Below are 143287 nucleotides of genomic sequence, written 5' to 3' on the forward strand. Positions count from 1 at the left end.
GGCAGCACGAAGGTCAATTTGCTCACTGCTGCTACCGCGCTTCCTCACTCCAGCACTTTGACAGCTACTTTCTGCGGTCATCGAGCGAGATGTGTTCATGCTTGCTTGTGCACACAAGACACTATGCTTGTTAATTTAGTTAGTCAGCGAATGTTTATAAGTTTATACGGCCGATAAAGCCACTACTATCCTTACTTCGTATAGCTGCCTACTAATTTGCTATTGCAATCAATGCTTTGCGTTTCAGGCGAAACTACGACTTTTTTCTAGACCTAAAAAAAATTCTACAGGTTGTGCTGTTTAGTTGAGTGCAGCAGACAATGCTGTGGTGTCATGGTGATGTGGCTCACCTGGGTATGGTATATGATGCGCAACGATGTGATTGTCCACTGATATGCTGATGAGAGATGCATCGTAGTTGCCCGCGAGGCGACGCGTCTCGTCGCATGACTTGAGAAACTCCAGTCCCGTGACAAATATGTTGTGGGCATGCTCGGCCCGGTACAGTCTCTGTTTTTTAAAGCAAAAAAGAAGGCGGGGCGTGGGTGAGTATGCCAATCTTTCACATTAAACCTCACCAATCATTGCCACAGAAAGTTGGTCATAAATATGGCATGTCCACTGTATCTACAGTGCGCCCATAAAATCATGGTGCACTTTTTCACTGGTTACAGGAAATCAACGACACAAGGACAGAAATATGAAATCTTGACCAAATGAAAGGAAAACTCTCCAAGTTAGTCGTTAGTCTTGCTTAGTTGTGATTGCCAAGCACATGCACGCATAGATATTTAAGTGCTCCTTAGGTAGCTCTCCCGTATAGCCTCTACAGACTCCGTCACTTACCAATGGCCTACCAGAACGGGGTTTGTCCAACAAACTGCCGGTATCCTTCAACTGCTTATCCCACTGATTAATGTTATTCCCATGTGGTGGCGCTTTGTTGTACACATTACGCTTTGGTCACGGATTCGAATTTAGCAAGCCACAGAACGCACTTAACTTTCCTCTGTACCGTCTACATTTCGACTGGTATGGGAGTGGACTGATCTGCTGCTGCGCAGTTCGTGGTGCTGCGTCATCGCCTGTGTGCGCACACCCTTGCACGTCATACTATGGGAACTTGGAGAGTGCTCCTTTTATTTGGTGAAGATTTCACATTTCTATCTTGTTTTGTTGCTTCCCTGTGACCGATCAAAAGTGCCCCATGACCTTACGGGCACACTGTATATTTGTTCATCAGTATAAACATTGAGACATGTACTCTTCAAAACATGCAGAGCAACCCGTTTCATAATAATATCTGACATATTATATATACTATATATTTATTGTTTCATTACACAGCACAGCTTGAAAGAAAAAGGCTTCAAGATGTCAGCGGTGTTATAAGCGGACACTTTCCAATGCATGTTTTATGAGAACTTTATTCGCGAGTATTTGTGTTCTAAGGCTTCTGATATGATGCACAATAACTTTCATAAGTCCTGCTCTCTCTGAAGTTAAACATTTTCGGTCTTCTCAACTGTAATTGCAAAACTTTCTGTACTTAAAGAGCATCTTTACTCCTCTATGCAGCTTGTTAATTCTGGTGGCCTGTGTTTCTAGAGTAACTTTGTAACCACCATGAACAGGACCAGTGGAATGCCTCCACCAATCGCTTTGCCAGTTCGTCCAGCGACGCATACCCAAGCTTGCTTTTATGCTATAACCTTGTGCTGTTGATTGTGATGGCATTGGCTTCGACAGTAGGCGATCACCAATGCTGCAAACGTTTTAGCTTTACGTCGGACTTTAATGGGCACACGTCAGTTTCTGGACCCACATAATTAAGAGAGAGAGAGAGAGAGAGAGGCGTCACTTAGAATCGGGTAAATGAGGTAGCACTAGAGGGCAAGCAAATGGCCCCATCGTGCTACGCAGCTACAGCCACGAGAGGCACACCGCTCACCTGGAGGCTGAAGGCGATGTACACTTCGACTGCCCCGGACAGGTGGCCGACGCCCAGGAAGCGGCCATCCTCACTGCAAAAGTGCCATCATTAATTGGCATGGTGAACAAACAGTGCGTGCACTAACGAGGTCACTTAAGCCCTACGCTACGCGCTTTAATTATGGACTTAAATAGATGCTGAAGAGCAGTATTATGAAGTATTGTTCCAAGTGTTGGTTTGCGTCAATCTAGTTGAGGAAGGTCAGTTATTAGCAGTGAAAGTGAAGGCCAAAGTTTACACTTTTTTGAAATTTGTGCCTGAAACCCTGTGCAGGTGCGTTAGCATCATATCACATATTTCAAAATGTTTTTGCATGTTTTAAGCAGTTTAAGCAAGAAAGAAACAACACCAGATTCCTCTAAAATGAAATACAATACTTGTTTATTGATGAAACTAGAAACCAGCCCCTGGAAGCCACTGTACAAATGACAGGAGCTACCATGGGAAATTAAAGCCTGTCTTTTGCCTTTACATCTTTTCTGGCTCACCAATGAAGACTCTACCCACAGTAAGAGCAATGCTTCTAGTGATCTGAAACTGTAATTTGCCAGTCCAGCATAACTTAACTTTACTATTTAGTGTCCCTTTAAGTAATGCATATAGAAGTTGGAAAAAAAACACTACACTGCAGGTGCACAAGAAATGGAATGAAAATGCAGCAAAAGTTGTTACAAGGTGCCTGCATCCCTCAGAGCAATCAGCCACAATATTGACACTGCTTCACACACTTGCACTGGTGTCACACACGTGACGTAAAGCAAATGAAATGCACGCCTATGGTTCACATATGCGGAGACCTGTCAATACAAATTGAAAACGAAGCCTTAGGTGGCTTGGGGTGAATCCCACTTCCAGTTTCCTGCCTAGGGTTTTGCCCGTATTGCTGAAAAAATTTCCGCAAAATATTATTTTCTTTTTGATGATTATGCTTATTCTTGATGAGTTTTGCACATTTAGATGGAGAATAAACATTTCTTTCTGGGTATTTATGTGTCTCGTCAGTAAAGGGTTAGCTTGTAGAACTAGTAAATTCCACAAAATCAGCAGAACGTAAAAATGTTTTTGTTCTTAGAACAAGAATAGCCCTATTCTAAAAGGCTGCATGAAACATCGGGTGAGTCTATAATCTGACTTGAGGACACAAAGGGAATCCAATGTGGGGCAGTTGAATCGCTGGTCTCACCTGACAGCCAATGATGACAGGACATCCGTGCCCATAGATTGGGTTCTCTCGGAAACGTGCCTCCGCATGTCCCACTTTGTCAGGTAGCAACGCGAGGCAGGCTTCTTTCGCACTGCGGCGTTGGATATTGTGAACAGGCGGTAATTACTCTTGTCCCCCTCGACGATTCCAAACCTGCATACATTACAAACAGAACACATGAAGTTGGGTATGGCCTCAGGTTAGCACTTGCAAAACAAATTTGAAGGACGACACACACACACGCACACAGGTTTTCAGCATGAATACCATGTTTACTTGAGAGATCTGCACTTTCTTTTTTGGGATCATTGCAGGTTGCATTACCTTGCACGAGTGGTGCATATGACAACCCTCTAAAACCGTGGAAGACATCGTGAAACTACAGAATAATTCAAACATTGGATGCACACTTACACACACTTTTACTCAAGATTTATCACTACTGACCCAAGTTTCGCTTCATTGTTCAGCTCTGCTGCTCTCAATGTTATGTCGTTGTCACAAGAGCTTACCACAACACCATGCTCCCAAAGACTGTCATTGTGCACCATGGCAGGTAATTCGGCGAAATAGTCCTTTTTTTTTCTCCAACTTTTTAACTCGATAATGGCGGAAGGGGTACATGGGGGAGGGTCTTACATGAGTAAATACGGCATACAACAATGTTCACTGGCAAATGCAAAAAAAGAATGGGAAGTTAGATAAATGCTGCCCCATTAAAAGACTGCTGTGCAAGGTACAAGACATCATCACGAACGAGGTAGTGGCCAAGTGCTGCACCAAGGAGGCCAATTCCTGTTCTGGTGGGGGAGTGTCTTAGGCTACGTTCACGCTTGGTCTCGGAGCAGGTGGAAGCGGAAAAAACTTGACAAAATCCGCCCGCCTAGGCAGGAAAATGGGCGGAAAACCAGGCGGCGAAGCGGAACCGCTATCCGCTTCACCGGAAGCTGCACTAGCATGTAAAGATCCAGTCGTAAAATTTAACATTTTCCGTTGTCCATTGTCTACTTTTAGGCAAAGCAATTAGCTAAAACTATCGAAACTATGTCTTGTTTATTTTCCATGCTAGACGAAAGTTAAAAACGATACGCGCAGTTGAGCGAAACGATAGCCTGTAGTAACTGATGGGTCAATGAATGAACATATGTCTTGAAATAGTGTAATGAACAGTGCCACCATGCGGACAAACGTACGCAAACTAGATGGATGCGGGCGAAAGCGGCAATGGTTTCCGCTGCAGTGGTGAAACAAATGTGGACATCTTGTACATGCGCGGAAAAGATTTTCTGGCCGCTTTGGCTTTTCCGCCAGCTTGCCGTTTCCCAAGTGTGAACGTAGCCTTACTGAAGCTCGGGGGTCTTTCTAATTTGGTTGTACCTGGACTAGTATAGCTCCACTGGCTCTCAACATTTCCTTTTCTTTTGCGGCACCGCTCCAACCCTGAAAATGCGGTGGCCTGGGCAATGATCTGAACTTAGGACCTTGAGCACAGGAGCCCGATTTTCTACTCTACTCCATGCCACCACCTAAGAGATATTCAGCCCATAACGGTTTGACCAGTCAGCAAGGTCAACGAGTTTCTCAATATGTGTGAATGGCTTACATCACAGCAAGCCTAAGCATGCTGTGATTGTATTTTGAGCCTAGCTGCACAGAATACAATCCAACATAATTATTTAGTAAGCAAATGCATTTCAACTGACAGCTACCCCTTGGGCCTCAATCCAGTTGCCAGGTGTCGATGCCTCCTAGGCAGTTTCCCTGACAAAAAGTAAGCCTGCACACTCCCTGGCAAGTTTTGTAGAGATGCTGGCTCAACTAAGAGATATGAGAGCTGAATCGGACCCTGTTGTAGTGGGCTACGTTCATATGCTCAATCTTTCCCTTCCCAGGTAACGTAATTAAAGAAAGAAAATACAAAATCAGTTGCATGGTTCTTCCTTTGCCAGATATACAGTAGAACTTTGATATAACGAACACGGTTATAACAGATATTGAATACTTATTCTCGTGTATTTACTTCACCCTCCAGGCCAAAGGCACTACGGAGGAGAGCAGGCAAAAAAAAAAAAAGCTATAGCAAAGAGAACAAAGATGCAGTGAGTAATAACAACAAATGAAAACATTGAAGTAGTCACAAGTTAGTATACTGGCTACTGCATCGCAAAAAATGTTGATTATCGCCAATACATATATGCTATGAGAGCGAGAAAGTGGTCAAAAAAAATTTTTTCTCGGTGATATCAGCAAGTACTCAATACATGCTCACATTGAATATTGGATATACAATGAAGGTATTTTTATGTTGGATGCAACTTTGTTATAGTGAGGTGCGACGGTACTATGAGTGCATGCAGGGCAGCTGTCACGTACCTGCACGCTCTGAAGAGGTACTTCTCGGAGCTGCTGCCAGGTGCCACAAAGGTAAGCTCACACACCTGCTTGCCATCCACGGCGTCCCAGACATAGCCGTGGCCGTCCCGAGACACCGTCACCACCTAGTGGGGGAAAAGTTTTTTTTTTGCTTCTGATAATCACTCTACAGTCGGGGCTTGCAGCTATACTCTGCTAAAGGAGCACTTACACACATTTTCGAGGCATTTGCAGAAACTCTATCACACACGCCTCTCGCACTTTGTGAGTTTGGAGGCTGGGAAACTCAAGATGGTTCAATTTGATGCTGACATTGGTTCTCAAAATGCCAAAATCTGGTGCCATATATGAGCGCTGCATGCAAACGCAGGTGAAACAGTGCTTCACGATGTAATGACGCAGTTGCCCAGCGCTTATCAAAACCGAAATAGGTTGGTAGAATCAAGTCTTATTGGAAGTTACTTCAAGCACTCTAATGAGTGCCAGTATCTTCTTCTAGGTTTAAAAGGCTTCAGACCATCCAAAGAAGATAACTATTTACAATGTCATGTTAATACTTCTTTATTGTCGGAGCTTTGCTTCCTTTAACTCGAAAGTAGACTCACTTGAGTCATACATGCATTCACTGCATGAGTGCAATAGAAGTTCCTTAAGTCCAACAGTACAATACAATTTGGCGATTCTCTTATTCAACAGTTTGAGCAATCAGCTGCTATGGAAGAGAAAGGTGTCAGTTCCGTCTAACAAGGATTGCCTTACAAATAAGTTACCTTTAACTGCTACAGAAAGAAAAAAGGAAGGGCAAAGTTAGCTTAAACAATAAATTAGTACATTAACAAACTGCTCAGAAGTTTAGCCTGTTCATAGCCACTTCACAAGAGTAACATAATATTCACCTGATAAAAATTCAAAAGACACCTGCAGCGCAGACTTGCTCGTACAACTGGAGGCAAGTGTCTATGAGCTCGACAGAGAAACAGAATAGGGATGAGCCAATCTAACCTTGCTTTCGTCTGGTGAGATGCACAGGTCGTCAAGCTCATCTTCGTGGGCTTGCACTTTGTATATCATCTTGTACTGGGGATACTGGAAGAAAGATAGACAAGATTGAAATAAAAGGAACACTAATAATTTCTAATTCTGCGAGGAAATACAAGTAAACAATCTACACACCCCCGTTTCAACAGCCAAATGTTTGGCAAAGGCTTCCCTCACATTATGCCTTCAAAGCAAACTTGAGCGTCATCACCTATGAACTGTTTCGCCAAATGATGACAAAAGAGTGTAGTTGTATTCAGCATTGTTCCCCAATTCTGTTTAAATCCAAGTGTCATGGCACTCTTCGTTTGGCTCGTTAACCCTGTCATCTACACTAGCAGATGGTGATGGAAGCAGCCTTGAGTGCAATGCTGAAAAAGGTTGCAACACGCCAAAATAATAAGGCTCAAAGTTGTGAGTTAGCTTGGTAGGTTTCCCAGATGGGTTTTCCTTTTATCCGTGAACTTACAGCGATAAAAATACAACAGGCTTGCAAGGCAGCTGGTCACCTTCAGCAAGTGAAAGCAAAGGCAACAGCAACTTGCATGTGCTACAACCTATTATAGCAGAATCCAAACCTTTGTTTTTCTTCACAAAATCTTCAATAGTCCATCGTGACAAGAATTAGTTACTGCTGGTTTGGAAAGAAAAGGCAGAAGTGGAACACCAAGGCATTTAAAGAGATTGGTGCTTAAAGTGGATTTTTTAAAGCGTTTAAAGTGGATTGGAATGCTAGAATATACCAGAAAAAGTCATACTGTGCGTGAACATGAGTCGGGGTAAACCAATCAAGATGCAAGAACGAATAAGAAACTTGAAGTTCTCGTGCCTACTCCATGTGATATTCCAACATTTAGACAGCGTTTACTCATAACTACATAGCTGATAGTTTGTTGATTACTAAACTGTATGCTAAATGAATGAAACACTCAATCTAGTGAGTTTTAAGAAGTTGTTTTGAACAAAAAATGGCAGCAGAAATGTGCTACGTGGTTAGCAATCTGTCTTACTGGCATACTGTCAGTGCCAGTTACAGGTGTGAAATTCCAGAGTGGATAATATTGTTCTTCACTTTCTCCACTGATAACTAACGTTCTGCCATCAAATGCTAAATACTAACTGAGCCTTGAAACAATACTTCACCAGACTAAACTAACACCAGTCTCACATAGGCACAAAAAGAGTGACATTAACTGCTCAATGCCTTAAAAGTTTAATCTCACTCATGCAGTGTCATGTGGACATAGTTAATGCATTACATCTTAATAGAGAGTTTTAGCAAGTTCAGTATTCCGGTATGCTCAGGCAGATTGGGTGGCTTGCTGGGTGAGCGGAGGCGTAAATGTGAGCGGCCGGATTCGTGGTGCAGAGCTCAACCATACAAACACAAAGCCCATATTGCAGTAACCTAGTGTATTCTACTTCACTGCTTGTGTAAATGTTTATGTGTTCACCATTATGCCGACGCCGAAAATTCACACTAGCAGCGAAGCAGAATGCACTTCGTTACTGCAATATCAGCTGCATTTGTCTGGTTGAGCTCTGCATCACCAGGTGGTGCAGAAAATCTGGCCTCTGACGCTCACGCCTCCCCTCACCCGGCAAGTCGCCCTATTAGCCTGCGTATACCACAGGGGAATTGATGTCGCTTGCTCTCTGATGTCACTTGCAGCCTAATGCGTTCTCGCAACTAGTTTGGCTGTTGAGTGTGTGCTCACACTCCCAATGTTAGCAACTACAGTTGCACTCATAAAACATACTTCTGAAGTAAACCAATAAATTTACCCTTTGTTGAATACAGCTGTTAACAATCCTAGTGGCAATATTTGCACTTTGATCAACTAAACACATTTTTTATGATGTGGCTCACGAACACGCTTACTACATTCACTGCACTTCTCATCACTGCATCATTTAATGTCATTAAATATGTGCGTGTTTAGCAGCAATTCTAGATACAATGGCACTAAGGCACTTAAGGTCCTAGACACTTAACGTCCCTGACCTTGCCTGTGTCATTAAAAATGTGTGTGTTTAGCAGCAATTCTAGATATAATGGCACTAAGGCACTTAAGGTCCTAGACACTTAACGTCCCTGACCTTGCCTGTGTCATTAAAAATGTGTGTGTTTAGCAGCAATTCTAGATACAATGGCACTAAGGCACTTAAGGTCCTAGACACTTAACATCCCTGACCTTGCCTGTGTGGCATCGGTTTAACTTTGTGCAGCTCCTTTAGTGTCTCTTTAACATGTGACTGAGTTCACTGACCTTCCAGGCTCGAAGGCAGCCATCTGCACCACCCGTGAAGAGGATCTCCGTTTCCGGTGCAAACCGCACCACTTTCTGGAATGGCTCCTGTTTCGTGGAAAAATCTGTCTGGAAGCTTGTGTCCGGGCGGATGGAGAAGCCAATCCGGACACTGTTGGCATTCGTGTCCGGCTCCGGCTTAGCCGAGTCTGCCATGTCATGCACCACGCCATTGGCAGTGCCATTCTCCACTTTCTCTGGCCTGTCACCCCCGCCGTAATCCTTGGACGAGGATGTGGACTCCGACCGCCGCCTCCGTCGCAGTGCCGTCGATGAGCCTCTCCTGTCTGTCGGGGATATGTCAAAGGTAGACGTGTGTGAATAGAAAATTTTTGAAACCGAATCGAGTGCAAGTTTAATAGTGCCAGAAATGCATCAAGTCAAATAGTATATAGAATACTTTTCGAATCATGAACAACCATTTTTACAATTATTTTAAAGCGATATTGACGTCCTTGTATTCATAATGTTAGCAAGTTTGTCATTGGATTGCACATTATGAAGGGTCATTGATTACAGGCAGAAATGGACCATTAGGAAGAAATAAGCAGTTTGTTTGCAAAAACAGGACTCTGCAGATTGTGCAAATTAATGCTGTATAGCTGACAAAGTCACGCTCCCTAAGCAACGCAGCCTGCTCCACTAAGTATGTTTTCATGCTTTATGCTATGCCCGTGGAGATGAAATTTATTGTACCTTTGCTTCAACTTTACACTTGGTTCTGCACGGTAGATGTTTTAAAATACTAAAAAAATATTCATATTTACAAATAGTGACCACTCAGTTTGAAGACTAAATTGAATATGATTCATTGCTCGAAAGTTTTTCAAATATTCACACACCTCCAGCGATAGGAAACCAAGCTGCATGTTCGATTGGAAAGCCAGTCATCTTTTGCCACAGTAATAGACCAGCTAAACATTACACCAACAAAAGTGGCATGTAATCTGGGAAATAGGTTCCGGAGGTATCTTTCTTCTAGTCCACAGTTTGTACACGCATACCCGCACACTGAGGTCTGCTGCCGTACTGAAGTCTCTGCGCTACGATTTGTCATGACGTTGAACAGACAAGCCCAAACACTCGCAACTCTCAACCAGGAAATCTGTGTACAGCTCACCGCGTTCGAACCTCCCGTCGCCGTCCTCTTCCTGACAGTCCTCAAGGAGGCAGTAGCGCATGTTGTACATTTGGCAGTGCTCGTCGGCGCCCGCAGCCAACGCGAAGCTCTTGCGCCCCTTGTGGAAGAACACGGTTGAGTTCATGATGGCGCAGTCGCCCGTCGGATAGCGCGTCACTGGCTCTGCTTTGCATGTCGTCTTCGTTGGGATCAATTCGTATATCTCCTGTTGCGATGCGCACAGAGATGAAAGAAAGAAGACGTTTTATCGGAACCACGATACGAGAGAATGTGCAGAGAGAATCAAACACACTTTGGCATCGAAGTTCTCATGTTACCGCCACTGTGTAGTGACTACAAAGAAGGAGAAACAGTAAGTGACATAACTATAAAGAATCAAAATATTGGAAGAAGTTGTGTACATAAAGCAACACGACAGTGAGAACGATAGTGTCAAGTGCGATTGGCAATTATTGAATCTAATAGCAAAGCTCAGTTCTGACCCGTATGGTGACAGATAAACAGTGCAAAAGTGGATGTAACAAGTGTTGACTTTAAACCAATATTTATCCAGAAACACACTATTAATTTATTTGTCCTATTCCAGTGCTCTCACACAAGCCAATCAAAACAAAACTGAAAGACCAAGTAAACTAGAAGAAAAGTAACACTGTCAACCATAGAAAGCACTGCACAGCGTAGTTACGCACTTTAATTTCAACAGTGAACAGTATCTCTGTTATTGGAATAACAAAACTAACTGTCCCAGAAAATCAATAAATGTGAGAATTCATCTAGCGTTTAGGCACAACATGTCTCTGTCTAGTAAGTGGTTACATCCATATCGTTCTTAAGTTCACTCTTTCCTCACACTAATTATCCATCACCATGCAAATCTACCAACCCACCTAAACTTACCAAACAGTACTTATACACATGTGCCACGGCAGATTCCAGAGCAATCACTGGTGATAATGTAGATTCACGACTGTACAACATTTTTTGCCTCACTTGTGTGATCTGATCACACACATTTGTATGACTAATGACCCTGTGACAATATTCACCAAATTTTGAATACACTAAGCACACCTTCTATACACAAGACAGCGATATGCTGATAACAGCAGCAGTCTGGTGAATGCGATCACCTGCAGGGAGTAAAACAATGCATGCGTGGCAATATAAACTCTCGCACACGGGCAGCTACGATCCTGGTTGAAGTTGATCTGCGTAGAGATTTTCAAGTTAATCAGAATGAGGTGCTGCATGGTCGCTGATAGGGATGTTGACCTTGTGGCTGATCTGTGCACCAGATGGCACTGAATGCATCCAAAACAGAAAGCTATAATTTGCGCGTCTGCGTCTCATGCAGTAAAAGAACATTCTTAATATATTAGGTCAGAGGTGTTGGGTGGATATCCTTCATTACACGAGTGATCACAACCATGGTAATTGCAAATTTTTTCACACTATCCTAAGAAAAGCATTAATGTGAAACGCCACTGCTTCGTGTTTCTTCTCTTTTTAGGTTATTTCTTGGTTAATTTCTTGTTGTATAGCGTGTGGTCACCCCCTGTGACCGCAATATAATTCAACTACCGCATGTAGCCATTTTGATTTTCACACCTTATGGAAACTACTACGCCTTTCTAATCTAGCCAAACGTTCTGGCGGTATTTAACCAAAACTGCGGTCAAAAAAATTCACATCGCGCCAATAAGCTACGCGACCTAAGAACGATACAGAATTCTAACGCCTCAGCTGATAACGTCGGAGAAGCGCCATTCAGAGCGCGCAGCTTACACCATTAACAGCTGGGGAAAAAAAACAAAAAAACTTCCGCCTCAGTCGAGCGCAGGCAGGCAGTTATCTGACGTCAACGTGATGTAGCGCTGACGTTGTGACAGCGTCAACGTCAGGGCAATGGTCGGGGTTTGCCACCCGAGATGAGCGATTGAAGGTCTGGACTGTTCAGTAGTAGAGTCCGAAATTAAAACGCCAGCTTGGTTTGTCTTGGGGAGTTCTTTTAACTTCCCTGGCGTGAAGGAAGTGCTACCTTACGGAAGTTAGTTCGCCTCACCACACGCTTTATCCTCCGATCAAGACGTCCTTGTCAAGCTTCGCTTGATCACACCATCAACACAGCTGGACTGTAGAGAACCAGTGACCACCAATATAAAGAAATAAAACAAAAGAGAGAAAGAGAGCAAAGGAAAGAAAGAAAGAAGAGAAACCACACAGATAGCCTTGAAATAATCTGTGCACTACAAGGACGCCGCATTCTATCACCCCATACATGATCCAAAGAAAATTCAGCAACTGCATCGATGAACGCGTTTAATTTCCACGACACGGCCCGAGGAAAAAAAACCGTTTATGTCTCGGAAGTGGTCGAGTTGCTTTCCTGCCGTCGCGACGAACGATCAAGGCGAGCTTACGAGCGATCAGCTGCGGTTCTCTTTTGACACGTATGTATAGCGACAGGCTCATCCCAGGTGTTAAGTCGAGCCGAAACTAGCGCGACAGAAAACGCATGGTGCCAAGACGTGGGCTACTTACAATCTTGTTTGGTATGCCTGTCCTCGACTTCCCGCCGCCTCCTGCGACAAGTATGTGCCTTTCCGTGATTACATTTAGCGAATACAGAGGAAAATTGACTCGGGCCAGTAACTCGCCCGACTTGGACGGCGCCATCTTGGTGCGTTTGTGTCACAGCCTGCGTCGTGGAGCTGCAATCATCCCTCTAGTACTTGCGCATCAGTGACACTTATTTGTACGCTAAAAATTGTTCTGAATTAATTAAAATATTATGAAGTAAGCTTAGCTTAAATTATTTGGCTACCCTATTGGCTTGAAGCACAGCATATTAGAAAAATTTAGCGTCGTAACAATAAACTAAGTCTGTTTATCAGCAGCAGATGGCACTGCATACTTAAAAAATTCAAGGTACGTTTGGGTAGCGTTTTTGTCTATGGGAAACACGCCGCAATGCCCTCTGGGATTAATGTGCGCTGGTGGACATCTTTGAGGAGCCGCACGGATTGGGTGCTTAGTACGGATACGTTGTGGAGGTTGATAAAAAAAAGCCTCCCAAATGCTCTGAATGCACTCGCGTGGACACAGCATCTCCAGCTCCGACTCGGGGAGCCGCTTTTCGACGCTCGAGAAGAAGAAGACCGTCTGTCCGAGGTAAGACAAAAATCTGTGATCATCACGCGGACCGTGCGGCTTGGGTTGTCGGAAACCCCAACACTGTAAACCAGACCATCTTTAGACAAGTGACAGAATCGCGTGTGTTTTTTGCGCGCTCCGACGCGTTCGCCCGCGAGTGCTTCACGTTGCTGCATTTTCCGTTCTGCGCCGCAACTCGGCCTTGTAGGTGTAGGACATCGGCCGCACGACGTCTGTGAATGCCGTAATGAAACCGCATTGAGCACGACGCCAGCCAAGCCCCCCTTCAGGGGAGAGGTCCCCTGCACAGAATGGAACTGTGGGCGGGACTCCTCCGCCGGCGATGAAATCCAAGCCGTGTGCTTCGACGAGCTGCCAGACGGGAGGTTGAGCGAAGAGAGATCGCACTTGCTCCCAGACAAATCGCGATGAGAGGGCACAGAGCGTCGTTTGTTTGAGCCGCCCGGGTTCAACGTCTACTCCGCTCTTGCTTTTGATAACGGCTTGTTTATGCGCGAGAAAGTGTGGCGATGTTGCTCCCCCGGGATTTGACTCTGTCATGCTGGGCGAAGCGTTCTTTGGCCTAAATTTGCGATCTAACGCAAGCACCACAAAAACACGTTGTCCCATCTTGTGGTTTTGCCTCTAGTGGGAGTGACCGAGGTGCGTCTAGCGAGCCGATGGAGCAGACGCAGCGCATCACTCGCAAAACGCGCACCGCTACCTAATTCATGCTCGTATTTCACTATCCCCGCATACCATAACACGCACTAATGCGGAGCGTGGTAATTATAACCCCTTTCTTTAACGATTTGGTGAAGTTACAACTCATTTATAACGAGACGTCATCTAACAGTGCCCCGTCCGTTCGCGGTTGTCAGTTCGTAGCGAAAGGAAAGAATGGCAAACGAAACAGGAGCGTGCCGTTTTCGTCACGTATTTGCGTTTTGAAAGCAAAATGGGTTTACGCAACTGAAAGAGCTTTTACGTGGCTCACGCCTTTACCGAGGCAACGTTAGCTTTGCATCGGAGTTTATTGTAAACAAGGGTACGGAATACTTGCAGGATTGTATACACAACACGCACACGTTACATTTAACGAATGTCGCAGCTGCTGCACCTTGGTTGCAAGGGCCCAAGGGCTGTCAGGCACGGACTCCCTCGAACTAAACGATGCGCTCCACCGAGACAATGAAATAAAAAGACAGATCTTATCGGATACATCCTAAACGCGCGTCGTCGCGTCGTGGCCTCTTTTTTTTCCGGCGCTCGTGTCCGCGGCATTTCTCCCGGCAGGTGCAGCGTATTCTAGGATATGTGGGGCGCTCGCAAATTTCTTTGTCCACTTTAGCTTTTCCGGCGGCGGCGTTCTGCCTCCGCTGGGCGCGCGATGGTCCCGTTGGGATCTCGGCTGCTGCCACACTTCCCGAGTTGTCACGGCTGTCGTCTGCTGCCGCTTTCCGGCCTACAACGAAGCCTGCGCCGGCGTCCCGCTCTGGGTCGTCTTCAAGTCGTCTGCTAGTTGGCCTGCGTGAAACGTGCTAGATAGATAGCGACAAACCGGTATATTTTGCTTCAGCCCAAATGTTGCGCTAATTAGGGTATAGTATAGCGCAAAATGCCGGTACATCAGCAACTACAAAAGAGACAAGAATTAGCGCTGTCTTGTGTTTGGGTCTGTTCCAGCAATCAGGACCAACTGTCGGTGCCAACGTGAAAGGCAGTTGCAAATACACCGCTGTCCAATTCAAAAGAGAATTTGTGTAAATGCGCGAGCCATTTACGATCGCTCATTACCGGGACGTCACGGCGCGGAGCCCAGCTTTCGCTATCGGCGTCCCTAGGGAACTATGTTTTTGAGCGCGGAGGTAGACAGTGTAGGCACAGTACAAATTTGTGGGCGGAGCTTGTACTGAACTCTTCTAGTACACTCCAAGCACGAGAGTCGATCCTTCCAAGTTGTATATGTACGCTGTGTTTTTACTGTGTGTTCAGAGCCTACCATCATCACCAGCCTACCTAAGGAACAGATTGATCGATGGGGCTTGATATTCCAAGTTCCCGAATGTAGTGGAAGACTTCAGATTAATGCTGAACACCTGAAAAATTCCGCCTTCTTATTCTTAAGTAATAATATTTTCCTCCCAACGAATGCAAATGTATTAACAATCGAAAAAAAAAAAAGACATCTATGGAAGGAAAGCAACAAACTATGAAACGGGCGCGAAATGTGCGCCAGGTATTGACACCTGGGTTACTGATTATATTTGCATAAATGTATATTAGATAATGTAGCCAAAGGCTTGGGAGAAAGTGGAAATTGACGGTGGGTTATAGCCGGTTTAACAAGCCCCTCTCATTAGCATGTTCTGTAGGAGCGAGTTCTATTTTTTTTTTCTTTTTTTTTTGTGGTTGGGAGAGGCGTCTGGTTTTATCTAGTTAGCGTGGTCAACGGGCGATAAATCAATATTTCGGTTATCACGTCCGCATACGTCCACAGGCTCCTCGAGATTAGCAAGAGATGGATTTGTCTAGTATAATGTTTCTTAATGGGCACGAACAATTAAATGAATTCTGTCTATAGTGCCAGCCTAAAATTACGAGGAAGCTGTATACCTGAGGAGTTTCTAAGTATGTGGAAGCCTTAGCATCCAGGGCACCGATTTTAATGCAGTTTGTTGCATTTAAGGAGGCAAAGGATAAATTCTGCTGACTGTAGGCCGTAGATTAGCCGTTTATGTCGTCGTTTATTTAATAAAAGGGTTTTTGAAGAAACATTTAAGGGATATGAAGCTTCGGATTTGAAACTATACAACTTGGTAAGTAACAGGGATATAAACATTATGTAAACTGTACATATTAATACATATAGCGGACAAAATTGATCTAAAAAATAACCCCCGTAAAAATTGTAATAATTTCGCGTAAGCTATAAGCTCATGCATCGCACTTGGCCTCTTCGGATGCTGTAGCAGTTGCAGTTTACAGAACAGCAATATCTGTTTTTGTTTCAGAGTTACATAATTGTTAACTTCGTGCTTCAGTTTTTTCTTTCTTAAAATTTCGCATGCGGGATTTCTATTTCTGCTGCAGGAAGGCGAGGCGGAGAACGGGAATTGGAAAGAAAAAAAAAAGAGTAATGCGCCTGTCAAATATGGTTGCTTTCATTTTTTTTTTAATTCAGGCGTTGATTGTGCGGATACGTATACGTCTCTTAAGACGCTTTATGCCTGTGATGTTACGCAACACATGTACCGGCCTCTCTAGCGCGCAGCGCCGAAAATTGATTCACTTGAACTGGCCCGTCTTGAAGTGTCGACAAACATATGTGTTCGCCTTTATAGACGGTAACGATAGTATATACAGTTGTTGTACTTGCTAATCACAGCGGTGGCTTCGCTAAAACGAGGGATATACGTTTAGTTTACTTCGTTGCTTGGATCTTTGTCTCTGTGAAGAACATGTGTCGGGGAATCGAAGGCACTTCGTTACATCGAAGATTTCGTAAAAATAGGCTTCGTTAAATCGAGATTTTTTGAAAATCTGCCACGTCGCACTGTGGTATACATGGCGTCGAAATTCCAGTGCTAAACTTGAGGAGAGAAACTTCGTAATTCGTGCTGCACTGGGGATGCGCCAGAAAGCACGCTGCAATAGAAATATTATTCGAGTGCTGCTTTGGGATTTGCTGTACAAAAAACTGTACGAAGCCTCTCCGCACTTAAGTTTCCTTCCTCTCTGTCTCTTCCTTCATTGATTCGTTGGGTCCTTCCTTCCTTCATTCATTCATTCATTCATTCATTTCTTCGTGCAAATGCTCGTTTCGTTGCTCCCCCCTGGATTGATTCGTTGCTTTGCTCATTCGTTCGCTCCTTTCTTCCTTCCGTCTTTCCTTCATTCATTCATTTCGCCGTACAAATGCGCGTTTCCTTGCTCCTTCCCTTCATTGATTCGTTGCTTTGCTAATTCGCTGGTTCCTTCCTTCCTTCATTCATTGATTCATTCATTTCTTCGTACGAATGCGCGTTTGGACGCTGGACCGTGATACCGGCGTCGGCGGCCGGTCACCCGCCGAGCGGACGCTCCACACGTCGTCGTCGACTGTGCCGTTGTTCATTGTTCGGCGGCCGACTGGCGACGAGGGGTCGTCGCGCTGGCCTGGCCTCTCGGCGAGGCAGCAGTGGTCATTTGTGCGCCGACGGGCAAGTGCGGCCACTGGCCCTGTCCGCGTGCAGTAGCCTGCGTTATCCCTTCGTTCTTTTCGGCGCAACCATTGTCTTCCGAGCAGAGCGGCGGGGTCGCCCGATGCCTGCCTGCCTGCCCGGAGTGCGTCGTCGATACGAGTCGCGCGTTCTTTTTTATTGCTGGAGAGGAGAGGGTCTTCTTCGTCTTTCGCGCTCTCTGGCAGGTCGCACGACGCGACCCCGACGACTACACCACGACGCTGTCTGTAGCTGCACGCCGCTGGGCTGCATGCCGAAATAAGAGATCGTGCCCCTGGTGATGACCGTCGGGGTTCACGTGGCTGTTCGTGCCATGGAGTTTCCTGGAAAAGAACTACTAGAGGGAACATCTGGCGCCGCGATCATTGAGCTACCACGGGTACTACCATGGGTAGTACCCGTGGTACTACGCATGGGTACTACGTATGGATACTACGATAGGTACTACCGTGGGAATGACGGTTAGTTCATGGATTTGTTTGATAAAAAAACTACCCATGGGTACTACCGTGGGAATGACGGTTAGTTAATGGATTTGTTTGATTAAAAAAAACTACCCATGCGTACTACCATGGGTACTACCGTGGGAAGGACGGTTAGTTCATGAATTTGTTTGATCAAAAAAGAAAAAGAACTTATTTTTGGGCCAGTTGGTTCGTAATGCTTAAAAATGCGGCGCCACGTACAGAAAGACAAGGACGAGATGGCGTCCGTATCGTCACCCAGGCTCCCGTCCTTGTCTTTCTGTGGCGCAGCGTACTTTCTAAATATTTGTTTTATTTCGTGCGCGTGGGGCCTCCAAGCGTTCTTGTGACGTCATTTATTACGTTTTACCTTTCGAAATTTCCAGGCACTGCATAGTTTTCCAAACACAGTGAGGCAATTAGTCTCTGCGCTCATGTGCGTAATCATTGCGAATTGTTGCATTTGTCGAGACAATATTTTGTTGCAAAGTGTTTCGAAGCCAAAAGGGTGGCCGAAGTCTGGGCAAGCCCGCGTATACTGTAAAAAAACACAAGAAAAAAAAAACCGTCGATATAACGGTCATGCTTTTTGTTATCATTTTTGACAAGCCACCGGCGTCATACCGACAAGATCGTTTTTATCACCGTGAACAAGAAGGAGGTGGAAGGAGAGACCGACGAATACCACAGGAGAAAGAAAACAATTTGCTCGTGATAACGCGATTGAATTGTTTGCCGTGAGGAATACGTCGTGGTGTAGAGCTGACGAACTGGCGATCTGCCGTTCCTTTGACGATGAAATGCTTGAAGTAGACCTGCCAAGATATGTCCCGTCACTTACAGTAATCTCACCCCCCCCCCCCCCCCTCCATATTTCTTTTAAACAGTGTACTAACAATCATTACCTTTCTGGCTGAACCGCCATTCTTGCAGCTCACGTAGAAGTGTGCTGGTTGGTTCATGACGAAGACGGTCGGTCACTCGGTCACGTAGGCACCTTAACGTCAGATTTCCCTCTATATAGTATGTACTCCATCTCGCTAGTCGTTCGCAGCCATGGAGGAAGAACAAGAACAAGAACAAGAAGAGGGAGCATACCGCAACGCGAATGAAGTCGAAATATTCTGGGCCAGTGGCGGCCCAACACGTGATCGCACGTTAAGGTGCGCGGTTGGTTTTAGTGCTCCCGTTTCGCAGGCAGAGCCACGGCAGGGCAGCTGAACAAGCGCGCACCGAATAAAAACTACTGGCATAGCTACTGGGAACCAAAGGTCTCGGGAAATCTTAATTCTTGCTTCGTGATCTCGACGCAAGAGGTCACGTGTTGGGCCACCGCTGTGGCTTCACGGAGCGGTCGCTTGCCAAGTCTGGCTGCGTGACGTAATGCTATGGTGGCTACCATAGTAATGCTCCATGTTCGCAGCACTGCGGAAGCTGCAGGACTCCTTAGCCAGTAGGAAGGCCGAACGCCCCCTCGAGAGGTGTTCATCCGCGCCGTGTCGTCTGCTCACCGCCACAGTATCGATTCGCGGCGCACCACGTGCATGCGCAAAGGTCTTAATATGTCGCGTGTCACTGGTATCGCATCATGTACCAAGCAAACACAAAACTCTCAAATCCCGCCCGTAATCGGACAGTTGCGCCCGGAACTATATTTCGCTGCGCAAGGATATTGCCCGTGTACGCCTCGTACACCTTCGGCAGTGCTGCAAACAACTTGTGAGCTTGGGTAGAGTGATTTTTGTAGAAAAGTTCCGCGGTGCGTGCCCACATCTAACTCCGTCACGCTTGGTGTTGTACTCGCACACATGTTTCTGTGGCTATGAAGGGGAAGTTACGGAGGCAAGGCGCACGCAAGTGATAGCGCTTCTGAAAAGAGTCCCGCGTTTTCATCCACGTAGTTTAAGCTGGGGAAAAGAAAAACATACACACCTTATTAGCAACAGCTAAATAAGACGGAACACATCGCTGAATGTAAAAGCTTAGTGATTTTGTGGCTTCTCCCTTCCGCGTCTGTATAGTAAACGCGAAACCGTCGCGCGTGGAAGCTACGCCGACTCAGCGTCTGTTTCGAGCAGCCAGAAGCACTGTCAAACGTTGTCGGACTACTTGGTGCGGTAACACATGTGCAGAAGCTCCGACCCCATAGCTTTCCCTTCATAGCCACATAAAGTTGTCCGCGAGCAGAGACTGGAACCTTATCAGGCACGAGCTTCAATGGCGAGTAGAGGGTTCTGTGCATAAACTTGTCACAGTTTACGGGATACCGGAACACCTGGGGCGCAGATGCGCGCGGCAGACGACACTGACGTACGAGCAGTTAACATAGTGAGTATTGAAGCACTTTCTTTTAGTATTTTGGAACCGAGAGTTTGTGTTTTTGGCTTGGAGTGTAGTATTTTTCGAATTTTAAGGTTGGCAAGCTCTGTTAGGTGGCGCGAGAGATGAGGAAATTTGCAAGCTGCACGGAATCGTGTCTGAATCAAGATAGGGGAAACTGAAAGGCCGCTGTGAAGAGGGATAAGGGGAGGGAGGGACTTTGACCTGCAGTAGACATAAATTAGCGTGATCATAAGGGCTGATGATGATCATAATAGTAAATGAGTGTAGGTATACTAACTGCACCATACGCAAAAGAAAGTTACCTCGAACACACCTCTTTTTATTTTTTATTCGTTTTATTCAATATTTGCTCTTGTGTAGACCTTGTTTTCTGTCTTCGCGCAGATAGCAACCAAAATATAGCTGAGCGGCCGTCTCTGCCATTGCACGGGCCCCAAATTTCCGTCTGACGGTTGATCGTTGTGTGAGAGCGGGGTTCCAAGCTTGCACGCTATGTGCGCATACAGCGCGCTTTTAGGTCGCAGGCCACTTTCTTGCGGAAACGAGCGAACCGTCTTAATTAGCGGAGCGCGCAAAAAATAAAAAAGAAGGAAGGGAATTGCGGAAATGCGACTCGGAAGCGGGGCTGTAGCGGTATGCAGTATCCGCTGCAGCCTGGATGCCCAACTTTAATGACATCTCAAAAGGCAGAGGGCAGAAGCATGAAGGAACCCTTATACAACACGCACGCACGCACAGACAGGCACACACGCAGTCACACACATACGCAAGCTCCTATTACTGTTAGAATATATAACTGAAGACTTGTGGCGCGCCGCATTGACTTCCCCCATAGCTGCCAGCACTCCGTGACGTCATGGATTTCGACGCCGTCCGTTCGGACCGAGGTAACATTATTTTGTCGCTAAACATGGCAATTTACGGCAGCCCTTACTGACCCCAACAGTAAAAAAAAAAAAAAAAAAAAAAAGGCACCCCTTGGAATCCGTAACGTCTGGCCTACTGACGCAGAGGTTGCTCGCCAAAATTCAAGAAAATGGAAGTGTGGGGTCAATTTTTTTCCCCTTATAGTCGGGACTCCCGTTATAATCTGACCTCGGTTAATTCGACACCTCGCTTAATTCGAACGCACCCGAAAGTTCCGGCGAGATACCGTACCACGGCTTTGGAATTATAGGAAAGCTATCCTTTACCGACCGCGAAAGCAAGCCGCATCGGTTAATTCGACATCCACCGGTGACCCCTTCAGCGGTCGCTAAAAGCTTGAAAACGCAAGATATTTAGCAGACGGCGCTAATGCTTCCTATACGTGTGAAGCTGTCTTTATCTTTTAGTGACCAACTGTCCTTCCGCCCATGAAGAATGCAATTTAGGCGCTTGTTCGGCCTCGTGCCCTGTATTCAGCAGTCTTCTCCATACGCGTTGAGCATGGTGAACCGCGGAAATGACACAGTGCTGTTCATTAAAGTCAGGAAAGTGCCTCAGGGTTGTTACAGAAAGATATTTTCACCAGGAAATAGGATCGGCGAGAAATACGGCGTGAAAAAAAAGAAAGCACTCTTGTCACGCCCATAACGAACGGGGAAAGAATTCTTGATTTTGGTTGTTCATTTCGATATTCGTTCATATTGCTGCTGCTTGTTAATTCGACCTTTCGGATGACAATTTGACCAAACTCGCGGTGCCCCTATGGTCGAATCAACTGGAGTCAACTGTATCAACCAACCTCAATCTTGCCGCGAAATTACCGCAAATTGAGCTCTCAGAGAATATACTTGTCTATAGACTGGTTTAGCGATTCTCTTTAGTGTCTTATTACATTAATGTTATAACTTATGAGGTGTTTGTACTTCAGCCCAATGGATTTCGTGCAGGAACGTTGATTATTAGTGGAAAAAAGAAAGGGGATCGAACTTTCTTTTTCTCTCTCTCTCTGTCTCTCTCTATTGCCCCCCCCCATTTTTTCTTTGTTAAATTACGCGACTCGACCGCGGCGCCGATGGCGACAGTGCGACCCCGTCCATTTTATTTGTTACTCGTATTTCGGCCGTTACTATGTATTGAATAAGATAATGAGGTTCCGAAAAATTGCGAGATTGAGGATTTGCGTATGCATAGCACATACACGTTAACACGGGCGTACGTGGCCGCCGACAACTGTGCGCCATCTCTGAAGCCGTTCGCAGCACGGCGCAAGATGGCGCAAGCTTGCAGGACTCCTTAGCCAATAGGAGTGGCCGAATGCGCCCCCTCGATGTGCGTGTGTGTGTGTGTTCATCCGCGCCGTGTGGGCTGCTGAATTTGCCGTATATACGACGTGCATGCGCATGCGCAGTGCCAGCAGCGGTTTATATTATGTATGTAACCTTCAGAGACGCCTATATATATATATATATATATATATATATATATATATATCACCACCACTACCGTACCACTTTTCCGCATCCGCGGTGCGGTAACGCGATAATCCTTGCGCTACGGGGTGCTTATAAATTGCTTTTTCTTTTTCTTTTTTTTTTTTGTGCCGGACGGAAAGATTTACCGTACGGTCAATGGCGGCTGTGTTCCGTGCTCAAATGCGGCGTGGGATCATGCTTTCTGTTATTTTCGTAGCGATCCGTCGCGGTGACGAAGCCTGACGTCGCCGAAGTTCGCCGCTTGAGATGACGCTGGCTTCCGCGAACGCGCCAGGAAGGGCCGGCCAAGTGCCACCGTGTCTGTGTGCGTATGTAACTCACGCAGTGTGTCGTCGGCGCGCGCTTCTTTCCGATGGTCGCAGGAGCGAGTACGGTACACGTGGTGAAAACCTGTTTCCTCTCTCGATAGAGAGCCTGGCGCGCGCTCGTCAGACGTGAGTGGTTGCATTCATCGGGGGGTCTGCCCCTTGTCTTGGCTCCGGCACAGCGACGACGCCGCGACTGGAATGTCGTTACGAGACCGATGAAGCCGAGCAGAACCGAGGACGTCTCTACCTGGGGAGCGACGCTAGGGTTATAGCAAATTAGAAAAAGACATAGCGGATCGGGCTCAAGCGAGCTGGGGACCTTCACCGCTGAACACTTGCTTTGAAATACCTGGTGCGCGCTTTAAGTGTAGGAACTGTGTGGAAGACTCCATCAGGCGGCCTTCGTCCGTGTTCGTGCGGACGGATTCATTTTACATGTCCTTTCTTTTCTCATGGTCTTTTCTCTCCTTAGTGCACAGTAGCCAGTCGTGCAGTTAGTCTAACATCTCTCACACCCTCTCATAGATTTACGTGCGTGTTAAAGAACCCCAGGTGGTCCAAATTTCCGGAGTCCCCCGCCACGGCGTACCTCATAATCAGATCTTGGTTTCGGCACGTAAAACCCCACAATTTAATTTTAAATCTCTCTCTCTCTCTCTCTCTCTCTCTGCGCGTTAAGTCCTCTTTGATACTCGGACGAAGCTGGGACTTGGCACATAGGTCCGGTGAATTAGGGCGCTGGCCCGGCTCTCCTTCCGACTCTTAGTCCCACCTGCGATATGTTATTTTTTCTTCCGCTTTCATTTCCATTCACGCCATTTTTCTTTTTTATATGTTTACATTGAATTACCTTGCCCGATGTTTTCTTTAATTGGCTTCGTTGTCTGTTATGTTGCGAGATATGGTTGTGACAAGAAAGAAAGAAAAGATGAGCTCATCATCTCTTTTCTTTTTTGTCTTCTCGCTTCTTGTCATAGTATTGTATAAGAATGTATCAACAAAACATAACCCCTTGCGGTACGATACCGCGTATATACAGTTATAACGAATTTCGTTACACCGAATTGCGCGCGGCGTAGCGGCATGCGCGCTGTCGTAGTTAAGTGACGCGGCGCCGAGCTGACAGGACAGGCTTGGGAGCTCGGATGTTTTTCCCTCCCTCCTTTTTCTTTTCTTTCTTTCTTTATTTTCTTCTCGCTTCGTCGTCGCTATAGTTCGTTGCGGCGCTTTCGTCTCCGTTCGGTCGCTTTCTTTCCTTCTTTATTCCATCCTTTCTTTCTTCTAACGCTACAGGGATTTGTAGGCCGGAAGTGCCCTCCTCAGCTGGGGGTCGCCGGGCAGTCGCCGTCTTCGTGGCGCACTCTCGGCGTTCCTTTTTCGGCCGCCACGCTGCGTTGTTGTTACTCAGGAGTATACAGAGTGCGGAGGAGGAAGAGACGGGGAACGTCGTGTGCCGGATTCTCGAATCGCTGTTGAAGGATCCCGCGCGTCACCCGGGACTCTTGTTTCGTTGGAATGTGCTGCTTGCAGACACTTAAGAAAAAAAAAAAATAATCACTCGTTAGTTTCGTTATGCTTAACCAAAGAGTGACGTGAAGGAGAACTCGTTTGCATAAAAAAAAAAAAGCGAATAAGTCACCGCTCGTAACAGTCGCTAGAATATGGTGTAGTCTATTCCATTCTTTTTTTTTTTGTGATTCGCGTGAAAAAAAAAAAAAAAAGGAAAGACGACGTGTTGAACAGATCTGCCTCGAAGCTAATTTCTTCCAAGTATAACTCTTGCTTGGGCTAGTTGGTTCATGCTTGAAGTAGTAAAGGCAAGGCGCAGAAGACCCAGGACTCGGGAAGAAGAACACAAACGACAGGACCGGCGCCGTTCCTGTCGTTTGTGTTCTTGAGTCCTCGTCTTCTGCGCCTTGCCTTTACTAATTTCTTTCACCTTGTTTGCGTGGTCTAAACGCGATGATGCGTAACGTTCGCCAATTTAGAAGGTGTGTATACCTATTTCTGTCGGTGTCCCTGGTTATGAGTTCTCTTCTTTTCTTCTTCCTTGCTGCCATTTATTTTTTCTACGCGCGATTGCGGAGGCTGACGAGAGGCGCACCCTTTAGCTCGTGTCAAGGCTGGCGCTCGCCTGCAAAGTCCGTGCTCGCGCTGTTCTGCGAAAAGGACCAAGAAGAAAAGAAAAAAAAAAGCCCGCTCATTCGTCCTCCAGGGTCACGTGGACAGCAGAGAGAGAAAGAGAGTGTGTGGTGGCGCGACGTCGCGAGAGCGGGAAGCGATGGCTCATCTCCAATCTCCGCTCATCAAAGGAAGCCCGCGGCTATGGGGACGCCGGCGCTGCACACGGCATGCCGCTAAAGCCCCTACATGCCGCTGGTGTTGACACCGGCACTACGGCGAGAGAGGGGGGTGGACGACGCGGCTGGCTCACTTTAGAGGGACACTAAAAAGAGCATGTATCAGGCCTCTAGTTAGGCCGACAGGTCATTCATCTAGATGCCTATCGTAGCTTTTCTGTTGCGCCGTTATGCGATTTCCGTGGCGTTGGAAATTGCCACCGAAGTTGAACGAGCTATAGCCGCAAGCTCCGCTGCTGGTTCGGTCAATTTGAATCTGCCGCTCAAAAAACGGACGAGTTGACGCGATCCCCACGTGACGCCTCCGCTCTGCCGCTCTCCGTGAATCAACCAGCGCTGAGGGGTATGCCGTGGTCTATAATAAACAGGTGGCGCCACTGCGATTTTCCATTTCCGCAACTTTATCGCATTAAAAAAAAAAAAAAACCGTTTTTGCTACAAATGGCGAATTCGTTATTACACGAAGCTCAATTTTTAAATCTAGCTCGACTTTGTATTTTCCTTTAGTGCCCAGTTAAACGTCGACGTTTTAACTAGTTGTTACAGATTCAGCGTGGTTTAATAGGTGTCCAAATCCGTGCCCCTGCGGCGGCTACCTCCGAGTAATGGAAGGCGTTTTCACGTCACGACTGCCATGTTTTGCACACCACATACGCTCTTGCACTCTACACTCTTAAAACGGTTGCACCTTTTGGGGTGTATATTTGTCCCACAACAATAATCGTCATCTACCTTGCATGCTTGCGTTTCCTTTCTTGCAAACGCCGCGCCCGCTACTTTCTTGTCGGCAATGCTATATATGTCATGCTTATAACGCGCATGCCATTCGTTACTGGAAAGTACGGGGCTCGCCGCTTTAAAGAAAGAAAATGCGGACAAGACAGATGACGATTATTATTGTGTCTCAAATATACACCCCAAAGGGTGCAACAAGGAACCCTTGCACCCCAAAGGGTGCAAGGGTTCTTAGAGTGCACGCTCTAAAAAGTTTACACTCTTTGGGGTGTATATTAGCCACACAACTACACTCTAAAAACAGTTGCACCCTTTGGGGTGTATATTTGTCCCACAACGATGATCGTCATCAGTCTTGCCCGCGTTTCCTTTTTTGAAAGCTCGGCGCTCGCTACTTTCCTGTCGAGAAGCTGCGTCACACTGATAACGCGCATGCCGTTCATGACTGGGAAGTACCAGGCTCGCAGCGTTAAAGAGAGGAAACGCGGGCCAGACAGATGACGATTATCGTTGTGGGACAAGATACGCCCCAAAGGGCGTACATTTTTCTAAGAGTGTGTATAATCGTCATCAATCTTGCCCGCATTGCCTTTCTTTAACGCTGCGAGCCCGGTACTTCCAAGTCATGAACGGCATGCGCGTTATCAGCATGACAGAGCATTCTCGACAGGAAAGTAACGAGCACAGCGTTTTTAAGAAGGGAAATTTATGCGGACAAGACAGATGACTATTATTGTTGTGCACTCTTAAAACGATTGCACCCTTTGGGCTGTATATTTGTCCCACAACGATAATCGTCATCTGCCTTGCTTGCGTTTCCTTTCTTGAAACTCGGCGCTCGCTACTTTCCTGTCGAGAATGCTGCGTCACACTGATATGCCGTTCGTGACTTGGAAGTGCCGGGCTCGCAGCGTTAAAGAAAGGAAATGCGCGCAAGTTTACTTTTGTCCTTTTTTTTTGTGTTTACATTTGAATGTTTACTTTCTGTGCTTACGAGTGGCACCCTATAGTATCGCCTAGCGTGAAGCGTTGCCTGACGCTAGTCAAAATATTTAGGAGCAAAAGCGTGGCAGTTTGGGCGAATTGGTATGTCATGACCTTTTTAGGCTTGTAACGCAGCTGAGAAAGAGCAAAAAGGAAAATGGAGAACGGAGAACAAAGTTCTCCGTTCTCCTTTTATTGCCCCTTCCACCTTCCTTTGTGCTCTTTCTGAGCTGCGCTACAAGCCTAAAAAGGTCATTTAGGAGCAAGAAACGGCGTTCTTTCTTTCTGTATTATTCTCTTTTGTATTGCGTTTACGGGCAAAACTATTCGACATAACTGTTATCCGAAAGCGCCATTATAGAGTATAGGCGACAGTGATTGCTCAGCCATTCTCCCTCGTGAACGCATCTTGTGGCGGATTCACACGGAGGACGAATCGGTGACGTCACGACGACAGCGACCCGTCGTCCGCCCTGCGAAATGTGATCGCGCGACGGATGCTGGGACGGAAGAACAAAACTCTCGACTGTATAGGCCGACGGCAAACGCCAACCACAGCAGCTTTACACACATATATATATATATATATATATATATATATATATATATATATATATATATATATATATATATATATATATATATACATACACACTTTGCGGAATGCCTTGTACTCTATAAGCGTTCTCATATGTGGTTCAAAACTTCGTACTGCTTGCCGTGTTGGGCTAATACAGTGACAACCCTGCGAATGCAGCAGAGGCTCCGCCTGCACAAATCCCTCGTGAATCGTGCCACTGCGCTCCGAAACGCGGGGCGGCTTGCACGAACATTTAATAACGAATTTAAGAACGCTTTCTTAAATGTTCCATAGACAACGCCTATAGTCCGCACAAGAACGCGTTCTTAAATTCGTTATTATTTTCGTTACTAAATGCTCGTGCAAGCCGCACCTGTAGTTACCGCAAGATGGAGCCGATATTGAAAGACGGTAGTCTCCGCTGTGACGTCACGACAATGAGCGAACGTAATTGGCTAGCGCGTACGCCAGTAATATTTTTCGTCAAGGATAACGCTGATGCTGACGCCAGTATACACTGTATATATGTTGTCACTTATTTTAGGATATTCCTATGCTTAATGCGCTGAATTAATAAAGAGAGCGTTCTATTCCGATGTGCACAAAGCCGTAGCGTGTCAGTTAACGAGCGTTGCAGTGTACCAGCTCGCGTCAACCGATTCTTCTTCTTTTTCGAAACAGCTCCGCTTACTCTCGCTCGACTTCCTCCTTCAAACAAATAAGAACGCCTTGCTGGATTTCGTTATTAATTGTTCCGCTTCTAAACGGGCCGCCGGCTTGCATAGCGACGCAGGCGCGCGGACACTACCCCCCCCCCCCCTTCCACACACGCACCTTGGAATGCAGCCAGACCTCGTTATAACGGAACGGTATGTTACGAAATAGTGAATTTAACGAAGCAAGTGAGATGGGGACTCCTGAAATCCCCATAAATATCGACAGTGCGGCGCATGCAATAATGGATATGACGAAGTAATGTATATAATCAGTAGTTCGGTACCAGTAGTTTGTGCTATAGAGCGAGCACGAACTACTGGCACTTCTACCTGGTACTGTTTTGAGCACAATACTGTAAAAACCTCGTTGTAACGAAGTTAAAGGGTGAGTCAGATTTACCTCGTTATATCCATTACTTCGTCGTGTCCATTATTGCATGTACCGCACTATAGATATTTATGGGGATTTCAAGGGGGAATCTCACTTCGCTAAATTCACTATCTTTTATATACCACTTCGTTATAACGAGGTTTAACTATTGCAAGGTGCGTGTGTGGAAGGGGGGAGGTAGTATCTGCGCGCCTGCGTCGCTGCCCAAGAAAGAGAGAGAGAGAGCAAGAGACAAATGAATGCAAGAGCATCGAGCGGCCCTGGTAACCACGCATGTCCGCGTCGTGCTGCGTTGTCGTAAAGCTGTTCAGTGCACGAACTTTGCTTCCTTGACGTCTTCCTGTGTGGCTCTCTCTGGTCGCGCCGGTCCAACCGACCATACTTCTTGGGCCATGCGACATTTTTTTTCTTTCGTTCTTTCTTTAAAGATTTGTCTAACCCCCATATTTCACGCCTCCGAGCCCCTGCCTTATCGCGGCCCAACGCGCCCGCGTGCGTTTTTTTGGAAAGCTCTCCACCGAAAACCTGTTGTACGGCTCCCGTAGCATTTCACGGAAACACTGTAGCTCGTCGTTGGCGTCACGTATATCTTTTTCTACAAAATTTACAAGCGGGAACTCTGACGTTAATGCCTGGCTATGTATAATTCAGACGGCTTCTAGTCACACTGCGGATTTATCGCTTTGGAGAAAGTGTCGAGTTGCAAGTGCCAACAATTCGCAACAGACTATGGATGCGCGCAGACTCCTGTGTCCCGTTGCTGCGTTTATAAAAGCATACAATATCTTGGAAGTATAGAAAGATAAAGCCTAATAAACAACCTCGTACGAGCATTTTACGAATCTTACGTAGCATCTTGCGTGGAGTCACGGGCGTGAAGATTAGGCAAATCCACCAATCAGCCATTTCAATCAGTCAGTTCTTGTTTGTTTCTTAAAGGCACGCAATAACATCCTATCTTTATACCGTGAGTACCCGAAAAACTCTTTCGAGGGTCTTAGCAAGTGGTCCGCTTGTTAACATATGTGACCACTTATAAATGAACTATCTACAGGAAAAAAATAAATACAGATGTTGCCGCAACTTTTGTTACAGATACGTTCGCTCTTTTTTTTTTTTTTTTTCGTTGCCATAGGAGTGACTTTTGGAAGTTGGACAGGTGACAGTGAACACGTCGTTCAAGCAAATAAAATGCACCGCGAACCCATAATTCCTGTGGCAGTTCCGCGATCTCAAGGCCAGATTTTGTTTTCTCTCTCTCTCTAGTAATTTGTGTGGGAAACTGTGCTTCGCGTCCTCTGCGTGACGTCGCCGACGCTGCCTGCAGATTCTGCGGCCCACGGCGTCGTCGGTCTCGTCTTCGCGTTGGGAACGGGTTTGGCAGCCGCGGGGGGGGGGGGGGGGGGCAGTGGGGGGAATTAGTTCGGGCCAGTCGCGCACGCGCGAGTACACGCCAGATAACGCTCGAGCGCGCGTCCCTCTTCGCCCTTATCGGGGCCGGAAGACATTGGCGTTGTGTCACATGCTATCTCGCATTGTCGCCTCGATCTGGCAGCGCTGCGGGCGAGGCCGTCTTGCGTGACTCCGTTTAACCTCTGGTCTGGTCGGCATGCCAGAGACAACCCCCCCCCCCCCCCCTTCTTTCCTTCCTTCCTGTTTATACTCGTTTATGTTGTCTAATTTATTGGCCGACGCTATCTGCATTGCCTGGTTCGTTCGTTCGTTCGTTCGTTCGCTCGCTATGGATGTGTACTGCGTCGCGTTGCTTTGGGGTCGTGTGCATGTATAGTACGTGCAGCGCGAGGTCGTGAATAGCTTACTGGCAAATCTCTCTCTCTCTCTCTCTCTCTCTCTCTCTCTCTCTCTCTCTCTCTCTCTCTCTCTCTCTCTCCTTTTTTAGTAGTGCTTCGTTTTGTATAACTGCACAGCTTCCTCCTCACGTTCTGTGTCTTGACGGGTTTGACGACATTTTGTCGAGCCACCAACTATAGCTGTTCCAGATGATCGCCGCATATATTCACATATTGCCATAGCAGGGGAGCTCGAGAGCGCATGCGCGCGAACCCCCGCAGGAGCGAAGGGTGTCCCGACCCCGCTCAGTGGCACTGTTTAGTTCATATAGAGCATGGCCGGCATGCGAGGCCTGACTTGTGTATTAAAAAAAAAAAAAAGAAACCAGAACCTATCTCACAATGAATGTCGGCGTTTATCCGATTAGCATTGAAGCGGTGTCGCGCTACACTCGGTATTGACGATTTCTTCAATTCTGTGTATATAGCTTACTGTTTTTTTTTTTTCCAAATTTAACTGTAACGGGCATCTTCAATTCTATGTATACCTCAACATTCCTCACTCTCAATGCACGCTCTGGTCCATTTCTGTTCACTTCTTTTCACCGCGCTGCTTTTGATCCGACTTTTTGACTTATCTGTAGCTTATATATTTCAATTTTCTATTGCCGACTTGTTCGCTTCTTGCTTCCTGTCCTGTTTGTCTATCCAGACACCCTATATCAAGGTGCACATACCAGTTCTGTAGGATTGGCCAAGAATGTTCACACACACACACACACACACACACACACACACACACACACACACACACACACACACACACACACACACACACACACACATATATATATATATATATATATATATATATATATATATATATATATATATATATATATATATATATATATATATATATACGCACGCACACACGCACACACGCACACACCGAGTGACTAGTGTCACATGCTCAGTTGCACACACCCAATGACGCATGTTGTTTATTCGGGCGCATACGACCCGTGTTGACGTGAAAGAGGTTAGATACGGACTTACCGAAAAGCGCGTGGAGTTCCCAAAGAATGCCAATCGCTTTAGAAAGTCACAGAGTGGGTTTTTTTTTTTTTTTTTTTTTTTAAAATGGGCTAGCTTGCGCTCGCGACATTGACAACGAGTGGCTTTACGTAGGAGCGTCTCGGCGCAGTCGGCCGACTGCGCCCAAAAAAGCGGTTTTCACGACATGAATTTAAACTCTGGGAGGAGCTTATACTTTCACAACCTCCGAGGATATACTGCCTTTAGCAGTTGGCTGCGTAAGGACAGTGAGAACCGACTTGAAAGGTGAATTAGATTACTATATATTAGCTCCAACGTTACTGTAGGTTAGCTTTGGTCGCCTCCTCTTCGTAAACGCGAACTGCGCCATATATTGCTTTTTTTCCATACTTCTCTCCGTCGCCGTTACGTCGCGAAAAAATTGAGCGAGCATAATTTACTGGCGCCTTCATGTAAGCTTTGACAGCGGTGGATTTGCTTTGCTATATACTCTTAGGGCTGTCACCTACTATCGGGCTTCTCTTCAGAGCTCCTTGACCAGGACGCTATAGTAAGCAATATGTTATGATATAGTGTGTGATTAAGGCGTCCAGCGCTCACACTATATCCTATGGGGCGATGCCGAGACACACGGCGGCGGTGGCGAAACTGTCGTGCTGGCACGCAGCCTCGTCGTCTCGGTGCCTTTCGAGCAAAGGGTCGCCCACACCTGCATGCGGCGGCGCCACCAAAGGGTTGCGCGAGAAGACCACCGTGGGCTGGTGGAATGCGCCCTCCCTTCCCTCCTCTCCCCCTCTTTCACAACTCACGGGAGCGCTGAATGAATGAAAAGTGCGCCGGAAAATTGGGCTCTGGCGCCGCGTCGGCCGTGCTTGCCACCATCCTGTAGAGGCGCCGGGTACACAGCTTTGAACATGCCGGAGAGCCTCTTTTAATTCGTGACCATTCTTAGGTGGCTGATCCGCGAAATCTGTCCGTCCGTGCGTCTGTCTGTCCGTCCGTTACGCGTAACGCTATGCGCTCCACGAAGAAAAATAAACAAAAAAGCCAAAAATTTGAAAGGAAACATGGTGGTGAGTTTCGAACCTACGACCTCACGCTCAGAAGCCGAGCATCTTACCCTGTGGGCTTTCTCTTTTCACATGATGTTTATTACGATGAATGAAATTATGTATGTACAGGAACTATTTACGACACTATGAGCACCAGGTGGTTAAAACCGATGACAGGTCAACGAGCAGTGCACAAAAAGGAAAACGTCACACAAAGCAACATCTTACATCACAAGAAAAGCTCAGAAGTTTAACGCCTAATCAAAAGCGTATAGAAATCCGGCTGACATTCATTTTGATCGTAATTTACCTTTAAGTGCGTAATCATTTCAGAGAAATGCGATCTTGAGGAAACTGTTCCTTCTGTATTTCGTCTTGCATTCGACCTGTTCCTTTTTATTGTGCGCGTTCATTCCCAAGCATGTCCAGCGTGTCCAATCATTTTTTTCTGGGGGGGAGGGGGTGGTTATCGTATGTCTCAACATGCTTAACAGCGTGTTCGGACGTGACCGCGTATGGTGCGATGTGCGGTACATGCATAACTCGATAGCGATCAGGTATATATGTATATGTCACATGGGGCTGCTAGATGTATGTATAGTAAGGTCGTTATTGTGCGTTTCAGCACTGTCGCGCAGGCTTCCTCTAATCCGTTTAGAACGAACGTACCGTTAAGGTTCGCGATACTCGGATATATGGAATTACTTGATATGCCGAACTATGTTTAGCACGCGAAGCAGTTCGTTATAAACCGGGGGTCCTTTAATTGCATACGCCCGATGTGTCGAACGCCAAATCGTGCTGCGAGTCTCCTGAAGTATACCGTGTGTCCCGCTAACGTTGGCCAAGCCGTTCAAATAAAATAAAGAATATATAAAAAAGGAACAGTGTAAGACACAATTATATAAAAAATAAACTACGACATTCGGTTGTCAGAGGTCTGAGGACCGAGCACTATAGGTCTTAAAGTTGTACCTTGCACCGTGTTTCTTAAACCTTGTTTTTTATTTTTACGTTGAAGAGCTTGGTTAAGGTTATAGCTGGGACACCCTGTACTCCTCACGCGGGGCACGCGTCGAAAGCGATGTGCTCGTACGCATACGCAGATAGGACTAAATAAGTTAAGTAAGAACACGATCGAGGCGCGTCATTGCCGGCGTTCTCGCGGAGCACGGAATCGTGTGAAGGTCAAGGCGCTTTCGGACCTCGAAGGGGGCGGTGGGTGGGGGTGGGGGGGGGGGAAAAGCTGCGGCAAAGGATGGGACGCTTTGCTCGTTCCTCGCTCGCTTCGGATAAAGTCAGTGACCGCGCCTGCAGCTCGCCAGCCATGCACGCGCGTTCGCCGCCGCTCGATAACACGTAATAGAAGAAGGGCGCGGTATACACGCCTCCTCCTCTTCTAACGTTTAGTTTGTGATTTCGTGTCACCCTCCCTCTGCCCCATCCTCGCCTCCTCCAACGCCACGCACCCTTGTGCTCTCATCTTCCTGGGCGGGGGGTGCGGCGTGTAAATTTAGATGACGGGTGCGTCGCCGGCGCCGCTTGTCATGCTCGCCCCGGAAGGATGCGTGCGTGTCTTCGACGACCGCGCATCTCGCGGCGTCGGCGCGCTCAAAGGCCGCCAGAGAGTCGCGATGGCTTCGTTTACACGAAGTCGACGCGAGCGGATCGGAAGTGCTGGAGCGAGGAAGCGCGGCAGCGGCAGCGAGCGAATTGACCGACCGACCTTCGCGCTGCTTCTCGCGTCAATGCGAACTGTGGGAGCCGCGAAAACGCAGCGCGAGCGGCGCGGACCCTTGTCGCTGTCGCAGGTGTCTTTCAAGATAACGGCGGTCCGTAGTAGAATCCCCTCCTTCCCCGATCCCTCCCCTCTCCCCCGGAACTTTGCGCGCGACGGAAGACGGCGCGGCGCGCTTCCGGCCTCCCCCTGCTTGCCTCGCTTGCGTGCGCCAGATTGAGCCGCGATCCCCGGCTCCCTCTCGCACATATGCAGCACACGGCGCGCGACGACGATTTCATCGCCTTTGGACTTTATGCGGAACCTCACGGCGACGCTGACGGCATAAAGGCGCCTCGAGTGTCCCTATAGTTGCTATCGCAATAAAAAGGTTTAAGTAGTGAGCCTTCATTTTCTCTACCAGTAACCAACCTCCTACCGCGAAATAAACGAAAATAGAGTTCCGAAAGAATACTAGATCACTTTGCACTCTCTAGCAGAGTGTCGGAACGAAATGTTTTTCTTGCTGCTTTTAGTTTCGTTCCACTGGAAAGCGTTCCGTTTGGGTTCGGCTGTTTCGTATTTGCCCACTTTCCCCTTGAACCGAAAACCGATCAAAAATATTTCAGCTTCACTCCGAAACAAAATAATAGGAATTTTTAGATTAGGGCACGCAAGCGTCTTGCGTACGCAAGAACTAGGGGCCACAGTACTGCGCATGCGCAGACACTTACGTCTAGGTGTGCGCATGCGCAGTACCGTCGCCCCTAGTTCTTGTGTATGCGAGCCGCTTGCGTGCCCTAACCTAAAACTCTCTAATAACGTTTCGGTTAGGTTTTCGTTGCGGGCACAAATATCGTCTTGTTTTCCCCTCTTTTTTCGCTTTGGTTTTTCGTTGCCTTCCGACACTCTGCTCTCTATAGTGCATACCTTTCTTTAAAGAAAACACCGTGAATCAGTGGTCACGTGCGCGGTGGCTGCATGTTGCGCGCTCGGTCTCGCCCACATGAATCACGCAACGCGCGACGCGAACCGCACACCGGCGACACCGGGACGTGACTGCGTCGTGCCTGAAGGGTTCGCGTTGCTTGCCGCGCGGATCGCCGTTACGCGAAGGGCTCGTCGCGTCGGAAAACCTGCGGCGATGAGGCATGCTCTTCCGAAGACGGGTCTCGAGTGGCCGGTGAAGTGTTTCCGGCGCTTGTTGCCGTGCCGGGTTCCACAGCGCGGGCACGGACAGAGCTCGCGCAAGAACGAGATGGCTGCAGACACGCGTGGTATAAACACCAAGCAAGAAGACCCGTGTCATTTTCGTTCGTATTGTGTGCGTATCTTTACGTATATATTAACTTCAAACCGGGATCGGGTGCCGGGCATTCCGATGCGCCCCAATGAATGGTTCAGCCAGCGCCGGAAAAAAATTTAGCTGTGCTTTCGTGACATATCGGTGTGATGGTGTTGGGGACTGGGCGGCCGCGGACAGCTTCGAGGATGTCATTGAACGATTTCTAGGAAGGTCCGTTGAACGGGCCTTGTCAGGCGTATGTGCGCGCGGGGCAGCTGAGACGCGGGCACTGGGAGGTGCACATATATAGTAAAACCTCGTTGTAACGAAGTTGAAGAGGGAGCCAGAGTTATATTCGTTATATCCGTTACTGCGTCTACTGGGGTGGGGGGTGTATTCTGTAAGAGTCCACCTAGGGCCTGCTCCAGCTGCATCCAATCGGCCGTTGCCGATTGGATGCAGCTGTACGAGCGAGGAGAAGAGCGGCCCTAGCCAATCAGGAACGGCCGAAATGGACAGACCACTAGGTGAACTCTTACAGAAAATAGCCCGTGCACTATGAATGTTGACAGGAAGGGGATTTCGAGAAATTTCACTTAATTCGTTATATCCGTTATTTCGTTCTATATATCGTGCTGACCAGAACTTTTTAAAAGGAATACAGCTGATGTGGATTGATTGACACACGCGGTTTAACGTTTCTCACGGCGTGCACTGCGACTGTGAGAGGCGCTGTAGTGTGGAGGCGGCTTCGTCGCTAATTTTTGACCACCTGGACCGGTTCTCCTGAGCGTGCAACTAAATAAAACTGCGCGAGCGTTGTCGCCGCGCACTCCGCCCTCGTCGGAATGCGACCGCCTCGTCGGCAGTCGAACCAGCGACCTCCTCCTCGTCGTCGTCATGCTTCACATCGCCGTGGTCATCGTCGCTAAAAGACTTGGTGCGCCTTAGGAGAACCACCGAAGAAGCGTTACACCGAGGTCAAGGGATGATACCCGCCAAGTGGGGAGAATGCTCTGTAGCATTGGAATAGAGTGGCAACGTTGGCAGCAACCAGTAGAACACTCCTCCCCCCAACCTCACCCCTTCCTGTTCGGCACCATTTCGTGTAGAGACCGGCGAAGGGGCAAACCGGAATAGCAGTCGGTGAACGCAAACCTGGCAGTTTAATGGAATAACCAAAAGAGATAATGACGATGACATGTAATGGATGATAGCGGGGCGAGCGAGAAAAGAAGCTTCAACAGCCAGAGCCGTTTATCGTTCGCATTACGCTCCTAACTGCAGGCGTTTAACGAGTCGACAAAAGCCGGCCCATTGCTCGCGCGGCCATGCCGATCGCGCGGGTGCATACACTTCACACACGCACGCGCGCGTGCATTCATGAATGGGCCCGCGCCCGTGGCAAAGGGTTGCTCCGTCCGGGCCGGCCGCGTTTCCTTTCTTTTATTATTATTATCTTTTACCTCTTCGCCCCGGTGCGCCGCCTCCTCGTGAGCGACTGACCGAGCGTCGACCCACGCGCCTTCGCCGCCGCCAACGCTTTTACTTTCCGTCCGGCCGACCGGCCTTCTCGGCAACCGGTCCTGCCCTGTGCGGCCCGTCGGTGGTCCGTCCGCTCGCTTATGTTTCTCGGGAATCATTGGGTGCTCGCGCGCGCGCGCCCGCGGCAGCAAGCTCGCGCTCGATGGTGTCGCGTACCACCACCATATACACGCAAGCGCGCCGTCGCACCTGCATGCACCTTCCTTTTTTTTTTTTTCTGTTTCGCTTTCTCTCGTAGCGCCGCTAACGGAAACGCGTTCGTTTTGCCGCGTGCTCGCTTCTCTCTCTCTCTTCTTATTGGCTTCTTTCTCGTTCGTGATCGGAGGTTGGCCCCATCTTTTCTTTCGCCCCCCCCCCCCCCCCGCCCCTACTCCCTGACCGAGGATCGCAACAGCGTGGGCGACGGTCCCTCGCGCGCGGCGGACGCCGCACCGCCGTCCTCGGTGTCTTTCGAAGTAGTAGTGCGCGCGCACGCGCGTGTGTCTTGCGAAGGCCTCCTCCGACGGAATGGATGGGACACCGGCGCGGACTGGTCGGCTGTGCGCGCGGGCCTGGGCTCCTCGCTTCGTTCGTGCGTGTGTCACGCGTAGTCCGCTCCCGTCGTGCGAGTGAATGAATTTGCGCCAGCTTCGGGCGAGTCGCCGCCTTCCGATATTTCTTGTCGTCGGTTCTGACCCGAGACTGTTGGAGAGTCAAGCTGCGCGACCGGTGACGAGTCGTGCGTGTTTGTGTGTTGTGCGCGAGTGGTCGTCGTCTTCGTCATCTTCCGTGGAAGTGTCTCGTGGGAGAGCTTGTTGGTGCTCCGGTTGTTTTTTTGTTTTTCCTGTGCACGCGTTTTTTTTTATTTGTGTGCGTGTTTGCGAGTCGGTGTGCGCGGGTTGGCGCGGCAAGAGGTGGTGGTGTGTGTGGGTGTCTGTGCGCGCGGTTGACGTTGCTTCTGTACTCCCAAGAGCAGCGCACATTTTGTTTTTGTCTCTCGCCTCTCTTTCATTTTATTTTTGTTTTTGCGCCGGAGAGAGGTTTCTATCTGGTTTCCGGGGTTTTCGTCGGCGAGCGACATAGCTGCTCTACCTGGAATACTACGCGACGAAGTCGCCCTGCCGTAGACGAAATCGTTGTGCGCGGCTACGTGTGACGTCCGATCGACGGTTTCCTCGCGACGGGACCCGCCGAAAGTTTGAACGCCGTCGACGTTGTGCCGCGCAAGTAAGTTTTCCCTCACTCCTTCCCGCATCCACCGGAACAAGCGTATACACCCGGCGAACCGGTGGGAACGTCAACACCCGCTGGACGCCGACCTACCAACGCGGCATAACAGGAGCCGTTTGCGCGAACGTCGATTGACGTCCTCTCGCTAAAAAAAATATACTCGCACCGGAGAGAAAAACGCGCCCCCAGCCGCATTGGCACCGCGGAGAGTCGTCTCTTTTGCAAGACGACGGTCCTGCATCTCTCCGGGACGACGGCCACGCGAGAAACCTAGGTGTCCACGGGCTTACGTGCCGCTCACTTTTCTTCGTTCGCTGAACAAAGATAAACGTTCTACGGGAGGCCTTGTCTCTCTCTCGTTCGGCGCTCCCACGGCACGGTGTTTGGATTGAGAATTCCGTTGCGCGTTCGAACGGGTCGTGAGATAAGCGCCGCTGTTTGCACGGTGGCCGTCGCGGGCGACGAACGACACTCTGGCCGGCGTGATTGTGTGTGTGTGTGTGTGTGTGTACACCGCTGCGGCAGAGTCTTGTCTTCCGACAGGGCATGGCCAGCGGTCGTTCCGAGACGTCGCGACCCGTGGTCGGAAGAATGGCGCACCGCGGCGGCGGAGAAGCTCGCTTTTCTACGAGAAGTCGTTCCACGGTTCGCGGTTTGGAGAGGCTTCAAGGCGCAGGCAAGGCGCAACGGCACCGTCGTACCACGATGCGACGCCAGCTCGTTTAGGCGTCGTTGACCTTTAACAGGTTGAAGCGTCAGTATATGTATAAGCTGAACATTCCACAATATTAGCCGAGCTGTGACATGCGCCTTGCTGTGTCCGGAAGAACTGCGTTGTGATTGAAGTCGACCGAAAAAAGAAAAGAAAAACAAGTCGTCGCTTCAAGAGGTGCCAGGATTGCAAGGTGCCTGTGCTCGTGGTTTACTGTCTTTCGATGCACTGTTTGTGGTATATACGCTGTTGAAGGACCTACATATATATGTTGTCGCAGCGCAACATGGTTTTTGAAGACTGCTCGAAGAATTCGCTCGTCGGTGGGACTCGACGCGTCGGAAGACAACGGCACGTTTTCGAGAGATTCGGCTTTTCCAGAAAGCCGAGCGGTTTCGAAAGGATACACGCTTGCTCAAGTGAGTGCGCTCGTGAAAACTGCCTCGCGATGTCGCGGTGTATATACTCGACCCCCGAATACGCTGATTGATCAGTTTTCGTAGCAGAAATCCTCATCAAAATAAGGAGTGGAAACGAACGTTGCTACGAGATACTGTCGCCAAGAAATCGCGCTCCGTTTCGGTGAGAATCCTCGATTTCGCCGAAGACCCGCCGAAGTGACCGGAAGAACTGAAACACGTTATATACCGTGCGCGAGCATTGGTTGGAAAGACTACACAGCACGCGTCTGAGCACGCGGCTTCGCGCGTGCCGAACAACTTGGAACTGAGTGTTCGCGAAAGCCGCGGGAAGACTGGAAAGGAAGAAGCCCCCCCCCCGGGATATATATACGGCCGAGGCACCAAAGAAGACTGCGACGCCCTAACACCTGTCAGCGCGCAAGATCCCTTCGGAGGAGGGGGAACCTGTGCTCGGTGGATGTTGGCCAGTTTCAAGCGTGGACTGCCGCTACACCTGACGCGAGGTTCGCAATTTCGCGTGGCTCCACCCTGCGGCATGCCATGACATGCTCAGATGGTGCCTGGCCTCCTGCTGCTGGAGGGACGACCCTTGCTGCGGCTTCGCGGGCGCCCAGCGCGGACTGGCCCAGCACAGCGACGAGAGGACGGAGTCCCTGCTCTACTGGCGCCCGCCGCCCCGTTTCGTCAGGTATATATATACATATACACATGCACATGCTTGAGACTACGAAAACACTGCACGTATATACATATATACACATATACATATGCATATATACATATGTATATGTACGCAGCGCGTCCTGTCGATCGAGGTGGCTATCTGGGGCGCGGCCCTTGCCTGCGGGAAGGGCACGAGGGTTCGATTCCCTGTCGCGTTGGTGACCGCATTGCGAAAGCGGGTAGGGGAAAAGGGCGCAGTGAAAAGGCGCTCGTGCGCCGCGCCTTGAGTCACGCGCATGCGTTAAAGAGATCCAACAGGTGGTCAAAAGCTATCGGGATATCCCTGCTGCGGCGTCTCTTCGTAGCCCGTGTCGATATCAATCAATCAATCAATCAATCAATCAATCAATCAATCAATCAATCAATCAATCAATCAATCAATCAATCAAACGATGTCGTCAGACTGTCAAGTTCACTTATAGTGGTTACCTTGCGGAAGAAAAACGTCATTGATTTCGCTTATCAATTACAGCCAGATGGTAGTAGTAGAGCAGTTAGGAAAAACGCAGTTCTATTGCTTGCCAGACAGTATTGCATGTTGACAAGTTTTGTATGGTGACGTAGTAGACCCTTTACCAATTACTTCTCTCCACCTTGCCGGTTTCCGCAGAACTACTACGTCAAACACTTGCCTTTGCTTCGTGTGTTGTCGACAAATTCGACTTCGCCCTGACATCTGCTAGCCGCCTGGTTAGCTCAGATGGTAGAGCGGCTGCCCCGGAAAGGCGGTGGTCCCGGGTTCGAGTCCCGGACCAGGACGAATTTTTCTTCAACTCTGAGGCTTTTCTTTCGAGGAACCCGTATGGGTTTCCTTTGTAGCAATTGCTACGAACGGGTGGGTGTCTGATTTTCCCTTTACCAGTTTTGTATGGTGATCACCGTTGATGCATGTTCACTTTCGCCGGCACTTTTCTCGGAGGCTTTCAATCAGTCAATGAATCCAATAAATAAATAAATAAATCCTCATTAGGTTAAGCTATAGACTGAACTCCGGGATATTTTAGTTCTGAATGTTTAGTGGCACGAGTACACGTAATATGACGATAAAACGCGTGAGAGTGTAGTGGCCACATTTGCAGTTCGGTTATTCTGGACCGCATTGACTGCGTGGCTGTCTTCGCGCTTCATTTCTCGTAGTTTCTGGCCATGCGCGTGTCGATGCTTCACACTACGAAAACACTGCAGGCTGGCACCGCCTTGAACACCACTTCGTACCTTTTCGCAACGCGTCACGATGAAAACTTCGTTGTCCACTGCGTTTTGTCTCTCTTTTAAGGACGGCCTTAGTGATCTTAATCTCCACTAGCTGTCATTGCTAGAAAGAAAGAGAGAGAGAAAAGAAAAGCTGTGAAGGGCAGAGATGGTTAACCAGATAACTGACCGGTTAGCAACTCTGCACTGGGGGAAAGGGAAAGCGGTAGAAAAAAAAATATGCGAAAAGGAGAGAAGATATAATCTGTCCTCACAAGCATTAGGAAGGTATAATTGATAACGATCACTCTTTTTCGTTCAGTCCCAGTGCTTAAAAAAAGAAAAAAAAAAGGATGACTCCATAGCGTATTCAGAGCGATTCGGGCTGACGTCGGCTGTGATCAAGATTATTGCGCAGGTCTTACCAGGGTCCTTCAATACAAGAAACCCTGGTGTTAGGAGAGGGTGCTGCCCGCCGAGCTTCATATGTAGGCGCGGTGCTTCCGAGCAACGTGCTTGTTGGAAGTGAACCATTTCCAGGACACTCTTATACCCCCGAAAAGCGGAGTAAATCCTGCGCGAAGAATTAACTCGGCCGTCCACTATAGATGCTAAACAAGACTTCGGCTTTGGCTATAGCTGGTGTGACATCGTTCTGTTTACTGCAATATACTGTTACACAAAGGACAAAAAAAATTACATGTGCGGGACATTTTCGCACATGTGTAATCAGTTTTTCATGATGGCAGCAGTGCGAACAAAAACAACGACGGAGTGAAAGGACACAGGACGAGCGCAGTCCTGTGTCCTTTCACTACGTCGTCGTTTATATATATATATATATATATATATATATATATATATATATATATATATATATATATATATATATATATATATATATATATATATATATATATATATATATAAATTTCCAGGTAGTGTTGGCCGATTGGGCCGTTACAGGGGTGGGGTACAAATAGGGCACAAAACCCATCATTGCTTACATAAATAGCAATGTATAGCAAATACATAGTTTGACAAATCACGCCGTGCCGTATTATACATAACTATAATACAAAATCTGACAGAACCGTCATGTCAAACGTAAAGCAGCAATGTATAGCCGAATGACGTCTATAGTTGTTTATAGTTCGCGCTGTTACCATTGTGACTGTTCAATTCGCCCAACTGCCCACTTTAATGCTGTACGCAGTTTCATTCTTTTTTATCTTTTATCTTTTAAATGCGATCACAAGTCTTCGCCCGCGCTGTGCGGAAAGCAGGTATCCGTATATCGTGGATCGACCGCCATTCGGAGATGTATCGCTTTCCGTGGAGCGCCGATTGGCCAAGCCAGCGGCTGCAGACAACGCTGCCGTCGATCCAGACAAGTGTCGCGGCGGGCGCCCACGTAACTTGAGTGAGCGAGTGTCCCGATAAGCCATCAAACGGGGTCCTTGCAACACTGTGTGTGCTTGTGAGCTATTATCTTCCAGTATGTAATCATATTCTGATTGTGTCATTTCTTAGAACGCACGAGCGACCGCGAGCCGTACGTAACAGTGTTCCCATTTCCGCGCGTCCCTGTTACACCTACGCCCGTCATTAAAAGCTGCGCTGCGGTATGCGGAACCAACTCGATGCTCTCTCGCAGCACGCCTTCAACACGCACTCGCGCTAATTAGATTTCGATCGCGCTGACTGCAAGGCCTTCTTCTTACCCTGGCCAGTAGTTCCTCGCGAATGAAAATGCTTATTGTGTTTTTTTTTTTCGCCACCTCTATCGGTGGCGAAGGAGGATCAGATTCTCAATTTGCTCGCGCGAATTGTGTTCGACCGAGACAAGCGCGCAGAGTATTTTAGAGCGCACCGATCCCGGCATCTCTCTCTCTCTCTCTCTCTCTCTCTCTCTCTCTCTGTCTGTAGTGCTTTCCTTGCGTCGTTTACGTTTTTGTTTAGCGCGCATGTACTGCATTGCCACTGCGGTCAAGGGCGCGCTTCTAAGTGCAGTAATCAAATCAAAACCTGTTATGGATAGCTTGACTGGGCCAATGAACCCTTGACGAGGCATTTTAGGCGGCAACAATACACGACCAAAAGGTACAATACGTAATATACGGTAAATGTAAAACACTGAACATTTTGTAACAGCAACTCAGTAGTGAGTAGATGGCGCATCACAAGCGGCGTGTAAACAAACAAACAAACAACAGTCACCCATGTAAATATATATCGCACTCATAAACGCCCGAGAACTCAAGACGGCAGCTCTCGGTAGACTTTTTCCCAGTGGGAAAAACCGTATGTGCGAAAAGAGTGCTGCGACTTCCGCTGACGTCACTTGTGGCATGAGTGGCCGCTCGAGTTCACACTCGGAAAAAAATAAAAATAAAAAAAGAAAAACTTTTATGTAGGACGTATTGAGCAACGGAAAGCTGTATAGGGAATTTTTCACGTCGCTCTACAATTTTCTCAGACGCTTTTTATCTAATTATAATATTTAAGAAGTTGATTAATTAAGGCTAATTATCTAATGAGGCGGAATGGAAAAAAAAATAATCCGAGTATCTCCAAGCGACGGCAAACAACATTGCCTTGGTTCCGTCCAGCTACGTGGCGTTCGCATATTTTTAATGTTTGGCTCAAACTAGCTGGGACAACCCTGCATATATAGTTTGACCCCCGTGGAAGGAGTCGAGTTGGCAGCCTCCTTCCACGTGGTTTGTTTACGTCAGGTTCACTAAAGAAACATTTTTTGGTTGGAGTCGTTCCTACAAGTTCTCGACTTCATTGGATACAGGGACCTGGCGCGATTCGTTGCCATCGCCTGGCCGCGGTGCCGCGTCAGGTGACGGGTCTCCTCGCTCGACGCGTCGCGTACCCTCCTCCGAGAACCAACCCACTGGCCGACACAGAGGTATACGGCGTGGGACTAACCGGACCTTGAGAGCTGCGCTGTTACGATCGTCTACCGATCTCGCCAACGCGCTTCTCGTTTGGGGGGGTCTTAGGTCGCTTCCCTGTCGTGGGAAGCGGCTACAGCTGCCTCGTCGCTGGCAACGGCGTCGGGCGGAAAGCGTGCGCTTCGCCGCGGTATTGGCCGCGCGAACGTCGCCGCTAACGTTCCTTCGGGTAACCGACTGTAGTACACTCCCGTTAGCTGGTGGCAAGGCCGCGACCTCGGCGCGTTGCCGCGATATCGCGATCGGCGTCCGTTTCGGGAAGATTGGATTGGATTGGATTTCCTTCTTAGATGGCGCGCACCCGCTGCGGGGGATTGGCCGAGATTTGGATGGTATTGGGGAAGATTTCGGTGGTACAAAAACTGGGCGAAAGTGTCACGTGGAAACGGATAAAAATAATGTATGTTCTTCTTCTTTCTTTCTTTTTTGTAAACATCGTCCTGCTGGCTTCCTTCATTTTCGTTTCTCTGTGTGCCTCCCGCTTGCCGCGGAGGCTGCGGCGGCTCCGTGACAAGCGGCTTCCTGCATGCTGAGCAAGAGGTCGCTAGTTCGATTCCCGAAGTTAACGCTCGTGATCTCACGTTGGGTGCGCGTTACAAAGTGGTACTGGCCTGCTGCTTTCGACTTCTCAGTTCTTTTTAAATATTAGTTTAACATAATGGCTTTTCTACAGCCAGTTTCGGTTTCGCTCCTACTGTGTTGTGACGTCATGTAGTCACGTGAGTGCAGACCGGTAACTTTCGGGTCGGGCCCCGGGTCCGTGCAGTGCCCTGCCGTTCGCTGCTTTCGTCCTTCGCGCTTAGAACAGCGTGTGCGACTCGCCGCGAGCATGGGTCGTGTGACTTTGGTCCATGCGTGTTTTGGTTTTCGAGCTGTGAGCCACTTTTCCTGTAGTGCGTGGGATAAGCTTAAACGTTTCCGAAAACGCGAAAAACAAAAACAAAGAAACGGAAGTTATTCAGGCCTGCCGCCTTCACAAATAATTAGCACGAACGTGACAACCGGTGGAGAGGAGGTGCGGTGCTGTTTCATAATTAACAGCTGCGGCAGTAGCTTGCAGTGGAGTTAAAGCCCCTTCACCCACGCGTCAACGCCGCTTGGTCGGCGAAACCTGGTCGGCGAAAACGTGTATGGAGGGGCTTCACAGTGGAGTACCTGTACAGAATACAGATTATAATATACAGATGCGCACAGAACAGACTACGTACACCTCCTTCATGAGCTTCAAATGTCACCCGAGACAATAAAGATAATGCTGCTATCGTGTACAATTAAGTTTTGTTAGTCAGTTATGCTACTACAATAGCAGAATGACCACTATTACCGTGACAAGAAAATTGGTGAGCCGCAAAAGACGTGAATACGAAATACAGGTGGCGGCACTCTGCTGAAGTTCCCGCGCCAGCTTGCACTGACGACACGAACGACGACGGCATCTAATCATCATCATCATCGTCATCATCATCATCATATTTTATGTCCACTGCAGGACGAAGTCCTCTCTCTGCGATCTCCAATTACCCCTGTCCTGCGCCAACCGATTCCAACATCTACTCGGGTCTAGTTAATGGTTTGATGGTAAAGAAGCACGGCGGTGTATCTTAAGGGAACAAAACGACTCAGCCTATCAGGTACTGAGAACTTTTCCTATGTCGAAACAGACAAATCACGAGAAGATACAGTGGAATCCGTGACGTCACACTGACTAAGAGGCATTGTGGTTTTGGCGTGAAATAAAAGGAAAGTTTGGTACTCATTTACTAAAGTAATATTCAACCTTTTTTTCTGCCAAATGAATAATAACAAAACATTGAAATAATATATTTGAAAACTGTGCCACACAATTGCAAGCTTTAGTGCCATAACAGCCGGACTTCGTTATAGCGAAGTTGCATTTGACACAGAAATACCTTTATTGTGTCCGATATTGATTATAAGCATATATTCGTTACACAGTGATCTTGACAAGAAACGTTTTACACTTCGTTATATATGATAATTTGTTTTATCCATGTTAGTTATTTGAGGTTCATCTAGGTATGTCTGATGTTGCTTCTGCATACACATTTGTAATTAAATTAGACGACGCAATAATGATAGTGGTAGGTGCAGTAAATGTAATAGTTTTTTTGTAATATTACTTAAAAGTAGTTGGTAAAAATTGAAGAAATGCTACTTAATCAATTAATAGGCATTTTATGTAGAATTGTTTGTCTAGAAAAATGTTCATGTGCAGCCGTAACTGCTCACGTGGGTGCGAGAGTATAAAGTAGAACCTCGTTGATACGATCCCGTTGCGTACGATTTCCCGGCGCCAACATACGCGATCGGAAACGCGAAAAGTGAACCAATACCGTTGCGCTTTTTTTTTTCTTTTACCAGTTCGTACGTTCCCGGAAAACACGAATTCTGGCACCGACTTTCAGTACACAGCCAAACTGCGATCATATCACACGCTTTCCGGCCGCCAGATTCCATGCAAACAAGGAAATGCGCGGGTTGCGTGCGATCGGGAGCAATGTATAGGCGCCCGCCACGGCAGCTTCACCGCAATGCTTGCCCGCCCGTGTCACGTCAAGACGCCGGCGCACGCTCGTTTTCTTATTACGGCACCAGCAGATCACATCCGGGGTCGTCGCACGCCGCATTCGCAGCTATCGCCGCCAACCCTATTTGCGATAAGCATCTTCGCATATCTGTTTCACAGCGCGCGCGTGGTGGGCCGTTGGAAGCGTACTGCACGCTTTTAATAGGCGATAGCCCAGACGCGCCGCCGTTCCCTGCTGCGCTGCACGCGGCGCGACGTTAGCGTCACGTTACGCTTCGGCGGCATCCGGCGTCGCCCACCAGCTCTAATTAGTTTCGGTTTCCCGTCGCCATCTTAAGACGGTGCGCAATAGGACAACAGCAAAACGTGCTTCGGGCCACCGACGCCCCCGCCAGCTCGACGCGCGTCGGCGACTCGTGGCTCGTGCGCAACGAGTCGCGCGACGCTTCGCATCAGTCTGTCACATTATTTTTTTTTGTTATTTCGGATCGTACGTTTTCTCGGTTAGTACGTTATTCTCGCGTTTTTTTTCCTCAAAGCTTGTGAATTAGGTTTTATACCGTGTTCAACGAAGAAGTGGAGGTGTGATAATGCACTTGGTCATTGCAAGTGACATTAAGTAGTTTTAATGCCATTAAACATGTCCATGTGGCAGCACACTAATAGCAATAAATTGTAAGGCATTCAAAATTTAATGTCATTTTTTTATGCTCGTGTCATATTGGTGTTGCATGTTTAATCTGATTCAGTATTCCTCTCTTGTATTTCTATAATTGTCAATTGCTGCCCTTGTTCTTGTCTTTGCGGTTATTGACTCCCGCAGTTATGGTGGAGAGAACAGAGCTGCACGATTGGTATGGCATGTTTGCAAGATACTGGGCGAATGAGTGGATGCTCAACTTTTGCTCTCGCAGGCTGCAGGATGAGCCAGCAAACGACTTGCCTGGGCTCCGCGATGCTGTTGCTGCCTCACCTTGCCCTCCCCGCAAGCCCGTGCTCTCTCCGACTCGGACTGGCGGCAGCAGTCGACCAACGTCGCCTCTCGCGGCGCGAGCTGCTTCTGAGGCGCCCATGTCCCCGTTGAAGGTGCACCTATCAAATGACACCTTCAAGGGAGTCAAGTGCGGCGATGCAACCGATGTCAAGGTGCGTGGTGTACGCCCTTTTACCTTTTTTAGCACATTGAAAAATCTGCTGTAAAAATTTTGTAGTGTGCGTGGTATTCTTGATTGTGTATACCTTCGCACAGCTTGTGGGACAGCAGAAGACTCTTATCTTCAAAGCCATTCTCTCATCGTCATCATCACTAAAAAAATTCAGGTGACTGCGCTTGCCCTTCAGGGGAATGCTCCAGATACCTGCCAATGCACTCCCTCTGGAGGTACTTAATTTATTTGCAAATCACGACTGATCGTTATGGCTTGATTGTTCGACAGTTATCGGTCGACCGTTACCGCTAACAACAAGAACGAAAGTATCACATTTAAACACTGCCAGTAAAGCCTTTGATGCAGCGCTTTTGGAGTAGCCACGTAATGCAGTCTGTTGCAGTTTCTGTAGATGTGGTGTCCTTATGCCTGTCTTCTAACCCTTCCGATGCCTGCGTGCACGCACATGCAGGGCATCCTGCGGCTGCTGTCATCGCAGCTGTCGGAACGGCCACTGCCCCTGGAGTGCCTGTTGGCATTGCGCCTCTTCCACCCTGCATCGGGGGAGGTGCGGTGGCTCCACCAGGACACCACCATGTTCCAAGTGGTCGAGAAGTACCTCCCGCAGCAAAACACCAACGATTGGAGGTAAGTAGTCACGTGACTGCTACACTCCTGTCACAGGCCACCGTTGAAAGGGCCCTGAAACACCATTTCCTGAAACTTGAGCAACATAATAGCATGAGTGCGACACTTTTCGGGGAATACAATTCCACAGACTTTTTGAGAATGATGTAATGTGAATGAAGATATGGAAAGTAAGTTCTGCGGAAGCCCGCAAGGTGGAGGAAAGTGCATAATTTTTCCATTTCATGAATGAAGGTATAATGAATGCAGTGTTTACTTTCCCTGTTCTCCTTCACCTAGGATGGAAGTGATAATAGTGCTCTGCCGATTGCTCATTTCTCCTTTTTTCTTCTTTGCACGGTATGCTTTTGGTAACTTTCCAAGGCTGGCATCTTACAAACGTGCCTGTTGGCCACAGAGGAGCAGTGACAGGGGTGATGGCACATCTTAGCAGCCGTCGTTTGCCGATTGCTTAGAAGTTCTGGTGGGGTAATGGAACGTGTTGCAGGGCTAGTGGCTCATACTGCATGGTTTAACAAGGGCAGCAGAAGCTTGATGTGGGCGAGTTGGTTTTGCGCACTTGGAGAAAAGAGCGCTACGAAGACGCGGACTAAAAGAAGAACATGTACGACGGACACGTCGTACATGTCCGTCGTACATGTTCTTCTTTTAGTCCGTGTCTTCGTAGCGCTCTTTTCTTCAAGTTAACAAGGGCAGACCTTAAACTGGACAAGCAAGTACACACAAGACAAGTGCTAGCGCTTGTTGTGACTAACACTTGTCTAAGTCTAGCAGACTTGCACTTCACTATAAGTTTATAGAAGTCTAGTTTAGACGACTCGCGCTTGTCGCAAGATTAGTGCTTGTCTGGTGGCATAATATTTGGCTGGTGTGTTCAAACATTATCTTACTGTGTTCAAAAAGTGTTTCAGTGCCTATTTAAGGTTGGGTCTGTTGAAGCTGCTCGTTGAAGTTGGTCCATGTATCACTAGTTTTGAATGTACGTTACTGCTGCATGCTTGTGCTCGATTCCTAGTTGAGTAGTTGGCTTTGTGCAGTATGGTCCACTGTTAAAGAGAACACTGAATTAATGTTTCATGACTGATTACAGCTCAATCTTGACCTGAAGGCATTGACAATTACTTTTCACCAATAGTATAGTTCTACATAAAATGTTGCATCAAACTCATTTCTTCTACGAAGCTGCTGATACAGTTATGTTTATTGAATACTAATTAGGGGCTTTCCTTTGAGAGTGAACCATACTGTATATATAAGCTAGGGCTATGCGCACCTTATGCAGTACTAAATTATAGCCAAGTAGTCCTGTGCTCTAGCAGCGTAAGAAACATTACCATAGGCATCCTACAGTGATAGCTGTTATGAGTTTTTGACGTGGGTTCCTTCAGAGCTGTTGGTGTCTCCTGTAACATGTTCAGCTCATAGGTTAACTCTAGCATAGTAATTAAAAAAGTAATTTCATTACCTTTCATCTGGTTGTAAAGCAGATCCATATTGCAGGATATAAAACGCAACATCGACCAGAAAGGTTTGGTTAAGGGATGAAAAAGATGGAATATTGATGATGCGTGCGTCTCTGCTGGTAGCATTACTGCTTCATGGTCTCTGTGTATTAATTTGTTGGCTTGAAATGTCTTGATGCTTCTAGTGTTTTTTAAGGTGGTTCCGTCATTTTTTGGAAATCAAATGGGGAAAATGGGAAAATGCCCATGTGAAGCCAAAAAAAAAGAAAGAAAATTGTGTTGTCATCCTTGCAGGTTTGAGCTAAGGGTACGCTACCTGCTCAGTAACTTGAAAGAATTCCATGACAAGGACCCTGTGCTCTTTGCATACTTCTACAGACAGGTGAGTCAGCGAGTGCCCTTACCCAATGGAAACTAGGGTATGTGAGCGCATTGTCTATACAAAGGCACCATACAAAGCTTTCATCTTAAGTCTCTATTTTCACTGGATTCTGAGAACTGATTCCTCGTTGCACACAAACGCATGTATAGCGAGAACAAGCCTCATTGCAATAACTAAGCCACATCTGACGTGAACAGATACCTTCATTATTTCCAATGTTTGTTATAAAATGTTATATATTGTTACATGCTGATATTGGCAAGAAATAGTTTAGGCTTACTTCGTTTAGTACTTAGTAATTTGTTACATCTGTGTTTGTTATTTCTAGGTGTGACAGTGTGTGTGTATTGGAATAGTCAGTATAGGTTAAAAGATTGCAAATTGTGCTCGTGTCACTTTTGTTCGAATTTACGATGACTGAACAGCGTTCAGCTCTGGTCAGTAGTGGGAAGTGAGATTGTGACACTACATGCTCCCATTCCCCCAGGTCAAAAACGACTATCTGCGAAAGTGTATCAATGTGGATCAAGACCTGGCAATTCATCTAGGTTGCTTAGAAATTAGGCAAGTATTTACAATTTTCTGAGCATTCCTATGGAGTTTCCTTAAAAAAATGTTCGAGGCAGGAACACACAGGACAGCGCTGAAAGTTAGTTGTAAGTTCAGCGCTATCCTGTATGTTCCTGCCTTCTGTCTTCGTCTTACTGTGCTGCCCCTTCAAGATGTTATCTGTTGATCCTTGGCAGATGATTAAGGTGGTCTTTGATTTGTTGCAAGGGCATGGAACTTCCTGAGCAGTTACAAAATATCATATGGTTGCTAATGTAAAGGTTTGGGCTAGTTTGTTGGCTGTCCTGGCATTACTGATAGCGCAAGGTTAAAGATAGAGGCAAGAGACAACACAGACAGTGCTGATGTCCAGCTGATTTTATTTACGGAAATGACTCTAAAGTAATGTCAAAGGGGTTTCCTAGGGCCTAAAAGGGGCAAGACCTGCTGTTGTGTAGTGTTCTTCATATTTATGGTTGTGTGGCAAACACCACAGAAAGGTTCAGGCCCCCTTATGGGCTCTGCACCACTGCTGGACAGGTGGTCCATTGATTCATGACAAGTGATCAAGGTGGTCCTTGTTTTATTGCCAAAAAGCAAGGACACGTAATTTCCTGAGCAGTTAAGAAATATTATAGGGTTCCTTAGGGCCTAAGAAGACCGGGAACTGCTGCTGTTCAGCGTTCTTTATGTTGTCACATCGTAATGACAATGATGACACCGTAGAGACAGTGACACCGTGCAAGAATACCGATCGAATAATGTTAATTAGGCCAGACACCGGCGCCCAAGTAATTCGCAGACAGAAGCATGTGCTAGGGATTATGTTTGGCCATGTCGGTGCTGCACTACGAAGCCGGGTGAAAAGCCCTCCACATGTTAGCCTTGCGGAGCACACCAACAAGTGCACGGTCAATCCGTGTGTGCCAGTGTCCTGCAGTGAAAGAGAAGGGAGCAAGTTCTTCCCGAGCCTGAGTTAGTCACGATGTCAGGTGGTGCTAGCATCAGAACACTCACGCCACCTCTCATCGTAGCTGCATAACTACAACGCCGACTCCCATATGCTGCATGTTTGTTATGCTGCAAAGCTGAATGCCAGGAGATGCGAGTTAAGCAGAGGGCATGGTCGAGAGGATTTGAGAGAGTCTAGTGTCCCCACAGCTGATGATGCGACTGATAGCGTTTGTTGTACTACATGGATTTGGTGCGATGGAGTAGCGTGTGGCTTTAAGTTGAATTGTCTAGAGCACTTCACAACTTGCATTGGCTTTGTCATTTTAGGGTCAGTTAGTAGCTGCGCTAGCCTTTTGTTGGAGAAGTTTGGTAACCAGCTCAGAAAATGGGGTATTGCTAGGTTCTCTTTGAGTGCTACATCTTTCACAACCTTATGCTCCAGCACTTGGCATGCTTATAGTAGGCAACTGTGCTGCCTTTGTCCAGGCATCAGTCACCTGATTTCAAATTTCCCTGTGCAGGAGATTTTGCAAAGACATGACCCATGGGGCGCTCGACAAGAAGTCCAACTATGAGCTGATCGAGAAGGAGATTGGGCTGCACAAGTTCCTTCCAGCCCAAGTCATTTCAGCCAACAAGGTGCCGTTCTCTTTGTTGACGCATTCAAGGTGCCACACGTACGTGGGGCACTGACCTTTAACCGTTTACGGTCATGTGTTGGGTCTTACCTCACGCACGAAAGTATTGCTTCTGGTCGAATGTTGGGAAGCATCCAACATGCACCTGCTGGTTCGTTTCTTTGTGTTAGTTGCAACGGCTTTTGGAAACTCCTTCAATGATTGATCATCGAACTTCTGTGAGACTTCTCTTGCTGCTTGCATTTGTGAAGAAAAAATACCGAGTCACATATGAAATAAGGATACTATAAATATGCTTCTTGCAATTCGGTGTAACATTTTCTCGTACTCTTATGTTGCAAAATACAATGTATGTACATTGACTTCTGTTAATTCGACTCCGGTTGTATTAGTCTTTTTGGTTAGTTCAATCTCAACTAATGGCCCAGCCGGTGCCCACACATCTCTATGGGCCAAAACTTTCGTTATTTTGATCCTAAAATTGGCCTTCACCTGACAATTCGAACTTGACCAATCAGCATGCACTTGCCTGGCCCGTATCGTGACCTCGATAGCAACCTCTTTAGTGGCAGCGTCTGTCTCAGCGAAGCTTAGGGACACGCGCCCTTATTTAAATGTCTTCTTTAGGAACATTGGGCCAAATATTGCCTGCGTGATGCAATCAGACACAAACTGCCTTTGCAATGCTTGTATGCTTTTCCGCATAACACAGATGTATTGCAGTGAAGCTGACTTAAAATAAGGTGAAGCTTTCTTTATAAAACCGACCGCCATTGCGCAATGATTATTGAAAAAAAAAAGTCAGGTGCGCGTTAGATTTCTACTTTGTTTATAAGATCTCTAATGTCCTTTTCTTATTAGTTTGCTACTTTGGAAACATAGAAAGTGGCCGTGCGTTTTATTGGGGTGAGTGCTAGAATCGGGCAAATCCTGCCAAATGAATCAGCGGTTTGTTTTGATGTTTCTTTTGAATCTTGGTTAATTCGAACCACCGGATAATTCAGTCGATTTCGCCAGTCCCTGAAGGGCCGAATTAACGGAGGTCGACTGCATTACACTGAAAGTGTTGCAAATGTGAACTTGTTTATTACTGAAGACGCAAAGTGAGCCAATTCGAGGACCTGCAGCCACAGTGCACCACATGCACTTGCAACCAAAACATAGTACATTGCGTAATACAAGTCGTAGTTGTAACATGCAAAGTACCGTATTCCAAATCTAACGTGCACCTTTTTATTTTCTTGAAATTGGGTGGTGCAACATTTGCCTGTGCGTTGCAATCTGGCATGAAACCAAAAACGCATTGGCAGCAACCTGCCGTCAGAGAAGTCAGATGCAGCAGCATCGCTGTCACAAAACGTTGACCGAGCATGTTTTCGTGAAAGTTTCTGTTGGTCCATTTGGCGCTCGACTACGATCTTGAGAGATGTTTTCGGCCGATAACTATCGGAGATGCTATTACTTTCGCGAAATTTCGTGCGACCCCACACCTGATGCGTTGACGTAACCGGCCCCAGAGTTTCCGGTACTGTGCCAAACTCGCTGTTTGTGCACTGTGCCAGGAGCGCAGTCGGACGCATACTTCAACAAGTCCGGTTAAATCTCTAGCAAAAGTGATAGTAGTATTTCTAGAAGTGATCGCTCAAGAATACCGCCCCTGTGTGCTTGGTATGTGTTGCCAATGAAGCATGAATGGTGACGACAATGTGCTGTTTTCATTATGTTCTAAGCTGATTAAAAAAAAAAATAAGGAAAGAAATTCTCGTCTGTAAAGGTAAATTCTGTTTGTCCCGTTTTCTTGTTGTTTTTCTTTCCGGTTTGCGAACGGGGGGCGTGGGGGGGGGGGTGGAGCATGCAATTCTTTTTTATGAATCGATGGCATGTTACATTCCGGTGCACTTTTGTTTTCTTACTTTAAGCCCACGAAAATTGGGTCTGCACTAGATTTAGGGGCATGTCATATTTGGGTAAATGCGGTAGTTACATAGTGGAAGACATCTCAGGCCAGTAGCAACTGCACTGTGAAATGCACCGAGTGCCTTGACAGCACCATTAGACCACTAGTACTTGTGTAGGTTCCATAGCGTTGCCTTTGGAGTGTGAAACACTAGGTGAAACAGTAGTGTGAAACAGTCTACTTGTGCTCGTGTCCGTACTTACATTGACCATGCACCAAAGTTTCCCAGCAAACCACACTACGAAACAGTGTTTACTGCAAGCCTCCTGCTTTTGAATTGTGTGTGCTGACCCCCTAGTTGTCCTCGGTTCATTCATAGTAACCGCTGTGCTCTATTTCTGCAGCCGAAGAATCTGCGCAAGCTGATCCAGGCACAGTTCAAAAAGTGCTCGCAGCTGAGCGAGACCCAGTGCATGATGCGATTCCTCGAGTTGGTGCGTCAGGTGCTCCCTTACGACCGGGAGAACTTCTCTTGTGCCCTGGGGGTGAGCTTTCTTTTAATTTTTAACTTGTTTCAGCAAATCAACCTTTATGCAGTTGTTACGCCATTCATTGCGCCTGCATTCGTGGGAACGAAGCACGGTGTGCCTGAATGCCTCGTGCTGGCGATATCGTAAAGCTCAGCCCAGTTGCAGGAATGCTGTGGCAGATGCCAACTCTTGTCCACGCTGTGAGAGCATTCGTAATGTAATTTTACGCCTCGGCACTGGTGTGGTGAACCTCGGTGAGGGCACGCGGAACACGACACCATGTAAGATACACATCCGCGCTAGTGCGGGTGGTGTATGGCAAACACGAGACCGTTACACAATACTTTCTTGGCATGACACTTTGTTAACCACTGCAAAAGACGGTGAAGGATAATGTTAAATGGTAAGAAGGGCGGAGTGGTCAGCATGCTTTTCATTCTCATGCAAATTGACTTTCGGTGCCATGCTTGATTCTCCCAGGACACTGGGAAAACAGTATGTTTCTTCATATAACTTCCCTAAAGAATAAGAAAATGAGTGTTCATTAATTATGTATTTGCAAGACTTACGTTAACCTACACACTTCAGACTTTTGGTGCACACAACCATAATGTGGCCCCTATTCTCCCTAACTTTAAAATTGATTCTGCCCTATGTTCTGCCAGGGTAGCGCGGAAACTTTGTAACCATATTGTATGACACCTCTTAAGAGGCTAAAAACGAGTGTGCAAGAATTTTCGTTAAGGTCGTAATGAACTTACACACTTCACTGTTTTCCTGCGTAGGCGCCAAATATGCCGTCCTCCGACAACGGTCGACTGTTGACACAGGCAAAAGCGGCAGCCAACATCTTTCGATCTTGCAAGTACAGTATTGAGGTGCAGTTGAATTGTATGTGGTGTGGACGCTGGCAGAAACAACAATGCCACGATGACCATGGTGCTGGCGCTCCTATGTTGATTTTTGCCCATGGGATTTTCGTTTTTCATTGCATCTAATGGAATAATAAATTTTAAAACCCCGCCACACAATACAACATATTATTTCTTTGTTTCAAATTTAGAGACGTTGAATTTGCTTTTGATGTTATATTCAAGCACCAAAAAATTTGGGAATTAAATGTTCTTTTAATCTTGTCATATGCAGGTTACTTTCTCTTTAACATATTTATTTTTTTGTGGAGCCCAAATTATTTCACATATTTGGGTGTACATTAGAATTTCAGGCGTTTACATTGTTCTTTCCGTTTCATGCAGACTGGTTGGAGTGTACCTGTGGAGTTGGTTGTGAACCAGGAACTTGGCATTGGCTACCTTACAGACCGAAACGGACAGGTTCGTGCCTTGGGCGGTAGTGTTAGTTGCTTTTGATCGCAAGCGTGCATTTAATTTTTGTCATGGCTCCAGTATTTTTGTTTGTTGGAACTGCATTAGAGCAATGCTTTTTGTCTGTTGCTTGCCTTGCGAAGCCAATTTGCACTTCGTGTTTGTGTGCTTTGTTTGTGTGTTCATATGTGTGCATGCTGTTCTTTGAGCGTGCTTTATTTATGCATTTATTTATTATTGTGATACCAATTATAGGGACACTCCAGGCACATTTTTGCCGCCGCCGTCGTCACAGTTGCTTGGATGTTTCGTATGTAGTCCAAGGGCGATAACACCGTCGCCGTGCGCCATATGCTGTATGTGCAAGTGAAAGCACGTGATGGAAGCCAGCGATTGCGAGTCAGTCTGGCACGTGCGACAGAGGAAAGCGGAGAGCAAACATGCACCATCTTCTGTCGCATGAAAGGCCATGGGGGCATGAGAGGGAATGAGAGAGGAAGGGGTGGTGGTGTTGGGCTGTGGCAGCGACTGCGCATTTCGTGACCAGGTGCAAGGGGAACTGACGATCGCGGCTCAATCTCGCACGCGATATGGAGGAAACTGGGAAGGCAGTGCAGGAAGGAGAAGGGGCGGCTTCGAATCCGCCAACAAGTGCATACTTTGCACGGCCACGAATGGTCACGTACGCCATATCTTAAAATGGGTTTGCAGACGGCTCATACCTTTGTGCGTGGAGTGTTCTTGCTGCTCTTGCGTCGAAGCGATAGACAGCACGAAGTTCACTTCACTCGCTGCTGCTGCCGCGCTTGCTCACACCAGCCTTTTGACAGCAAGTGTCCGTGCTCATCGACTGTGTGTTTTCACGTTTGCTTGTGCATGCTGACACCATGCTTGTTAATTCGGTTAGGAAGCGAGTGTTTCCAAGTTTATACGCCCGATAAAACTACTGTCCTTTTCGTACAGCTCTCTATTAATTTGCTATCGCAATCGATGCTTCGCTTTTCGGGCAATACTGCATCTGTTTTATTTCAATGCTGCCGACTTGAGTTGCAGGCTTTAGGCAGGAATGCGTTACAGTACAGTAATGAAAGCAACAACAAATCGGCAATATATAAATAAAGAAGATAGAGACATTTTGTGCAAAACATTGTGTGCTCTGCACAATAGACGGTACAATGCAGGGTACAGTCGATAGTACAATAACGGAAAGTATAAATATAAAATAGAGTAAAAAAACTTGATGTTTCATGCATCATGCTTGTGTGCGTGTGCTTATGTGTGCGTCTTGTTTGTTTGTGTGTGGAATTAGCTTGTGTATGTGTTCTTCGTATGTGTTGTGCCTGTGTGCGCAAGTGGGGGGTTGTGCTTGTGTGACTACCGTTAGATTCTTGTGCTTATCATTACCGGTCAGATAGGTTCTGTTACTCTTTTCCTCATTTTTTTTCTTTAACTGCAGTTAAAGAACGTCCTGTTTATTGTCCTTGCTTTTGCAGCTGAACCACATAGCAAACTTCCAGCAGGTCCAGAGCATTCAGACCATAGTCAGCGACGTCAGCCCAAAACCGGTGCTTCAGCTGAAGATTGCGGGGGCCTCTGAGGTGAGTGCTTGGAATAAGTGGCAACTCGGGGCAAGTGTCACGTGATTACACCGAAGACGCAGCTTAGTAATGTTAACTCATAAAGGAGGCCGCCTGTCATTAGTGCCACGAAGGCTGCACGCAAAGCATAGTGCTCTAGACATGAAGTACTTTTACTGAATAAAAGAGGGTAGCACAGAAAATAGCATGCCACTGTTCTAGACTTTAAGAGAGACACTAGCGAGAAAAATTATTTGAATTGTACTGATAAATTAGACTACTAAAATACCAATGAATCCATTCATAGCGTGAAAAGAGGCTTGCCGACTCACAAAATGCACAAAAACAAAAGGTGGGTGACGACGCCGGGAAAGTTCTCGAACCAGCCAGCCATGACTCATAGATCTTGTCGTTGTGCACTCGTCCCTAATTAATTTTTTGTCAGCAAATATGGACTATTGCATTTGAAAGGAACTAACGACTTGACTGAACAAGTTTCAAGAACCTCTACCTAGCCACAACGACCCAGATACGAGAAAATACATTGAAATCCATTATGTCACACCAACGTACCGGTGCCGAGGTTTTCATGCGAAATTCGAGAAATGAAAATTTGACCTTTTTTCTCTCTTCTAATAATAAACCTATTACAGTGAAATTAACGAAAATATAGTTTTTATAGAATACTTTATCAGTGTAAAGTGATTTGGTCTATCTTTTTAGGGACCCTTTAGCTAACAAAAATGATCATGTTATTTTTGAGCTACGTGTCTCCTCAAATCCCTGTCCTTCGTCTGTTCCTTTTCTTTTTTGGTGTGTGCGGTCTTGCGCTTACTTACAATGTGAAGTATACACCATCTAGGTGCACAGAAAGTCCTCTTAACCCCTTAACTGCCATACAGACTTGGAAAAAATTTATCAGAAACATAAACTTTTCGTTAAGCTTGCATTGCCAGACCAATGCAAAATACAGCAAAAAGTACACAGGTCGGCAGCCAAGAACAACATAAGTTCAACATAAGATAACAGAAAATCAATTAACAAATAATCAATCTATTGGTCACTCAATTAGGCAAAAGCAGATGTGCTTTTCTGTCGGTCAAGTCAAATCAAATTTCATTTCAGGTGCTAAGCATCTCCTGCCCATCGTTGGCAGTTGCGGAGAGCATTGCTGACTTGGTGGATGGCTACTGTCGGCTGATCCAAGGGACGCAGGCTTCCTTCTGGAGCCGTAAAGGTACATTTTGATGGGAGAAATGTCCCAGTCACGTAGACTTCCCAGATTTTAGTGTGGCTGACTTCTATTGGAAATTTCAAACGTGCCTATAGTCAGTAATGAATTATGAATAAGGGACACTGGTCCGTGCGAAAAACCTTTGTGATGCACCTGTCATTAGTTCCTCCGTGCTGCAAGCAATAGTTTTCCAGCTGAATACACCAGCATGTAGAGCCTTGCCAGCTGGCATTTATTATCTCAGGTGTGGGGCTATGAAAATTCATATCATGGATTGTTGTCTACAAAAATTACCTTTGATGGCACCAAGGCTATACGGCATACGCATATGATTATACTTGCCTTTCTGCTGAGTCTTACACTTGTGGTGGCAGCTTTTTGATGGCACTTCGGATTGCATTGGCTTTAACTCCAACATTCGTGAGTGGCCATTTGGCAACACACTTGGTGGCCACCGATAGTTGGGCAAGTTGGTGTGTATTCATGGTTATAATGGTAAAAGCAGCGCGAAAAAGGATGTAAGCAGAAGGACAGAGAAAAGGGCCACATCATCTTTGTTTTTCTTTGTCCTTTTGTCTGTGTTCTTTGTCCCACTGCTTTTACTATTCCAGCCATGCTTTAAACCAGTGTTAAACCTGTCCATGTGACTAGGCTATGAACGATTACCGGCACTCTTGACATATTCTTGACAACCTCGCCGACCGTCTCAATTTCTGCTGCACTGACATGAAGCTTCACCTGCATTGACAGGAAATAACTCTGCTGATTGTTTGAGGTTCAGGTATTTGTTTCCTGTCTGCCTGTCTGTGTGATACCTTTCGTGTGACCTTTGTGCTTGCTTTGCTAATCTGCCGCATGCTTAAGTACTTTTTATGCTCTGCGCTGCTGTGTTGTCAGAATGCTGCGAGTCTGGCTGTTTAACCTTTATCCGGCTCATTAGTTCGTATGTTGATTGGTGGTGGCATCAAGTTTTAAGAGGAGCAAGCCATAAAAGTACAAAAAGCTCTGTATGTTCAGAAGTGTGCGAAGTATCGCGAGGGCTACTGGACGAGCATAAAGAGCGTTAACAAAATAATAATACCTTGCAGTTTTAGATGATCATCGCAGGTTTCTATGCAAGGGCTTGCAGGTTTTTGATTACGGCAGTCAAAGTAGGTCTTCCACGATGTGACAGACATTGACATTCAATTCTGTTTTCCCAGCAAATGTAAAAGTGGGACAAGCGTAACTGGGCCGTCATCACACTGGGCAACTTGTTGGTGAACATTGTCCGGAAACAATATTCTGTTGGTCACAGTAGCACACAAAATTGACTGCAATTACTGGAATTTGCGTTTCGTTCCAACATGGCCGGTCATGCCACTTTGTTTGTGAACTATGTCAGACAGTTTGTTGCCCATTGGGATGATGCATTGATGCTGTGGATCTGTGAATGAGACCGATGCAATAAATTTAAGCAAGGTTTAGGAGTGATCTGGTTGGTATTATATAACGAGTAGAGTTATATAACGAGTAAGGAAAGCAGAGAAGATGGGCCAGGCACAGATAAGCACAATGCCCGCATAATAAATGGTGCTGTTTCGCTTAACAAAATTCAGTTGGAAGGTAGTGCAGGTCCTTGTCTGACCTGTCATAGCTGTCTTCCTTTCTTACTTCAACTCCACTCACTATAAATTTGCTGCGCTTGTTTGGCTTGGAAATGCTGATAGCTAGTCGAGGCGTTAACAGTTTCGGACTAACGTGTTGGACATTTTCTTGTTTTCTTGTTTAGGAATTTAGTATGGTAATATCTCTCAACAAAAAAATCTCACTCTGTTGCTACTAACAAATGGTTTAAGGCTTTATGTCGAGTGTAGACTCACAGTAACTCTTTTTGTTCACAAGCTGCGATAAATGACTGCAGAAAGAGTGTGCGAGTGTTGCTGTGCGATGTTTGCTAGCTGTGTTTGCCTGCTGTGTGTCGTGCCTCTTTTAACACTTGCCACCTGACCTTGCTTTCTTCTCGGCTGCTTGTCTCTGTCCTCGTAGAAGCCACTGTGGAAGCTGAAGAAGGTAGGCTCATTTCTCCCGCTGGCCTTGAGTGGCTCATATCAAAATAAGCTGACCCATTTGTAGTTACGCTTAGTCATATATTGTTGTGCATAATCATCACGTTTCACTGACCAGACATGTCTAGCGTAGCAGCATGTGTTTTCAAACAGCACTCACTGTATTGACAATACTATCAAATACTTCTAGTATTTCTGATTGTTCTAGAGTATCTTGTAAATACAAGAAGTGAGTGGACGATGTCGCCGCTTGGAAGCCCTTGCCAGTTCTCAGAAACAATGTCACGTCTGTCCTTGTCACTTAATACATTAGCCTTAATCGATTGTTTAGTTGCCCATTGTGAAACACTTAAATGTTTTAAAACCGCTTCTGTACGTGAAGATTGGAGAAATTCTTTACTGCTTTTTGAAGTTGTCGATGAGAAGCAAAATAACGGTTTCTTGAAGATGTGGAAATATTCTTTGTAATTTTATTTGAGACTGCAATTTAAAAATAGTTATTACAGGCATGGTGATAATAATATCTAGGGCAGTGTTTGACATCATATTTTACTTTTGATTTCAGATGCACATCCCCCTAAATACAGGTAGGAGCAATATTTTTTTTTTCATTTTATTGTAGCTGAAAGTTCGGGGAGAGAGATGGAAAGTTCAACAACGACGGGACTTTTGTATTTTCTTACATAGGTCAGGCGTCAAGCACAAGAATCATTCCAACCCCTCCGGTTCGAAGAAGCAGGGTGCTTCAGGTAACGGTGCTTCTGGACCGTATGGTTCTTGTTCCTGTCTTACACATTTCATAGGACAAGTTGGTGGGACATAGCAAGTGCAGTCGAAATGTTTTACAATGAAGTCACTTCAGAGATTAAAATACCTACATTATATACACTAGTATTAGTTATAACCATATATTCGTCACATGCTGCTATTGGTGGCACAATTTATGTTTACTCTGTTATTCACAAAAATACTTTGAAGTAACAATACTCGTTATGTCGAGTTTCAACTGCGTGTACAGCACGAACAGACAAGGTGAAAGGCGAGGGTGAGACGGGATGCAGACGAGACATAGAGAAGAAGCGTCCCATTCTCAACTTGGTCCTTGTCTGTTTTCACACTCCCTCTACTTGTTGTTTTCTTGTCTTGTGATTACTAGTGACAGTTTGTCTTGGCGCTAGGCCAGAACACTTTCATTCTTAACCGTCTCACTTACGTTGCAGAGGACTATGCTGAAATTGTTGACGAAGAAGGTGACTACTCAACACCTGCAAGTGAGTTCCTTTTTGCTTTTTCTCTGTATGTATAGCGGTCTGAAATTTTAGTCTATCAACCTTAAAAGAAGATATTGCTCTTACTACTGCTTTTATATTGCTTATCTTTCTTGGCATGATCACATTTTAAGTCCGCATCACTAACGAAACACTTGGAGCCTTTGCAGGTATTGTTGCTAAAAAAAAATGTGCAAAAGAAAGTCTTATGTACACCTTGACATCGAAGCAGCAAGCAATGGCAGAAATGTATAATGCTCTTGCATTTAGTTCCCTCTTGGAAACGAAATGCCCGGAAATATAAAGTGAACTTTAACACTCAATGTTTTATTAATGTTGCAGACAAGAAAGAAAATGGGATCCCGCTGCGAAATTTGAGTGAAAACAAAGCAGCAATGATTGCAACATGCTTTAAAAGTGTTTGGAAATAAGACGTCAGCTATTGTAATGTGATTCACAGAAGTGTGTGAATGCATAAATTAGTATTACTTTCGCAATCGACAACGAACCTACACTTCTCTTACAGACATTCATTCTTTATTACCTTGCTCCATGTATAGCTCCACGACTCTCTCCACCATTCCACAACTCACTACAGACACGCCAGTCCGAGTCTCGCGACCTTGTGCTCAATCCAGCAACTACAGTACCCCATTCAACACTAGCGCCATCTGTTGCTGTTAACCCTAACTACTCGAAGTCCGCTGGCACCATCCCTTTCTCCTCACAGTACTTCAAGGAAACCTGCTTAGCAAAAAATGTGTCATGGTAAAAAACAAAAGCAAAAAAAAACACAATGTTGAACAGTTGTGCGAGTACACATAACTTATGAATGAGAATTTACGGAGTGTTGCTTAAATATCAGCTCCAGTTGTACCTGATACTTCCAGCTAAATGGCCGGCTGATTCCCGCTCCAATTTTGCACAAATGGCACTTTGGATTCTGTTAAGTGTAAAGCCATGTTTGCGAGCCTTATGTATTGTTCACAATAAAGCCGAAGTATGTGTCATTTGCGGCGATGCCACTAAAAAAATATTGATTTTGCTGAAATGGCATGGTGGCTCCACCTGTTACTGCTATGGTCGATTGATGCCAACATTTCGTTGCAGCAAAATTGGCGTTTTTCTAGTTCAACACCCATGCACAGGCAGGGTCCCCAGTGGCTCATAGTGGATCACACATGTGTAATTCTTGTCCAGAGAGACCCACAGACGCTATATTAATTTCAATTTTCTAGCTCAATCTGTTATTCACTTCCTTACCGTTGAGCAAGTGAAGCGTCGGGATTTCAGTGCCAATGCTTGCTTGATTTTGGTCATGTGACAAGAACCGAATAATTGTGATAAAGAAATTATTTACAATTAAAGCATTAAACGATTAATCGGAATGTTAATCAATCAGTCGCATAGCCCTACCTAAATGTCAACCTTGTTATGAAGCTCACTCTTGTTTCGATGGGTGCACTGTCTGGACACTGGGAAAATAGCATCTCAAGCTCCTTGCAAGCTCAAGCATCTCAAGCTTAAGCCCAGGTTATGTTCTGAGCATAACTCTTATATTCAAGAGAAGCAGTGAGTCGAAATAAGTGGAGATAAATGAAGCGCAGTTAATTAATTGTTGCGAGTTCTGAGCAGGTTGCTTCGCTTTAGCTCAAAACAAGTTCAGGGTTTCTTTATTCTTATGAAGTTCAGTAAATCTGGCTGGCTCTGACTGAATTTTTTGTTGGAGCAAGAGTGAAACCAGGTGAGTTTTCATGGAAAAAAATTTTTTGTTTTGAGAGAATGAGGATCATTTATGTCATGGTTTTGAAAGTGTTCATCATTACAAATACTAAGAGCATATTGCAACCCACTCAAAATTTGAAGTGCTTGTCCCAAGTGAGCAATGAATGTTTTAGTGACAGTTGGCTGTGTGCTCAAATCATCTTTGTTTTTTTTTCTTCTGCAGCCAAAGACTACGAACTTTGTCGTTCCCACATCACGCTCGGAGACATCATTGGTGAAGGCCAGTTCGGAGATGTTCACAAGGGGACATACACTTCGAAGGTGCATCCTTATAGACCTTGCAGCTGTTCATGGAGAGCTCCAAACCCGCTTTTATAAAAAATTGTGAATTTTAGTTCTTTTTTTTTTATCCCTTTCTATTTTCTTATGTGTTTGTTGCATTCACAGAGCAGTCACCACCAAAATAATAACACACTAGCAGTTTGCGATTATGATACAGATTATCTCTGCTTTACATAGTCTGTATTCTTGTTCTGACTGCGGAAATTTTAGTGCCTGTTAAGAAGGAACTGCAGAAGTGTTAACGTCAGCTTGTGTTTTAAACAGTGCTTAGTGCATGTTTCATGTTCAGGACCAAATTCAGTTTGTGAGGATGGGGCTGAGAAACATGCAGTGCTCTTTTGCAATGAACATTAAACACACACTGAATGTTTATGTTTTTTGTGCAATTTTCTTCTCAGCTTCTGCGTTTATGTGTTATGAACACTCTTTCTCACTTATTTCCTACCTAGCTTGTTTAGCCTTTCTTTTGAGGCAATCTTGTGAACTGTGGGGGGTTTAGAGGGGGGGTTTCTGTTCCGACTGCAGGACTTTGGTACTTTTGCAATTACGGCTTAAATGTTTACACATGCTGGTTGCCACGCTGTAATCCTCCAAAACTTGGCACGCAGGCCGACAACCAGGTAGTCCCTGTGGCCATCAAGACCTGCAAGGTGGAGACGGAGGATTCCATGGGCGAAAAGTTTCTCGAAGAAGCCTGTGAGTTTGGCTCTTGCCGTTGTGCATTTCTGTCGTAGTGGTAACATGGTCGCACAAGTCCAGGAACTGTCCCTAATTAGAATGAAGCAGCACACTTTGATGGGGGAGAGCTCTCGGCCTTGAGTTGACGGCAGCTATCTTTTGCCACATTTAAGGGGCCCCTAGCTGCACATGACATTCTTAACACATTTCTAAAAGAACATGCCTATTGTGTATGGCACGCCGTGACAGTAGTCTGTGGTAAACATGGCAGCGCTATATGCTGTGAGGAAGGCACAAACTCAAAAAACAATCCTGCACTCTTCTCGGAGCTTTTTCAGTCCCTTCTCTGCATACTAGTAATTAAAACACAATTTTTTTTTGCTGAATGTTAGCAATTCTTTTGGGGTATTCACACTGATTAGATTTCCCGTGTTTGTTCTATCTACCTTTCTGTTGCCAACTGTTGGCTTTTGACACAGAGCATTGTGTTTAGCTCAGAGCCTGTGCTGAGCAAACGTGATTGTGATTGTTTTGCAGATATCATGCAGCAGTTTGATCACCCCCACATTATCAGGCTCATCGGCATCTGCTCAGGCTCACCCATCTGGATCGTCATGGAGTTGGCCAAACACGGAGAGGTAGGGAACGACAAATGCGACACTGTGCTTTCTTGGCGTGCTTTTGCACTGTATCTGCAAAGAGAGAGCTTTACTGTGCATGGACCCAATCTGTCCAGGAAGCTTTTAAAGCAAAGCCTTCCTTGCATTTGTTTGAAGTGTGTGAGCGTGTCCACTACAATGTTTATTGATTTAAGCGTCAGCGGCAAACGGTCATTGTTACATGTGTGTATGTGCATATTTGCTTGTTTCGTTATTTCCTCATGTCATTCCTATGTGCTCATTTGATAGTCAAATGTGGGAAAGCTGATGACAAAATGTTGCCAGCATTTCAAATATCATACCTGGTACATTTGCAGAGTACACTTGAGTTAGTCACTTACGCTAAGAACAACCTATCAGGTGAATCAAATCAAATGAAAATCTCCAGGCTTCAACACGGGATGATTTGTGGGCATTTCAGATGCGAGCCTACCTGCAGAACAATAAGCATCGGCTAGACTTGGCCACTCTTATTCAGTATGCCTACCAGCTGAGCACAGCGCTGTCTTATCTGGAAAGCAAGAAATATGTTCACAGGTAAGCAGATGGCATATTCATTCTATTGTGCTGTATAAACAGACTTTTAGTGGGATTGTCCAGTGATATCAAATGTGGAAAGAAATTATCTCACGTATGAAAGATGGCTGTGTGTGGAGTTAGGCGGAGTAAAGCGGCACAACTTTGATGCTTTAGCCGACACGCAATTGATGGCAGTACCTTAGGCATTTCTGAAATTTGGGTACTGTGGGAGCCGAACCCACAACCTTCACAATACATCGCCATACCTGCCAACACTTCCAAATTTTTCACAGTGTTTGTGAATTCGGGCTTGTTTTACAATTTCAGGAATGTTGCATCAAATTTAACAAAAGATAAATCACGTTGAAAAAAAAAAGTTTCAATTAATGGTCCCTGAGCCTTCTGTTGGAACTCTTCTGATTGTGAAAGAATGCCAGAGAGAGGTACTTGCTTCGAACAAGTTTGTTTAGTCAAGTTCCTGAAGCAGGTGACATGACCAGCAGCAAAGTTAGTGAAAAAGTCACTGATCTGAAAACACTGTGTCATCTTGTGCTGTTGCAAATTTGCTGTAGCTTGTGTGTCACACCTAAATGTAAATCTTCATTAAAATGAAGTGTGTATGTAATCTACGAGAGTCATTTGCTCAGGGCAAGCTTTGAAAAATGTGCGTTATTGATGGTTCATGCGAAAAAGCACTTTCTTTGTTCCTTGCATAATTTAATCTTTTTTTAAATGTTTTCTTGTTTTGCAGGACAGCATGTTGTTTTCAAGGCTGTTAAAAATGATGGTGCTTTAGTTCATGAAAATCGTTTGTCAGTTCCTTGTAAGTCCTTGACAAGCCTTGAATCTGTTCCGCGAATTCCACTGCAAATGCTGTAAATCCTGTCAATCAATCAATCAATCAATCAATCAATCAATCAATCAATCAATCAATCAATCAATCAATCAATCAATCAATCAATCAATCACACAACATGAGCAGGGCATCAATGCCTGCAAAATTTGGAGTCTGTGCGTGTTGAGCATACACGACACCACGGTGCAGGGACATAGCAGCGCGAAACGTGCTGGTGTCATCACATGACTGTGTCAAGCTGGGGGACTTTGGCCTGTCCCGCTGGGTGGAGGATCATTCCTACTACAAGGCTTCTCGCGGGAAGCTGCCGATCAAGTGGATGGCACCGGAATCCATTAACTTCAGGCGCTTCACAGCCGCCAGCGACGTCTGGATGTTTGGTGAGCCAGGCCCCTTTCGCGGCACCGATCGAGGTTATTTCATTATGTCGGGCTTCTGCGCGTCAGTGGGAATTCTCACCAGAACCCGATAACGCAGCAGTACGCTGCTGAGCTGGCAGCTGCTGTTGGTTCACTGTGAGGAGCCTCAGGAGCTGTTACCCACCACAGTAGCTCGGTGGCGTTGCGCTGCCAAGCTCGAGGTTATAGGTGTGATTCTGGCCACGGCGACCATATGTCAGTGGGGGCAAAATGCAAAAAACGCTGGTATACTTAGATTTAGATTACTGTTAAATACCCCCCTCTTCCCCAGGTGGTCAAAATTAAACCAGAGCCCCCCACTACGGTGTTCCTCATAATCAGATAGTGGTAGTGGCATGTAAAAACCCTGAATTCAATTAATCAATTAAGATTATTTGAAACTAGTAATTTAATTAGTGAAGCTGACAGGTACTGGATACTACAAAGGTGCTGTTGACAAAGACAGCAAAAGAAGTGCCTGTTAGCTTGAGGCTTGAGAAAAACTGGAGGTTTTCATTTGAATGGCAGCACCCCCTCTTTAATTTACTAAATACTACTTGCTGCCCTTTGACATGCGTGACAGTAGAGGATTAAGCAGGATGTGTCGAAGTTCACAGCTGCTGTGGCTGTGTGGATGGTAGAGAAAAACAGTGCTTCAAATGATCAGGAGTGAAGGAAAGCATTTGCCACTCTCCCATACCCCTTCCCCTCAGCCTCTCAAAAAAAAGAAAAGAAAAGGCATGTCAAAGTGGTTCTTGCGGGGGAACTGTAACACAGCAAAAGATAGCATAATGAAAGACACAACATTGCAATTTATAGGCATCACCCAATGTTAAACAAGGTTGTTTGTAGACAAGCTTGCAAATGTGTCAAGAGGAGCAAGCTTAGGAGCCCCATGTCACATATGCGCCTGTGCAATGGCTAATTATATTTTCACTAGAGATAGCAGAGTGTTATGATTTGAAAGTGTGGAACTGCAATATCGGGGAAAGAAAGGAAGAACACAGGTTTTGTTTGAAGAAGGAAACCAAATTATTTGTTTAAATGCATGGTAATTATTGTGGGCATTTATTATAGAATCATCTCATACCAAATCATTTTATTGTGTTACCAAATATACAGCTGAATGTCCAGAAGAGGGTCCCAAAGATGATAATATATCGTCATCATCATCATGTGCTGTGTTGGGTATTTGCCGAGTCTCTCTCCAGCTGCTGCATAAAGGTTGCCTCAACTGCTGCCTCGCAGTATTTCTGTCCAGTTATATGTTATGTTTGATTGTGTTTAGATATTGAAATAAATATTTGGTTTCACTTTTGGCTTGATTCAAGTGGCGATCGTTTAGGCTCTTTGGAGCCATCCCCGAGGACAAACACGATCTTATTGTCCCTGCAGGTGTGTGCATGTGGGAGATCCTGATGTTGGGCGTCAAGCCCTTTCAGGGTGTCAAGAACAACGACGTGATTGGCCGCATCGAGGACGGCGAGCGGCTGCCGCTTCCTCCCGACTGTCCTCCCCGCCTGTACAGCCTCATGTCCCAGTGCTGGTCCTACGAACCCTCCAAGCGACCCTGCTTTCGCGATGTCAAGCAGGTGCTCAGGTGAGAAATGACGACCGCACCCTGAACCTTGGAACCGTGAGCATGGCCATGGAGAGTGTAGTGTGGCTGTATGTATTTAGGCAAACAAGCGTACTTAGATGGAAGATCACTTTCTTGAAGCCAAATGTGAAAGTTTCACCACTTTAGGCAGGCCATCCTCTTTAAGTGGGCCGTCCCCCACTAGTAAGGGCCATTCAAGAGTAGATCGAAGATAGGTGCAGCGTCTCTTTTTTAATGAAAGTGTTGAGGAAACACTTTCGATGAAGTTGATTACAGTGTTCACCTTTCGCTAACCATTTTAGGCAGTGGCATCAGAGTTACGTTTCTTGTTTTCGATCATAGCTGCCAAATAAAATGGTGTGCTTTAGTCCAGAACATGCCATGCTAAGCGGAGGCTTCAGGTGTTTGTCTTTCTTGGAGAGTCGTGACACACTGAATATGTACATAGGGTAGTGTTGTGCCTTCCCTATAGTGAAATGTAGTCGTTACTCCTTACGAATGCTGCATGGCATTTCTTGAGTTGTACTGATTCAGCAGCTAGGTGCTTTCAGTGTCAACTCAAAGGCACCATTGCGGAAGCACACATTTCTCCTTTTCCCACATGAATTCGTAAGGAGCCGTACTTCATTCAAGATGTGGCGCTACACCCATGGAGTTTCCTACAAAAATAACTAGAGGGAGCTCAGACACTGAAACCATTTAGCTACCATGGAAATGATTGGTATCAAATGCCACGTCAAGCGAAAGTGAAAGTATTCCCAAAAGTGATTGATCGAGAATACAGGCCCTAGTGGCAAAAGCAAGTGAGGCCGAAGTCTGAGGGAGGCATAGCTACTTGGTGGCTGCTACTTATGCTCGTTTGGTGATACCTCTGCTCCGAGAAAGACTAAGCCTCTCTGGCAGCAGCAGTGGAAATTAGGCAGACTGGCTTTCGCCCCGACAAGAGCTTCTGTCCTCTGAGCCTTGCCTCTTTATTGTCATAAGATACGATTGGCAAAACTGTGAAATTAAGATGCGTGTGAATTGCATCGTGTTTGCAGTGAAATTCTGGCCGAGGAACGGCATCAGCTGGAGGACACCATGAGGCGGGAGAACCGCCGGGTGCAGGCCATGTCCTGGGGTAAGTTGCGTCACGCTCAGCCTCGGAGCATGATAGTCTTTCCTATTGGATTGGAGCTCCCTCCCACCTGATGTTGCTACTTGTTTAGCACAAGCAGTCAAGGGATTGATGAAAATTTGTCTGGTTTGTGAAGGTGAAATTGCAGTCACTGACAGAACCTAAAGATGAAAAAAAGTCAGGGATGTTCCAGAGCCCATGTTGGTTCCTTCATCACACCTAAGGAACTTGTGTGGTCGGTAACCCATAAAACGAGTGTGAAGGATTGTGACCAAGGAACCTGTATGGGCTCTGAGATGTCTCTACCTTTTCTTTTTTCATCTTGGACACTATCTTTGCCACTCATGTACGTAATGCAAAAGAAAAGGGGTAAGGCGTGCAGTCATGGACACAGGAGAAGAGAAGTGGACAACACGAATGCCGGCGTTCATGTTGTCCACGTCTCTTCTCATGTGTCTGTGTCTGCATGCCTTACCTCATTTTTTGCATTATGAATCCTTACCAACTAGCTCATCTTTCTGTTGTTCTAAAGCTCATGTATGATTTTGTCATGCACCAGTGTGGTAAAAGTAAACTTTATGCTTGGCCAGTGACCACAATTTTGTCTTCAGTGGTGGTACAAGCTTGTCATGGGGTGATTCAGTTTTATTTACTGTGTATCCACTGTTATGACACCCAGTGTTGTTCATTGACCCGTGTTGATATTGATATATTGTTTGTTCTACGTTTTTCTGGCCATTCCTCCAACTCTTACCACTTTGTGACATATACACTTTATTTTTTTCGTTGTTAATGTCGTTACCAGCAGCTCTCCTTTTATGTTCATTCTTTACCTATTGGCCTTCTCTTCCCTTGCTTCTTTTTGTTGCTGTAGTTGTTCTCTGCATTAGACAAAATGACTTAAGACTAAAATATAGCACCTATGTTTTGGCTGCCAACATGTAGCTGATAGTTCTGAAAAACAAAAAAAGAACTAAGGATTCTCAAGCTGTTTTGTGCTGGTTCTGTGACTAGTCACTGGTCCTAAATGGAAGTGACAAATGATACCTGTTCCTAGGCTAGCTAGGGTCATACTTCCTTATGTTATAAAAGATACTGAACGATGTGATGAAGAAATGACAGCAAAGAGTTTCTGGATGCTCTTTTCTCGTCCAGTGGTTTCTTTGTCACATTGTTTTGTGTTTTTTTATTCCACAAGGAAGTGGCCATGAATAGTATAGCAGATAAATCAATAATTCTTATTCTTCATATTATAATTAAAACACAATTATCACCATGCTCATTTTGCAGGTTCTTCTGGATCTGATGAGCCACCACCCAAGGTGAGCAGCAGTGTTGCAGATACGTACGAAACAGTCTGTGCATGCACCAGCAGTGAATGAAAATAGATAACCTGGTACTATATTGGGAAGGGCTGCGTCTAAGCTTCGGTATTTGATTTCGCATCTGCCATTTCTGCTAGCCACTACCTCTGTTTCTTCTCATTGTGAACACAGTTGAACAGCTCACATCTTTCACATTTGTTTTCTCACATGCTCGCATGCCTGCGCTGCCTTTGCAATTGTGCCAGGACTCTCTGAATCGTGTCGCAGCCTTCCCGGCACCCTGTCGACCGAGGGAGCCGCGCGCAGACACCGACCCCGACCGTGGGCACCTACATCGTGGCCCAGACGCCCGAGGTCCTGGCCCAGCTGCTTCAGGAGAACGATGGCAGCCTGCCCCCGGCCTGGGCCTACGTGGCACCTGCTTCGCCAACCAACACATTCACGGTACAGGACCTAGCCAGTGGTGGTGATGGCGCCCCGAGCGCCCCAGGCAGTGCGCTGGGGAGCGGCGGCAGCAATGCCGATGGCAGCAGCACGACGGGGGGTAGCATGGCAGGAAGCACAACATCTTCATCGGCGTCCCCTCGAGGGGGCGCTGCCGTGTCAGCGGGAGCAGCGGGTCAAAGGTCAAGCCTCGCCTCACAGGTCAATGGCCTCATCTCTGCAGTCGGGGAGCTCATCTCCCCTCTTTGTGTGACGTTTTCTAACCCCAGCCCCCCCCCCCCCCCCCTCTCGAAATTTGGATGTTATTAACTGTTAGCTCTCGTGGCTCTTAAGTTTGTCTTTTATAGTGTATAGCTTTAAACAGTGTGACCACATCACTTGGTCAGTTTGTAGCTTGCTTAGTTGGTCAAAGAGAAAAGAAAGCTAGCATTAGATGTGCAGCTTTCCATCGAAGGAGCAAACCGCATACGCATGGCAAGGATTTGCCACCTGTAAGTGAGTAAAAATTTACACAAATCATGTAAACAACAATGTCATGTGTTCTGGTAATTGATGGGGACCAAGCAATACCATCTTTCTGTAGAATTTGAGTGAAAACAAAGCAGCCGTAAGCATGAAATCTTGTTTTAAAGTTGTCAGAACAAAAATGTAGACCACTTTATACCCATGGATTCTTTTCTGTGAATGCATTACTCAGTGTGTGTACACAATATGCACATATTTTAGATACACATAGTTATCCAAGTGTAACAGAAAAATAAAAGATTTGATAATTTGAGAAGTATGGAACTATAACAAGATGCAGTTCTCATAAATTCACAGAAAAACATGGCAATGTTTTTAATAATAATTACATTTGTTAATAAGTTACATAAGTTACAATAATAAGTTACATTTGTCACCAGCAGGTGGCTCTTCATTTGGGCCACAACTGCGCCATCTCTTGGTGACAAATATAATGACATATAAACTTTGTGCTGACAATGCCCATTAAATCTAACCATTGGAGACTCGCACTTAGAAAGAGGAGGAGTTCACAGTTGACTCATAGGAGCTCTACTAACTGTTGCCTCCTTAATTCTTGAAAAACATTTGTAGTTTGTAGAGTGGCCTCCACTACCTTAAGTCTGTCTGTCCTTCACTGATGCTGTTCACTACCCGTTTCAGGACCTCGTCCTTGAGCAGGAGAGTTACGACAACCTCGTGGTATGTCACAATTGGTTTTCACCAGCTTGCTCGGCCGTGCTCTTCCCATACTTAGTGCTTGCCTCTCTGCTGTATGTGTTGTAGTCTCCATGTCCTTGGCATGTTCCCATATCATCGTTAGCCTGGTGAGCCTCCCAACTTGATTTGATAAAGCTATTTTCGGTTTTTGCCTTTGTGTCTGCATGAGAATAAGCCAGCTTGTGAGGCGAGTGTTTGCATTGCCCGCTGTGTAGCTGTTGTAGTTTGCTTCCTGCACACCATTGATGATGTGTTCCCTTGTTGTGTGCCATTCTTTTTTGTGTGGTATATTCTGTTTCTTACCTTTTGTCATGCGGCCTGGCTTGTGAGGCTGCTGCTGAGATGATGACTGCTTATACAGTTGAACTTCATCGTCACGAACTCGCATCTGATAGAAAAGTACCTTTGTTATATCTAATACTCGTTTAAACTTGCATACTGACACTGATGAAAAAAGAAAGATCTGGTCTATGCTAAAGAAATGCAAGCATCTGGTCCTTTGACAGGCCATCAAAGGCTATCCTGTTCATTTTGAGGGTCCGTTGGTGCGTTGGTGGCTTGTGGTGCCGGTATGTAGCGTGTGAATGAGACCAAAGTATAAATGGCACTCTGCCTTCTCATTAATAGCAACCATGCAATCATACCATGCGATCAAAGTAATTGCACAAGATTGTCCGGCACGTTGGCTTGTCAGCTGCAAGCCAGCTAAGACAGGCCACTCGCCAACATGCTTATGCGTGTCTAGCATGTGCCACATCAAGTTTTTCTTGCTCAGTATTTGACATTATTGCTACCAAAATACAGATATTGAGCCACGATTGAAGAGGGATCAAATATTCACCTTGCTGTAACCAATATTGTCCTGTGTATTTGCACATTCGATTCTGCTATAGCAATAGTGGTTTCATTGAAATGAAGCATGGCGAACCAAATTTGAGATACTTGTTATATTTAATAATTTGTTATACTTGTGTTTGTTGTATTAAGGTTCGATTGTTACCTTTAGATTTGGATTTTGTGTAAATTGTGCACCATTGTGGGCGGGTGTGCCATATCAGCACATCAGTCCGGTAATTCTCCTTAATCCTGCGCTAAAAAAAAAGAGTCCCATGATGAGGATTCTCCGGTGAAAGAACTACATAGCAATTATAAGTGAGTAAGGCTTTGTGCTTCTGCAGAAACCTCAGCTTGAACACACATGTGTTTCTTTTCTTATTGGTTTGGAATGTTCATTCAGCCACAAAAAGGTTACAGGACCTGAGATTTGCTAAAATGCCAAATTCCTGTGAGGCCTGAGCACATAACTATGAATTCAAAGCTTCAGTCTGTGGTGATTATTGCCCCCTACAGCAACTCATTAAATGGGAATTGCCATGCCCTAACAGCGAAGAAATTGGTGTTTGCTGTGGAACCCATGTCCCGTAAACTTATTTTGCATAGACTTATTTTGCATTGACAATTCTGTGAACTTTCGCAAGCTCGCTATAAAGAAAGTGCAGTTTGTAGAGCTGTAGCTATAAACATTGGCACATCAACATTTGATTACTTTCTACAGGACAGCCATGGCAAATAACTTTATGATTCCACATGACCCGCTGCTGTTTATCATTCCACACGACTCGCCGCGGCAGCTTACTGTCTATGGTGTTGTGCCGCTGAGCTCTAAAGGTCATGGGTTTGATTGAGGCTGCGGCAGCCGCACTTCAATGGGGGCGGCATTAAAAGAATGCTTGCATGCTTAGATTCAGGTGCACGTTAAAGAACTCGGAAGTGTTCAAAATTAATCTGGAGTCCTCCACTACGGCGTGCCTCATAATCAAGTCATTGATTTGGCATGTAAAAGCCCGGAATTTAACTTTTTATCATTCCACATGAGTGAAAAAAAAGAAGAGTTACTGCCGTTTGAAGAAAACAAAAAATGAAACTGGCGAAGCTAGAATGTTTCACATCCACTGCCTTGGTTGTGAGTGGTGCTGGTTAACACTCCCAGTGCTAATCTTGCACGCATACACAAATACCCAAGAAAGCGGACGAGAGGCTGGCCGCCGTGTAACCGAATTGGTAATACACTGCATGCGTAAATGCGGAAGATGTGGGTGTGACTCCCACCTGCGGCAAGTTGTCTGTGTGTTTATTTTAATTTCCTTTTTTCCTTATTAGTTTGACATTTCAGTGAAACGTAACAATGACTTTTTCGTATGCTTTGTCTGGCTTCGTCGTCTGTCTGTTGTAACCAGTGGAAAAAATCGAGCCACTTTGGATCACGTTCTTGTTCTTGCTCAAAAATGAAAAAAGCACGTAAAAGCAGGGATGGCGTTGCCAACAAGCAGTCAGCATTGTGCATTGGCAACTACGCACTCAAGACTGGCAAGACTGGCGAGAGTGGCTCAGTGGCCATGGCACTGCTTTGCCGACCACAAAGCCGCGGTCGCAGTCCTTGGTTGTGGTGGCCATACCATAATTTGATGCGAGCTAAATGCAAGAACACTAGCGTACTTCAAATTAGGTGCTCGTTAAAGAACACCAGGTGGTCAGTATTAAGTTGGCGCGCTGGTTAACAGCGTTTCCATAGCCACAGTGTTGCTGTGAGATGTTAAAACCCCACAACTCAATCAACTATGCTGTATTCGGAAATGTGAATGGTGTGCATTGTCATTTATCAGGCTGCGTGGAAATAAGATCCATTTAGTATGAGCGTAAACCTGAATGTAAATTGTAAGCATAAACTTGTTTGTGAACATCGTTCTCATCTATGGTAACGTGTGATCCTCGGACAAGGAACTCAGCTGGTGCATGGCATGATGGTGTGTGTTTGTGGTGCCGGGAATTCGTGCAGGACAACGACACCCTAGAACAGCGGCTCCTGGAGATGAAGTTGCAGATGCAGCAGCGGGAGACGGAGGAAGACTCGAGGTGGCTTAGTCAGGAGGCAACCCACTTCGACCCCCTTCCGGTGAGGCCAGCAACTGGCGCACTGCTTTTAACAGCGAAGCTGCTAAGAGGAATAGCATGTAGTGTAGCGCAGCAAGAACAAGGTCACAAGAACTTTAGAAATGGAACACAGAAAGAAATGAAACGCAGAACACAGCAACTTTAGTATGGCGCTGAAAGCCGGTGTGCGGCAATGTGTCCAGTATCAAATGTTAGTCAAAGAAAAGCCAGAGTCCCAAATTCTTGCTTTGAAATATAATTAGGGAGTTTTTGGTCTTGTGAACTCAAGGTTGGGGAACGCAAACTGCCGGGTGTACAAAAGAATGTAAGAGGAGGATACAAAAGTGTGCAAGCACTACGTGGGGTTTTGCTTACGCCAGGATGCTTGGTTGCGGTATTTCTGAAACTCCCTGTTATCAATGATTACAAAATAAAGTTTCCTTGTATATATAGCACATTCACTCACAGAAAATCATTTGCACAATTTTATTTCGCCAGTTATCTGTCATTTTTGTTTTTCTCGTTGCATTTTCTCGGCTTCATGTCGAAGCTCAGTTAGGGATTTGTACGGCTACGGTGGTGAAAGCTGACGGTGTGGTGCTTTAATGCAGCCAGCGTGGGAGCTGTCACTACAGAACAGCTAGCAAACAAACATTGGCTAGTTAGCTAATTGCTCTGTCTTTGAGGCAGCACTACTTTTTTTTATGATGTTTGCAATGTGAGATCGAAGGAGGTTCATAATTCAGGAGTTTTTGAAGTGGGCTAATGTGAAAATTATTACTAAGATACCTCCTCCTCTTGAAACAGGACAGTGCTAAAGACGTGGACTTAGTAAAGCCACACAAGAAGATGGCGCTGTGTTATGAAATGGCGCTGTGCTTCATATTTTTAGTGCTCCCTTTCTGTGTCCGCATCCATAGCGCTGGCTCGGGGTGCTATTCTGGGGTGGGGTAATGTAACAACTCTGTTCCAATGCCATTCATTTTTGCACTTTCTCACTGGTCAGAGCGGTACTTCTCCCGCGTCATCAATGGGATCAGCCGGCCGTGAGCAATGGATGATAAGCGTGGAATAAAGTAGAGTGGGAAGAATTGGTACATTATGCCAGCCTTGGACACTGCCAAATTCCACCATCATGTCGGTTTCAATGACTGACAGGGCTGCTACACCCTCTCTTATTGGCTCAGAGCACCGAGGTGGAGGAATTCAACAACATGGTGGAATTTGATGATGTCTGGTACAGCACCCCGGTTTCTGAGAGTGGATTTGCGGAATTCGCAGGTTGCACAGTTTGCCTCCTTTTTGGCTTTTCTGAATGCCCAGTGCAAATGCCTCTTGCACTCTTTCTGCACCGGTGCAGCCATACCAATTGCCTGCAAATTCAGACATTGCACTCATAGGTACACTGCTTTAAGTGTTTCCATTTAGTAAGCCTAATACTAGATGTGCTGACGTTCTGACTGTTCTTGGACTTTTTAAGAGTGGGTTGTGCGTCATCTAGTGTGCTGCTAAAGGTGCCAAGTTGTTTGTGGTCACATATTCAATAAAATAATGAAACAAATCTCTCATTGTTTTTGGTAATTTAAGAACGTCTGGAACAAATAAGCTAACTATATTAAACCCGACGTTTCGGGGCCGACTCGGATGTTTTGTCCAATGTTAAACAATTAATGGTGGCAGAGTGCAACTTCATAGATACTGATAACTTTATAATTAGCCTAATGAGACAGGCAATATGTTTAGCTTAATCCTCTCATCGCTGCTTGTGTAATTGGTGGATCAGAACGTGAGGGTTATGTGATGCTTCAGAAAAGCCAGGTGGGGGTTCCCCTATGGCTAAAGTTTGAAAACTTGTGTCTTACTGATCAAGCTGAGTCACTGCTGGTGACCCCTTTGTGACGTTTGTGAAGCAGGTGCAGCTCTTTCTGCGCATGAGGTTTAACGCAAGAAATCATGCCTTCAAGGAAGTGTTTGATCACGTGCCGTTTCATTCCAGACAACACCCAATCGCCCTCGTGCGTCGTGCAGTGATACTTCCGATGCAGGGAGCATAGGCATTGCGAATGGTACCAGCCCATCTTCCCCGGGTAACTGTTTTAAACCTTCTTATTACCCTTCAAAGTGTCAGCTCTGTGACATCATAGGGAATAATACTAGTCTGTGCAAGTTTGTTGTCGTGCTATATGAAAGTGCTGTTATTGAATTAACCAGGTAAATGGAGTTAACTTAAAAGTTCAATTGCACCAAAATATTTGACCGTGTAAAAAGCCTAGTTTCAGATAGCATAGATACAGCAGCCTCTATGAAAAGCTTTTCTTTGGAATGCAAGCGAATCGTAATATGGGGTGTTTTTTTTTAGCTGCACCAAACATTTAAACGTTGCCTGCGGTAGATAGCACAATTCTAACCCTTGAGCCTAAATTTGCTCGCTGAGTTGGCCATTGCTTCTACGAGAGATGAAAATGCTGAACTGATTAATTAGGATAGTTATGCTAATTGCAAGGCATGTCGACTTGGAACGAATTCCGAGGATGGCACTGGTTTCGAGATATGCGCTGTCAAACTTTCAGTAAAAATGCCCATTGTTTAACTTACCTTTTTAAAGAAAACGCTGTTTTGTGCATTTGAGCACAATAGTAACTGGAACATCAATGCATTTCATTCGACACTGAAAATTAATATTTCGAAACTGGCGTAGCCCGGAGAATTCGTTCCAAGTGAATACAACTTGAGAACTCACTGGCTACAATTTGTAAATTTAAATATGTGCCGTTAAGTAACTCATTAAATGTTGACTAGAGTAATTATGTTAATTATTCAATTAAGCCTTTTGAGTTCTCATGGAAGTATAATGGCTGCCTCATCGAATAATATAGCTCAGGGGCTAGAATTGTATGATCTGCCTCAGGCAATTAAAAAAAATTTGGTGCAGAAAAAAAAAAAAACATGCCTGGTACTATTAAAAGCTTTCAAAAGCAGTCTTTTTCTATAGAGTTTGTGCCCTAACGTTTTTGATACGAAACCATTACCGCTCACCGGAAATGATGAGAACCAACGCAGCACCTCAGCATGACCACCGAGATCGGATAGTGCCCACAGCACACTGAATATTTTGGAGGCCGTGTGTTGAGATTCGCATCATATCCACTAACCACAAGGCGCATGTGTCATCTGTTTAGGTGCTATTTAAAGCCCGTGCATAAGAAAATTAAACAATTAGCAGCCGCACGGCTTTGTCAGGATTGCCTTAGTATTGTATATTACTCATTTCGTGACCAATACTGTATCCAAAGTGAAATTTTATTTCAGTTACATTTGGCCTTTAACTTTATGTATGACGAGGCCCTTAGTCTTACAGTGCTCTCTGTGAGCAGGATTTTTTACCTGCTACGGCATTGCGTTGCTGAGCTCGAGCTCGTGGATTCGATCATGGCCACAACAGCCGCATTTGAGTGGGGACACAACGCAAAAACGCTCGTGTGCTTAAGATTTAGATTCACATTAAAGAACCCCATGTGGTCAAAATTAATGCCAAGTCCCCCACTAGGGTGTGCCTCATAATCAGAGCTTAATTTTGCTTCCTGAAACCTCAGAATTTCTTTTAACCAGCATTTATACTCCATCTTTCTCTTTCCCACAGTTGTAACGAGCCCAGGTCCACTCAACCAAGAGGAAGTTTCCATGGGATCACTAGAATACTCCATGGTAGATAAGAAACCTGTAGGTGTCGTTGTTTCTTGTTTAACATTTGACATTTGGAATGCTTTGCACGTTGTTGAGTGTTTCTTTTTGTTTGTTGTTGAAACATTCATGTATCTGTTGCACAAAGCCTCATGTGCAGTTGGTGACAAGAACACTATAATGCTGCATATTAAAATAAAATGGCTTACTCACATTTCCATTCCAACAAGAATATGCAAAGTGTATTGAGCATGTTGCAGCAAATTCTACTGACAAGTAATTACTGACCAACTAGTATTCCAGTTTCTATGTTTTCACCTAGTTTTCCATAGACAGGACACAGCAAAATGCGGCGCTTGGCAAAGACATTCACCAACACTCTGTTATGCGATACCCAGCCTGCTTATACTCAACAATAATCTTTCAATTCGCCGTAACAGGGTTTGCAGCTTGCTAGAGTGAGCAGGTTACCTAAACTTTCAGATTCTTAAAGTCAACACGTTACCTAAGCGAAGTTTGAACACGCCATGAACACAAAAGAATGAAAAATGTTGGTTGATAATATCCATAGTGCATAAATTGACACAATATGGCCTGTGCTGCCATTTGTGCTACCACAATTCAAATACTTCACTTCAAATTAGGACAGCTCCATAAGCGGTAGATTATAACAGCATGCTATATGGAGGGGTGCTTCAAGCAAATAATTAAGAAAGCCACCCTGTGTTCTTCTAGAAACGACTTGCATTTATATGTTGCGAACAGTTTATACTGCAAAGTCATTTTGAAGGTTAGTGGAGCAGGTTTCAGGAAAAACAGCCTGTAACCTCTGGTAATTTGACAGCATGTGAAATGATGTATCGAGAAACGAATTACGAGCACTTGTAAATGCCCCATAAAATGCAGAAAAGCCCCATTGTCCAGCAGTCGCAGCCGTATCCGCCTCCCAAGCCAGAGATGATGCCAGCTGCGCAGCCTCCGACACTGGAGACCGACCGGACCAATGACCACGTGTACGAATGCACCACCCGCGTGGTCCGTTCGGTCATGCAGCTTTCCCAGGGAGTCACCGAGGCCAGGGCGGAAGAGTACCTAGACTTGGTCAAGGTGAGCTGAACAGTGGTCCCACTGATAGTGGTCCCAGTGGTATTGCCATGCATGCATTGTTTTACATTTTGCCGGTGAACCCCTTGCAGCAGATTATCACTTACCAAGTTATCGCTTAGTGCTAGAAACACCTGCTGTATAAGAATTTTCATGAATGTTTTTCGCCATATCTATAGCGAAAGTGACGTGTAATCAGACTGAGTGCACTTTGCAAATGGTACTTGCAAACGTTCTTGAACATGTGCAAGCGCCAGTGATTACTCTGGAGTGTGCAGTTGGACATGTATAAACAGTAGATAACCATGACCCACAAGATGAAGTTGATGAGCGATGACTGTGCTTGCCACAGTCATTGTCTTTTGATTGTCACTTTTTTTTGGCATAAGTTTGCCCAATGAAGAGATTGATTCTTTCTTCACACTTTCTGGTTTTTCACTGTCACTGCATGATAATATGTATTTCCAAGTGTGTGTGTGTTATTTTTGCATTTTTGTCAGTTACTTTCTTCACCGAGCTATCACTGCTATCGGGTCATCACTCAGTGTTCGCTGTATTTGAAATTTCATGACGGTTGCTGCCAGTTGTGGCAACATATTTTTGTCTAATAATCTCGAATTTATGAGAGCACCAGCGATTACTCTGGAATGCATGGTGATGGGTACATAAATAGCAAGCGATCTTGACCTGTGGGATTAGATTCAATGACTGCCAACCATGCTCACAGTTGTCATTCAAGTGTCATTTTGCATCCTTCGTGCAATGAGTTGGTTTCTTTCATTCACTCTTGCTGCAAGTATATATTGCATTAGCATTGTCACTACGTGAAGACAATATCTAATTTTTCACAGCAGTCAGCGGGTTTCAGTCACATTATAACCCGAAGGTGGTTCCCAAGGTGTTGTTTAAGGTGGTAATTCATGGGCCGCATTCTATTTATTTATTTATTTATTTATTTGCAGTCCTTCAAATACTCCTCTTTGAGGGATTTTACATGAGGTGTGGCCAAGTGCACAAATTATCAGAAACTCGCAATAACCCACCACAGCAAACACAAGAATCAGTAAGTTATAAAAACAGCAAGATAAAAATAATATACACAAATCCGAAAATGCAGTTGCACCCGTTTATAACGAACTTGATAGTTCCGCGAAAAGTGGTCGTTATATCAGTAGTTCACTATACATGGACTTGCCCTTAAGAACGCTAAAAAATTAGCCGCTCCAAAACTGGCATCAGCAGTTACAATTCGGCAGCAATTTGGTCTGAAAGCCAGATTTTCAGTGTAATTTTTGTTCCCGGTGCGTTCTTGCATCAAGCTGCAAACTTCCGTTAGAAGCGTCCATCTAGAGAACGAAATGTGTCATCGTGTAGCTCTTTCAAAATGGCATCCGCTTCCGATCTCCTGTCATTTCGAAACTGCAAGTGCAGCCGCCATTTCTTTTACAAGAGCTTGTGATATATGTTACTACCAGCGGGACATAACTGTATTCTGCACATGATAGTGAAATGTCTAGTTGGCCGGAAGCGTAAACTTCAGAAACTACTGCGGCATGCTGCCATTCTGCGAAGGCCTCGGCATTACGACCGCACATCAGCCACGCAAAAGCCGTAAAATGACGTTATCTATGTCGCTTCGGGTGGCAAAAAAAAGAAAGCAATGTTTGAAAGGTAAAACGTCGCCACGAAACATTATCAGCAATTAGCAACACATGGACGAAGCACTGCTGAATCGTGATCTCCTGGTAATGGCGCAGTAACTGCCGACCGTTTACACGAAGGGTCGCCAACTCAGGCCACATAGGACCATGTCGGGCTGTGTCGACAGGAACGCTTGAGCGGCCATTGTTCCCATGGTGGAAAGACATAGATGGTCGTTCCAAATCGTTGAAACAGGCATAATGCACATGGTGCCGCACGAACAGTTGCGCAGGAACGATAATCATGCCATTGTGGCATCCGATATCGCACTGATGCATGCGCCAGCACCTGGCCCATGCCATGCTGTTCATATTGTATGCAGCAAAACTCCAACCTGGAGGTATGCCTTGAAAGCGCATGACCACCCGTCACAGTCTTCGTGGATTCCGAAATCCGCACGAGGCGGTCGCTCGCTCATTTGGAAGGCAGTATTGCTGTCGCATTTGCACTGTAGCGGGGCACATGCTGCTGTGTGCCCAGTTTAGTTACGCTTCCGTGCTTTGGAAATTCGCGTGTGCCCTCTGTTTATCGTGACCCGGTTCGAAGTGTCCATTGCAGTAGTGCGGCGCTATAAAAAACATTCGTTATATCTGGAAGCAGTTTCTGCAGGGAGGGTCGGAATATCGTAAATCAGCTGAAATGTGGTTATATGTGGAATCATTATAAGTGCGTTCGACTGTACAAACTTTATAGAAAAGGACAAGGCAAAAAACGGTCCAAGTACAGTAGAACCTCGTTGATTTGATCCCATTTCCTACGATTTCCCGGTGGCAACATTTGTAATTAAGAACACGAAAAGTTACCCAATACAGTTACACCTTTTTTTTTGTCAGTTGATACATTCACGTTCAATCCATCGTCATACGGATCATATCATGTTTTCCGGCCACTAGATCTAATGTATATCCCAGTCACTTCATGTGATTTAGCCATGCTGTGTTCTAACTTTTTTGTTTGTAGAAAAGGCGCGAGGCCCGCGCATTTGAGAACAGTAGCCGCCCGCTGCAGCAGTTTCCTCGTTGTACTCGCTCGCCCCTGTCACATGAAAACGCTGGCACACAGTCGGTTTCCTATTATTCTGGTACCAGCAAATCTCCTCGTGGGTCAAATGAACACGTCGAAACTTATCGCCAAAATGGCCTACCCAAAAAAGCTGCTGAATTTGAGGAGTGCAATTCCGCAAGCTGCAATTCTACAGGCTGAATTCGAGGAGTGCAAACCTAAGGTTGCCGAAGCTGCAAAAACTACAATGTGGATCTCGGGCCGCTCCAGCCCCACCAGCTCGGCTTGTGTTGAGGTCTCGTGTCACCACTATTCGCGCAATGCTTCGGCTTATGTAGATGTCAACTACAGATGGAGTATGCCGAATTTTTCGGTGCCTTCAGATCATAAGTTTTCCCACTTAGTACGTTCTTCTCGCATTTCTTTTCTTAAAATGTAAGAATGAGCTTCTATTGTATAGAAATAGGCAAATAGGGTATTTATTGTGTACAAAAAGAGACTGTAACAAATTAACAGGTATAAAACAGAAAATTAAGAGGCATTATTAACAAGTACAACACAGGTAAACAAAGAGCCACAATACTCTATAAGCACAGTAAGGCATCAGCAGAAACATGGTGAAAAAGATGCTGCAGATACTACAAGCAGATGATGTAATCAGGCAAGAAGCATTTCAGTGGCGGACTTAAAATGTGCAGGATCAGCATGAACTATGATACTGATTGGAAGATTACTCTAATCTGTTTGGCAGTTTGTGTGAAGGAATGAAGATGGGCTGTTGTTTGTGCTGTTGTTGGTGGGTAAACAACTTTTTCTGAGGTTCTTGTAGGCGATATCATTGCATGCTCTTATAGCTGAACCAGATAGTAGGTACTCACTGGCTTGTCATCTACAAATGTTCCATATGCAATTGTTGGCAGGCCTTTACTTTTTGCTTTTCACTCATCGTGCATGATGAGGCATTACAGTGGGGCGGGGTATTATGTGGTACAGTCTGAACCTCAATACATCAAACATGAATATAACTAAGTAAATCTAAAATGGTTCTTGCTGATATAAGCATGTTATGAATATGCTCTTGTAGTGAGTATTGGATATACAAAGGTATTTTTATATCAGATGCAACTTTGTTGGTTCGGCTAATGTTGCAGTCATCAGCCATGCCAAGACCTGCCATTCTTGGCAGGTCTGGCACCAGTCATGTTTCTCTTTCTGCCTTGATCAGTTTGGCATTACTGTAACGATACTGAGCTGCATTTCTTCATGCAGGATGGCTAAATATGTATGCAGATTACACAATATGCGTGTACATTATACAGAGCTGCACTGCACCAAATTTGGTTATCATAATGGCTTTTTCTTTGCAGAATGTTGGCTTGGAGTTGCGAAGCCTTTTGGCCAGCGTGGATGATCTCATGACTTTCTTTCCCCTATGGTCCAAAAAGGAGGTGAGCTTATTTGCAGTCTCTTGCTGTATGCTTCTCTGGTATATCGTGGCTATGTCGAGCTGTTCCCAGGGCTGATGCACAGCACAAAGCTTGGCCAGTTTAAGAGCTAATCAAAACTATGTGCAGCACATGACGCACTGGGCGTTGGGTGGAATCCAAATCGAGCACCAGTCGTGACGAACGGATATGTAAAGTTATTTTTCAAATGTTACGTTGTATGAAACACTAGAGAGGGGAAAGTCAAGCTGTGTTAGTATATTACGCCCCTGCAGCAACAAAACAGCCACTGTTATCCTGAGAGTAGGCTTTGTACACACAAAAAAGTAAAAAAAAATCAATAAATACTGATGGGAATGCTACGCTGAAGTTGCTGCATTTGGCTGCCATGACGTCATGGATTTTGCCAGCGTCTGCTTGTGTCGAGTTAAATGTCTTAGGTAATCAAGGGCTGTGCTGCTTTTTAAGTGTACCAAAGGCTCAACTGAGCAACTTTCAATACTCTTCCTGTGCCAGAATAACCCAAATATGAGAAAATAATTGGAAATTTATGATGCCGTACTTAGTACAGCCAAATTGTGATTTTAAGAAAGCCAATTTTACACATATCTAATTGAGTGAAGAACCTCGAAACTCTGAGGTGAACTCGACATCTCATCCAATAAGATGATTTGAAGTTTAAACAGCCAAGGCCTTGCACCAAAGGTGGTACTTTCGTGCCATCCTCACCAGGTGGAGATGGCTCATCGCGTCCTGAGCAAGGACATGGCCAACCTGGTGCAAGCCATGAAGCTGGCCATCAAATACTCAAAGACAACGCTCGACGCCGAGTACCGCCGCGGCATGCTGAGCTCTGCCCACGCTCTCGCCATCGACGCCAAGAACCTGCTGGACGTCGTTGACTCGGTCAGACTCCGCATCCAGATGTCGCCGTCGCAGGTGGCGCCCACGGCGCCTCCCACGTTGGCCTCGCCCGTCGCAGCCCGAAATGGCCAGGCAGCGGTTGAGGACGAAGAGGCGACGTCCGCAAGCTGTGTACAACGAGAAATTCAGCAGGACTGTGAACCAAACTACGATATTGCTTAACAGATTGCATCTTATATTGTGTGTGCAGCTATTGCATGTTTGATGCGAAAGGAAAGGAAACTCGGACCGAACCACTTGCAAAAGGGCGTACAAATTTTAAGGCACTCTGTCGTGTTTTTAGTGCATTTCACAGTTTGAGCTGCTCTTTGACTGTCTTGCAGCGAATAGGCGTGTGGCTGCAATTGTTGCTACATATTAAAGACCCTTGAAGGCATCTTCAGGTATGTAGTCGCATGTAGCAGCTGGAATTTGTGAGCTGCCTCCATGTGATGTGGTGTTGTGTGTGGCTTGATAGAAGAATGAAATTCGTTGTGGTGTTGCCGAGAAGCTTGTGTCTTCTGGTATAACATACAAACTGCATGTTTGAGGCACGGCTCATTGCAGCAGGGATAGGAATGCATTTTCTCAGTTGCAGTGCTCCTGTCATGCGTGGTGCTCTTAATGTAAAGCTGACTCGGCGCATCCGGTGTATGTAACGTTCGAGAAAATTGTCTCAAGTTGTGCTGCTGTTTGTGGGGACCATGTCTGTCTGTTGATGGGAAGAGATTGGGGAACATAACTTTTAGCATCTGTATACCTGCAGCTTTACTTCTATCACAGTCGGCTGACTTTCTTTTTATCCTGTAGGATTGAAAAAAAGAAAAGTTTTCTTTTTTTTAACGATTGAAATCCACTTTTCATTAGGCAGCAGTTTCCACTGTTGAGTTCTTACCACTTGACCATTTGCTTATTTATCAAAGCTTTTGAATGATAGAGTTCACTGCGTGTATTGTCAAGTCTACAAACAAAACAAAGTCTGACTTTTGCCCAGCAGTGAGCACCCTCTAAATGACTTGCCTGACTGATTTGCTTGTAATTAATCTGATTGCCCTTAAAAGACCTGCCCTGTCATTTTTTTTAATGAGTTATCAACTAATTGTCTTGACAGATTAACTGCACACGTGTTCGATTAAACAGAGACTCCAAGCACATGTGTAGCAGCAGCCATAAAAGCTTGCTGCAGAGCTGTTGCCACTTGAGTACACATATTACCTTGAACGTTCAGTGCCTGAGTAGGAAGCAACAAATATCGGTGATAAAACAGTTTCTAGTTGGGAGGAGGTGGGAGCTGTGAAAGTCGCACACACAAATGCTAAAAGACAGTGCACTAGAGTTAATAGTGGGCAGCTAAGCTAAGGCAACCATCGCATTGATGCTGTCGCGTCTTCTTGTGAACTTAGTTAACAGTCTACCCTGAGTAGCTGGTAGAAGAGCACATGGCAGTAGCTGTGTGCTCTTTTCAAGAATTGCTTTTTCTATGCAGCTTAGCATGTGCTCTCGCTGTACAAGACCCATTTTTTACCCAGTTGTCTCCTCTTTGTCTCAGTCATTATCCATGTTGAGCAGCTAACGAAAAAGAAAAAACATCTGTTTGTGTGACCTCTCAGAGGGTTTCTAAATGATTTGTGTATACAGGGTTTTCTAGTGTTTTGTGGGCAGCAGTGTATACTAGATGGACAACAAGTGTTAGCCTGCTTCGTCTATGCGCTGCCTTTGCAGTTGCTGTTCCTTAAAGGAGTACTGACACATATTTTCAAAGTTGTATAAATTATGTCTAACGCTTCTTGCACCTAAAAGGCGTTATATTGACTCATTGGCATTATAGTGACGGCCATCAAGCAGAGCAAAATTTTCTGACGTTATGTAGTGATAAGACGATGTTCAATCACCTTGCTCATAAAAAAAAATAATGTGCAGGAACTATCAACGATGATTGCTATTGTAATCGAATCGCCAAACACTTCAAGAAAACTGCTTGCTTTATCAAAAGAATGGTGCGATTGAGTGCATATATTTGTCCCAGTGAGGATATTCGGGTTAGGTTTGTTGTTTCGTTGCATTATTTCATAGAGAGCAGAGCCGTTAACCAGCACGTCTGTAGTAGTGGTATAGGTGGACGTCTCAAAGAGGTATAACAGTTGGCATTCGGCAACAAACGCACCACACAACTTGACTGCACGCGTGCACCCTATACGTCCGTGCAAAGTCCAAGCTTCAACCACCGACCTGGGGACACCAACCAGCCAACCACAGAGACGGGCAAAAGGGACAAAGAAAGCTATTCGCCCTAAAATAAGCAGTAGTGTTGCACACATTTTATCTGACTGCACTTTTTTGTGGCAGCTACAGCAGTCACAGGAATGGATCAAGCCAGCGCATCATGACGCATCCGCTTTCGCATCCACGAAGCCAAAACTGGTTCATAAGAACAAGTATTGTAGTAAATTATATTTAGGAGGCTGTGGTGGTTGCCAGTATTTTTTTCAGGGTTAGAACCTTCATTCACCGCAAAAAATTGACAAGTTGAAAATCTCATGTCAGTACTTCTTTAGAACCTGCTACAGGTCTATTGCTTTGCAGCAATGGCTGCATAGCACTTTTCACGGGCCACCCAAGGAAGTTCAGGCTGACTAAAGTGGGATGTGATCTGCAATCAACGTGGGAGCTAATTGGGCATTCTGCAATGGCAGTGTTGCCTGCAGCAGTTGCTTTAGAGGGTCCTGCTTCTGGAAAACGGGCACATTTGCTATAGAAGGCAGCAGTAGACAAAGTTTACATGCAAAGCTCACTCTTGTCAAGAGTTCTCGGTGCACTTTCAGTCTTGAACCCTTTAAACCCCCAAGCTGTACTTGTCCTGCCAGTCTGCACTGATGTTGTCAAAGACGAATTCAATTTCTTGCGGGTGCATTGTGCTTTGCTCTGCAGTAACCACTCAAGCACATCATCTCGTTCCACCAATAATTGATAGCTTTGGGCTGTCATGAGTGTAGAGAAAGTTATTGCAGATGTCTGTGTAATTGAGAAAATTTATCTGTTAATGTCTTACATTTTTAATGTCTCAGTTGAACACAATGGATAAACCATACAACTGGCGTTTTTTTTTTATTGAAGATGTTAGGCCTACATGCAGAAAATTGGCAAAGTAAATAAATTTATGAAATTTTATGCATTTCTTCAGTAAAGAACTTTGGAGTTTAAAGGTCAGATTGAGGCCCCAGAGTTGTCGCCAAGCATTTCTCTGTCAATACTTAGAGACATGAAGGAACGGATCCTTGCCCTGTAAATGCGAAAGCATTTAAACGTGTCTGCATTGTAGTTGGCTAAGCTAACGGCAGCCTGCGCTTCATTTAGCTACCTTCCTATTTGCGAAGTGTGCAGCGCTTTATAAATATATTTAGCTCTGAAAGCCAGAACACGGCTTAGGTGTCGACACTTTTGAGAATGCTTGCAAGAGACGGACGCATTGTGATGGTGACCGACTTCTGCGTGTGACCGGGTTGTACATTTTCAACTACTACAGCTGCAGCTACTTACGTCACATGTGCAGAATTTTTTTTCGAGCCCTTTCATTTCGCAGCAGCAGCAGCACACGTGTACTGCATTCGAACTTGTCACCATTTTCACCGCCCTTCCCACAGTAACAAAACGGGTTGCACCTATCTGTTCTTGCTTTTCTTTTTACGTTGAGGCGATGCATCATTTACAATGCTATGCGCCTTTACATGGGAAAGTGACTTGCAAAACAATGGTTTCACGGTGTGTAAGTGGCAGAATGAAGGCAAAATGTACGCGAGGGACTTATTTAACATAGCTATATGGCAATTTTTTTTTATCTTCTGCTCCGCAAGGTTCTGCTTTATTCATTGTCATAAGACAGTGGTATATACAGATGTTGTACCTCTGGTATCTATTTATCTCCCAAGCACTGTTGTCCTGCATTGTAGCAGGAAGAGATGGCCAACTGGTGATAAAACGTCTTGGCGCAGGAAAATGTTTAATAACAAATGCAGTGTACACTTACTTCTAACTCTGGCTTGCAAAAATGGCAGCAAACTAGTCACTGTTCGAACTTACTACATTGTAAATCGAAACCTCAACATTTCTTTTCAACAGTAAAATTTTGCATTTTTTTTTAGTAATCTGAGCTGTATACATAATAACAGCAATGGACTTGCTATATGGCCTTCCTCATGACTCTTTTATTTTTTTCTTCAATATATTGGCATGCATGTGTGTGTATGTCATGTTTACATGTTAATAGAACTTATTAAATTCAATTCGAAGTCACAGTGTGGTCTCGTTTTATGTTCAGAGCACTGAGCAAGTGCTCTGGAAACTGTAGCACATTGGAAAATGCCATGCTGTAGCTAAGCAGGTTGCAATACTTCCAGAGAAATGCAACGTGCAGGAGAAAGCATACGAATGGCAGGACTCATAATTTATTTCATTTCATTTCATTTATTATACACTCAAGGCCTGTGAAGGCTTTACAGAGGGGAGTGGGTTACAAGTGAATTCAAACAGTAAGTCTTGCAAAAGAAAAATATACAACATAAAATACAATTTGACAAATAATTCAGTACGAATACAATGAGCAATAACAAAAGGTATTACAAAAAAGGACAAGATATGCAAGCACATTAAACTGCATTTTAGCAAGTAATGTTGGTTAAGGTATCACGAAACAAAAGATTATCATTGATGGACACAATGTTGTCGGGAAGGTGGTTCCACTCTAGTGATGTCCGAGGTACGAATGATGGGGAGACCGTATTTGTGCTGCAAGAAGGGACGTGAACCTTGTAAGAATGATCGATGCGACGAGATACGTAGTGTGGAGTATGGTTGAATATGTCACGTAGTGTTGTGTGGTGAAAAATTTTGTGAAATAATGATAAACGGGAGACTTTACGTCGAGCTGTAAGAGATGGAAGAGAAAGGCTAGTTTTCATGGCTGTTACGCTGGCAGTTCTGTTATAATTCGAAAGAATAAAACGAGCAGCGTTATTCTGAACTAATTCTGTTAATTAAGTTTAGGTTATTAGAGTCCCAGACTGATGTAGCATATTCTAATTTCTGGCGTATTAGTGTTTTATAAAGCAATAATTTCAAAGAGTGTGGAGCCTTAAAAAAGTTTCGCCTTAAGTAACCAAGAGCGCGGTTAGCATTGTTCACTATATTAATTATGTGAGTTACCCAGGTAAGGTCGTATGTAATATGAATTCCTAAGTACTTGTACGAAGTTACTTGTTCTAAAGGAAGACCATTTAAATAGTACACCTGAGAGACGTTAGGTGTCCTAGATAAATGCATAGCTTTACACTTGTTAACATTTAATTCCATTAGCGATAAACTGCACCAGTTAGATATTATATCAAGGTCCAATTGAAGACGGTTAGTATCACAATCCAAAGTTATTTCTCTGAAGATAACACAATCATCCGCGAAGAGATGAATGTTAGAAGTTACTTGTGAAGGAAGGTCGTTAATATATATTAAGAACAACAAAGCACCGAGAACCGATCCTTGGGGCACTCCGGAAGCAACAGAGCACACCAGTGAATTGCAGCAGTTAGCACTAACGTATTGTGAGCGATGAACCTGAAAACATTCGATCCATTTTAAGAGATTAGCATAAATATTCAAATGGGTTTGTCTGTGGACTAGAAGTTTGTAACGGACTTTATCGAATGCTTTTGAGGAGGCTAGAAATATGCAGTCGGCGTGTGATGAACGATCAAGAATTCAATGCAACTGATGAGTGAAGGATACGAGTTGGGTTTAGCATGAGTATGATTTCCTAAAGCCATGCTGTGCAGGTGAAAAAAATGTGTTATCTTCAAGAAAGTCGACGAGGTTTGTGAATACAATGTGTTCTAGAAGTTTGCAGCACGTGCTGGTAAGTGAGATGGGGCGATAGTTGGTTGCTATGTTTTTGTTACCAGATTTATGGAGCGGAACCACCTCCCCGACCTTCCATTGATAAGGTAAAGTGCTGGTGTTGAGTGACTGTTGAAAAATTTTTGTCAGTAGTGTAGAACTGTATGCGGAAGTGTTTTTTAGGAACTTAGTGGTAATTTAGTCAAAGCCAGGTGAAGAATTGTAGTCGAGCTTGTCAATCAGTTTAGCAACACCAGATGTATGAACTATTACTGGAAACATGACTGGATAATTACAGTTAGATAACTTGGGAAGTTGTTTATTTAGAGCTCCCGAAAAATTCTTGAGAAAGGCTTCGTTAAGATGACTTGCAGCACCATTTTTAGGAACAGGCTGCCCAGTAGAGTCGTTTAATAAGATTAAGTTATCAGAAACAGGTTTAATTATATTCCAAAATTTTTTAATGCTAGTTTTAAGAATAGATGGAAGAGTATCAGCAAGAAAAGTATGTTTGGCAAGTTTTAAAGCTTGAATATATTTGTTAGAAGCCGCTTTGTATGCCGTCCAACGAGAAGCACTCGAGGACAACTTTGCTGAGCGGTAGATACGCTTCTTATGGTTAGAAAGTCGTTTAATGCGAGTGTTATACCAGGGGGCTTGTGGGTTAGAAGTTAAGATACGGCTGGGAACACATTTGTTCGTTAGTTCATTTAATTTATGAGCAAACAGGTCCCAATTAGTTTGCACAGAATGGTCATCAAAGTCAATTAGGAATGTGTCAAGAAATGTATGTAACTCGTTATTGATGGCCCCAAAGTTTGCTCTACTATAGTCTAGTATCGTTTTCTTTTTCTTGATATTTTTCGGATGGTTGGCACTAATGGTAAAATACATCGCGGAACGGTCACGTAAAGGTGAAAGGAAGGTAATGTTGGAAGTTAGTTCGGGTTCAGTAGTAAGTACTACGTCGAGAGTGTTTGATATAGTAGCAGTATTCCGATTTGGTTCAGAGACCACTTGCGAATAGGAAAAAGTGGAACACAAATTTAAAAATTCCTTTGCCTGGGACGAATAAGGGAGTAATGAAGGAGGCTGAGAGTTCCATTTAATGTTCGGGAAGTTAAAGTCGCCTAACAAGTAAAGGGGCGATGATGGAAAGAGTGATGATACGTTATTAATTACATCATGCAATTCACTAAGGTATGTGGGCGAGGAAGAAGGAGATCGGTAGCATACGCCTATAATTGCCTTCTGGTGATGAATGTTAAATGAAGCCCAGACGATTTCGAGGTCAGTAGCAACAGAAATTCGTGAAGAAGGAATGTCGTTAGAAATGGCAAGTAGGACGCCGCCTCCATGACTCGCAGTACGATCCTCCCTATATATGGCGAAGCGATGGGCATCCTCGAAGATTTCAGAATCATTAATGCTGTTCGAAAGCCACGTTTCTGTTAAGTCAACAATGCGTGGAGAACAAGTGTCAATCGCTGAGGACATTGAAAAATATTTGTTCAGTACATTTCTAATGTTAGTAAAAAAGATGGACACATGGTGTTGTGAAGACTGTCCACTTCCCCTCTCGCTCCGCTAGGTTAAGTTGCCTGCTGGAAGTATATTCCTTGCACGTTGGCCCTGCGAAGGTTTTTCTGTCACGCATTTCGTTTCGGCGTCAAAAACATAGCACCTGTCATTCATAAGTAGTTTGTCGTATCTGAGTTTAAACGAAGGTGCACCGAGCTGATTTCTTCCAAACTCGATAAGATTTCCCCGAGCGAGACGGGTTGCGGGAGAGTAATCTTCACTAAGAGTGATATTGCTTGTTTTGAGCTGATTACGTGGTGAAAGAACATTTTCTTTTATTTTGAAACTTGAGAAGTTCACAATTTTCTCCAATTAATGTATTTTCAGGCACACTGTTATTTACAACATGCTCAAATGTACATCTTATCATGTAGCCCGTCAGCCTGACTTGAGCCATGTTTCATTCAAGGAAACTCCCAGTCACCAGACAGAATTGTGCAATGTCACCTGCATATGTTAACGCTGTCTAAAAGGTCATGCATTTGATGTTACAGAGGTGTAAAGAATAGGTTAATGTTATATCCTAGATTGTCACAAATCACACAAAGGGTACAAATCTGAGCAAAAATAACAGAATGTGACAACTGGATGAAATGTGACAAACTGGAAAGTGTAGATAAACGAAAGACATCCATAAACCATGAGTGAAAATGACAAGGGGAGCCAAGAGTCTCAATTTCATTTAGTTACAATCAGATGAAGAAGACGGACCTCTCGCGTGATGCGAGCTCCCTTGGGTGTCGCTGTCTCCTCAACGGGAAGAATAATACTGGGCGCGAAGGCAACTACTGGAAACGCTGGCGCTGCAATCGTTCTTGCGCCAAAATTGGGATCACGTGACGTCGCTTCGCCGCGGTGACAGCGCGCGTGCCGATTTTCTTCCGCTATTTGAGAGGTTTGTTTTGATTGTTCATAAACGTTTCCCCTTGTTTAATAGTAGTGACTGTAGTATCAGAACAGCAAAAAAACTGCTTGTGGTCTTTTAAATGCTTGTTAATACGCTTATCGCAGAAAATATCCAGCCAACTGACCCAATCAAGGCCAGGTTCTTGTTTTGATCGAATTGTTCGTTAGGGTGCAGTCATAGGACCTGATCTATGCAGAAGTACAGCAAAAGTACACTGGTCAAGAGATTTTTTTCGGCAACCTTACACGGTTTAGATCACTTCGGATCACTTGATGACCGCGGAAACTCGCTGTCAGAACGCTGGAGTGAGGAAACGCGGGAGCAGCAGCGAGCGAACTGACCTTCGTGCTACCTCTCGCTTCAACGCGAATTAAGCGGCGAAGAGACAGCGCACACGAAGGCAGCAGGACTCGGCGCCCCGCACTCTGTCCACATCGCAGATCGCTCTCAAGAAAGGGAGGCTGCGCCGTCCGCAGCAGCCGCCGGAGTTGAACGACCCCTCCCCCCCCACCCCGTTCCACCCCTCGCCCCGGTACCTCTTGCGCGACGTAAGACGGCGCGCTTCCTCCCCGCTTTGCTCCATTTCGCGCTGAAAATTGAGCCGTGGTCGTCGGGTTACCCTCGGAAGTTTCACTCGCATGTACAGCATACGGCGACGGAACATTACGGCGACGCCGACGGCAGAAATGCGCCTGGAGTGTCCATATAGTTGCTATCGCAATAAAAGGCGAATGGAAGGTCGTTTCGCTTCTTTGCTTCTTCAACTTTCCCGCTGCTGCTGCTGTGGCTGCTGCTGTCTGGCACCACACGGCGTCGGGAGGTAGTTCAGAGCGTGTCCTCAGCAGAGAGGACTCTGTCGCGTGGAGGCAGCTACAAACGGGCTCGTACCCGAACCTAAACGTACTCAGCAAAATTTATCCCACACAATACAATGACAAATGCCCCTGGTGCCACGAAACACCCACGCTGTATCACATAACGTGGGCATGCCAGAAGATAGACGTGGTACCCGTTATACCAAACCCGAGTGCGGAGCAATGGGAGGGAGTGCTCTCCAGCGATCGCCAGGTCGACCAAGAAGGTCTGATTCGGCGAGCACAACTGGCAGCAGCATCCAGCGGAGCCCTGGACTAAGGGCAACCGACCGTTGTGCTAGAAGATGGACGATTCCATCTGAAGACCGCAGAAGACCAGTGAATCTAGAGCTGATAAAGTTTTTCACTCACTCGCTCACTCACTCAGAGCGTGTATATACATGGGAGGAGCGTGGCAGGGAAAAGAGACGCGAGAAACTCGTTTGGACCGCACCGCGTCGAATGTGCACAATGCCCTCTGGAGCTCCCTGGGCGTCGCTGTCAAGAGGCTAACTCTTGGCAGCTGTAATTATCCGTGACCCGCCCGTTCCTGGGTTGAGCGTCGCCGTCCCTCGCCGTAACCACGCGAACGCGCTTGTGCCAGTGCTCGCGCGTTCGTCGTCTTCTTCCACAGCTGGCCCCGATGCCGCTCGTCGTGCCAGCGTTCCTATAGTGCCCCAGGCGCTGACGGCTCTGGCCCACTGCCAGTCGGTGCGGTGATTTCGGTCTCAAATTCTTTGTCCCAAGCGTTCGAATTTCGTATTAATGAGTATCGCAATAGTCGCACATCTTTTATTTAGTCGAAAGCATTATATGCCCCATGAAGCGCCAAATCCAGTGAGCGTCTGGCCTTAGCATCGGATGGCAAGATAACCCACGTGACCAAGTGGTGACGTCACGTTCCCGGCGCTGGAGCTGCTGCGGCTCACACTGCGGAATCCCGCGGTGAACAGCCACGGCGTCGGTCCTACTCCCAAAATTGGATTAAGGTGGATTAAGATAGATTAAGGTTGGTACAAATTACAACAAGGTGCATTAAGGTTGGTACAAATTAGATTAGTGATCATTGTTTTACGTGCCAAAGCCACGATCTGATTATGAGGCACGCCGTAGTGGGGGACGCCGGATTAATTTCAACCACGTGGAGTTCTTCGACGTGCACGTAAATCTAAGATCGCCCCCATCGAAATGCGGCCGCCGTGGCCGGGATGTGATCCCGCGACCTCGTGCTTAGCAGCGCCACACAAAAGCTACTAAGCAAACACGGCGGGTCACAAATTAGACGAAGGTGGATTAAGATGGAGCTTTAATTTAAGTTATAACTTAGGCAAGTTCGTATGATTTCGCATTCAAATCACGTATGGATATGGGCCCAGCTTCGGGCCCAGTTAGCGCAGTGGTACGTTCCTCGAGGTCCGCTAAGGACCCGTCGTCGTCGGTGGGGATCGGTCAACTCAGTTCACCGCTGTGCAAACTACCTGACGACACTGAGCACGTGATGTATCACTGTCGTCGCTATACCACCGCGCAGTTTTTAGCAGCAAAATCTTTACTTGCATGGTATATGTGAAAAAAATATAGGCTGGTGATGTTTTATGGTCCTGTGAAAAGAGTGGAAAGGGAATCCGAATCACCGAGGCCTTGCTGTTATACTTGAGCCAGTCAGGTCTTATATATACGTTACTTAATATTTGGTTAGTCATTTGGGCTTCATCTGTCTATGTAGTAATTCTTTATTTTGGCTTCTCCACATCTTGCATTCTTTTCCTCTTCGTATCATTTCAAAGACCGAAGTAGTAAGCCCTGGATATATAGCGGGGCTTCAGGTTTTATTAAACACTTTCTTCCTCTGTCTCCTTCTTTTTCTTAGCGGCCCGTTATTCCTTAGCAATATCAAATACGGTAAGGACTACGACCTCGTTCTTTTAGCGATCTAATTTTTTTCTTCTTTATTTAATAGTTGTAAAGAAGTCATGTCACGTTCAGGCACTCCTGCATCTGTGCAATAACGGCAAGTTGCAATTTTATGCCAGTCGACTATCCGGTTTGGAAGGATGTGCAACAAATTTCATTGCTTGATCGTGTTTGCTATTTTTCTTTTAAAGCTGCGTTAAACAGGTGCACATGAGGAGCTGCCTACAAAAGCTTCGTTCTTATCAGCGGAAGTGTACTCGCCAAGCTTTTAACAAAGTACAGTCATACACGCAGATAGTCCTTGCTCTTCCAAGGAGAGCACCCTGGGGCGTCGCCAGAATGTCGTCTGCACCGTTGGGAACATCTGTTCAAAACCACTTATATACTTTGATTCATGCATAGCAGGCAATGCTTCCAAAAAGGCTTTCGCCTTGGACACTCTGCCGACGTAGAACTGTGGATAAATGGCATTTACTACCGTTCTCTATTGGGCTACCTGCACAGAAAAAGAAAGTTGTTGGTGTATCTATAACCGTGCATTTATTATGCCTGAAAGCAAGCTTCAGAAGTTAAAAAAAGGGAGGACGCTTTGACTGCTGCCTGCGCTTTCCAGCAGCTGCAGCTTGTGTAACTGCAATGTTTACCGGAAAACGCTGGCGGCGAACGCTATGCACGAAGGCGAGCTTTCAGGTAGAAACGCGGCCTCGTTCGTGGGCCGATCCCGGAGGTAGTGCACAGCCGCCCCAACCCCCCCCCCCCAAAAAAAAATTAATACGTAAGTCTGCGAAGACTTAAAATGGAAAGGCATGCGCTGTTGGTGTTTCATGACATTTGTTTGTGGGCTGTGATTCTCAAAATAGCTTTGTCAAGAATGTAAGACATGGTGTGGCAATATAACTCGCACGTACCGCATTTCATATAGCAAAGCGTGACATATACATGGATATACGTAAATATGTACGGAAATTTTCGTTCACAGATAACTCCCCCCGACGTTGGCACCGCTTCTTCGGCGACACGAGACCCTTGAAGCCGTCGCGTTAAAATTTCACCGACGAGTACATACTATACTCGCTAATGCGAGATTTGGGCGCAGCTCTAACGTGTTTTCGTTTCACTCTATATTGACTGACGCGGACAGCCTGTCTCGTGCGGCACGTTGCAGACTGAGCGAAGTGTGGCGCGACTGCCTCACTAATCGGGAGATGGCGAGAGGCAGCGCGTGGGTGACGCGTGGGCGTGATTCACAGCAGCAGCCGCAGCCGCCCACAGACCTCGCAGACGACGCGCGCGACACTGGCATCGTCTCGTAGCCATCGCCGCCGCATTAAACGCCTTTCTTCTCACCCTTTCGCCGTACCATCCTCCTCTGCTTTCCGCCGCTGCACCCTCCTCCTGCTCCCCCTCCGACTTCCTCCTCGCGTCTTTCATCCCTCACTGCGTTCTTCGTTCGCTTTCGCTGTGCTCATTCGCTCGGTTACGAGGTTAGAACACCCGCGCTCGCCGCAGGAACGGGCGCTGCGCTCTACAAAAAAATAAAAACGAAAGAAAAAAGATGAAATTCATCAGCTCTTTCATTCTGTGAAGAAGGACGAGAAGCGAAGCTGTGGTGTGTTTTAACGCATTTATGTATACATAGGCATTACTATTATTAATATTGAAGGACAGACAACTAATGCATCTTTTGACTGGGAGTGATTTATTCTTTTAAAAAAATCAAATTATGGGGTTTTACGTGCCAAAACCACTTTCGGATTATGATCGAGGCACGCCGCAGTGGAGGACTCCGGAAATTTGGACCGCCTGGGGGTTCTTTAACGTGCACCTAAATCTAAGTACACGGATGTTTTCGCCTCCATCGAAATGCGGCCGCCGTGCCCGGGATTCGATCCCACGACCTCGTGCTTAGCAGCCCAACACCATAGCCACTACGCAACCACGGCGGGTTCCATTTATTCTTAGTCTTTTATGAAGTATATGGTGACGTGTTTAAGTACCGCTGCATCGCAGAGGGGAATTCCACAATATTTACAACTTCTCTCTGAACTACCTAATTATGAAAAGTACATGAACGTCGTCGTGATGTTAGAGTTGTTTTAGCGGCTAATTGCCATATAATTTGTTTCGGGATAGTTTCGATAAAACAAGAGTTACAGCCGTTTTCTGTAACCATACTGCCTCCGTAGACGGCCTTGTATTTACAGCAGACGGCAATTCTGCGACGTTTACAACTTCACTGTGAACTAATTACGACAAGCAAATAGAAAGAAAGAAAGAAAGAAAGAAAGAAAGAAAGAAAGAAAGAAAGAAAGATTATTATTTTTTTCCAGATTATTATACACAAGTAACAGCCACTTGCTGGACCTGTAGCTGAAGGCTTGTTTAAGGTCCGAAAAAAATATACACAATGAAAATCCTAGCACAGCAGGAATAAAATAAGAGCAACAGTAATTGTATATATAAAGTTGTTGATTGTCAATTCACAAGTCAACTAAAAGTAAGTGAATACATCAGAGTACCAAAGGACAGTGTAAGGGGCGCAATTCAAATACAGGAGAATGCATATCTCAATGTAAGAATGTGTACTATAATGTCAATTTCTTTTACGTATCCTCACAAAAAATTGCAAACAACATCGATTAGAACTGAACTGGTTGATAAAGCATACAATTTTTGAAATTCAATACGTACATAATGAGCAAAAACGAGAGCAACATGACATTTCAATGCATAACAAAACACAATCGCGTCATACTAATTACATAGAATAAGCAGAAAATAGTCTAAAAGTATAATTCTTCTTGCTTTGTACAGATCTATGAAGGAATTTATGATTTACTCTGTCTTTAACAGAGAAATAAAATATTGTCTTAGGGAACTAGGGAAGTTCGAGGAATCAATGACTCCCGCTCGGAGTTCGTTCCAGGTTTTAATGCCTGTGAACTGTAGTATACGCTCTCCGTATATATTGCTACACGGTGAGAGATTAAAATGGCCTGCAGTTACATTTCTTGTGCAACGCGAAGACGAGTAAAATATGGATGAGCTGAATAGGTGGTTAAATCTAACAACCCCATAAACACGCAATGATATACTGTGCTGACGTAAATAGTCAAATGTGACATTGGTGGAATAATGGGGCCGCGTGATCGTAATTCTAATTGCGCGTTTTTGGAGCTTAACAATCGGATTTAATACGGTTTTACACGCCCATCCCTACGAGTCGATGCAATACCTGAAGTGACTTTCAATAAAAGCAAAATACATAAGTCGTAAAACTGAGGTGTCAAAGTATTCGCGGGCTGGAGTTAAGCCGTGGCAACCAGATGCTAATCTGGAGCAGACGCTGTTTATGTGATCTTCCCATTGCAGGTGCTTATCAAAAATCACCCCACGGTTTTTGTAAGAACTTGACTGATCCAATGGGATGTAATTTATATGTAAAGGTGTAGTATCTACTATTTTAAAGCGTGACTGAAAAAGAATACATTTTGTTTTCTTTGTGTTAATTGTTAATTTGTTAATAAATTTCGGCATAATCATAGCGTCGTTCTTAGGGGCCAATTTCAGTCTGATTTTTTCCCGATGTACCTACATTATACATTGAGAGCTACAGAGCATTCATGAAAAAAGTGGAAACGCATTTTTTTTTTTTCGTGCACGACGCGACGCATTGTCGGACGGACATCGATCACGGACAATGGGTATTTATTTATTTATTTATTTATTTATTTATTTATTTATTTATTTATTTCACGTACTTTCAAGGCCTGAAGGCTCTACTGAAAGGAGTGGAGTCGAAAACAAAAAGTAATGCAGTAAAAATACAAACAAAAATTATTGGCCAAAAATATTCACAAAAGGCATTCTGAACAGCGGTCTTGAAGCGGTTTTACAGCTTCGCTGTAAAAATGCTACGATGGCCCAGAGAGGCTTCCTTCCCTCCAGTATCCACAGGAAATCGGAACGCTAACTCTGTGCCCATCTAAGATCCCCATTTCCGTTTCATTCTTTGACGAAATGAAGAATTCACTGATTGCGTCGATGACTCGCTGCAAAAACGGCAATTGTCGGTTATCTGAGGTGCCCTTTTCATTTTCGATCAAAAAGAAATATTATCTTGACACCGCACGTGCTCGAAGTCATGACTGAACTGGTGTTTAATCTTCTGATACCGGGAATAACAGAAGCGCAAGATAAATAAAGAGGGAGAAACGAAAGAAAGTGGAAAGGGAGTATACCTATAAAAAGCAGCGTTGGATCGCGGCGATTCACACACCGATCGACCGCCAACAGACCGCCAGGACGCCATGGATCTGCTTATGCTAGTCAACCTGATCGCCTTCTGCTGCATTTCTGGCCTATCTGGTGAGTCCTTTGTTCTTACGAACAGTTAATTTACTCTAATTGAGGCATCGCTGTCGGATGCGCAGCTGCATCGCCTGGTTGCCGTGCTGCTGAGTTCGGTAGTATATGAACCAGTTGACGTCAACTTATGTGGGTCGCACGCAGTGTCTAGTAGGGCGTAGCCTTTGCGCTGTGGTGTCGGTCCAGCTGACCCATTTATACGGAACTAATTTTTAAACGACTGACTTGGGGACGACAGCAACTGTGGGCTCTTTCCTCCGAAGCACTTTTTTTCACGCTTTTGCTCGCCTAGCTGTTAACCACGAATACAGCCACCGAAGTATGGGCGCTCATTGCGATTAACGTATTCACTTCTTTTTTTTTTTTTTTTTTTTTGGGGGGGGGTGCAGTGTCGAGGGTGAGACTTGCACTTATGCATAGCTTTCACGTCTGTCAAAGACGTAGCCTCTCGCCGTGCAAGTACCGAACATGGTGACTGTGATGACGTCAGTGCCCGTGTTGTCACGCTACGTTTTCTTCTTTATTTTTCCGGCGGCCGTGCTTCGCCGAGCTGTTTCTCGCTCGGCGCCTAAAATTGGGCATTAGCCCTTAATGGCAGCCTCCCGTCGTGCTAGTACCAAGGTGCCCTGCCGCGGTGACGTCGATGCCCACAACCTATATGCGCTTTCATCTCTTAGCACGGCGAATGCTACAGTACCCCTTCACTTGTGAAGGAGTTCTAGGCAGCCAGACATTTCCTCTACGGCGCACGGCACCCCGGTGTGTTCATTATGCAAAATAGAAGTGAGGCGTGCAGACAGGACACAAGAGTAGAGAAGTGGACAACACGAACGCCGACGTTCGTGTTGTCCACTTCTTCGGTCACTTCTATTTTGCATAATGCATCCTTACCAACTAGCTCAGCTTTCTGTCGTTCTATAGCCCCAATGTGTACTTTCTTTGTCCCAGCGGCCTCATACCCCTACAAGCCCTACTGCCTGCCATGTGTGCCTCGTAACTGTGGCAGGCCCCGTGACCCGTGGGACCGGCTGCCCGGACGCACCTACGGCGGCACAAACTCCACGAGGGGGCGCTACCCATGGCACGTGAGTTCGAAGTCGATTACTTTCCAGTGCACACTCCACTATGTACAAAATATACCGCTTGTCGGAGCTAGGTCGCGTGTGCCACCGCCCGGTTTAAGGGGTTCCGCCTTATCCATCCACCCTACTATGCTGGTATGCAATGACATGAAATACGCATGGCGTGACTTCAGCTGCAATTCAACGAACAGCTATAATATAAGCTCGTAGGGGAAGAAAACGGGCTGGGAGGGCATTCCGTTAGGCAACCAGCCTTCGAAAGTGGCGTTTCCATTGCCGTTCCTCAGTCTGCCCAACCTGATTCGGCGCATTTGGCCCCGTGTGCTTGGTCCTGTTGTGACGTCGGGGTTCGTGCGGCCAACGAAGCCTCCATGCATGTTGCCGCGCCTAGTTGGGCTGCTGACAGGTGTAACAAGTCGTAGCCTTGCACGGACCTCAACTTCGGCGTGGACTTGCATACCATTTGACGAGGCCATCGGCTCGTTTCCAATACTTGATTCATCCGTGACCGCAGTTCTGTCGCGGAGTGCACACCTGACCATAGCGCTATTGGTGGGCTCTTCGTAACGGTCAGGAGAGACTTTGCTATATTCAAGCGAGCTACCTTGAAGCAGACGTTAAGGCGAGCCAAGTGCATGCCACCAGGGTGGCATTCCCGCTCCGAAAGGTCATTTTAAAGGCTGATCATTTTAATCGCCACTCGATTCTAGCTCCTTTCTCGTGTTTTCCCTGTCGCTCTGTGCACTGTATCCCGACATGCTTGTACACATTCCCATGGTCATTGCCCCGCGTATACTGTATATTCCTTGCGGCGTGCGAGTCCCGTGTTTGCCTCTTTTCTTGCGCAGGCCATCGTCTACGCCGACGGTGCCCCTGTAGGCGGTGGCGCCCTGGTCTCCTGCAACTTTGTCCTCACTACGGCCCACCTCGTGCAAGAGTGAGCATTCCAGTGGCTTGTGCACTTCCGCAATTCCAGAACTATATCGGCATTTCATTACAAATCAGCAGTACGCTTAGATTCATTACCTTAAACGACGTTGTGGGCGGGCGCCCCATAGGTTTAAACACAAGGTGCACCACTTACCCCCACGCCTTCGACCCACTTTAACATTGTTTACGTCGCACTTTGCCGAGTCTTCGGAAGCCCTCTCCACGATCGTTGTCCACGCCACTTACGCCGCGCACTTCCTTCCGTTCCCTATCTCACCCGCAGCCTACGCGTCCATTGCTGATTCTTCTTTCCCTTTCCAGCTACCGTCCAACTAAGCTTCAGGTGAAGCTTGGCAAGGTCGACCTGGACAAGGAATCTCCCACGGAGCGCACCTACGCCGTACGTATGCGCACTCCTACTCTCCGTAGTTAATTCAGTCCATTCAGTCTCTACTAAGCGTTACTGCCTACCGGACGTATAAATGACGTCTACCTATGGTCTTAAGACCGGTTCTAGCTCTCAAACTGTACCTGGGACATCGGGCTCGCTGTTACAGCAAGTGGGAACCCGGTAGCAGAGGGATCCGGATTAGTTCCACATCCGACGATTACCTCGAAACACGGCGTTCGAGCTCTGTGTAGCCAAGTGTGGTGACCCTTGCACGCATCGCTACTTGTTTTTCGCCAACGCATCCGCGGGTGCTGAGCTCGCGGTCTCGTTATTGCGGATAACGACGCCATAAGTCGCCACCCTTGACGATGCACCTGTTTACGTTGGCCAAGCTCTGACATCGCGACGAATCCGCAGCAACCGCAGAAAGTTTGGCGGGATTCCCGCTTTTCTTAATCGTCGTTCTTGCTTGCGCTGTTCCTCCGCCATTATGACGCACCTTCGCTGCTTGCAGGTGTATCGGCGTGTGCTGCACCCCCGCTGGGACCCCGAGCGCGACATGTACAGCTACGACCTGGCCCTGCTGCAACTGGAGCGCGAGGTGGACTTCGGCTCGACCAACGGCTTCATCAACCCCGTCTGCCTTCCGGAACCGCGCGTCGACGTTCAAGGCTGGCTAACACTCACCGGCTTCGGATACGACGACAAAGGCGAGTGCGACTTTCGCCGGTATAATTGCTCTTCCGTTGTTAGTGCCGGGTAACCCTCCTCCGAATAAAAAGCCCGTTAGCGTGATTATTCCAATATTATCGCACGCACGCAACGAGGACCTACGACGCGTCACTTTTCGGGTCTCTGTGGGATGTTAACTGTCAGGTGTTATGAGTCGTAGATTTTCACGTAACGCCTGTAGTAAAATGCCCTTTATTTCCTATCATTCGAGCCTTCACCGGCCATGTGACCTCACGCCGTGGAGTCGGCTTCGGGTGACGCATGTCATCTGGTTCGTGATTCGCGCAATTTACCTGTTTGTGACCCGCTCGACGCACATGGGTATGGTCTATCACCCCTCGACATTTAGTGTCTCATTTCAGCGCAGATATCCGCCGGCACTTTCATCCGCTTTTCTTACTAACTGCTGTGCCACTGTCTAAATTCAACGACGTGCCGCGGAATGGAGGCGGGCTGACCTACCACGTGGACGGGTTCTCGCGTAAAGCCTAAAGGGGCTTTCTTTCACTCCTGCTCAGTTGTCTTCCTCAATGTCGTTCTGTCTACTTCATTGTCCCGCATCCGCGTTTTCTTCCTTTTCTATACTACAGCGTCGATCTGCGCAGATACTGCACCCTCTGCAGCATGGTTCTTGTTGTCTTGTCTGTACCGATACCCGTCTGACTATCTACTCGTCGATGTGCAGGCCGCCGCAACAACGTGATGCAAGAAGTGAACATTGAGAAGCTCGGCGCTGACCAGTGTCCCCTGTTCAGGAACAAGCCCTACGCCTTCTGCGGACTGGGCAAGAAAGCCGGAATCTGCACGGTGCGTACGCGCGGCCACCCCTGTTCGAACCGAGGCGGGGGGTATACCGCAAGCAGTGCAGCCATCCAGCTCTACACTAATGTGCTTTTCTGGACAGTCGTACTCCGCCATATTGTCGAATTCGTCGACTCCAATTGGCTCGCAGGACAGTTCCGTTTTGACTTTGTTTGAAAAACCGTGCCGTAATTCCAGAACATGCGTATACGTTTACGGTCCTGAATACATCGCTGCACCCACCAGGGAGAACTAAGGGCACAAGTTCGGAGCCTAGTCATCATAGGCGCGGTAAATTCGTGGGACATAGGCCTTCGCCACCTCACGGGCAAGTAGGCATCACTAGCCGCTGGTAACATGACACAGTACCTCTAGTATAAAAGGACCATTGTTCTGAAGGACCCCCTGAGAGCTGCCGCCTACCAGCGCCCTGGACTGTCCTGCGACCACGTAACGCCTAGTTCCCAAGTGCTCACGCGAGGGTCCTCGTCAGAAGCATGCATGGCTTGCTCTTGTTACCTAGTGAAATCGCGCAACCCGCTCTGGGGGATCTGGCTGTGAAGGAACTGTTAGCATTTTCTTTGAATAAGTTAGGGTGACATAAGTATCTTGAATTGGGATTTAAAGTGTCGGGGCTCGCTGATGCTACATGCACCTCCGTCTTCTTCCTCTATGCCATAATAGCACTTCGTTCTTCTCCTATAGGTGTGCCGACCGTGTGCGGGGTACACGGTCGGGGTTGCTTCGTCTATCCATGCTCATGAACTCTGTTTGCAGGGCGACCGCGGCTCCCCGGTAGTGCAGATGGCGCCGACCGGTGAATTCACGCTTGTGGGCGTCGCCAACGACTACCAGTGCAAGGAGGGTGGCACCGACGTCTACACGCAGATCTCGTTCTTCCTCACGTTCGTGTGCAACGTTCCCGTCGAGGTCTAAGACGCGCCAAGCCCGGCGCCGGAACCTCGCATCGCCATCCGCATCGGCGCTACGCTTGTACAAATCCCATACGGCGCTGCGCGCGCAGTCACCTCGCCTCATCTCGAGCCACCTGTATAGACGAGACCAGACTTCGCAAATCGGTGTAACGCGACTGGTCGATGAATAAACAAAAGCTGGGCATATACATCGTGCTGCGTTTGCTTTCTGAGCAGCCCATATTGGGCTGCCATTGTAGCTTCGTGCCATGTGGATGACAATTCACTATCCCCAGTTCAGGTTCTGCGGTACTGCCTTTCCATATTCAGTATTCGGAAGAGCACCGCGCAGGGACACTTACAAACAGCATAAATTGAAACGAACAGGAACGGACGCCTAGCATATGTTACATATAATTAGGTGGAAGAGCGACGTTCCTCTGTATAGCTGGCTTATATGCACAACCAGTGTATACGTTTTGGTGTCTCAAACTGCTATATCAAATGCAGGTCGACCTGGACACCAAACAATGACTAAACGGCGCATTGGAGTGGCTTCTGTATCGATAGGTTTTGAATTTGTGCTGATAATATACACAAGACAATTCCTGATTCTAATGGCTGTTACGCCAACAATTATACTCGGATTACGTATTCAGTGCAATTTTTAATGGTTTCCATTCGATCTCCTGGTGAAATCGACTGCTTCAGCGACCTCTTCGGTCCCGGCTTCGATACTTAACCGGAGTCCAAATTCGCAAAACATAGTTGGCAATGGCCGTCGCCCTCTAGCATCAGGATTGGTTACGAACAACTCCAGCGTAACAACCTTTTGTTGTACACGGGCTGCAAATGACTAACTTCGAAGCTCACTTCGTGCTGCTCTCAACTGGCCAATTATCCCTCAGTCTTGCTTTTCCACCGTGAAGCGCATTTCACGGTATGAATTGAGTCCGCATTTCTCAAAACCCATGCGTGGCACTTTTTAAGAAAAGGTAAGGTCAGCTTTGAGCACTTCAATTCTGTAATGTCGACGTCCACCCTGTAGAATTATGAAACATCGTTCCAGCGCACAATTGAACACGGACGAGAAGAGACAACACGAACGCCGGTCCGTGTTCAATTGTGCGCTGGAACGATGTTTCATAACGCTAATCATAACCAACTAGCCCAGCTGCCCATACTTAGCGACACCCTGTAGAGCATTTCAAGTTCCTGCCAATTAGTAAAATGATGGTATTAGTGAACATTGTGCATGTGACGAAACGCCGCCGCTGTGAACATTGATAAGTAAAAATTTCGTATCGGTGCCCGATGTTTAATAATTGTAAACAGTATAGTCGCAGAAACACTGGCGCTGTGTAAGGACCTACTAAAGGTCACGCGTCTTCTGCCCCAGCGAGCAGATTTTCGCTCTACTTTTACGCCTACGGGTTTTGCTCCCAACTAAGTTCCTCAGATTTCACTAGACTTCTCGGAGAAACTTTGTTTCTAGGGCTCAATTTCTCACCAGAAGAGACGCCCGTTTCACAGCTGGACACAGGTTCACGCAAGGTGCGGTCGCATTAAAGATGAGTTACGAGCACCGGTGTAAACCGCAAGAGTGCAAATACAGGGCGCCATAAATGCTCGTCCTCTTTTTTTGTGTACTGTGTGTTGTTGGCGGCGCGCACTTGAAGCTTTGTGAAACGATTGAAGAAAAAGGTGGTCGTATTGTCTTGCAGGCTGAAGCCTGGAGGGACACTAGAGACCAACACTAAGTTAGCCTACTCCAGTAAATCATATTCTTTTATTTTTAAGATCCAATTTGGTATTTCCTTGGCTGGAAGACCACTTGCTTGCTATATACTATAGAAAAAAAGGTAAATGAAGGGCAATCTTTTTCTTCTTGAATTCGCGCCCGAGTTGCACACTCTAAGAAAAGTTTGCACCCTTTGGGTTGTATATTTCCACACAACGATAAACGTCGTCTGTCTTGTCCGCACTTCCTTTCTTTAAAGCTGCGAGCCCGGTACTTCCCAGTAACGAACGGCATGCGCGTTATGAGCATGACACAGCATTGCCGACAGGAAAGTAGCGGGCGCGGCGTTTTCAAGAAAGGAAACGGAAGCAAGGCAGATTACGATTATCGTTGTGTTGCAATATACACCCCAAAGGGTGTAAACTTTTTATACACTCTTAAAACGGTTGCACCCTTTGGGGGGTGTATTTGTCCCACAATAATAATCGTCATCTGCCTTGCTGGCGTTTCCTTTCTTGAAAACTCGGCTCTGGCTACTTTCCTGTCGAGAATGCTGCGTCACACTGATAACGCGCATGCCGTTCGTGACTGGGAAGTACCGGGCTCGCAGCGTTAAAGAAAGGAAACGCAGGCAAGACAGGTGGCGATTATTGTTGTGGGACAAGATACGCCTCAAAGGGTGTAAAATTTTCTAAGAGTGTAGAGCGCAGCGTCCGTACGTTTTTAGTGCGATGTAATGGACTGCAAAGTAATTTCGATTGTTCGGGCCGTTTCTGTTCGGAAAGTTCTTACAAATTAATATGTCGAGCCATTGGTTTCTTCATGAATGCATTGCACTACTGATTCATCGAATGAGACCTATGGCGAATTCGCCAAATCGTACCCGTGCGCACCGGGGCATCCCAATGCGCCAATCCAATCATCCAATCCAATCCAATTCATCCAATCATCGTGGCCCGAGGGCGCCCGGGTGGGTATTTGCCGAATTCACCATTAATTGTACTTCCGAGCAGACGCTGCTCGAATCTCTCATGACGTCACGAGGGAGAACCGTGAAAATTTCGAGCCCGTCTAAATTTCTCTATTTTCTGTCTTACCAAGGTCTCCGCTCAAGGCAAGACTCGCGTTCCCGGTATTTTCAGGCATACCCACTTCACCATATATATCCAGCTCAGTATTCTCTTCTTTGTGTCCCATTGCATAAAGCAAGCTGCGAGGAGAGGTGGTGTAACTACTGCACCGAAGAAGCTCGTCGCGATTTTGTTCTTTATTTCAACAGTCACCGAGCCGCCATTTTGATTGGTTACAGTCCCATGCATGGCAATAGATGGCAATCTTGTGCGCGACGGCCATACAGGCGACGTACACCCGGCCACAAAATATTACGGACCATGAAATCTGAGAAAATGCTGAATATCTCGGCAACGTCACAACGCAGCGTGGTATTTTCATTTCAGGCCTCGACTATAATATGCTAACAACATTGTCGTATACAGTTTTACTAGCTACTGCTACAGGCTGCTTTGGAATTAAACGTTTTCTGAGCTGCTGTGGTCCGTAAACTTTTGTGGCCGGGTGTACATATGGCTGTCGCGTTCGCTCCCGCGCGAGCAACGTCTCCCCGGAGTTGCCCGCACGAGGGCAGCAAACACACGCGGAGAGTGGCTTGACGTGTGCTTCATTAATGCGAAAGCATTGTAATATGTCCCGCGAAGCGGAAAATCCGGCGCGTGACCACGCGACGGCTGGCAAACATGTGGCCGACGGCGCAAAGCTAGAGCAAAAGAACGCGTCCAAGAAATGCTCGGATTGACGCCAAATTTCTCAGAGAGGTTCCTGTAAACAAAGTAAATTAGTGGTTTCGAATAGAAAATTTAAGTCTAGGGTGTCAGTTATATAACTGCCACCCAAAGGGTGTCAGTTATAGACACATTTACACACTTTTTCACTTGTAAGAGTGTAAATTGTTTTACAGTGCACGGTTCTGGACGGCTCCACGGTTCTGGAGCCGTGGTGGTGTTGAAACCCTAGTGCGTACGTCATTGCACGCGTCACGTCGCGTTGAGGCGCTTGGCGCGTTTTCTTTCTGTTTTTTTTTTTAACCCCCAAAGGGCCCTTTTTCCAAGACAGCACTATATTTCTGAAAAGCAGCGTGACAGTGTGGGTCACAGAGCTCATTCCAGCGCGGTACGGACTTTTCACGCTCGGTTCTACACTCTGCAGCGGTAGCTCGCGTGGATGCAATCAAAGCATAAACGCGAGAACATAGGATATGACATTCCGATTAAAAGAAAGTAGAATAATATTGCTAGGACGCTAGAAGCATGTAAGAAACGCTAGCTGCATGTAACTTCTGCATCGTTTTACCTCGATTATAACCCGTTGGAACTTGTTTGCTGGCGACTAGTAGGTCATGGTAAAAAATCTCAGGGCCCTTCCACTCTGTTAAGGATGATCAGAGAAGTTCTGCATGTGAGCCCCTTATTAATGGCGAACTGCACCTCCGCCGCGGCTCGGGCTGGCATTGCACTGTCTCCGGGATCGGCCCACGCTCGGGGAATGCTTAACGCCTGCTTCACCTCCGCCGCCACAGTTATTCTGTGGCAATGAAGCGTCGTAGAATTGTTCCGCGAAATGCGAGGATCCAGTGAGACTTCTCTGGCCGCGCTGTGAATGAAGCAAATAGCGCAAATCGCACGTGCGATTAAAGGGACACTAAAGGTTACTTTTAAGTCAACATGGACTGTTGAAATACCATCACAGAAACCTCGAAACGCTTGTTTCGTGCCAAGGAGAGACTTATTTTAAGAGAAAATGCGTTCTGAAGCGTCCGCGTACCTCTAGCGCAGTTCAAATCGCCCGCCCTCCGATCGAGGAGTACTGACATCATGGTCTCATAGTGACGTTGCGCCATCGGTGAGTAGAACGGCGTCCGCAGACGGCGCTACGGCTTTTCTGCGCACAACGCGAACGCGCGGCCAGAAACAGAGCCAAGACAGAGCCGACAGCAGAGCGAAAGCGGGAGTATGGTGGCTAGCGGAAGGAGAAACGAATTACGTCCCACGTTACGTCCCACGGCACACGGAGAGTCCGTTTTCGTTAAACTATAGGCTGCAGCGAGCTCGCAGCGTGGTCGGCGTGGTCTATGAGAAGCGACGAGCCTTTTCGCACTCGCAACAGGGCATAAAAATGTGCGAATCGACGCAAAACTCGGCCTAGAAACGTGCTTCGCCACAGCCAGGGCTCAATACGACCCAAGCTGGCACGACCCAGATGTCGTTTCCCGCACCGCCACCAGGCGCCGCTACTATACCTCACACTCCAGCGCAAGACGCCCATAAGCTGGTACTTCATTCTATGACGCTAACTTCGACGCTCGTCGCAATGGACCCTGACACCGACAGATTGGCTCGCGATGGTGGGCACAACTTCAGCGATTTGAGCACCGACGAGCGCGACCTGCTGCTGAGGGCTCGCACTGCCGGCGTCGTTGCGTACTACGACGGCGGCCTCGACACCGGCTCTCCCGAGCGGGAAAGCAACGAGGGCTTCCCACGACATCACATGGACGTGGCATTCTCGCTGCTTGTTCCAAATGAAAGTTTCTCGAGCCAGCAGAACCCTCGCAGCACGACGCGATAACGAAACTACTGAAACTCCAAAGCGTGCGCGGCGCAGAGTCGAGCGCGCAGAGTCGAGCGAAAACGAAACCTTTCGAACACCCATATTACTGAAGGGTAACGTCAAAATGCTATTTTTTCTTAGAATCGAATAGACGTAGACAAGTAGCATTTCTTTCCGTCTTATAATCGAATGAAATGATATTTTTAATACGAGTAGTTGAGTATTAGTCACACAAATTATGAGGAGTCCTTTCGTCATCGGGCTAGTACCGGAATGTCGCTGTGGGGTCTCAAATCGTGTCATGCATTTACCTCAATTTCTCGGTTACTAAAGTTCTGTTCGCGATTATATTGACGCCTGAGACGTTCTAGAACATTAGTCTACCACTTTAACTTGAGTTTCTGGTAACCTTTAGTGTCCCTTTAACTTCATTACTGAATCGAAACGGTACTGTTCCGACTTTGCGGGTAAAATCTTGGAAACGTCGATACTTCTCGCACGATACATGTACAGCTGGCCAGTAAAAAAATATTTTTACTATATCACTAATTATTTCACTTTGGGACGCATGTTCAGGTTGTGCAATTGAAGCCCTGCGTACAGGGATGTCACGTTTGCCTAGCAGAAATGCTGAAATATTCATACCCCCTCCCGCAAAAAAAAAAAAAAAACAAAAAAAAAAGAACAAAGCATGGCGTTCTCAGCGCGTATTGGAATCGTGAATTAAGGAACTTCCGGTAATTACATTTTTTTTTTAAGGCGAAGCTTTCTTGGTGACCCATATGTACGAGACTTCGTTGACCTCGGTTTCTGCTACTGTCTCGCCGAATAAGTGGCACAAAGCTAATAAAGGACTTTAGGATGGATAGTTGGGCGTGTTGGTTAAGCATGATCTGGTTAAGTAAGAAACACACACACACACACACAGGGTGCCCTGTGTGTGTGTGTGTTTCTTCTTTGTCCTCCGTCGTTTTAGCGCCTTCGCTTCAGATCAAATAAAGGAATTGCGTCTGTGTGTTACACGCAGCGCTCTGCATCAACTTCACGTTTTAAAACTTTTGCCCCGCGCCGTTATATGGAATTCATTTGTGAAGGACGGCGATGTATGTTGCGGCTTTAAAACGCGCCGAAAGTGGGTTAACATTATTTGTTTAATTACTTATAGCTACAGGCACGACGGAAATGGGTTCTTGAACGTGGCGATGAAAAATATTCCGATCGACAGTAAAGTGGGACGCGATCAGAATCAGGAACTCATGCCACGAATCACAACGTTGCTAATCTACAGTAATCGAATAAATCGTCACATCCGAAAGCCAATATAGTGATCCGGACAATATGCGGCCTGATTACCCTGAATAATCTGGTTTCCGCCATCGCGGCATTATACGGATTATTTCCTGTTCTATTATCTATTCTCTAGTTCAGTGCTCATTGCTATATAGCCAAACAATTCCATGCAGATTTTTAGCCCAGTGTGCATTAAAATCGCAATCCAAATCTCAGTAGTTCCGGCCTATTTATCCTAAATATTTCTTTTCTTTTCAAGCCAGCCAGTATACTGCAGGAAATCGGACCGCTAACATTCTGCCCATCTAAGATTCTCATTTCCGCTTCTTACTTTCCATTTAACGAAATGAAGAATTCACTGACTGGGCGTCGATTACCTGCTACCGAAACTATTAACTGTCAGGTGTCTGCCCCCCCACCCCCCCTTTTTTTTCTTGTTTTTTTTTTTCGATCAAAAAGACGTTTTATCTTGACAACGCACGTGCTCGAAGTCATGACTGATGTTCGATCTTGAAGATAACAGAAGCGCAAGATAAAGTGGGCGAAACGAAAAAAAAATTGGAAAGGGTGCGTACCTATAAAAAGCTGTGTTGGATCGCGGCAGTCCGCACACGGACGGACCGACCACCAACTGACCACCGGGACGCCATGGATCTGCATACGCTCATCAGCCTGGTAGTCTTCTACTGCATTTCTGGCATATCTGGTGAGCCCTTTGTAATTATGGATGGTTAATTGAGGAATTCTAATCGAGCCGTCGCTGTCGTGTGTGTGTGCAGCTGTATCCCCGGTCGCAGATCTGCTGAGTCCGGTAGTCTGAACCCCTCGACGTCAATTCATGTGGATCGCATGCAGTCTCTAGTAGGGCGTAGGCTTTGCGCTCCAGCTGTCATATGCGTACGGAATTAACGTTTCAACGACCGACTTCGGTTATATCTTCGACAAGTCATGCCAGTCAACAGAAACTGCGGCTTCTTTCGTTCGCACTAATTCGCGCTATTGCTATAGCCTAACTGTTACCTACGAGTACAGTCGCCGAAGTACGGTCACTCATTACGGTTAACATATATTCCACATATCCTTTTTTTTTTTTAAGTGTCTTCTGTGCAGGATTCGCTGGTCCATAACGCCTGTGTACTGAACTCTTTCGCTGCGGTCTTCCTTCGCCTGGCTCAGTGGACAGATTATTCTGACGTTCATAGCTCTCATCTGAACTCTGTGATCAAACGGTACATGCCTCTGCGCGGCCCACTGTTCAGCGCGCGCGCGCACACTCCCTGGTGTAGTCTCCTTCGCTCCATCACTGCAGCAATTCTGTATCGCTTCCACGAGGCATCACGGGCGCAGCCTCGCGCCGTCCTATAGTGCCACACACGGCGGCTTCGATGTCAATCCACCGTACTGCCACGCGCGCATTTCTTGCCGGGGACCACGCTTCGCCGGATTTATTGCTCTGCGTAAGCGTTAACCCAATTCCGCTATCTCGGTTCTTGTTTCCGCCGCCTCTCATCGTGGCGGTAGCAAGATGCCCCGCCACGATGACGTCAGCGCACGCAGCCTGTGTGCACGTTGACCTTTGGGTATGTGCCGAATGACTACACAGCGTGATTTCTTCTTCGACGGCGCACGGGAGACCAACATGTCCTTTGTCTCTTCCAGCGGCCCCGTACCCTTACAAGGAGTACTGCCAGGCGTGCGTGCCTCGTAACTGTGGCAGGCCCCGCGACCCCTGGGACCTGCTGCCCGGACGCACCTACGGCGGGGCGAACTCCACGAGGGGGCGCTTCCCCTGGCACGTGAGTATAGAGTCGTATGCGGTGACGTGAAAGACGCGTGGCATGACTTCACCTCAAATTCGACGAACGTTCGTAAAGTCCATCGACGACTGACGCTGACTGGGAGAGAGCATCAAGTCACGCAGCCAGCCTCCGAAACTATATCAAACCTTCTACTGAATTTGCTCATAGTCGACGCGACTAGGCGCATTTGGCCCGTGCAGCGTGCTTCGTTCCCAGTATGCGATTTAATAGACGCCCGATTCTTATTTCCACTGTTCTTCCACCCGTTCTGTGCACTTTCTGCCGATGTGCTTGTGTAGCTTCGGTCGGTCATTGCAACGTGCACACTATGCGTATCTTCGTTGCACCGTGTGAGTGTATAGTGTTCCATGCTTCTTTCACTACGCAGGCCATCATATACGCCGACGGTGCCCCGATAGGCGGCGGAGCCCTAATCTCCTGCAACTTTGTCCTCACCACGGCGTACCTCGTGCAAGAGTGAGCATTCGAGCTGTTTTTGCACTGCCGATATTGGACGGCAATATGCGCCTGCGGATGATCGGCATCATTATGTTCACTATTCAGCGCCGTTGGGGGCGGTCACGCCCTCGGGTTCCGTTACCCAGGGCATCCCCCACGATCGCTTTCATTCCCCGTGTCCTAGTCTACGCCCATCCATTCCTGCATTTTTTTTTTCTAGCTACCCTCCGGCTAGGCTTCAGGTGAAGCTCGGCAAGACCAACCTCGACAAGGAATCTCCCACGGAGCGCACTTACGCTGTACGTATGCACGGTCCTGCTCTCGCTAGTGAAAGAAGTGTCCCGATTTGGTATGGACTCCAAGCGGCTGCCTACCGCGCACACTTGTCCGGCATCTGCAGTTGCGCACACTTCGAGGTTGAAAACTATACTTGTGACCTTGGGCACAGGTACAAGAACGAGCGGGTCACAAGGTGCCCAGTTAGCGGTGGGCTCCGGACTTTTTTCTCTTTTTCGCGATGGGCAAATATTCAATGTGCACCCCAAGCGCGGCCCACCCCGCTCAACGAACGTCGTTCGACCACGCTATGTCCATATTCAAGTACGCTACCGACCTTACACGAACGCTTCCGAGTGCATTTAAATCCCCGGAACAAGTTGTAAAGTTTGCTTAAAGAACGACGGAAAGCTGAGCTAGTTGGCAAGGATTCATTATGCAAGTAGGTGAGGCGTGGAGACGGGGCACAAGAGCAGTGGACATTCGGCGTTCGTATTATCCATTTCTCTTCTCTTGTGTAAGATGTGCTGTTACGCTATCGCGAATCTGACGACGCGGTAACTTTCTGCCTTCATTATTCAAAAGACTAGCGCAAAGTAGCAGGGACAAAGACGGAAGACGACAGGACGAGCTTTCTGCCTTCACCTGTGTACGCTTGCCAAGCTCTGCCGTCACAACCATTCCGACAGTTGGACGGAGTGCTTAGTCCTCCGCCTTTCTTGCGCTGTTCACTGACCACGAATATTTGCTACGTGCGCATCTACAGGTGTTCCAGCGTGTGCTGCACCCCAGCTGGGACCCCGAGCGCGACCTGTACAGCTACGACCTGGCCCTGCTGCATTTCGAGCGCGATGTCGACTTCGCCTCAACCAACGGCTTCATCAATGCCGTCTGCCTGCCGGAGCCCCGCGTCGACGCTCAAGGCTGGCTCACGCTCACCGGCTTCGGATACGACGACAAAGGCGAGTGCGAGTTCCGCCGGTATCGCTGCTTGCTCGCACCCAACTCTGCTCGGAATAAAACGACCTTTACCGCGCTTGTAGTAATCTTATTGGCCGCAGGCTAGCGTGCGGGCAACGAGGACATACGGTTCGTTCCCTTTCAGGTATCGCCCTGTGGGCTACAAGACTTCAAAAGTAACGCATCTTGGGTCCTCGAGCGTCGCTCCCCCGCCTGTAATCGGGTCGCATCGAGTTCCTATCATTCAACTTATCGTGCTCCGCGTGACTTATCCATGGTCTGTCGGCTGGTTCGTGGCTCGCGCACGTTGCGAGTTAGTGAACCGCTCGACGCGTGTATGGGCAGAGTCCGTAACAGCGAAGCTAGCATCGCGTCTAAACTGACTGTGTAAATTGAACAACGTGACACCCGACGTGGTCGCTCAGTGGCTATGGTGTTAGGCTGCTGAGCACGAGGTCGCGGGATGGAATCCCTACCACGGCGGCTGCATTTCGATGGGGCGAAAACACCCGTGTACTTAGGTTTACGTGCACGTTAAAGGACCCCAGGTGGTCGAAATTTCCACTGTCCTTCACTACGGCGTGCCTCACAATCAGAAAGTGGTTTTGGCGCGTAAAATCCCATAATTTAATTTTTTTAGCAACGTGACGGGGATCGAGTCGGGCCGGGCTGACCGTCCACGCGGTGCTGGCATAGCTTGCCACTTAAAAGGGTTGCGGGAGTGATCTTTTTTCTTTGTTTTTTCACTTCCCATTTGTATTGACCAACGTCTTTCTGCTTCCGTCTTTGACCCATATTCGCTTTCCTTTCCTGCTATGTCGTTCCTCTCGGCTGCGCAGTAATTGCACCCTCTGCGACGTGGTCCTTGATGGCTTGTCGATATTTGGTTCCATTCTTGCCGTGATCTAATAGTCAGTGGTTTTCCTTCCTATACTCGTGTATGTGCAGGCCGACGCAACAACCTAATGCAAGAAGTGCAAATTCGGAAGCTCAGCGGTGACCAGTGTCCCCTGTTCAAGGACAAGCCATACGCCTTCTGCGGGCTGGGAAATAAGGCCGGAGCCTGCACGGTACGTATGCGCTTCCACTATTGTTCGACCCGAGACGACTGTATAGCGCGAGCAGTGTAGACATTGAGCTGTGCCACGTTGCTATTCTGGACCGTAAAATTATGTTATATTGTCGAATTCGTCAGCTCTAATTGACTCGCAGGGCTGATAACGTATGCCTTCTTCAATTGACCTGCGAATGAAGTAGTTACGCAATGTGGCGCGATTCGATCGTCCTGAATGCATCGATGCTCACTAAGTTGACGATTTTGAAGCCTCTAGTCGCTACAAACGCGGTACGTTATTCGACCATAGGCCCTCCTCGCCTCATGCACAACTGGTAATCTCTAGCCGCCGAGAGTATGGCGCAGAGTACAGCTGGTAGCCAGGACCGATTCTGTTCGGGGAGTCGTTAGGAGCTGCTACTTACCAGCGCCCTGAACGGTCCGGCAACCACGTTAGTGCCTCGCTTCTCAAGTGTCGCCGCAGTCCAGGACGGGAGGGTGTCAGAGATGTGACTTCCCAATGGCTAGCTGCCAGACTACATCAGACTGGATTTCCCTCTACGGTGGCGCGCATATCCACTGCGGACCATCAGCAACGATTCGGATGGTTCTTGTCGCCTAGTGAAATGGCGCAACCCGCTCTGGTGGATCTGCCATAAATCGGGCGGTTATTGGGAAGTTGTTCCTGCCTCACAACATAGCTCGTACCCACAGGAGTTAATGCTCCTTCGTCTTTTGCTTGCTCCATACCGTAATGGCACTCCGTCGGAGAGGTGTACCGTAGCTGGAGGGGTGCTTGGGCTGTCGATGCTGATGAACTCTTCCTCTGCAGGGCGACCGCGGCTCGCCCGTGGTGCAGATGTCTCCGACCGGCCAGTACACGCTCGTGGGCCTCGCCAACGACTACCAGTGCCAGCCGGGAGGCACTGACGTCTACACGCAGATCTCGTTCTTCAACAAGTTCGTGTGCAAAATCCCCGTCGACGACTAAGTGACAAGCGAAGCAAAGAGCCTGGACCTATCATCGCCATCCGCATCGTCGCTATGCTTTTAGAAATCCCATCCAGCGCTGCGCGCAATCATCTCGCCTCATCTCAAGCCATCTGTAGACGAAACGAGGGTTCGCAAATTGCTGTACCGTGACTGGTCGATCAATAAACAAAGGCTGGGCGTATACCGTGCTGCGTTTGCTGTCTGAGAAACCCGCACTGGGCTTCCATCTTAGCTTCATGCCGGGTGGATGACATTACCTTCTTGAACCCCCCCCCCCTCCTTCCCAATTCAGATTCCAGACCTGATATTTTCATATTCAGTAATCGGAAGTAGCCGCACATTGACTCTTACTAACAGCATAATTTAGAACGAACAGGAAGAGACGCTTACGCGTTTCTTGGATGAGCGGCGTCTAATGGCTGTAGATGGTTTCCACTAGTTGCGGTATAGACTAGCCGTAGGGAGCTTGAGATGGCGCCACCATACGCCATCTTGAGTTGCGAAGTTAATCGGGAAAACCGCTCCCCGTATACGTACGCTTGAGATCTGTTCTCGCTTTTTTTTTTTTGCTTTTCATTTTTTTTTGTTTTAGGTGTAAGTTAACCGCTCGTTATGGTTACGGGCCTCGATTTTACGCTTGCGTGCCTTATTACCTATCGATTGCCAAGAATACTGCGCACTAGTGAGGAACACAGTGGAAACGTCCGTGAGCCTTTCCAATTTATATGCAAAGCGTCACGCATACTGCTAAGCTTTCGTAGTAGCCATAGTTCTTATTAGGCATGCATATATGCGAGCACGGCTCGTGACAGCTGGAAGACTCGAATACGCGTATCTAAGAAACAGCTGTCTGGAAGCTAAATACGAACCAGCTGAATGACGCGAGGAATTGTTTACGTTGTTTGCAGGCGGCGCTATACTCCGACGCCTCAGAGGGAAAGCTAGGCAGTAACTAGTTCCTGAGCGCGCCCCGTGTACGAATTTTCGTGCCTCAATCGAGCCGCTATTACAAATGCAGGTGGAAACGAAACAACGATGTCTAAACGGCGCATTGGCGTGGTTTGGGAATCGAGCGGTTTTGAATTTGGTGCTAATAGTACACCGCAGACAATCTCTTTTTCTGTAATAGCTGTTTCGCAAACATATGCTCAGATTGTGTCATTGTTAGTGGCGTATATACTCGGCCTCATTCGGCAGTCTGCTGGCCTCTTGGTTAGATCAACTGCTTGAGCGACCGCCTCATAAAGTTGTTGGTCCCGGCTTCGATCCCCGAGTAGAGGCCAAATTCGCAAAGGATGCGGTTCGCAACTTCGCAAGTGCTCTTTGCCGATGGCCGTCGCCCTCTAGCATCAGGATTGATTACGAACAGTTCTTTCAGTTCTTACGAACGATTCTAGCGTAACAACCTTTTTGTGAACACGGGCCGCGAATGACTTCCTGCGAAGCTTAATTCATGCTATACCATGAAATGGCCAGTTATCCTTTCATCGGCCCTCTCTGTCGAGCAGTACATTTCACCACGTAGGTAGGTCTTCAGTCCACATTGATCAAAACCCTTTAGAGGTACTTTCTAAGGAAATGTTATTATATATATATATATATATATATATATATATATATATATATATATATATATATATATATATATATATAGTGTGTGTGTGTGTGTGTGTTTAAAGAATGAAGCTTGTATGAAAAGTAACAGGAATTTGCTGACGCTTCGGGCCGGGGTCCGGCCTTCAAGAGGAATGAAACCTCAGTAAAGTCCTGTCATTTTTCCTACGTACTTCTATACTTTCAGCTATTTCTATACCCACCTTTTTAACTATACCTTTTAAGTATAACACCTAATACCTTTTATCTATACTCCAGTCCCACGGGGCACTTTCGATTGGGATCAAGCCCGATCGGGATCGAATACCTCAATTGCGACTGCTCCCTTCGGCAGCTTACGCAAAAGGAGCAAACCGCAATCGAGCAGTTCTATCCCGATCGGGCTCTATCGCGACCAAAAGTGTCCCGTGTAATTTATAGGGTATACTTGAGTCCCGTCTAACCTTGACGTTATTACGAATAAAATCAAGGACGCTGGTGGCCACAACATATTTTTCTGCCACGGTGATATATTTCGATACCTGACCAACTATATACGCGCCTGCATTTCTCCAGCCAGCGGTTTTTTGAATACAGCATTTCGCCCCTGAACAAAGTGAATGAACTCGCTACTGATCATTTTGGCAACTGTTTGCGAGGCAGCCTTATATCTGAGACCGTTGCGGCGCTCAATGTATGTGCACGTTCCCGAACGCACGCATGCATGCTCGAGTATTCTATATATTTTCTTTTATTTCTTCAGAAATGAAGTTTCTTCGGACAGACGAACATTTCGTCTGCAAGTAGGTTGACGAAGTCACGCGAAAGCTGTCGGCTGTTCCCTCTGGAAGGCGACGTTTTATGACGGGCTGTAAAAGAACGCTATCGCCGCTGAGTCCAGCCACTTGTATCCGCAAAAAGGCAAAGAGAAGAAAATTATCCGCACTGTAATCTTTTCACCAAGGCAGCAGCGTCTGCCATACAGGACATGCACACGGCCACTTGCTACCATCTGCGCGACATTCAGCTTCCCCACCGCAGCGACTACGCGCACCGATCTAATTAGGAATGGGAAAAGTCACGAAAGAAGTCGTCACTAGCCCGGATGTCTGGAAGTCCGCCAGTCCATTCAGGTATGGTCAGTGGCGTAGCCAGGAATTTTTTTTTTTCTTCGGGAAGGGTCTTGCAAGTGAGCTGTGCAAGCGGCAACGTGGTACTACACAGAAATTTTGCGGGAGGGCGAAGTCACGCGCCCGGTGTGCGTCCCCACTGCCCCCTGGCTACGTCCCTGGGTACGGTATACTCATGATGGTAATTTGGGGGAGAGAGAGAGAAAAAACTTTATTTTCATGTTGGGTGGTGTGGTTGAAAGGCCCTCAGTCCTGAGCCTCGCTTGCAGCATTCTTCAGTGCAGCACTGATAAACGCCGCGAGGTACCGTTGGTCGTCGGCGCTGGCTGCTTCTGTCAGCCACCGGGCATAGGGTTTAGGGGAAAGATTTGTAGGGGCAGGCAGTGGAGGTGGGGGTGGTCCACAGGACCAGATGATATGGGACGTGTTCGGGTGTTCGCCACAGTATCGGCAGGGTGGGGGATCTTCAGGTCGCGGAGGAGGTGCATTCGCGCTGGTGTGGGGGGTGTTTCAGTCTGTGGGCCTGACGAATCGGTACACCCTGTTCACGGGCGAGCACTTTGCTGAGCTTTAGGAACTTGCTCCTTGCCTCTTGATATGGCCGCAGAGGAAGGATTGATGCAAAACTTTAATGAAGGTCCTGAGGTACGCACCTTGGCGCGCTTCGGGCCGCTCCCACGTTGGGACAGAAGAAGGAGCCCACCTTTTCGTCTGGGGTGGTCGCGGAATGCAGGGTGCCTGGTTCAAAGTCTAGCAGGCGAGCTGATTAGCTCATTCATTTCCCGGCAGCCCGCCATGACAACGTTTCCAGATGATCTTCAAAGGACCCTGAAGGTGCTCTTGAACAAATGTCGAAATGTGGGCCGGGAGATAGTTGTGCAACAGTTTCTTGCAAGCCGACATGGAGTCGGTAAATATTATTCTTGGGTAGGCTGAGTTACTAGGGCGCATGTGTTTGATCGCGATTGCGATGGCGGTCAGTTCCGCTAAGGTCGAATCTGTCTCTGGGAGTACCTATGTATGTACAGTTTGGAGGTCGTTATTCACGACTGCTTGAGCGGAGCCCCGTGCACCAACGCTAGCATCAGCGTAGAAGTCAGGCACGTACCCAGGATTTCTTTTCGGGGGGGGGGGGGGCAATCCAAGGTGACTTTTCTATGCAAATGAGGGGGGGGGAGGTACCTTTACTGATACAAATGTGAATAATGCCCACAACTCGCCATAAAGACGCGTAAACCCGCAAAAGAGAATTGAAATAACGTGTATATCACAGGTACGCCGGTGAGATACACCTCTCCTCAAACAAAAAACCGCATCAAATGGGCTCGCGCATGAAAGATACGCAGGAAGAATACTGCCAAGAACAAGTAAACAAGCGGAAGTGTAAAATAAAGATTTCTAGTAGCGTTTTTTGAATTAGCTCTGGAATAATTATAGAGAAGTATATATTTGCAGAACAATCACAGTTATTTTGGATCCCTCGTTTACTGCTCTACCAAATGCTAAAACCGACTCGTTTTGTTATTCGGGAAGTTACGTAACGATGCATTGTCACCAGTCCTGTACAACAGCGTAGAGCACAGGCCGCACAGGTTCTAGACGTACTGCGCCCATCGTGGAAGGTTAGAAAAACACCCACATTAGCACAGCAGAGAAGTTTCTACGTCAGGCGGCTCGACTGATAACTGTAGAAGCGTCATTCAAAACACACGGAATTATTCTCCGCCTTCCGGCTACGTTTTCTCTACTTCCTTCTTAAATAAAAAGATGTTGATCCATAAATATTTTCACAAATAGCGGTTAAATTTGTTAAATTTCGCTTTTCGCTCCTGTTTGGCTGTTGCCTTGGCTCTCTCCCTTAGTAGATCGCTTAGTTTCTCAACTCTTGCGACTCTTGTTTCCAGTTGCCAATTTTGCACGAAAAGTGCTGTGAAATTAGGGAAAAGCCAAACGAGGTAACGGGGGACCGTCATATTGCTTATGGGTTTAACGGTTATTGCAGGGTCTGATGATGGAAGCAGCCTCTAATGATTTTATTTGCCACCTTATCTAACCCATATCGCGGGTATATGGTTCTGAGGATCTGTCAGCGTAGCGGTGAGCCGTCACTGGAGGCAATAATCAAGCAAAAGGAAAATTTAAACGCAAATGGCGTATTCTCCGGCCACAACTCTTTCCACGAGCATACGGACCAGCTGACTACGAACCGAATCCATTTCCTGCCCCTGGAACAATCCAAACAAAGAAGGTTGAACTAATGAAGCAACAGCAACAGCGATCGTTGAATAGATGGTGATATAAAAATTGTGTTGGGCATTATAAATAAAATAAAATAATATCATTAAAACAATAAACTACGGCCTGGCTGCTGCACTAGATGGTGACAACTGAACTCATCTTGAGTTAATCGCGCGGGCACGGAATCGATGAGAAAACTGGTCTTCACACCCCAGTAGATGTCGATAACTACCGCCATCCAAAAGGAATGAAAAGATTGACAACCATTCCACTCTGTGAAGATAGAATGGCAGCGAAAGCTGACGACAGTCAAAGCTCTCAAACGAAAAGCGAAGTGTTTCACCTCCGCCGCAGGTCGGCCTGACGATAGCGCAACACCAGGACGACCCCCGGCGGAGGTGAAGCAGGCGTTAAGCACGCCTCATACGTGGGCCGATCCCGACGGTATAGTGCAATGCCGGGCCTACCAGCGGCAAAGCTGAAGAAGGCATTAAACACTACTTATACGTGGGCCAATCCCGAAGATCGCGAAGGGCGCGTTACATGTTCCCGAGCCCACAGGAGTATGGGCCATTGAGCTTGTACCCTTTCTGCACTATCATCAGGATCGGCCCTCATGGTAATTTTTTTTTTCTGGCGACGGACGCCGCAAAAACTACGTAAGTTAGTCATATAATGCTTTCGCTGTAAAAGGCAGCAAAATGTTGACTGCCGAGTAGATTGATTTGTCGGCGTTTAGGAATGTGTGTTAGCAGTGGTGGCTTGGGCGGAACGAGGGGGGGGGGACCCTTCCCCCCCTCTTTGGGTACGTGCCTGGTAGAAGTATATGCCATCAGGATGTCTTGCCATGTAAGTACCTCTTGAAGTAGGCAACTCGCTGGCATCGCCTCTCCTTGCCTCGTTCTGGGTTCATGTGGCGTGGCAGTGGAGCTATGGTTAGGAGTTCGCGTAGTTTCGGGGCTAGTGGGCCCGTGTTCACAAGGGGCGCAGCTTCTGGATGATGACCGATGTTATGGAGGATGTGCGTTTCTTGACACGTGCGCTGCAAACGCATTTCTTGGCGACGACGATGAATGATGACTAGTTCCGCCACCGTGTTATGGCAACCGATGTCAAGGAGGATCTTAGTGCTGGCACTAAACGGGATGCCGATGGCCAGCTTTGTCGCCTTCCGGATGAGCGCATCAAGGCGATGGATATCTTGCTGACGGAGATTGGTATAGAGCAGGTGATTGCGCAGGCGCGACATAATTAGTGCGTTTCTTAGTTTAAGCATATCCGCCTCATTCACAGATCGAGTGGATGAGAGATTGTTATGGGGATATCCCGTGACGTGAACTGCCACGTGCATGAAAAGGAAATTGCATATTTTTCTACAGCTGGTAGTTGCAGCCGAGTTTATGATTATATATATAATATATTGGTCCTGCACATTTCACTTAGCGCGCTCGAAAAAAAAATTTGCGCTCGACGCTGCGCTGTTCTTGCTGAAATTTTGCCGAAGGATCGCATTTTAGAGTCCAGGTCGTTCAGTGTTACACTTGCCACAGTTTATTGCCTGGTTTTGAAGAAACAAGTGAAAATTTGTCTTCGCTTATGGGGATACAAGCTACTGCCGCGACGGCGCAGGAATAAACTTGTTTTGCTACCTGCCGGCAGCTGCAGAAAGTAGCGTTTCAGGGACAGCTGCTACGCGTTCCAGCAGCGTGCAACACGCGGCAACCGTTTCTGGTCGGCTGAACGCAACCCCCTAAGCGAAGGCAAATTTGCACTTTTTTTTTAAAAAATCAGGCAATTACAATGGTACTCCCACCCCTTTTCAACGAGACTACCGTTATACAGTGACAAAACCGCAGTTTTACTATCTCTGTACAAAAGCCACTAAAGCACAAATGTACCAAGCACAACCTCGCATCTCGCGCTCAGTTAACGAAACCGAAACTGAAACTTGTATTTCGACAACAGCGACAGCAGTGGTCAGGCGCTGCTTGTTTACAGTAGAGGAGGCTCCGGAGCCAACACAGCAAACGTACGGAGACTGTCGTCTACACCGAGAACTCTTCCCTGCTACGCGAGAACCTACATCAGCTGTTATCTCGAGACCGAAGAAGTGTGTGCGACAAGGCCACAACAAGGCCTTCGTCTCGTCGGGGCGGCGATTACCGAGAGCCGCTTGCAACGCCCTTCTCTACCAGGAAGGACACGTCGAAAGATATAACCGGTCGCGGTGTGCATGTTAGCTACGTTTGTGTCACGGCAGCTTCGCCCAACCGTCTTGGTTAGAAATATGTCGAAAGTAACGCGTGAAGTCATAACATCGGAGCATGCTCCCAAAGCCCTGGGACCGTACAGGTGAGCTTTTCGATGGCCGAACGAAGCGCAGCAATTGTTACATCTGCCTCGCAGTATTGGACACTTCGAAATCGATTTGTCGAGTTGTTTGTTTGGGCGTAAACAGTTGATACAGTTCGCGCAAGATCTCAGGGTAGTTTGTTCGTCGAAATTTATAAACCACTTTAACGACGCTGTCAAATTCAAGAGGAGACACCACTGCACCGTTGATATTGCGTACATTACAGGAACAGCAGTTCTATGCGGCTTTCTTACGCCGCACTAGGTTGTCCCTTGTACCGCCACTTAAATGCTTTATAATTAAACGTGTCATTGGGGTCAGAATATATTGCTCGTAGTTAAAAGAAAACTTGACGCCACAATACTTTTTCATTCTTTGTTTTCGGGGCTGTAAACTTATCAGATCAGTTACCCATTTACGTCGGCCGAGCTTGTGTGAGATGTGTGTTATTTGTTAACAACTTTTATTAACATGATAAGAAACTAACAGCTGTCCACAAACTTGCCACCTACATTAGCCCCATTTAACTTATGAATACCTCTTTAAATTTGCTGATTTCTGCGTACTTTTTAGCAATGCAGAAATTTAGTGTAGATTATGCGTTTTTTACCGGACATGCGAAAGGTCATGTGATGCCGTTGGTGTGATGTGAACCTGTCGTTTTGCAGACTTTTGAATTTCCTCGTTGATTCACTGACAAGAGCGTTAACTTGTGCTGATGGTAAGAATATCGCAACATTTCTGCAGCCAAGCCATCAGAGCCGGTGATACCATGTATGTGTCTGGGCAGCTTGGCGTGGACCCAAGTACTGGGAAGCTGGTCTCGGGTGGAATTTCAGCCGAGACGAGGCAGGTGAGTGGTTTTCTAGCTTTCTTTGTTAAATAAGCACTAGGTTTTGAAATGGCAACCACAGCAGCAATTGTTAAGGATTCTTTCGGCATCTATGTGAAAGCGATACAATTAATTTTAAAAATCCAAATTTCTTCTTCAATTTCTCATCTCAGCCTCCAAACTTACTTCAGTGAACTGAATAGGGTTTGTATAAATGTCTCTTCCACAGTTGGAACAATCATGAAGCGTTAACCATAGCAATAAACTATTCTAGTGCAAGCATATATCTTTTAATATAAAATTGTCATTACTAAAAAATGTATTTTTGTGTGTGCTATTCTGAGCACTACCATGGTAGAAAAAATGATCTTAAAGGAGCAGCCGTTGCCGACTCTTAGGTTATAAAACCCAAAAGTGATTTGAACATTCAAATGACGTGTGTACAACTTGTAAAACATACAGCTATAACATAGTGAACGAGAAGGGCAAGTTGACCAAATTGCGTACATTGTATAAAGACAGTTTGAGGGAAAAAACAAAAGATCGTTAACAGCAGAAAATGTGGCCCTGGCCGACTTTGAGCAAAGCCTAAGGTTACCATAACAACAAGACAACTGCACCAGCAAGTTATAGCAGCAAACCACAGGAAGGAGTTGTTGCAAAATTAAATTAGGGAAACAGCTACCATTCAGAACTTTGCCATACCGCTGTTGATGTTGGCAATGTTTCAGGTGCTTAAAAACCACAGGTGGCCTAAATGAATTTGCAGCCCTTCCCTCACCCTATATGGTGTTTCTTATAACACTTGTGTTTCTATGGGACGTCAGATGCAAACACCAACAAAATATTGGACAGTGCGAAAGCCTGATTTCACATAGGGCAAATATAGAGAAACATCAGTGAAAAATTTTATGCTTCAAATAGGAGTGAATGAGCAAAACATGCAAAATTTTGATGTTGAAACTGTGAAAAAAAGCAAATACTAAAAGAAAAGCGCCCATTATTGCTTATCAGAAGTGATATAGAACCTGGAACCTTGAGAGCTATATTAGCTCCTTAGCATGACCTCCAATATTAGGAACTGCTTGTAACTGAAAACCTCGGAGGCCATGGTCTGGAATTTGGGCCATATCCACTAACCACCATGTTCATGCACGGTCGACTTTGGTGTTATTTAAAGGCTGTTAATAAGAAAATTCGACAATTACCATCCCTACAGCTTTCACAAGTTGCTTCGATAGTGTATGCTACTCATTTATAGCTCATTCATCCAGAGTGAAATTTTGTTACAGTTGACCTTGAAACCTCACATTTTCGTTCTACAATGGGGTTGCCCGTATTAAGGGTGCCCCTTTTCATGCAGTTTAATGCAAATAAGAATTGAACTTGTCTGGTCTGGCAACTCTAACTAAGACAAGAAGACAGTTGTCTACAAATAAAGTGTTGCTCATTTTCAGGCACTCGTAAACTTGACTAAAGTCCTGGAGGCTGGCCGTATGTCTTTGAAATGTGGTAAGCTGAGACACCGGTTTGTTGTTGAATGCACATGCTACATGACATATCTTGCTTTTTTCCAGTTGCCAAGTGCACGGTCTACCTTGGGAACATGAATGACTTCCAGGAAATGAACAAGGTCTACTCTGAATGTGAGTACAACGGTGCCTTGTTGTCTTTACTGCTGAGCATGAAGTGACTTTTATTATTCATACATTTCCATAATATTCAGTCATGCTAGTCAGTGTGACTAGCGCTGATGAGTATATGACAAGCGTGAAGAGTCACTGCCATAACTGTAAACCATTTTACCTTCGAAGTCCGTAATGGTATTAGCACAGTGGAATCAATGCTTCATTCGGTTTGAGGGATTTTGTAATGAAGAAAATATTACAAAAGGTTTGCTTGTGCTTTGTGTATGATGTAATGTTTCCGGCATATGTCTATGTCGTAACATAAGTCATATGTCTGAAAACATGGAACAGATGCACCCTGTTCAATAGTAGAATTGGGTGTTTTAAACAGAAGTTGGACAGTATTTCTGCACTCACGAGGCACTGTACATGAAAGTTGAAGGTTCCTCTGCTGGAGTGAGGAAAAAGAATCCATATTGTGATCTTATTACTCTCATGCTGTCCTCCGTGTGATTGGACAGCTTGGTTGCTTAAAAATATGAATGTTTTCCTATGCAAAAAACTTTCCAATGCCCGAGAAGTTTGAATAAAATGATGAGTTTATGAACTCCCTTCCACCAAACCAACAAAATTCAAGTCATGTGGTGTTTGACTTGACACATCTCGGGAGGGGCTTTTGATCGGGCTGCGAAACGCGGTAGAGATGGCTGCAAAACATTGGAGAATTGGGATAGCGGCTGCTCGGTACAAAAAGGAGCTTTTAGTGACAGGCAATATATGCTCAGTTACCTTCCCATCTCAGGATGAGCTACGTTGGCCACTATGGCAGAAAGTGCTTCAGAGGAACTGTTAAGGGTGGTCGCCACGGAGCAAACTACTGCACAATCTGCAGTTGACACCTGTATGTGATGTTTTTGTCACTTTCGGTCATGTACTGATGTTTCTATATGCCAGAGAGGAGATCAGCTCGTAAAGCACCTTTTCCTAGCTTATATGAAGGCAGAGTTGGCCATCTTACAGAGAGGTTACTCTAGTCAATATATATGCAAACTTTAGTCCTCACTGTTTAGACACCTTCGATGAGCACTTCAGCGATTCACTTTGTGGCGAGCCAAGGGCAAATGAAATTGTGACACTGCTTTGCTGTTGGAGTGTGCACCAGAATGTTTGCAATAGTGTACAAGCTACCATGTCAGAAAATATTTATAACATGGTGAGTACTTAGAGGAGCCGCTCCGAAGACATTGGTACACAAGTTATTTGCAGCAACATTTTGATATGTGATTCATCACGAGGAACAATTGTTCAGTCATTCTCTTCACACTTCCATTGAGGCTGCTAGTAATATTGAGTTAGGAGTATTCCAAAATTGAAATTAAAACTGATAAGTGTTGCACATGAGTGACTCGTTCATATGCCTTTGTTTCCTCCTCAGTTTTCACTGAGAAACAGCCAGCTCGTGCTGCATTTCAAGTGGCAAAACTTCCTCTGGTGAGTCTGCTTTTCAAATGTCAATATTCATGTGTGTTTTGGTAGTTGACTTGTCTACAGTTATGCATGAAGCACTGAATTGGGCTAAGAAGCTGACTATAGGAGTTATGTGTTATTAGAATAACAGACTGACATTTTTGCTGTCATTCAAATGCAGTATCTTGTAGTAGATCATATTGGTACGTTGAAGCTGAGGTGGCTTGTAGGGAATATGTAATTCATGCCAAGAAGACCATACCTGCCAATTGTACTGATGACCCGGTTCTGCAATCCTTGACTCCTGCTGAAGACCCGCTTTCCCCACCTCTCACACACACAGAAAAAAAGAAAAGAAATTAATGTGCTCTTCTGTGTGGCAAAGGCCGTGGTGAAAGGAGGCTGACAACAAACTACAATATCCTTTCTTTTCCACTACCTGTGGATTTGGCCTTGTATGCCTGACGTATTACACTCTACTGCTCCTCCAAGACATAGGGATATCTTGACACATGTCACCTGCTGAAGATTTATTCTTGCTCGTTAATACAGATAATCAAGTGTGGACCTGCTACAGTGGCTGCGTGACTCTATGACATTGTGCTGCTGAACACAAGGTTGCAGATTCAGTTCTTGGCCGTGGCAGCCACATTTCGATGGGGGTGAAATACAAAAATGTTTACATTCAACCTTTGGCAGAAAAGTTCCAAGGCTGAGCTCATAAAATTTTTTTTTATTCGACTTATAGAAACTAACAACTCTAGGTCTTGCCTAGGTCTCCTAGGCTATCTACATGCCGCTGCCACTGTTTCTGGAGGCCATAGAAGCAAGCAGAAAAAGCTTTACCTGGGATGCTTTTCCACACATTAGTCATAGCAGTTTGGATTGCTGCCATATCTTCATGATGCTTCCCATTCAATGACACGGCTTCTTGATAAGGCTTTGCCACCATGTATTCGCTAAATCATGTTCTATGCCCCACTAGGGGTTTTCCCAAGTGTAATGGAGAACTTAATGTTATCTCTCTGCTCAGAAACTGTGTCCATCATATCGCTCGTGTAATGTTCAATTAACTGCGCCAACAAGCCGTACAGCTAGATGTTAAACACAGTTCCGTTACCTTATTGGTTTACACAGAAACCTATAGAAAGCATATTGAAGCTATGTCTACTTTGAGTACATAAAAGGTAACTCATAAGCAGACATTTCTTGAACTTGAATACCACAGAACAAAAAAGACAAACAGTCCTGGAACTTTCCTGACAAAGAGTGTAGTACTTAGATTCAGGTACACATTAAAAAACATCCGGTGGGTTAAAGCTAATCTGTGACACTCCATTACTTTGGCACACTAAACCCAATCAATCAGTTAATTAATTGAATCAAGTGTGACCATGGCTGACTAAACTTTATCTTTTTCTGTTTTAAAAAAGAAATGTGAATGTGAGAAGCTGACTTAAAAAGGAAATGGGTTGGTTGGGTCTACCAGTTAGAATAATTGCTGGTAACTGCACCACAGGCATTGGGAAGGTGATGCAAACTGCTGGCCAAGGCACAAGATGGACAGTGCATCACAGTGCACATGAATCTCACTGATGGCACAAACTACTTGATAAAACGTGCAGGCGAGGCAGCTGCTAAGTGATTTTGTATATTCTTGCCTGGTCATGTCACAGTTTTGGTGTGGGCAGCACATTCTCTCACCTGAATGAACACACTCAGACTGACCTGCAGGAACTCGCAACTATTCATGGGCTGTTTTTGTCTGCGAAAGTCGCCTTTTCTATCTGAAAGGCAGATGCCTACCTGATGTTTGTGGAAAACTGTGTGCAGCTCCAGAGCTCATGAAATATGACTGTGCTAGAATTTTTAAAGCGCACAATGTGCTCCTATTACAAGGGCTATTTCTTTTTCAAGGTCCATTTGTTCCCAAAATGAAAACCACTGTGAAAATCGAACCTGTTTTATTTTGAACATTTAGATACACTTTCCAGCTACTTCTCTACGTAGTTGCAGCTCCGATAGAGACATTTGTTGTAGCATGGTACCAACTTTCCTATACCCTCGTCGTAAAAGGCAGCCTCGTCATAGAAGGCTGTATTTTCAGCCAGTTATGTGTGCTAGTCTGCAGGTTGTTGTCTGAGTCAAACTCCTGTCCTAGCCAGCATTGCATGTGAGGAAAGAGAAGGTAATCAGAGGGAGCCAAGTTCGGGCTGTACGGTGGGTGATCAAACACTTCCCATTGAAAACGCTGCAGGAGCTTCTTTGCTGCAGTTGCACTGTGCGGCTGTGCATTGTCATGAAGAAAGACAATGCCTGATGACAGCATTCTTCTTCACTTGTTCTGAATTGCCTTTCATAGAATGTTCAAGAGTCATGCCTTACGAGGATGCAGTGATGGTCAGGCCGCGTTCCATGAATTCCACTAAGAGAGCACCATTGCTGTCCCAGAACACAGTAGCCACACACTTTCTGGAGGTCAAGGTTCGCTTGAACTTCTTTGCTTTCAGGGAATCAGAATACACCCACTGTGGATTGCTCTTTTGTTTCTTCAGTTTCAAAACAGACCCATGTCTCGTCCCCTGTGACAATTTTCTTTGAAACTTCTCCAGGTAGTCGTGAACGCGATCTGCCAGCAGCAAATAGCTGCATCGACCACGGTCGGGTCCCCCACCTCGGCTGAAATGTTAGCAGTGGCGATCGTCCTTGTTCACACGGAGTGTTCGCAAGGGGACTCGGTTGTGGTCATGGACTCCCGAGAGACATGTTGCATGTTTCTCAAGGGGCACGTAACTGCGGCTAGCTTCACAATAATTCGCCAAATCTTTCAACACCGTCATCGCCTACTCTGGCGCCCGGGACATGCAGGGGTACAAGCGAACTACCGGGCTAGTGCGTTAGCTCGACGGTGTACCAACCAAACGAAGGCGTCCTCTTCTAACCCCAACCACTCGCACTATCCCTCTCAAAATCCCATCAATTTAAATGCCAAACACATCCTTGCTCATAAGCGCGTGGCGGCTATACTCGCTGCTTCACCCACAACTTAGCAGGGAAGAGGCCACCGATTGGCACAAAATACAGACTGGCGTATTCCCCCATCTAAAATTGCTAAATGCCATGCATCTCGCTCACTATGGAGCCAACTACCCTTGGTGTGGTGGCAAACCTACCCTAATACATGTAATCTGGAAGTGCACTAAGTGCCATCATAGGTCAAATAGCAATAACACAATGGAGCAGTGGGAGGCACAGCTTGCCTGTTCCCACTTGACAGGACAAAAGTCCTTAATTATCCAAGTCAGGCAGTCGGCAGAGTCCAGTGGGGCCCTGGACTGGAGGGCTCCAACCTCCTCCTTACCATCTCTTCCTGTCAAATAAAGTTTCTCCTTCATCATGGTAATACTGGAGAAATGATCAGGCTGTGCCCATTCTCTGTGTTTTGTGATGGTCAGCCAGCATCTTGGGAATGCATCTCGTACAGAGTTGGCAGTACTGAAGTCTCTCACTCACAATGGTATACAGAGCTTATTGTGAAATTTTGGGAAACGAATCGCTCAACACAGAAATTATGAGCCGGTGATTTTCTCGAGTTTCCTAGTCCACTCGCTGAACAAGATCATCGGTTGACACTCACTTTCTTCCCTGCCCGCCTGCATCATGAACATCTGCGTGTCCTGCTTCGAAGTTCCTGCACCATTGCTGCACTTTGCTGTCACTCATGAAAGTTGTACCGTACACATTACTCATTTGTCGATGAATTTTGGCTGCATTGCACCCCTCAGCATGCAGAAATTGAATGACAGCACGCACTTCACACTTAGCTGGAGAGTCTATTGTTCGAGGCATGTTTACAGGCTCACTGCATGCTCAGAATTGACAACTGCAACCTCACATAATTGTCGGACATACTAGAAACACTGCACAACACATCTGTGCACAGCTTCATCGGATTTTCAGTGTGTTTTTCATTTCGCGACTGATTGGAACTTCAATAAAGAAATAACCCTCCTGCATGTCAATTGCAGTGCCTCTTTGATCTTTGCCATTGCTCCTTTATAGTGTGTGTGTTTGGGCAAACACATTCATATTCTTTATATTCTTGTATTATAATGTTGCTCTTTCCATTGTATTCTCCTCTCTTAAGCATAGCAGTACATAGACATCAAGAAATTGATCAGTTGCAAGGCTACTTAAGCAGTGTGAAAGTTACGATTATTGTACCTGTGGAATAATAAACAGGTTCCCTGGACTTAGACCCGCCGTAGTTGCTTAGTGACCATGATGTTGGGCTGCTAAGCACGAGGTCGTGGGATCGAATCACAGCCACAGCGGCCGCATTTCGATGGGGGTGAAATGAGAACACCTGTGTACTTAGATTTATGTGCACATTAAAGTACCCCAGGTGGTCCAAATTTTCGGAGTCCCCCACTACAGCGTGCCTCATAATCATATCGTGGTTTTGGCTCGTAAAACCCCATAATTTAATTTCTTTTCCCCTGGACTTAGCTTAACATAGAATGTGACTTGAGTTCATTTTCGACGAAATAGGCTATAGAATCCTTTCTTAGTTAATGTCACCTTTATTAGTGAAAGTCACTACAAAAACAAGAACACCTATGAGGAAACTAGACTTCTTCTTGCATGCTACAAAAATGGTGTATCATGAACTAGCAAAGATGTGTACGTTGCCTTCTTAGTGAAGGCTTGTTCGGGAAGTTCACTGTGATGAGTCTGAAAAACGGTTGTAGGAAGGGTACGAGTGGTGTTCTCTGAAACTGAGTTGGTGAAGCATTTGGCCCACAAATTCTGGACACAACTTGGGGACCTTGTGTATGTACTGTATTTTCTGGACTATAATCTGCGGCCTATACATGTTGAAATATAGAAATTTAGTGGTGTGAGAACTACCTAAAGGTGTAGAACTAGAGAAAGGTGCATAATGTAATTTCTTAAGATTGTAGGCATGAAAAAAAAAAAAGATTTGGCCTGACTTTGCCTGGCACTTTCTTACTGGGCTAAATCGCATAGTGAAATCACCTACTATGGTCTGATAACATGCAGTCTAATAAAGGACCCAGGGTACAACTGCTTGACGAGAAGTTCATGCCTACCTGCTGTATAATGGTTGTGGATAACCTAGAAGAACCTTATTCTTACGAGAAATTAGTCCCTGTGGCTTTTAGAATTGGTGTGGGCTACCTAAAAAAAAATATTTATGCCGAATTTGCTCCTGTGGACATTGTGTAGGAGGCAGACTATAGCCCAGAAATAACAGTATATTGTAATTAGTGGATTTACAAGTCATGGTGAAAATGTTGTGAATAATCCTCATTTTAATGCATGCCCTGCTCACATGTTTCACATGTTGGTGTCTTTCAGCTTCACTGCAGGTTAAAGCTTATCAGAAGCATTGTGCAGTGTCTTAGCTCAAAATTGTTTTATGCCCAGGGCAGTCACACTTTTTCTGCAGTGGATGGAATGTCACTGCTAGCGTGAAGTGGGTAGGACAGTTACATGGACAATGTGTATGTTTGTGCATTATGTATTATGTGTCTTGTGTGTAACCTATCACTGGCTTACATGATGTCATTTGTGGTGTAAACAATGTTGTCAGCTATGCTGCATTGGGTCAGACTTGAGAATTTCCTTTGAATTACCTTCCACATAGTTCTTCCTTTGATCATAATCATTTATATGAGATGAGCTTATGAAATGTCTAGGTTGCTCCCAGAACAGCACACTTGAAGCAGGTGTCTCAGTTCATACATATATTATTTTTCTGTGTTCAAATGCACTTTCTACATTTGTAGGCTCAATTAAATGTGGTAGAGAATTGAAAACACTTTTTTTTGTTCTGCTGTATTTGCCAGTCATGCTGGTAGTGCAAGAATTCTGTAAGAACAAAAATTTTGAAATAATTACTGGCACCTAAAGGAGATTAAAACCAGCACTGAATTGCAATGTTCTTTCTTCTACTGGATGCAGCCAGAATTGTTGTCAACCAGATGCATTATCATAAAATTGCTCACCCTCCTTTCGAAGGAAGTTATCTTAGGGAGAATGGCAGATTGGGCGAGTTGGTGGTTTTCCATAATGTTAAAAAACAGCACTAAAGGCATACACCGTACAACAGAATAGAGGATAGGTCACACACAGCGCTGATTTACAACCGCTTTTATTGGAAAAAATACGATGGCTTTTTTGAAGCCTTACATCGAGCGTGCACACACGCTCCATGTGAATAGAAGCAATTGTCATTCCGAAAACATTGCCTCGTGGTCACAGGTGAGATTAATGCTGTTGTTCACCCCTGTTCAACAAGCCCATTTCCTTCAAAGATAAGGCTACAGAAACCTGACTAACGCAACCACTACCTTTTCTTGTATCTTGGTACTTATCTTGCTAGAGAACACTTATAACTTGCAGCTTGTCTTCACATAGATTAAGAAACCAACTAGAACATACTACTTTCATCCTTCATTATAACTATTTTACTGCACTAAAAATGACACAGCACACGAGAGAAGGCAACGGAACAGAGTGCTGTGTGGTCTTTTGCACTTTAAGATAGTTATAATGGATAGATACCAACTTGCCAAACAAGAAATTCTCTTAAACTTTCACCCTACACCCACCTCTCTCTTGCACACCTCAGCTATATGCAGGTGTAGGCACAGCTCTGATGCAGCTGCAGGTGTACTGGTGAGCAAAACATTATGGCGGTGACTCTGGCAAGCAAGTTCACCCGACCATTATGCTTCATTCAGCATTTGAATAAGATGTGTTGGCATTCATACTAAACATCCCTTCATTGTGGCTTTGCATGCCTTCAAAAGTGTTCCTGACATCTAAGCAATGTGGCGCAATGCCTTGTATCATACCGAGAAAGACGTCAGTCTGGACGACAGCTACCTCTGAGAGTTTTCTACAAAAGTTACTAGAGGGAACTCTGGTGCTGTGGAGCCTATGGGAGCTGCAAGTATGATGATTCAGCCGGCATGGACTTGACAGCTAGTGTACATGGATTTGCCTAAACTTCATTCTTATGGCTTCAAAGAACATTGTCGCCTTGCAAAGTGTTTATTTTTGGCAAAATGCCATACAATCTCGACTAAGGGCCACACCCGTGTATGGGCTGCACCCACAACTTGGCAGCCCGAAATATCGGGGGGGCAGGGGAATCCAACCAAGAAGCAGTCGCGTTCGATGCTTTGATGTGTGCATATAGCACGAATGAATTTTCACGTGCAGCATACCTTTCTGCAACACTACTAGATGGCAAGTACGGAGCTTTTTCTGACATCTGGGGCGTGGCCATAACCGGCTCCTCTGTGTTTCTTGCTGCAGCATGCAAGTTACCGGCGCCATCTTTGTGCCGTTAGTTTTCACAGCCAGCTCAGCCAGCTCCTTCGGCTCACATGTCAGTTGCCGGGAGTCTAGAAAGGAGAGGAAGCGTTTAATGGTGTGCAACACTCTTGTTTAACCTGAAGGTTGTCGCATCCATTGAGGAGCACAGCAAACAAGCAGCCGGCCGTAACTTTAGCTTTGACGAAAAGTGACTATGTCAGTGGCCGAAGCAGGAAGAGTAGCTTGCCACAATGAACAAATCGAGGAAGGTGTTGTGTGGGAAAGCATGCCAGTTCCCAATACTAGTGGTCGGAAAAATTGGTCCAAATGGCCCAGTCCTGCGTAAGGGCAGCACCTAGTCAAAATCGTAAAAGAATGTACAGGCCTTAACACAAGTCTAAGGTATTGCATTTTAAATGCAACAATTGATAATGATTATGCATGTGCATAGAAACTTGTTGCCTGTCTCTGTTTAGAAAACGATATTTGCTGTGCAGTTTAGAAAGATAAAGCTTAATGAGTGCCCACAAGAATTCCCGAAGCCACTTAGCCACTTGGACGAACATTATATATATCTGTGTACTATTCCCATGGTAAGCTTAACAAATGGAGCACACAAGGCCTATCTAGTAATTTTTTGTAGGAAGCTCTTTGCTATCGCCCTACAGCTATTGCCAGTACATTTCATTGACGATGTTTGGGATCGTTGGCATTTTCAATAATTGTTGGCACTTGGATTTTCAGTGATGTCAAGCTTTCTAAAGTTCCTGTACTATTTAGGCACATGCTTTGCCTATTTGTATATTTCCTTTCTTTGCTCTTTCTGCAGAATGCTTCTGTGGAGATTGAAGCTATTGCTGTGGACTGCCATTAAGGACTCTCCATATTGGTCACCACATAAGCCCAATGTTGTCATTTGACACTGCCATTGTTACAGACATATTTTTTGACTGGGAGAAATCCTTTCTTTTTGGAATAAAATACAGACAAGCATTTACACATTGTTAATATACTGTTGTTTACTAACAACTTGGGAACAACAAATTTACTAACCGGTGCTCTTGGTGCTCACCTATTGTTCTTCACTGTCAAGTTCCAATAAATGTGTCAGCCTAGACAAGTCTCCTGTTCAGGTTCTTTGTTTGCTGCATGTACTGTATATAGTTCTAGAATTCTGAACCACAGTTATTTAAACTCTTGGTGTATGAATTTGTTGGGAGCCATCACACATTACGACAACACATCACAGAAAATGCACTGCACACCTGTAGCAGAAGTAAAAGGGTTGCTGTCTTGCTGGTCAAAGATGCTGAAGTGTGGAAGCATTCATGAGAATCTGGGTCTGGTAACTGGGACCATTAGCATGGTCCTCCACGACCCCAGTATTAGCGTCCACTGACAGCTGCTACTCAATTCAGTGACAGGCCTAGATCAGCAGACTCGGAGGAGGCGACTCTGGTAATTAGACAACTGGTGGTTCTGTGGACCTAAACATCTACGTTGACATTGATGACGTGGAAATCTGCAGGGCTCGTATCATAGAAGGCATATGTCAAAGACACTACCGACAAGCAACGATTAGAAGGAGTTTGGTGTACCTTTTCAGGCTGGTAATTAGGTAAGGACACTGCACAAGAGTCATCATTCGAAAATGAAAGGCTTGCACTAAGCACTACTCTAAACCAGCTAGTTTGGAAGACTTTTCTCCGTGGACAGAATCCTATCGCCATAGTCTTGCACATCCCAGCTGCAGAAGGCCATTAAAGTACTGCAGCGATTCCTGAAGGCAAGAAGACTGAGTGCTGTCTGTGACAATGCTGAGAATTCCAATACCTCAGCGGCTCCAGCGGACATCAACTCTTGACTTATATTTCCCACTCCTTCCACCAGTGCAGGGTGTCGTCAACTGGGTTCAGTCCTGGTCAACCTCCCTGCCTTCCATTTAGCCTTTTCTCCCTCTACGTCCTTGCTTCACCCTGGCATCCACCTATTCTGGCAGATTGGCCAATAATATGTGTGTGTGCGTACCCAGTGGCCCAAGAAAATGTAGCCTAAACACAAATAAAAGAAAAATGAAAGAAGCCTGGGAAAGCCCTAGGGAAGTTAATTGCTGTTTAATTAAAAACACCCACAGCGATTATTCTTTTGCGCTTTCGTTTTCCTTTGCTTTATTCGTAACTTTTAAGTTTAGTGCTGACGTCCTAGAGTCTGTGCTACACTGATGACGCCGCACAGGGCAAAACGGCTTCTTATACCTTTGCCCACACGTGTCACAGACACGTCGTTGCACATAATGTGAAACGCGCACTTGTTCGCACTCAAGATAGTGTGCCTGCAAAAGTCATCTCACTTGTAGCAGCTCAAAGTACCACGCGGCATACTTGCCCTACGCACATTATGGAAAAGAAAGGAAGCGGCTTTGAAGGAGTTAATCATAATGTTGACATATTCAACCCAAACGATTGCTGACATTTATTCACATTCCGGTAGGTTCCCCTGTGTAACCAGCCGACAGTGATCCACTTTTTTACTTGAAATTGCATTTACGATTCACGTTGCTCGGTTATTGTAGCATAAACATTCACAGGAGTTGCAGAGCCACGTGCGTAGGCACAATTGCACGCTAGTACATTCGCGCATCTGCGCATCGATGTCGGTTTAATTCTAAAAGTACAATGCCTTTCCGCGTTCACCGTCACGTCGATGGAAAAGGGCCCTTCGGAATTGGTATCGTCACACTTTGATGTGGACATTCGTGTGCCCCTATGTCGCAGGCAAACTTTCCCTTAGGGCGCTTGACGGCAGGCTCTCGCCGTTAATCTTGCGCATCCAAAACCTGACCGCTTCGCCGCAGTTTTACCCCTTTATCGACGTTTCAGCTCCTGAGGAACTCTTTAGTGCGCACGTGCTAAAAATCCGGCATACGGCTGTTTATGACATCGGACGCGGGCTGACGCGGGCGAACGCACACAAATGCATGCGGCGAGCTGGATAGGGCTGCGCAACAAGTATAATGCTGGCGCGTCCACCATGCTTATTTTTACCTTTGTCGTAGGGATCACATGGACACTCCAGGCAAAATTTTCGTCGTCGCCGTGATGCTCCCTATAAGTCTTAAGTGCTATGAGATAGCGCGCCGTATGCTGTGAGTGCGAGGGAAAGTGGGCGATTGTGAGTCCAGAAGAGTGGTGGCTTGAAGGCACATTCACACCGAAAGCGGAGCGTCTAAGCGGACAAGCGGATTTTCAAAGCGGCGAGGCGGCGAGCGCCCGCACCTGTTCAGACCGGCCGCGTTGTCTGGCTATCCTCGCCGCCGGGAAGGCGGGGCATCTCACAATTTCTTTAGCAATTTCAGGGACGTGCCGCCATCTCGCGGCACTTTGGGTTTGTGCGTGCACTTTCGATATATTTTTCTTGGTGGGTCGGCGCGCTCCCGTCCGCTATCTACTTCTGCAAAATGATGAGCTCAGACGAAGAAGACGAGATCGTTGGCATTTTACTCGCCACTTGTCTAGTCGATTTTCAAGATTTGTTACAGCGCAACACAAGACAAGGACAAAAGAAGGTATGAAGCGACGACACGGCGCCGTGTCGTCGTTTTATACCTTCTTTTGTCCTTGTCTTGTGTTGCGCTGTAACAAACCTTACTATGAATCCCAACCAACTGGCCCAACTTGCCGTTTTGACGCTTTTGAATAACAGAAGCGAAAAGCCCAGAGAAAGACATTCGTTTACTTTCCTTCACTAGCGCTTCCGCAGTGTCGGGTTTTGATTGGCTGCGGCCAAAGCGGCCAACTTATCCGCGCGGGAAAAATCGGTCCGGGCGCGATCCGGCCAAGCGGGGGATCCGCTTGTCCGCTCCGCCTTCGGTGTGAACGTGCCCTCATAATCAGAAAGTGGTTTTGGCACGTAAAGTCCCATAACTCGCGTGCCTCCAATATGGAGGTCACATGTTCAAGCGCACGCAAGGGGCGGAGGTGGAGAAGGTAAGCGCGTGCTAGAAATGGTGCAAGCTTAAGTCCCTTGATAATCTGAAAGTAGCGACACTCTCCTCCTCACGGCTCTTTCCTCCTCGATTCTCCTCGCCCGCCGGCTGCACACGGCGCGCTTTTCCTCCTGTGCTCCCGCGGACGGGCCGCAGGATTCTATGGAGGCGTGTTATTTTGGGCCAGTTGCGCCCCCCAGTGGGGTTGAAAATTTTGAGAAATGCTAATAACAGCATCGATAATGCTGGAGGCAACGTTTATGAGTAGGTTGGTTTTTTCTTAAAGCCGTCTGAACGGGGTGTACCGATGTAAAGGGAGCTTTGAGGCGAGTTCTATACTCCAGACAATTTTTCTGCCACATCATCAGATGCTTTACTTCGTGCGTCTGATCTAGTATTGCTTGTGACACATCCCTTTGTGTTTGGCTTATTAAGCGAAAGCCTTAGACCTCTATTTCAAGGTCCCGTTGTGAGCTACAGAAAATATCAAGTGACCGAAGCAAGGCGGGAACCGAACCAAAGCATGTGCAGCCGCGTATAAGAGATGAATAATGATTAGCAAGGTAATGATTGATCAGTGATTGGATTAAGATGAATTCAGGTGTATTAAGGAGGATTAAGGTGGATTAAAGTCGATGAAGGTACATTAGGGTGAATGAAGGTGAATTAAGGTGCATAAAGGAGGACTAAGTTGTATTAAGGTCGATGAAAGTGAATTAAGCTGTATGAAGGTTCATTAAGGATGATTATAGTGGATTATGGTGGATTAAAGTACATGAAGGAGGGTAATGGTGGATTAAGAAGGATTAAGGTGCATTAAGGAGGATTATGGTGGGCTAGGGCAAATTAAAGTGAATGAAGCGGAATTAGGGTGGACTAAGGTAGATGAATGTGGATTCGTGTGGGTTAAAGGGAATTAAATACGATTAGAGGGGATTAGGGTGGATTAAAGTGAATGAGGAAGCATTACGGTTGATCAAGGAGGATTAAATGCATTAAGGAGGGTTAGAGTAGATTAAGGTCGATGCGGGTGGATTAGGGTCATTAAGTAGGGCTTTTGTGGATTATGGTGGAATAAAGTGAATGAAGGCGGATTAAGGTCGCTGAATGTGCATTAGGGGGATTATGATAGACTAATCGTTCTTAATACTCAATGAACCTAATTCACCTTAGTACAACCTTAATCCACCTTAATGCTCCTTCATCCACCTTAATCCAGCTTAATACTCCCAATCCACCTTAATAAAACCGAATCAACCTTAATCGCCCCTAATGCACCTTAGCCTACCCTATACGGTCTTAATCCTCCTTTATCAACCCTCATCCATCATAATCCGCCTTAATCCTCCTTCATCCACCTTAATCCTTATTCATGCACCTTAATCCAACTTAATCCTTCTTAATAGTCCCAATCTACCTTAATACATCCTAATCCACCTCTATCAAAAATAATCTATCTCCATGGTTCCTAATCCGCCTTAATTTGCCCTAATTCACCCTAATCGGTCTTAATCCTCCTCTATCAACCCTAATTCTCCTGAATCCACATTAATCGACCTTAATCTTCCTTTATCCACCTTAATCCCCCTACTCCTTGTTCATGCACCCTAATCGGTCTTAATACCTTTTCACCAACTCTTCACCTTAATCCACAATAATCCGCCTTAATCTTCCTCCACCCATCTTAATCCTTCTTAATGCACGGCTGGCAGCCGCGTCGCCGCTGCCAGCCGTCGACGCGGCGACATCGTGTTCGCGGCCATCGACTCATATCTGCTCGTGTTTTCTTATGCGGGTGTGTTTTAAAAAATTAAATTATGGGGTTTTACGTTCCAAAACCGCGATCCTGATTATGAGACACGCCGTAGTGGGGGCTCGGGAAATGGGAA

The 143287-nt window shown here is 46.1% G+C and overlaps 5 protein-coding genes and 1 non-coding gene across 11 annotated transcripts in view; 5 read left to right on the forward strand and 1 right to left on the reverse strand.

Annotated features, from left to right (window-relative positions):
• The window catches only part of LOC142557508 (guanine nucleotide-exchange factor SEC12), a 14718-nt gene extending 1961 nt beyond the window's left edge, over window positions 1–12757 (reverse strand). The window contains exons 1-8 of the mRNA XM_075669408.1: window positions 12600–12757; window positions 10038–10263; window positions 8879–9204; window positions 6573–6656; window positions 5571–5695; window positions 3177–3350; window positions 1952–2024; window positions 351–510 (exon numbers count right to left, since the gene is read on the reverse strand). Of these exons, the coding sequence (XP_075525523.1) occupies window positions 351–510; window positions 1952–2024; window positions 3177–3350; window positions 5571–5695; window positions 6573–6656; window positions 8879–9204; window positions 10038–10263; window positions 12600–12734 (1303 nt within the window). The 5' untranslated portion in view covers window positions 12735–12757. The remainder of the gene's footprint in view (window positions 1–350; window positions 511–1951; window positions 2025–3176; window positions 3351–5570; window positions 5696–6572; window positions 6657–8878; window positions 9205–10037; window positions 10264–12599) is intronic.
• A 26316-nt stretch (window positions 12758–39073) lies between these two features.
• Fak (protein tyrosine kinase 2 Fak) lies at window positions 39074–90561 on the forward strand. 4 transcript variants are annotated; one of them, XM_075669413.1, is made up of 29 exons: window positions 39074–40214; window positions 47869–48100; window positions 48575–48750; window positions 50508–50595; window positions 51083–51159; window positions 52620–52737; window positions 55038–55178; window positions 56420–56497; window positions 57982–58086; window positions 59191–59302; window positions 61913–61934; window positions 62035–62096; window positions 62568–62618; window positions 64564–64661; window positions 65291–65378; window positions 65898–65998; window positions 66441–66556; window positions 67584–67774; window positions 69188–69392; window positions 70433–70512; window positions 71800–71831; window positions 72102–72479; window positions 73446–73484; window positions 76339–76455; window positions 78430–78520; window positions 80074–80153; window positions 81021–81221; window positions 85289–85369; window positions 86099–90561. In XM_075669413.1, exons 1-29 carry the CDS (start codon window positions 40072–40074, stop codon window positions 86450–86452), a joined length of 3657 nt encoding a protein of 1218 aa, XP_075525528.1. In that variant the 5' UTR covers window positions 39074–40071; the 3' UTR covers window positions 86453–90561. The 4 variants fall into 4 exon arrangements, with proteins under 4 accessions (XP_075525528.1, XP_075525524.1, XP_075525526.1 ...); XM_075669409.1 differs by lacking the exons at window positions 39074–40214; window positions 47869–48100; window positions 48575–48750; window positions 50508–50595; window positions 51083–51159 and adding an exon at window positions 61328–61351 and having other exon boundaries at window positions 52624–52737; XM_075669411.1 differs by lacking the exons at window positions 39074–40214; window positions 47869–48100; window positions 48575–48750; window positions 50508–50595; window positions 51083–51159 and adding an exon at window positions 61328–61351 and having other exon boundaries at window positions 52624–52737; window positions 72102–72278.
• Window positions 40935–41009, forward strand: TRNAS-GGA (transfer RNA serine (anticodon GGA)). The gene has a single exon. It is a non-coding gene; the product is annotated as a tRNA-Ser (tRNA).
• Window positions 90562–101670: 11109 nt separating the features above from the next.
• Window positions 101671–106835, forward strand: LOC142557510 (transmembrane protease serine 6-like). Its single transcript, XM_075669414.1, has 7 exons — window positions 101671–101776; window positions 102725–102861; window positions 103707–103795; window positions 104110–104188; window positions 104694–104889; window positions 105597–105718; window positions 106490–106835. The coding sequence occupies exons 1-7, from the start codon at window positions 101719–101721 to the stop codon at window positions 106646–106648; spliced, it is 840 nt and encodes a 279-aa protein (XP_075525529.1). The 5' UTR covers window positions 101671–101718; the 3' UTR covers window positions 106649–106835.
• An 8429-nt stretch (window positions 106836–115264) lies between these two features.
• Window positions 115265–119007, forward strand: LOC142557511 (venom peptide isomerase heavy chain-like). Its single transcript, XM_075669415.1, has 6 exons — window positions 115265–115384; window positions 115469–115557; window positions 115760–115838; window positions 116582–116777; window positions 117724–117845; window positions 118662–119007. The coding sequence occupies exons 1-6, from the start codon at window positions 115298–115300 to the stop codon at window positions 118818–118820; spliced, it is 732 nt and encodes a 243-aa protein (XP_075525530.1). The 5' UTR covers window positions 115265–115297; the 3' UTR covers window positions 118821–119007.
• A 2384-nt stretch (window positions 119008–121391) lies between these two features.
• Window positions 121392–143287, forward strand: part of LOC142557513 (2-iminobutanoate/2-iminopropanoate deaminase-like) — a 25763-nt gene continuing 3867 nt past the window's right edge. Inside the window, exons 1-6 of one of the 3 annotated variants that reach the window (XM_075669417.1) lie at window positions 125843–126135; window positions 126884–126989; window positions 128426–128480; window positions 128546–128614; window positions 130032–130087; window positions 138243–138533. In XM_075669417.1, the coding sequence (XP_075525532.1) occupies window positions 126017–126135; window positions 126884–126989; window positions 128426–128480; window positions 128546–128614; window positions 130032–130087; window positions 138243–138287 (450 nt within the window). In that variant the 5' untranslated portion in view covers window positions 125843–126016 and the 3' untranslated portion in view covers window positions 138288–138533. Of the gene's footprint in view, window positions 121549–125840; window positions 126136–126883; window positions 126990–128425; window positions 128481–128545; window positions 128615–130031; window positions 130088–138242; window positions 138534–143287 lie in introns of those variants that run through there. The other 2 variants (XM_075669418.1, XM_075669416.1) reach the window with 2 other exon arrangements.

Source organism: Dermacentor variabilis, chromosome 9 (genome assembly GCF_050947875.1).
Source record: "Dermacentor variabilis isolate Ectoservices chromosome 9, ASM5094787v1, whole genome shotgun sequence".
Lineage (NCBI taxonomy): Eukaryota > Metazoa > Arthropoda > Arachnida > Ixodida > Ixodidae > Dermacentor > Dermacentor variabilis.

Bases quoted from the DNA above. Each gene is read 5' to 3' on its own strand.
- Fak (XM_075669413.1), top strand. From the start codon at position 40,072: ATGCTCAGATGGTGCCTGGCCTCCTGCTGCTGGAGGGACGACCCTTGC. The intron at 71,832-72,101 runs GTGAGCAGCAGT...ATCGTGTCGCAG, and splicing joins CTGATGAGCCACCACCCAAG to CCTTCCCGGCACCCTGTCGA. The intron at 80,154-81,020 runs GTAGGTGTCGTT...CATAAAATGCAG, and splicing joins CCATGGTAGATAAGAAACCT to AAAAGCCCCATTGTCCAGCA.
- LOC142557510 (XM_075669414.1), top strand. From the start codon at position 101,719: ATGGATCTGCTTATGCTAGTCAACCTGATCGCCTTCTGCTGCATTTCT. The intron at 103,796-104,109 runs GTGAGCATTCCA...TTCCCTTTCCAG, and splicing joins ACGGCCCACCTCGTGCAAGA to CTACCGTCCAACTAAGCTTC. The intron at 105,719-106,489 runs GTGCGTACGCGC...CTCTGTTTGCAG, and splicing joins AGAAAGCCGGAATCTGCACG to GGCGACCGCGGCTCCCCGGT.
- LOC142557511 (XM_075669415.1), top strand. From the start codon at position 115,298: ATGCGATTTAATAGACGCCCGATTCTTATTTCCACTGTTCTTCCACCC. The intron at 115,385-115,468 runs GTCGGTCATTGC...TTCACTACGCAG, and splicing joins GATGTGCTTGTGTAGCTTCG to GCCATCATATACGCCGACGG. The intron at 116,778-117,723 runs GCGAGTGCGAGT...GTGTATGTGCAG, and splicing joins CTTCGGATACGACGACAAAG to GCCGACGCAACAACCTAATG.